The 144179-nt window shown below is 40.3% G+C and overlaps 1 protein-coding gene across 1 annotated transcript; it reads left to right on the forward strand.

Annotated features, from left to right (window-relative positions):
• Positions 1–14397: 14397 nt before the first annotated feature.
• Positions 14398–69414, forward strand: nab1 (NGFI-A binding protein 1). The gene is made up of 8 exons (XM_003217418.4): positions 14398–14631; positions 25469–26302; positions 40506–40639; positions 41232–41283; positions 53960–54076; positions 61620–61761; positions 62459–62608; positions 65070–69414. Exons 1-8 carry the CDS (start codon positions 14425–14427, stop codon positions 65159–65161), a joined length of 1728 nt encoding a protein of 575 aa, XP_003217466.2. The 5' UTR covers positions 14398–14424; the 3' UTR covers positions 65162–69414.
• The last annotated feature ends 74765 nt before the right edge of the window (positions 69415–144179 follow it).

A 144179-nucleotide genomic window follows, 5' to 3' on the forward strand; every position in this document is an offset into this window, starting at 1 on the left:
GAGGGGGGCTCGATTTGCCAGACCTTAAATTATATCATGAGGCCTGTGCTTTGGATTGGATTAGGGATTGGGCGAACCTAAAAAAAGTGAAAATTTTATCATTAGAAGGCTACAATTTAAGAAGGGGCTGGCATGGGTATTTATGGTATGGTAAACATAAAATTGAAAGGAATTTTGGTAATCATTTTGTTAGGTCGGCGCTACTAAAAACTTGGACTAAGTACAAAAGATTTTTTTATGAAAAGACACCGCTTTGGCTCTCGCCGTTAGAAGCGAACCAGAGACGAGAACTAGGATGGATTTCCTGGCCAACGTATAAGGAGGTGTTAAACTGGTCAAATATGAATGGACTACCAGAGATTAAGAAGTTAGAAGAAATTCAAATTAATTACAAGAATGTATCATGGCTACATTATTACCAGTTAAGAGAATGTTTTAGGGCTGATAAAAAACTGGGTTTTAGTCCAACTAATGAGTTTTGGGATATTATATTACATAGAGAGAAAAAGGTGATAACTATTTTATATAACAAATTAGTGGAGTGGGCCACGGAAAAGGAAGTAATAAAGGAACCAATGTTAAAATGGTCAAGAGACATAAACAGGCCAATTCTAATAAATGAATGGGAGGCGATATGGAATAAGAAAATTAAGTATTGCCGGGCCACTGACCTCAAGGAAAATTGGATTAAAACTATCCATAGGTGGTATCTGACGCCTTAAAAAATTGCCTTAATGTACAATAATATAGATAACAAATGTTGGAGATGTAGAGAGCAGGTTGGGTCATACATCCACATGTGGTGGAGCTGTAAAAAAGTTAAAAAGTTCTGGTCAATAATTAATTTGGAATGTAGGAAAATTCTGAAAATTAATTTGGAATATAAGCCTGACCACTACCTATTAGGGTTATATAATATCTTCGAAAACGAGAACAAAGTAGAAGCCAAAAATAAGGAGAATTTAGATAAAATCTACACTTACTTAATAACGGCAGCGAGATTGGTAATTGCCAAATACTGGAAGCACTCAGAAACCCCTACTAGAGAGATGTGGTTAGACAAAGTAATGGAAATCAAGAACATTGATAAGCTAACCTTTTTGATTAAAAAAAATACAGGAGGAATAATGAAAGAAACGGATTGGACACACTTTGAAGAATACGTAGAAGAAGAGCTAAGAAGATGAATCAAGCAGGACGACTAACAGAAGATAGTAGAGCGGAAGTCCACCCCACTCCCTTCCCCCACCCCAATTTAGGGCTCCTTACCTACCACTATCCCTATCCCCTCCCAAGGACTGGTTTCCCCTCTCACCACCCACCCCTTTCCCCTTTCCCAATTCCCTGTCCTACAACTCATCTTCCCCTCCACCTTTCCCCTTAGGAGACAAGTGTTAAATGTAAATTCTATAATAAAAATTATTACAAAAAAAATAAAAAATTTAGGAGTCAATGTTTTTGTAGTCAGTGTTTTCAATACATTGCAATGTTTTGGTGCTAAATTCATAAATACAGTAATTATTACATAACTTACCATGTATTGAACTATGCATTAAACTGCTTTTTCCTGTCGATTTGTTGTAAAACATGTTTTGGTGCTTAATTTGTAAAATCATAACATAATTTGCTGTATTAAACATCAAGGTTTTTCCTTAATCCCTCCTTATTATCCAACAATAGACATATAGACATAGGGATGAAATTTGCACTTGGGAACATTGTTATAGAGCAGGCGTAGGCAAACTTCGGCCCTCTAGGTGGTTTGGACTTCAACTTCCACAACACTTAACAGACGGTATTGTGTGAGTTGACTTGATAGCACTCATTTGTTTACATTTGGGTTGAAGTGAGTTGAAGTCCAAAATATCTGGAGAGCTGAAGTTTGCCCATGCCTATTATATAGAGTGCCACACAGTCCTAAATGTGAAGGGATCACATCTGATCCTGGGATCTTCCACATTACATAATTATACAAGTTCCATAATGTTCACTATGGGAGATCATGTAGCAATTCTAAGCAAGCCCATAAAAGTTAGTTGTTTGCCCTCTCTCTCGGCATTAGAAAACTAGTAAATACACAGGTAAAAATGAAACAGAAGTTTCAACTAATGTTGTGTGCCTTCAAATCATGACTGATTTTTATGGGAACCTATCACAGAGTTTTCTAAGCAGAACTTGTTCAGAACTATGAGGTTGAGAGACTGTAACTTGCCCAACAAAGGCATACTTTGTTATTTCAAATCAAGATAAACGACATTCTTTTGAGGAGGGGGAAGAATAGTGATTATCTTTATCTATTATGTTCTCTTACTGTTATATAAAGCTTAGGCTTAATCATCATTGCTATATTTTTTATTCTCTAAAGCCAAGCAGGGAGGGGTTGGTGAGTACATTACCTTTCTAGCATAGAAAGACCTATTTTTACAGAAGAAGAATGACCATCTCTCTATTGTTCCTTGTTCAAACACCCTTTGAAGTGTTTCATTAAAACTCTTGAAAGGATCTCTAGGAAGCTTTTATACCTTATAATTTGTTCAAGATTTAATAGTAGAAGACACAAAAATCTTTTGATTTTCTCACATTTCTAAACTACATGAGAAGTATGCAGTTGGCCACGACTCCAACAATAGTCATGACACAAATGAAAAGTCAGCTTTCACAATGTTCAAAGGGAGTTAGGTACTATTAAAATACTTTAAATGAAATGTTCACTTTTTTAATGTTTTACAATCTGTTCTCCTACATACCTCCCAACACCATTTGCCAAATGTTTAGGAGCATTCTTTTGGGGGGTAAAAACCTTGAAAAGCCATTAGATTTGACATTTTAGGCTATTTTGTTTATATTGGATTGGGAATCTTCTGCAGTACAATTTCAAAATTTTACAATACTTTTTGGATAAAATTATTTGAAATGCTCTGATTATAGCTAATGCATGTCTATATTTCTATAATATTTATAGATTTCTATTTATTCACATATGAAGCACCTGGTGGTGCAGGTGGTTAAACCTCTGAGCTGCTGAACTTATCCTGGAAATAAGTTAATAATGAGTTACCATAAAGTTCTGTCCCGGAAATGGTATTATTGAAACTATTTGTATGATGGCTTTTTATTCATGTCAGGAGTAACTTTAGAAACTGCAAATCGCTTCCGGTGTCTGTCAACTCTGGCATCTGTCAGCTCTAGCTTCCCATGCGGGGACGTGAGAGAAGCCTCCCACAGGATGGGAAAATATCCAGGCCTCCCCTGTGCAACGTTGTTTTACCCAGATGTTTTACCATCCTGTGGGAGGCTTCTCTCACGTCCCCGCATGGAAAGCTAGAGCTGACAGACGGGAGCTCACTCCATCCCCCGAATTTAAACTGCTAACATTTCAGTCTGCAGCCCTGCTGGCACAATGGTTTAACCCATTGCGCTACCGTAGGCTTCGAAGAGGGCATGCTTGCTTGCCCAATGTGTAAGACACAAAATTGTGGTGGGCAGCCAGCAAATACCCCAGAGGACAGGTTCAGAATTCAACATGACCTTAACAAATTAGAAAGCAAGCTAAAATTAGGAAAAGAAATTTCAATAGCGATAAAGTTAAGGCAGAAAAAATAAAATGCACAAGAGGAATGACACCTGGCTTGGCAATAGTACTGTACTTGTGAAAAGGATCTAGAGATTTTAGTAGATCACAAGCTACTCTCACAATGGCCTATGATTCTATGATGCAGCAGCCAAAAAGGCCAATTTAATTCTAGGTTGCATCAATAGCATCAATGTGCCCACGTTGAAGAGGTTTGTATCACTGTTCTGCTTTGGTCAGTCCTCACCTGGAATATTATGCCCAGTTTTAGGCTTTACAGTTCAGGAAGGTATAGACAAACTGGAATATGTTCAGAGGAAGGCAACCAAAATGGTCAAAGGATTGGATATCAAGCCCTGTGAGCAATTGTCATTTTGAGGATGGAGCAAATTTGTTTTCTGTTGCTTTGGGAACATGACTTACGTGTTCAAATTAAGGAAAGAAATTCTGCTAAACATAGATTGCTTTGAAGGATTGTGGAAACCCCTTCTTTGGGGTACATTAAAGTTTCTGAGGAATGGCTTAGCTATGTATTCTTGCATGGCAGGAAATTGGACTAAATGGCCCTTGCTGTCCCTTCCAACTCTATGATTCCGATCTTGTTTTTATTTCTTCATTGCCTGGGAGAAAGATAAGCTGAAAATATTCTAAATAAATCATACTAAATTCTTCTTTTCCCACAATGACATACAACCTAAAATACCTTAATTACTGGGTTGTTCATTGTATTAAAATGAATAAGAAGATATTCTTGAACCTAATTTGAATTTCTATTTAGCCCACATGATGCAAATTACCTGACAATGTTTCATACTTAGAGTAGCTCAATTGAACTCAATGGATGACATCAGCGACATTTTGAACAGTTTCTATCTTTTTCAATAGAAACATTTCTTAAACATTTTTCTGTCACATGTGGGAATCTGCACTTGGGATTGTTGTACTCGCTAATATGGTATTATACATGGCCCTCTGTATCCATAGATTCTGCATCCACAGATTTGGAATCTAACCAGAGGTATTGTCACAATTGCTCCCTTTTAAAATCATTTTTTATTTTATCAAAATTCAATACGTTTGTTATGCATCATTTGTTTAACAGCAGACATATAATATTCAATACAATCTACCATTCATTAACTTTTGGCATCTACTGTTATTTTTATGCTTATACATATTTTCTATCCCTCTCTGCTGTGTTCCCCTCCACCCGAGCCACTACTTTTATATATCATCTGTCCAAAATTTCATTTCCTCTTGTGGAGGTAACTTTCCATCTTTTAAAAAAATCCTTTTTCAATAAATTATCTCCATACATCATCAAAACCACTTTGTTTCCATATCCCTCTTTTAACCTTAAATTTACATGTCAGCTTATCATTTATTGCCAATTTCCATACTTCCTTATACCACTCCTCTATTTGTATATCTATTTTTCTTTTCCAATTCCTTAAGATAAACAGTCTTGCTATTGTTAATAAGTTTGTTATTGCATCTTTATCCTCTCTTTTCAGTTGTTTATCATTATTATATAATGATAATAAAGCTATACTAGGACTTCTTTCTATTGTAATATTCATTATCTCCTCTATTTCTCTAAAAACTTCCCCCATAAACTACTTATAGATTTACATTGCCACCACACATGTATATATGTTCCCAATTCTTGGCATCCTCTCCAGCCATTTTTTGAATAATTTGTATTTATATTTGCTATTCTTATTGGTGTTAGATACCATTTCTATATTTACTTATAGTAATTTTCTTTAACCCGTATTGATACATTTTTCAAATGCCTTTGTTTACATAATTGTAACCACTCCGTTTCATTTATTTCCATTCCTAAATCTTCTTCCCAGATCTCCTTGAGGATGTTACTTCATCATGCGTCGTCTTCATCATGGAAAGAAGTGACAAGTGGAGTGCCGCAGGGCTCCGTCCTGGGCCCGGTTCTGTTCAACATCTTTATTAACGACTTAGACGAAGGGTTAGAAGGCACGATCATCAAGTTTGCAGACGACACAAAACTGGGAGGGATAGCTAACACTCCAGAAGACAGGAGCAGAATTCAAAACGATCTTGACAGACTAGAGAGATGGGCCAAAACTAACAAAATGAAGTTCAACAGGGACAAATGCAAGATACTTCACTTCGGCAGAAAAAATGGAAATCAAAGATACAGAATGGGGGACGCCTGGCTTGACAGCAGTGTGTGCGAAAAAGACCTTGGAGTCCTCGTGGACAACAAGTTAGACATGAGCCAACAATGTGATGCGGCTGCTAAAAAAGCCAATGGGATTCTGGCCTGCATCAATAGGGGAATAGCGTCTAGATCCAGGGAAGTTATGCTCCCCCTCTATTCTGCCTTGGTCAGACCACACCTGGAATACTGTGTCCAATTTTGGGCACCACAGTTGAAGGGAGATGTTGACAAGCTGGAAAGTGTCCAGAGGAGGGCGACTAAAATGATTAAGGGTCTGGAGAACAAGCCCTATGAGGAGCGGCTTAAAGAGCTGGGCATGTTTAGCCTACAGAAGAGAAGGCTGAGAGGAGACATGATAGCCATGTACAAATATGTGAAGGGAAGTCATAGGGAAGAGGGAGCAAGCTTGTTTTCTGCTGCCCTGCAGACTAGGACACGGAACAATGGCTTCAAACTACAGGAAAGGAGATTCCACCTGAACATCAGGAAGAACTTCCTCACTGTGAGAGCTGTTCGACAGTGGAACTCTCTCCCCGGGGCCGTGGTAGAGGCTCCTTCCTTGGAGGCTTTTAAGCAGAGGCTGGATGGCCATCTGTCGGGGGTGCTTTGAATGCGATTTCCTGCTTCTTAGCAGGGGGTTGGACTAGATGGCCCATGTGGTCTCTTCCAACTCTACTATTCTATGATTCTATGATTCTATACTCTTTATTTTTCGTTTGTTTATTTCAAGTATTATCTTATATACTTTACTAGTTATTCCTTTCAAATTTTATGTTCCTCTATATCTCTTTCATTTTGTATTATTTCTTCGAATTGATTAGGCTTACTTCTATTTTTGTTTCCCCCCAATTTTTGAACCATTGTTCTAATTGTAAGCAATGAAACCATGTCATTTTTTTATTTCTCTGAATGCTTCCATAATCATTTCCTTCTTCATTCAAACCTTTATCCAATCCCCTATTTTGTCTAAACTTTTCCCTTAACCTTTTATCCATTATATTTTTAATTTTTTGGGGGAAATGTCTTTTCCATGATAATTGGGGTTATTGTTAAGCCATCTGATATTAACTTTCTCCTGTAATTCTTCCATATTTTTAATACATTTCCCAACATTGGGTTAGTAATTTTCCTAATTTCTTTTCTCGTGAACTCTTTAAAAAAGATATTTCAAATTTCCTCCTCCTCTTTTTCCAAGACTATTTTAGCCATTCTACACCCTCCTTTTTATCATCCCTTCTATAACCAATCTCAGTATGTTTGCTTCATAATAGTAATAATAATAATAATAATAATAATAATAATAATAATAATAATAATAATAATTTATTTGTTTGACCAGTCATATGACCATTTCAAAGTGCAACATAAATAAAAACAAGGCAAAAAGGATGGGAGGACAGGCAGCTGACCATCTGTTTGCTGACAAAATCTTATTTTCCTGATTCTTCTTCTTTAGGAAATGTGCTCTTTTCTTGATAGCTTTCAGGGTAAAGAGGCTGACTCTAATTATGGTGGATCTTTCTTGTCCTTGCAAGAGGACTGTCAGAAGATCATTTCTGTTGGGAGACCTAAAATTAGATAGTAACGGATGTAAATATCTGTGTCGAAGATCGGCATAAGCTGGGCACTCAATCAAAAAATGTTCGATGTCTTCCACTTTTTGATCTCCCCAGACACAGAATCTCTCATTTCTTGGGATGTTACAGTAGCGACCAGTTTGCATCATAATACCGAGTTGTTCAAACCTGGCCCTGGTGTATATTCTTCTTAAGGGCAACGGAACTGGAATAGTCAGATAGTGTTCTAAATGAGTATTCATTTTGTGGGAGGCTAAAAACTTTGTGATGTTTGCTTCATAATATTTTTTAATATTAGGAAGTGCTAGTCCTCCTTCTTTTTGTGATCTGCACCATAACTGTTTGTTTAATCTATTTCTTTTACTACCATTATAGCATTTATCATTTGTTGCCATTTATTTAGCTCTTCTGTAATCCGAAGTGGCAGCATTTTAAATACGAAATTTACCCTCGGAAATAGTTTTATTTTTACTAATGCTATCTTTCCAAACCAAGATAAATGTAAATTTTCATACTCTCTTAAGTTTTTTTGAACTACTTTCCTTAATGCCTCTTCCATTTTAAATCCTTTGTTATAATTACTCCCAGGTATTTTACTTTATTCTTAGTAAAAGGTAAAGGTTTCCCCTGACGTTAAGTCCAGTCATGTCTGACTCTGGGGGTTAGTGCTCATCTCCATTTCTAAGCCAAAGAGCCAAAGTTGTCCGTATACACCTCCAAGGTTATGTGGCCGGCATGACTGCATGGAGCACCATTACCTTCCCGCCGGAGCAGTACCTATTGATCTACTCACATTGGCATGTTTTCGAACTGCTAGGTTGGCAGAAGCTGGAGCAACAGCGGGCGCTCACTCCGCTCCTGGGATTTGAATCTGGGACCTTTCCGTCTGCAAGTTCAGCAGCTCAGTGCTTTAACACACTTCACCACCAGGGCTCTTAATTCTATCTAATTCCCATATTACTCTGTTCTATAAAATCTTTTTCTTCTTCCTTTGTTTAATTAAATAGCATCAATTCTGATTTATTCCAGTTTACTTGTAAACCTGTTATTATCTCAAGCATCTCTAAATGATCCTTTATCCTATCAATTTTACCTAACACGTTTTCAATAAATAACAATTGCTCCCAAATATCTTCTCCAAATCGTTACAAATCAGGCTCCGTGGTATACAGGGACCCTCAGGAAAATGAAATGGGAAGGATGACGACTAGAGTGCAAATGACGGAAACCCCAAATTTTACGTGACAAGACATGGTATAGAGGTCACCTCTGCTCCTATAAGGTGGCAATACGCACAGCAAAGAAAGCAAAACTTGATTTTTTTTTCATTTTATATGAAGGAAGGACTTGGTTCTGTTATGCCAGTGTATATAGTGGGACTACAGCATTCATAGGTTTTGGTATCCACAGTGGGTTCTGGAATCAAACCCTAGAGGATGCCAAATGACCACAGCATTTTTCTTCTTGTGTGAATGTGCGAGTTTAAATTTGACTTCCAAGGGAACCAGAGAATAACTTTATTGTCTGCATCCTAGCAATCCCCATCCAGATACCACAAATTTGGGTGCTTCTTTGTGCAGAGAAAGACTATCCACACACTTTCCTGCAGTATTAGGTATCAAAGGCAGAGAACTTCTAACACGCGAGAACAATAAAATATAGTCTGCCTTCCACATTTCTGGATTTAACTAGTATGGACTTGATTATCTGTGGAATCGATTCACATGAATTGAATCTCTAGATCCTCCAGTAGAGGTTGACCATAGAGTTGTACTGCAGAGCATCTTGGATTAAAAAAATGTTTTCCATTCATGGCTTTTCCACATTTGTAGGGGTCCTGCACCCTTAACCCCAGCAAATATGGATGGCTGATTATATACATTTTCACATCTGACATTGCACAGCGCTCAAGCAGTACTACACTATGCTACTTCTGGATGTATAGTCTGTTGTCTTCTTTGTCTTTATGAGAGCTTTAGCTTTGTTAGGGTTATATTCATAGCGAGTCATACTTAAATCCAAACCTATTGACATCTGTGGGCACTCAGGTTCCTTCTACACTGCCATATAATTCCAGAATATGAAGGCAGGCAATCCATATTTTCTGCTTCGAATGGGATTATTTAAATCTACATTGTCATGTAATCCACTTCAAAGCACATAATCTGGATTTTATCAGCTGTGTAGAAGGGGCCTCACTCAGTTCCTATGCCTTTCAATTGTGTTAGTTATACTGTATGGCTCACCTTTGATGGGGATGGAAACTGTGCAACCCTCCAGATGTTGTTGGAACATCCTTGCCAGCATGGACATTGGTAAGCAATGCTAGGAGTTGCAGTTCAACATTATATGGAGATCCATATAATTTCTGCTTCCATTGTACATCAGAGCCAGAGGCTGTGATGGGAAATGTGTGGCCTTCCAAACGTTACTGATCTGAACCTCTTATTAGTCCTAAACATTAGCTAAACTGGCTGTGACTTCTGGGAACTGCCCTGCATCAACCTCTGGAGGGCTGCATCCTTCCCACCGACTTCGAGAAATGGCTAATTATTGGTAGTTACCAAGTTGTTCTGGGAAGCATAATCTTTTGGAAAAGTGATTTCTCTGATACATTGCATCTCTCTTTCCCCAGCCTGAGTTTTAACTGGGGGATGATGAATTTTGAAAGGGAGCCAAAGGAAGAGAGAGTGATGCTGAAAGAAGGAAGATAAGGAAGAAGCAGCAGCAGGGAACTTCAGAGGAGGCACTGGAACAGGGAAAACTGTGAGTGGAAACCTATGAATCAGACAGGAAATAAGCACTAACTCTGGAACTAAGCAGAAACATGATGAAGAATAGTTCTCTGCTTTTCTCTCCCTGGGTTTTTGGACAGTAAAGCTACAGTTGCAACCTCACATGCACTTACCTGGAAGGAAGCTTCACACAATGAGGAATGCCTTCATAAAAGCAGATTATGGCTGGCAAGGCCCTCCTCCTGGTGGGGAATAAGTCACGTAATTGCTTTCTACCACGTGTTTACAAACGTCCTGGAAAGCAAGACTAATTGAGACCAATGTATTCCACTTTGAAATAGGCACACAAGGGGATTGATCTTGCAGAAAAAGAATTTGCAGGATGGATAATCTAGTCTTTTGCTGCAAAGAAAAAAAGAGACGTCTTGGAAGAGTAAGGGTGCCTTTACACTGCAGAATGAATGCAGTTTGACACCACTTTAACTGCCATGGCTCAAGACTAAGGGCTGGTTATATTTGTTGTTGAACACAGCACTTCCACCCCTCAAAAATTATAGTTTTCAAAGGACATTAAGCCAGAATACAATAAAGCAGCATCCTTCCCTTGTATATGTAGTCTTTTCCACCCCGCAACAGACCACCAGCAATTAAACCCTTCCAAAGACAATTTTCCTATTTTATATTTTTAAATCAAAGGTTCCTTAATATGTACTGACTCGTACCAATGCATATCTAAGTGTGCCAAACCTAATACTCAAGGGCCTCCCGCAAGGGCCCCTTCCACACAGAAGTATAAAATCCACATTGAACTGGATTATATGGCAGTGATCACCCTGGCATCCCTATAGACATCTTGGGATCTTTTTTATTTGTCCTGCCTGAAAAAGGCTTGGGAGATCATCATCCATTGTCCCTGGCATCCTGGACTCCATATTTACACAATCCTGTCATCTCCATGTCCAGACATCCATTGTCTTTGAAAGGACAGCCTCTCCAAATATGGGCATCGTTTCCTGAGGACTTCCCTCCACCCAAGGGAGACACCCCAGCCAGCTGATTGGTCACCTCAGGGTTCCCCGTTCAGCAAGGAAGGGATCCCCAGCTGCATCATCAGGATTTGCACCAATCCAAAGGTGAGCCAGCTCAGTCCTGCCTCCTGACCAATCAGGAGTGAGGGGGCCGGTCAGGCTGCCTCATTGCTCAGCCAATCATAAGCAAGGAAGGGAAAATTCAAACAGAGGCAATGTTAATGCATGGACTTTTACTGTATAAAAATGGTTGAAAGATTCAATATCATTATGCTTGTACATTTCAGCATTCTCTGCTGTGCATTGCTTCCCTTCTGCAGATTGTAATTAAAGCCTCTGTCCTTGTCTTCACCCTCATGGATATTTGAAAAACATTGACTGTTTGCGTAGCTCATCAGACAGGACCGTTCCTGAGGTCCATAGCTTTTAAATTTTGACTTCAGTTTGGTGAAACACCAGCACTCTTTGGTGGAGCAGGCTGAAGACCTTGTAAAACTACAACTTCCACAATTCAACAGCATTGAAACATGGTAGTTAAAGTGCATCCATTCTGAAACTTAGATGCACTCTTAAAAGACTGCCTTGTTTGATTTAAAGCACGTTTTACTAGACAGAAGCTCAGTTTCATAGGACAACGGAGAAGTAGGAAATGACCAAAACAATCCAGGCTAATTAAAAAATAACCAAATTTCAGAAATATTTATGGATAACGAGACAGTAAATACGTATATATGTGAACACTAGCAGAAATTATAAACTGGATTGAAGCACTGAGGGAAGAATGGTATGGGAAGGTTGAAGAGTTAGCCCCAATGGTTAAGTTAACATAGCTTTTAAAGGATAAGCCAAATGAAGATTTAAAAAAGATTTGAAAACCTGATGGATTTTTTGAGCAATAAATCTTAGCGATGCAATAATCTGGGTTGAGGTTGCTAGCAATTCTAGTAGGATTATTTAGTTGGATCTATAATGTTGAACTTATTCTTCATACCCTGTTTCCCCTAAAATAAGACATCCCCAGAAAATATGACCTAGTAGAGGTTTTACTGAATTGCTAAATATAAGGCCTCCTCCAAAAGTAAGACCTAACAAAGTTTTTGTTTGGAAGCATGCCCGCCAAACAGAACACCAGAGCATGTAAGATTGGTAAATGTACGTACCATAGAGTGTTGTACATGGAAATAATGGTAGTAACAAGAAATTCTTGATAGGATTCACAGTTCATCTGGTTATGTTGCTTTGTGATGACAACTACTGTACATTATATAATAAATGTTCGTTTTTTGTTCAACAATAAATGTGAATTCTTCATGGAAAAATAAGACATCCCCTGAAAATAAGACCTAGAGCATCTTTGGGAGCTAAAATTAATATAAGACACTGTCTTATTTTCGGGGAAACACGGTATAATAATAACTCTTAATAAAATGTGTTGTCGAAGGCGTTCGTGGCTGTAGTCATTGGGTTTCTATGAGTTTTTCAGGCTATATAGCCATGTTCCAGTAGCATTTTCTCATGATGTTTTGCCTGCCTTTATGGCAGACATCCTCAGAGGTTTGTTCAGAGGTCTGTTGGAAATGAGGTAAGTGGAGTGTGTATATATATCTGTGAAATGCCCAGGGTGGGAGAAGGAACCCTTGTCCGTTTGAAGCAAGTGTGAATGTTGCAATTAGCAACCTTTATTAGCATTGAGTAGCCTCACAGTTGCAAAGTCAATCAGTGAGGGCATTTGTTGCCTGTTGGCATCCTTTGTTTGGGAGGTATTAACTGGCACTTAATTGTTTGCTGTCTGGAATTCCCGTTTTCAAGTGGTGTTCTTTATTTACTGTCTTGATTCTGGTGTGTTTTAATACAGGTAACCAGATTTTGTTCATTTTTATGGTTTCCTCCTTTCTGCTGAAATTGTCCACATGCTTGTGAATTTCAATGGCTTTTATGTATAGTCTGAGATGATGGTGTCAGAGTGGTCCAGCATTTCTGCGTTCTCAAATAATATCCTGTGTCCAGGTTGTTTCATCAAGTGTTCTGCTATTGCTGACTTCTTTGGTTGAATTAGTCTGCAGTGCCTTTCATGCTCTTTGATTCGTGTCTGATATGCAGATGATACCATTTTGATGGCTGAAAGTGAGGAGGAGCTGAGGAGCATTATAACCAAGGTGAAAGAAGAAAGTGCAAAAGCTGGGTTGCAGCTGAACATCAAGAAAACCAAGATAACTGGCAAATCGAGGGAGAAAATGTGGAAGCAGTGACAGACTTTGTACTTCTAGGTGTGAAGATTACTGCAGACAGACTGCAGCCACGAAATCAGAAGACTTTACTTCTTGGGAGGAGAGCAATGACCGACCTCAATAAAATAGTGAAGAGTAGAGACATCACGTTGGCAACGAAGGTCCACATAGTTAAAGCAATGGTATTCCCCGTAGTAACCCATGGATGTGAGAGCTGGACCATAAGGAAGGCTGAGCAAAGGAAGATAGACGCTTTTGAACTGTGATGTTGGAGGAAAATCCAGAGAGTGCCTTGGAGCGCAAGAAGATCCAACCAGTCCATATTACAGGAAATAATGCTCCGCTGCTCACTGGAGGGAAGGATATTGGAGGCAAAGATGAAGTACTTTGGCCACATAATGATAAGACAGGAAAGCTTGGAAAAGATCATGATGCTGGGGAAAAAGGAAGGAAAAAGGAAGAGGGGCCAACCAAGGGCAAGATGGATGGATGGTATCCTTGAAGTGACTGGCTTGATCTTGAAGAAGCTGGAAGTGGCCACGGCCGACAGGGAGCTCTGGCGTGGGCTGGTCCATGAAGTCACGAAGAGTCGGAAGCGAGTGAACGAATAAACAACAACAAGAATGACGCACTCCCGCAAGTTTCCTTAAAGAAATAAACCCCACCTTTAAAAAATCCTTCTCCATCCAGTACTTTGCCTGCCTTTCCTTTTTCCTCCCTATTGATTGCCACTTTCTTTTAGTTTGTTTGTCTGTTTCTGGTCGCCCACCCGACTGCCTTTCCCTCCCTTTTTCCTTCAGGCTGGGCTTCGGTTGGGGACACACCCCCTACTTCGATCCCGCCCCTCTTGCTTGCGCGCGCTCATGCTCGCGCGCTCTCTCTCTCTTTCTCTCTCTCTCAGGCGCCGGAGCCGAACCCAACCACCGCCCTCAAGACTGCCTACGCAAAAGGATTGCGTCACGCGGCTGCGAGGGAGGGAGTGAGGGACGAGGCGCGCGCGCTTGAGCGAGCCCAGGCGCGAGAGCGGCGTCATGTGACTGTGCAGGAGGGGAGAGGAGGGGGGGGGGAAGAGGGAGGCGTGGATGTGCGGGCTGAGGGGAAGGCAAAGAGGCGGTGGCGGAGGAGGAGGAGGCGGTGGCTGTTCCCGCCGCCACCGCCGTCATTCTCTTCCTGCAGCCCTGCAGCAGCGCCCGCCAGCCCGAGCTCTGGGGGTTAGTGGGACCCCAGAGAATAGAGGAAAGCTGCCGGCCCCGACGGCCAGGGGAAAACGACCAGCCCCAACCCTGCAAGTAAGTGTCGGGACCTCGCGCACGCGCACTCGTTTTCTCGCCTGGGGCGCGAGGCGATGTAAAGAAGAAGCAAAAGAAGGGTCGCGTGCGGTGGCGTTTGAAGAGGAAGGGAGGGGGCGGGGTCAAGCGCGCGGGCCCCTCGGAGTTGGTGGCTCTGATTGGCCCTTCTTGCCCTTCTAAAAAGTGGACACTGAACAGCAGTGTCACAAGGATGGTCTCCTTAACAGGGGTCTTGAGTGGAAGTGTTTCTTCAGAGTGCATCATTTTCAATGCAGTGTAGAACGAGCCCAGTTTGACACCACTTTAAAAGTTCCCTGCTTCAGTGCTAGTATCTAGCATCCTTGGGGTTGCAGTTTTATAATGCATGCCTTAATTATTGTATCGTTTTAGATTGATTAATGATGTCTCTCTATATGTAATGATTTGTCCTTTTGATTGGAGGTTTTGGTCTAACTGTTTGATCTGGTCGTGTGTTCATGTATTCATTATTATTTATACTGTATCTTCTTTATTGTAAGCCACCCGGAGTCCCCCTGGAGAGAGGGGGCAGGATATAAACAAAGCTGTATTATTATTTTTATAGGAGCCCCTGGTGGTGCAATGGGTTAAACCCATGTGCTGGCAGGACTACTTACCGAAAGGTCGGCGGTTCGAATCTGGGGAGCGGGGAAAGCTCCTATCTGTCAGCTCCAGCTTCCCATGCAGAGACATGAGAGAAGCCTCCCACAGAATGGTAAAACATCCAGGCATCCCGGGGCAACGTCCTTGCAGATGGCCAATTCTCTCACACCAGAAGCAACTTGCAGTTTCTCAAGTTGCTCCTGACACAAAAAAAAATTATTATAAGACCTTTTAGCTTTCTTTCTCCCAAAAAGCACAGGCATCAACTTCTCTGATTCCCTGGCATTAAGCCATGTGGTGTCAAACGACATTCATTCTACAGTGTAGATCAAACATGGGCAAACTTTGACCCTCCAGATGTTTTGGACTTTAACTCCCACAATTCCTAACAACTGGTAGCCTGGTATAGATGCACCCTCAATTTCCTTCAAGAAAGAAGCCCCATAAACCCATCAAAAGAAGAGGTCGTGCCCTTTGACTTCAGCTCTGGATTGAAGATTGCATGGAGTTGAAATGGAAGATTAAACGCACGTGCAGTACTCCATATGTATGTTTACAATATATTTAGACAGCCACATTGCAGACCTATGTATGTACTTGTTTGTATATTATATATTAACAGATACTTAAAACAGAATAAGCTTTCCCTTTGTGATTGGATACAAGCATACCTACATAAGCATACATTTGCATGCTTATACTATATTGTATAGCTTTACAGCCACAGATATTGTTGAACGGGATAAGCCGACTTTTTCTTTCTCTCTGTGCACATATTCACGTCTGTGCATACTTGTAGTGTGTATTCTATATTTTCTGCCACAGATATTTTACATAGAATATATATTTATGTATTTGATTTGAATCTATTTTTACCCTGTTTTTCTCCCACACCAAGGTGAGATCTAAAGCGACTAACAATGCAGGTTTTTTTTGTGTCAGGAGCAACTTGAGAAACTGCAAGTTGCTTCTGGTGTGAGAGAATTGGCCATCTGCAAGGATGTTGCCCAGGGGACCCCCAGGATAGTTTACCACCTTGTGGGAGGCTTCTCTAATGTCAATGCATGGGAAGCTGGAGCTGACAGATGGAAGCTTACCTCGCTCCTCGGATTCGAACTGCCAACCTTTCGGTCAGCAATCCTGTCGGCACAAGGGTTTAACCCATTGTGTCATTGGGGACTCCAACAATACAATAAGAACATACAAAATAAAAATTAAAACAGATTAAAACCCGATAAATTCCTTATAGCAACCTGATTATCTAAAACTGTCAGTGGTAAAACCCTATTTACAAATATAACATGCATATTTAAAACACTAATTAACTAATTATAGTTCTCTTGTCTTTCTGTGTGTATGCACTCACACATGTGCATATGTAGTTACATATTACATGTTCACAGCCACATATATTTTAAATAGAACAAGCCACCTCTTTCATTCTTCATATAGACACAGATACGTATACATCTAAATGTGTCTGCTTATACTCTGTATTATATATTTACAATCACAGATATTTTAAATAGAACAAGCCATCTCTTTCATTCTTCATATAGACACAGATACCTGTACATCTAAATGTGTCTGCTTATACTCTGTATTATATATTTACAATCACAAATATTTTAAATGGAATAAGCTTTCTAGGTATTCATGCCTGCATATATGTATGCTTATATATTATTTATTTATAGCCACAGATTCACTCCTACAGTGTCATCTCCCTTAACCTATACATTAGTTCTTTGAACTGGCCATTCAAAGCTGATGAGGAATCTCCTTGTGTTTTAAAACTGTATGTGTGAACAGATATAGTGGGTTATTTTAGCTGTGGAGAAAGTATTCGTTCAGGTTCAGATGTACACTCTGGTGGAAGTTTCCCTCAGTCACCTTAGTAGCGTTCAATCATTGTGAAACTGATGATTTTGGGGGCTTTAAAGAAACAGACCTGCCTGAGGCTACAGTGCATGTTTTTCTTCAAGTTCATGAAACTTTTTTTTTTACATTTCCAAGGTTTGAGAGGGAGGAAGTAGTGCCCCTTCCTTGCCCCCATAGGGTGTTTTCATAGCTGCTGCTGCTGCTGTGCAATTCGTTCCTGCGTTTGCAGATTGCCGGAAGGCGAGGGAGGATTCATGTGCGTGGGTGGATTGTGTGGGGATGATTCCCAGAGAAATCCAATGTGAAAAAAGAAGAAGAAGGCGAGGCTGTAGGAGGAAAGTATTGAAACATCTTTGTATTTTCTTCACTAAAAAGTTTTTTTTCTTTGTGGGACAATGGAACATTATCCAAATATTACGTACTGGATATTTTCTCCTACTGTTGTTTACCATCTGGCTTTATAGCTTAATGGTGTATTAAGAATTTTGAAGCATATAACTGTTGCGGAGTTTCTTTTGCCTTTTCATTGAATTTTTAGCTTTTTGCTGCTCTCAAATACCTTTGTATTCATCTCCCCTTTTGGAAACATGATTTTAGCTTTTTTGTGTGTGAAAGAGCTTGTGTTCAGTTGGCTCTCTGTAGGTTAGACCTGCGTGCATGTGTTCCCATCTATGTGGCAACACACCATGCGTTCTTGCACAGACACACCCTGCAGTTGAAAACCAAAGCCAACTTCATATTTTTGAATGAAAGTTTTATTTCTGATCCCCTCCCTATGAGATGAACTCACAGTCATATAAAGTAGATGCACACTCTCTCTCTAAAGAACAAAAGTGGGATGCAGAAAGTGTAGGCAGTCTGGTTTCTTTTCCTGTTACCATTAAAAGCCAAAACGATAAAAAAATACCACATTAATTTGAGGCTTCCATTTTTTCACAACTTAAAGCTGCAGATTTCATGCTTGCAGACATCGATGAGAGGCTAATTTTTTTGATAATTTAACTGCCCTCAAAGATATTGAGAAAGATTAGGAGGACACATATTCTGTGATGGAAATGGAATACTATATTAAAAAGTTGGTGGATTGTAATAACAGAATATGGTAAATGAAAATATGGAATGTCTTTTATAAACCATCAGTAGATTTTAAATTTAGTTTCCATCTCTTCCCATTTATCTCTCCTATAGTTTGATAATACCTTACATCCTTTTGCTGTATTGCTTGCTCAGTTTAGAAAAAAATGGCACCTGCCTGAATAGATGGCTATTTGGAGAGCAAATTGAATGATGATTTTTAAAGTAAAGGATGAGATAAATGTTGAGTATCATAGCCCTACATCTTCATATGTCCCCTTGATTTTGATGTTTCTAGAGAATATAAATCTGCCATTTGTCTAGACTTGATTTCTATTGAAGTAGTTTAAGAGTGATCATTCTGCAAATAATCACCACGAGGTTGTCCGACTCATTTCTTTAAGCTGAGATCAAATATAGCACTTAGAAAGATGTGAACTAAACAAATAGCCATTTAATTATAATTTTCTGTATTGCAATGCTAGGTTGCAGGAAGATGCAAAGATTTTCAAAAGATGCAGTTAAATGTTGAGAAAAAAATATATAAGACATATTAGCTGTCTCAATATTTGGCAATGCTAAAATACTTAAGTGATGGTTTTGGCAGAGTTATTAAAAGGATTTTTTTACTACAACTCCCCAAAACCCCTTTCTCCCCTGCCATCATGACTGCTGATCATACGTGGGTGCAGGATTCTAGAAGCTGTTGTCCAGAAAGTAACTTTTCTGAGCTCTATTTGGGGATCTTTTTAATTTTCTAGATCTACGGTTTATTTTAATTGAAGCAAGAAGTTCAAATTTGTGCCGGGGGATAATATTTGATGTTAGGTGTTTTATAGACTCATATATCATGTTTTTATAGACCTTTATCTGTATATATAAAATCTCACAGTTACTGGATTGTGAGGATCTCCATTGAATCTTTCTAGATTTAAGCTTTAGATTTGTTGTTTTATCTTTTGTGGTGGATTGGAAAGCAATTAAGGAGAGCTGAAACATCAGATGCTTGCTCCTGATATCTTCTCATATGGACTCTAAATGAAACTTTTGTTACAGACATCCACTTAATTTATTTGTGGATTTCCACCAATTTGAACCCCTGCTACTGGATTGCGTTTGTTTGCTTTCATTCCACCAGTAATACAACTTTCACCTAGTTTGTGTTCTGAGTGCTTAGCTGTATGGAGGGGGGGGGATGCAAAGCTAATCAAATGCAACGGGAGAAATAGTAAGTCAGGGACTCCTTCCTTTCTGCTCTCCTCTTTTCTTGATAGTCATTTTAAAGTATCCTGTGAGCAAGCCCTCCAAAGATAAGAGAGGTTTTGCAGTGACAGTACTATAAGGACTGGCTTTTCATTTCAGCTAAGGATGGGGGATTGGGGCACAATGAGTGTATCTCTAAAAGTAACCCCTTTGGTTTTTGGAGATTTTCTTTCTCCCAGCATGCCTATACATTGATTGCAAAATCTTGATTGCTCAGAATTTATACAGCACCCCTTTAGGCAAACAGATTTGATCATAGTTGCGTTTGCCACCATGGCAGCCTTGGGAATAACTGATTAATGCGTATTCATCCACCATTGCAGCCCACGCCAAGAGTTCTCCTTCTCTATGCTGTTTCGCCCACACGAAAAAAAAAACCCAGAACAGAAACACCTCCACCCTGTAACCTTCACACAAAACCCACAGAAGCCTTCGATTCCTTACAACAGGACAGAAATAGATGCCTTTAGAATTATTCATTTGAAATGGTTGATTTGGAGAAGGAGGTTTGGAAAATATGTAACATGCCTTTCATTTGATTGTTTAGCCACATTATATATTAGACTCCCTTGGACGGCAATCCTGTGTCCATTTACCTGGGAGGAATCCAGCAAGTACTTCTGAGTAGCTCCTTGTAAGGTTGCATTTATTATTAAGAGTGTTACTGAAGCGTGTCATGCATAGGATCTTGTAGCCATTGCAAGAACCTGGAAAGGTAGGTAAGAACAAGCTGCTTTATTATTACCTGACTAATTCTGTGCAATTTCTGTTATGCACACAAGCTCAATTGGTACTGTGGATTTTGTTTTAACATGATCTCTGCATTTCTTTTGGAAAAATAAATTTTATCAATGAGCCTCATTTGTAGTTTATTTGGGAGATTTGTCTCTTTTCAGATGTTGGGGATGACGTGATACATCTCAACAACCAACATACCTCACTCAGCCTTCTGCTTCCCAGAGCAGTTGATATAAAACTAAGTAAAAACACAATAGATATAGTCATCCGATATATAACGATAGCATAAAACAAGCTGTGAAAGGAAAACATATCATCAGGAAAAGAGATTTTAACTCTAGAAAAAAACCTTAGAGTTAAAAAGATGTCTGGTATGATCAAAGAAGGGCATGTGGTTTGATTTTGCTGTCAGTACTTCTAAAGATTTTTTAAATAACTTGTTGTGGAGTTATAAAATTGTGTGTGTGTGTGTGTCGCAGTTAAAATGGGATATCTGTTGTGTTTTACTTGAATGAAGTGGCAAAATGTGTTTAAGAGAGCAGTGTGAATGTGTGGTAGCACAGATCTAATACTGTATTGCGTTGTTCTCTGGGTCCTCCTCCATCTTTCATCTCCATGATCCCAACCATGTGCCGGGTGGGGAAGCTTTCACTTATAGACCTCTGCACATGGAGACCTTCTTAGATTCTGGAAATATATGTGAATGTGTACCCAGAATCCAGAAAACCTTTACACTTGGTGATCTTAAACCTGTGGATTTCCCACCTGATAGGAAGCTGATAGGAAGCCTTGTTAGGGCAAGGCTGAAAATACAGTCTTCATACTCTTTCTAACATTATTCGTTCCTTCATGCAAACCAAGCTTGAAGAGGAGCTCTTTGACACATGCACATTTGCAACTTTGTTTATTCAGTACTGGATAATTGTCAGTTAAATAGGCTAGTAGTTCCAGTTGACAGGCATTACATTTTGTTGGTGTTGTGTCTCTTCAAGACATTTCTGACTTATGGTAACCCCAAGGTGAACCTGTCACATGGTTTTCTTGGCATTATTTATTCAGAAGTGGATTTGTTTTTCCCTAGAGAGGATAATAAAAATTCGGTCATTAGTATCTGACTTGTGATTTTACAAGTATTAATTGGAGAAACATCCCTTATAATAGCAATGAGCAATCTTTGGACCTCTGTATTTTGATGAACTATTCCTTCCAGTGTGCTTCACCAGGCCAATGAGGGCTAGGATTGTTAGGCATTGTAGGCCAAAGCACCTGGAGACTCACAGGTTGAGAACCAGTGCCTTAGGACAATCTTGTTTCACACAGCCTTGTTGTTGTGCTAGGTATACAGGAAGATGTTTGCTTGTATTCTCACACAAGGTTCCATTCATTCCTGCAAGTATTTGGTGGTATGTTTAAAATCTGATGTTTCACCTAGTGAGTTGCATGAGTGGCAATCATGGGATTTAGAGCAATCAGCACAGTACATCGTCAGGTGAATTCAGCCTAATCTGCTGATGTAGGTGATGTGTAGAATGAGGTAGGGCAAAATAAAAGAGCATTATGAACCCTGTTGGAGCAGAGTAAAGGCATATATAGTCCATCACTCTGTTCTTGCAGTGCTCACCTATTATTTTGAAAGTCATGGGTAGATGCATTTAAGCAACCATAACAGTAATACAGTATATACAGATTTCTTGGTTAAAATGAGGAGAAAGAAGCCACTGTAAACATTGTATACTGCTTCAGTTGGACAAAATTACTGTCATTTGGGCTTTTCTTTGGACTTTCTATGCTGTGGTTCCCTCCCTGTCCATCTTTTGTAGGCAGCCCTGTTGTGTGTCTGTGGTGCTCCATAGCATGACCTGGTTGCCAGACACTTTTCTTGCTCGTCCTCTCTTTGAATGGTCATTCGCTGCTTCTCCATCTTTAACACTGGCCTTTCTCTATCTTTCATGAGTGAAGGGCCAGTGATGCAGTGGTAATTGTGGTATGAAATAAAAGTCACTTTGATTTAGGTCATGCCAGTATTTTAATATCTTGCAGAAAGAACTCTTCTTAATTGTAGTCAGAGTGGCTTCTACATAAGTAATTCAAAATTACAGATTTACAGTGCAGCTGAATATGTACTTACTGAATATGTAAGTCCCACTGAGTTCATTGAGACTCCAAAATCATTGTGCATAGAATTTGCAATTTTAAGATGAAAACTGGAGTAGGAAGGGGACGACTTCCTTGCGGTATTCGGTACAAAGTCCACAGCCATATGTAGTACTGTACATTGAGTGGAGAGAGAGCTCTCCATTTTTGTCGCAAATTGTAACTCCAGCTTGCTGTTAGTATGGTGAAGGAAGCTGCTGTATATCTTCAAGACAATTCTGATTTGTGGCAACCCTATGGTGCCCCTATAATAGGGTTTTCTGTGAATGAGAGTATGTAACTCACTTAAGGGGGGTTTTCATGACTGAGAGGGAAAGTATTCCAAAGCTCAAATCACTACTCCATGGTAGTTCGCCTTCTTTTAAGTACCCAGGCTATAATGCCTGGTAAGAAGAAGATGGTTTGTATTCAGGGCAGGAAATGAGGACATTCACTTCCCTTTAGTTTGACTCTTTTTATGACAAATGTAAAGCTGATAGTTATCAGTAAGATCAATCTAGTATAGATATCATAATGGTGAAAGGAGTCTTGGTTAGAAGTGAAAGTGGAAGAACAATCAGAAGCTTTTGGAAAAATTGAAGTGATCTGATATTCTCTCTAAGAATCCTTTAGCCAATTTATCATTGATCCACTCCTTTGCGTTTCACAAAAACCTACCATTTGTCAAAATATATGATCCAATGCTATTCTTTTCCATTTCTGGCCGAATAGCTTAAATTTGGATAATATTTTGAATTATTTCTAAGAATAGTATGTTCTTAATTTAAACTTGTTGTATTGCCATAACAATATAAAATGCATAATTTGTGTCATAACTTAGGGCATAAAATTGTACTATTTTACGATAGATATGAAATTTTCAGGAAAGGATTATTTTATTCAAGTGTATTTAGGCCACCTTTAAGAAGGATGTGTCTTTCCCCAGAACGTATATAGAAGTTGTACATATTTATTCAGAAGAAAGAACCATTCTATTCAATTTAGGCCACTCATGAGATAAACACATGGATTGCAATTTCTGTGGTGAACTGTGTGTGATCAAGAATCATAGGTTTGAACTTGTTTTGAAGAAGAGGCAGGGGCAGGCTACTAGAAATCTTCAGATACAAAGCATTTCTGATTTGAGCTTTTTTAAAGCACTGAAGTGGAGCAACTCCTTATGTGTTGAAGAAGGTTTGAATCCTAAAGGAACAAGTTTGAGAGGCTCTTTTTTTTTTTTTTTTTTTACCAAAAATAGCAATTATCAGGGTTAAAAGATGCATTTTTAAGACCACAGCTCTTGAAACCCCATGCAAGGGCTGTGAATTGCAGTTCTAAAAGTAACTTCATATGGGAGAGATAGATATTCCATGAATTAAACAGGATATAAAGGCCCTTCAGTTTTGCTGGATTATGTCCTTCTGCCTTGATTCTTATTTAAGAGAAACCCCATCACAGGGAATTGTAATTTCACAGTCCAGTGTTATTTTCTCAGGAGGGGTTCCCATGAAATCAAACAAGTATGATCATTCTTTCAAGTTGTTTGAATGTCTCTGCATTGCAACACTTGCACTTACTAGAGAGTGTTCCATGGTGTCACTTAATACGATGCAATATTGTTTGTTGGCGGCTTTCCTACCATGGAGGCAGTGATGGGATTGCACAAACAATGCAATATTTTTTGCTGTGTGTAATTCGGCTGTCTTTTACTTTCTTTCTATATAAAAATCGTTGTACACCTTAAGTCACTGCATGTGGGATACCTCAATAAGAGGTCATAAAATTTTTTATGAAATGCACATCCAGATAAGGGTAGATCAGATTGCAGCCCTGTTCAAATTCTTGAACAGCTAAATACCTAGTTTCAATGTTCTTCTGCAAAGTTGGGTCTTGTAAGAGGTTTTGTCTTTGTTACATAATTAATTTTATTGACTTTTAAAATTGGAAATAAGACACATTCCATAGCATTTAGGCTTTGAACTAAATAGCTACAGCAGTGTAGCTTTTTCATCTGTGCAGTGAATGCATTAACTGTGAGCTGAAAATAAACTTATTTTAACTTGTTCTTTTTAATTTAAGTTATTCATTTTATTAGCTTTAATAAATGTGTGGGTTTTGAAGCCTTTATTAAAGTTTCAGTCTTCCTTCCTCACTACTCCGTATATATTTAGCTAAAACACATTTAAGTGGCTTACCAATACATCCTTGATTTTTTAAAAATGTATAAAATTTAACTTATGTAGTATGCTGTGGAATATCTACCTTGGGAAATGTTACACGCTGTCCCTCTTGCATTTCCATAGAATTCTAGAATCCTATTGCTGGAAGGGACTGTAAAGGCCAGCTGATTCAAACCCCTGCAATACAAGAATGCAAAGCTAAAGTACCCCTGAAAGATGCCTCTCTAATTTATGTTTTAAAATCTCCAGAGCTGCTCAGGGGTTCTCGTGGACTGAAAGGTGGGAAATGAATAACCTAAACACTGTATTTCATTGCATAATAGTCACACTTTTTCCCCTTCGAAAAAGGGGAGTGCAACTATTATGTGATGAAAAATTGGAGGCCTCCCTCTGCCTTCTGGGGTGAACTGGGAGGCTTCTCGACTTCCCTCGTTGTCCCTATCTGATTCTGATTATCTGTAGACAGCATTTATTTCCCTTATTGATGTGGAAATGGGGTGTTGGCAAGTTGTTCACATCAGGAAAACTTTCTTATGAGTAGTCAATGGCTGTTATAAGTGGGAAAACACCTTTTGATCTCAGCCCAAGTGAGATCAATTTTCCTGGAAGTAGTAACATCCCTTTTCTTTGAAAAATACTGCGGTGCAATAACATTGAGTACCATCCTTCCCCAACATTTATCATTTCTAGAATCATATCATCCAGCTTTTTAATATCTGTTCTTCATGTAGTTTCTCTATGACATAAGGTTATTATATATTTTATTTCAGAGATGGGGAATTGTGATAGTGACTTTGGCTGATGCCAGCAAGTAAGTTGATAGTTCCAGCTAGTTTCTAGCTGAAGACTCTAGTTATACCAATGAGATCAAAACTAGAAATTGTTCATAAAGAGCAGTGTGTATTAGAAAACATTATTTCATTGCTCATCTGCTTTATTTTTTGCAGGCTTCTCCATCCACAATGGCAACAGCACTACCCAGAACCCTTGGAGAGTTGCAGCTTTATCGAATACTACAGAAAGCCAATCTCTTATTCTATTTTGATGCCTTCATTCAGCAGGGAGGAGATGATGTCCAGCAATTATGTGAGGCAGGTGAAGAGGAGTTTCTTGAGATCATGGCCCTTGTTGGCATGGCCAGCAAACCACTTCATGTCCGAAGACTGCAGAAGGCCTTGAGAGACTGGGTCACGAATCCCAGCCTTTTTAACCAGCCCCTGACTTCCTTACCGGTCAGTAGCATTCCAATATACAAGTTACCTGAAGGATCTCCAACTTGGCTGGGAATATCATGCAATAGTTATGACAGGAACAGTAGCACACGGGAGCCTCATTTGAAGATTCCAAAATGTGCTGCCACAACATGTGTCCAGAGTGTGGGGGCAGGCAAGTCTGATGGGATAGGACACTTGCCCCTGCAGAGCAGCAGTGACCAGAGACTATGGCAAGGGCACCACACTACAGAGAGCGAGCACAGTCTTTCGCCAGCAGATGTTGGTTCTCCTGCCTCCCCAAAGGAGAACTCAGAAACTTTGGATGCAGCAGCCGCTTTATCAGTGACTGAGTGCGTTGAGCGTATGGTTCCCACCCTCCCCAAAAGTGACTTGAATGAAGTGAAAGAACTCCTGAAAATCAATAAAAAACTGGCCAAGATGGTTGGTCATATCTTTGAGATGAGTGATGAGGACCCTCACAAAGAGGAGGAAATTAGGAAGTACAGCGCAATATATGGCAGATTTGACTCCAAAAGAAAAGATGGTAAACATCTCACTCTCCATGAGGTAAAATGATATGAGCACAAATCACTTTTCTCTGTTCATTTTCCAATCTCCTACTCAGTGCTTTCCCCTCAGAAATCATACATATTGGGGGGAAGATTGGTACAGTAGAGTCTCACTTATCCAACGTTCTGGATTATCCAACGCATTTTTGTAGTCAATGTTTTCAATACATCGTGATATTTTGGTGCTAAATTCGTAAATACAGTAATTACTACATAGCATTATTGTGTATTGAACTACTTTTTCTGTCAAATTTGTTGTATAACATGATGTTTTGGTGCTTAATTTGTAAAATCATAACCTAATTTGATGTTTAATAGGCTTTTCTTGAATCCCTCCTTATTATCTAACATATTCGCTTATCCAACATTCTGCCGGCCTGTTTATGTTGGATAATTGAGACTCTATTGTATTTCCATTATTATACCAGGACAGTATGAATTCTTGAATCAGGTAGGGCTTTTAACATATTATCTGTACATGTGCATTTTGAAATAACACATGTAGCATAGCAGTCAGATGTCTTTTTGAGAACATCTTCCCCCTAAACGGCAATGATCTGGTGTCCACAACTCGGAATGCAAATAATTTCTTCTGTAGACTGAATTTTTTTGCACTCTTTTCCTTTTCCATATCTTTTATGATACACAAATATCTTATTTATGCCACTGCTACTGAACTTTGCTTTTTTTCTTAGCAAAGCATTAGTAATATGTTAAAGACAGACTGTTTCATCCTTGCTCAGCATATGACAACCCTAAGGTGAACGTATCACAGCGTTTTCTGGGTTGAAAGTGTGTGGCTCACCCAGGGTCATCCATAGTTGAGTAGGGAATCAAATCCTGGTCTCCAGAGACATAATTCAGCACTTAAACAACTACACTGGCTCTTACTATAGGGCATGCTGCTTGGGAATGATGAGAGTTGTGGTCTACTATACCTGGGGAGCATCAGTTTGGGGAACACGTATAAATAAAGACTTACAAGTGTCTTAAAATTATTCTTGATTTTCAGTCTTTCTTCCTGTGGATTATTGCATTCCCAGATTAGAAATCAACTATTCAGGGATTCTGGGTTGAACATTCAGCCTGTCAGTTAAATCAGTTACATATAATATTCCTTATTCTTTAAAGCAGCTGTTCATTTAAGCATCATCTCTCTTTCTGTTTTGCATGGCAGTGTTTAGATGCTGTCTGTTAGATGGCTATTTTATGTCCTTTCACAGCATAATGCTTCAGCATAAAAGATGTAAAAGGTTGTACAAGCAAATGTTGTACAAATGTATAAACAACTGAAATCTTATTTCAATTGTTTGGAATTTTTTATTTTCCTTTGCAAGTTTTATAATACCATCTGGAAAATGCAACAAGAAAAAAGAGGATACATTTAAAAAGTGATTGCATCCAGCAGAGTTAAGTATGTTTAACCTTGTAGATATCCAGTGGACCTGAGTTTGTTTAGGTCTGTGTTGGATTGTGGTCTAGACTAACAGTTTTAATGGAATATAAATGCTCCAAACTCCAGATGATACTCTTCCTGGGGAGCAACTTTTCAGACTGTTTAAAAACTTTGCCTGAAAAATACATTTTATAGAATTCAGTAGCACATAAATGTTCTTGTATTATTTATTTTCTAAGTCATTAAATGATATGGGTTCTTTGATGTCTACTATTCTATTTACCTTAAAATTGCTTCCTGTATGTATGACTTACACCATTTAGGTTCAGAACAATGTTTTCTTGAGAATGTTTGATTAAGAAAAATCTTGTTTTTGTAGCATCTTTTAAGATTTACCTTGTGTAAGAAGATGAGTTTTCACATATTATGGTTTACATTGTTGAAATTGAAAAAAAAAGCAGTTACATTTTTTGTCTTGGAAAAATCATCATTTGATGATGCATCTTTACATAAAGAGAGTGGAGTCTACTGCATCTATTACAATCATAGTTCACAGTGTTAGATTTTTGCATTTCCATTTTTCTACCTACATACATCAACACACTTTGATTTTGAGGTCATTGGTGAAATGGCCAGGAAGGTTACAGTGTTATTCCACGTCTCTTTCTTATCCTCTTTGCAGCAGTGGCAAGTGAAGGAATCTTTATAGAGTTGAATAGGAAAATTTTTCCTGTTTTCAATAAAGGACATAAAACAATCTTTTTGTTTATCTTAAGGTCTTTGTGCCTCTAGATGTCCCTCAGTGATTTGATTACTAGTGAGCAGTTCTCTCAAGGTGGTTGGCTGTCTAAAGGCCATAGTGGTTTCCACCCACACTTTCTTTCAGGAGAACATCATCATTTAATGATGGGTTATAGGCCAATTATGGCTTGCTGCAGTCGAAGGACAATTTAGTACCAACAACATATTCCTGCATTCTGTACTATTTTAGGAGACTGTAAGGGTTGATTTAGTTTCACTTGTTAGATGTATTGGGTTTTCACAGTCCAGAAAGAAAATCTAGCTTTTCTTCCCAATTTTGTCTTATTTATGTAAAATGGCTTATAGTTGTCCATTTACACCTAAGTACTTAGCATTTCCCTTAATTACTGTATATACTAGAGTATAATCCGATCTGAATATAAACCAAGGCACCTAATTTTACCACAAAAACTGGGATAACTTATTGACTTGAGTATAAGCCTAGGGTGGGAAATGCAGCAGCTACTGGTAAATTTCAAAATAAAAATAGATACCAATAAAAATTGCATTAATTGAGGCATTCAGCTTCTCCCCTCTCGGCACAGCAACCCAGCTGGCCAGGCCTGGCCCAGCGAGAAGGTTTGTGGCTGATGAGCCACGCACCTTCCTCTCCTCCCCTCTCAGCACAGCAACCCTTCCTTTCCTCCTCTCTTGGCGCAGAGACCCAGCTGGGTTGCTGTGCCAAAAGGGGAGGAGGTGCGCAGTTGGTAGAAGCCATGCAAAGGACTTCTTTCATCCACACACCTTCCCACCAAGACCCTCGCTCAAGTAAAAGCCGAGGGGGCCTTTTTCAGCATAAAAATGTGCTGAAAAACTCGACTTATACTCGAGTATATACGGTACTTTAACATTTCTCAAACACATGGTTTTAGATCTGGTTTTCATAGATAAAATGCATAGAACTCCCTCTCTCCAACTATTTAAAAACCTGTGACTAATAGCCTCCCCTTTTGTGTGTGTGGTAGTAACATAAATCTTAACCAGGAGCACCTAAAGGTGCAGTGCTGAGAAAGATATCCTGAAAAAGAAATCCTGACTAACTCCAGAGAAGCCCCCGTAGGGCTAGACCAGAACCTTGTGAATCAATTGTGAATATTTTAAGATTGAAAAGAGCAAGGACCCCTCCCCTCCAAAGTAATCAATACAGATTCCAGAATTAATGTGGGGAGGGGGGCTTTAACTAGCACAGGGAAAGGTTTACACTCCTGTGGTGTTTGTTTTGCGGTCTGTGCTCCTGTCCAGAAGATTTCTCCTCCCTTTTTGTCCCTGTGATCATTGGATTTTTGAAAAACATGGCTATTATGGAAACAAGGATTAGTGGCCAAGCTTCAGTGGGGACACCTTTTCCCCATGATAACTTTCAGGATTAAATATCCCTTAGTGGATAATTTCTCTCACTTTCTGTTGTCTCACCCCTGTTCTTAACTATGGGTCATTTGTAAGTGGGAAATTTGTAACTTGGGGACTGCCTGTATATCCTAGAAATAGCAGTCTTAAATCCAGTAATGTGTTGCTCTTTTTGGACTGGCTCAGTTCATTTTTTCCCATAACAATTCCTCATGCATTTATGGAATCAATGCAAAACAGATGAAGTATCTTCATCTCGAGCAGTGGTTCTCAACCTGTGGGTCCCCAGATGTTTAGCCTTCAACTCCCAGAAATCCTACCAGCTGGTAAACTGATCTAGAACCACTGATCTAGAAATTCCCGCTACTGTTCTACATACAATTTCACTTATGTCAAAAAAAAGTATACATTCCATTATTCCCCACCTCTGCCTATTGCAGTTTAGTAGAATGTCACATAGCACTAGATAAAATTAGCGGTAAGATGTGGCTTGTAATTTTCTAGACCTAAGATTTGTTCTGTAAACCGGTTTATAGAACATGTCTACATGATCACAAGGCATGAATACAGTTTCCAGTCTTCCTGTATTTCTCCATCCCTAACATCTTTCTTGTATACACATATGGTTATCTTACATTGTGGCAACTACCAAATGTTCAAAACTGTAAATGTGGTTTGTTGGATAGCATTTGGTAAACATCTATTGTTGAGTTGGTAGCCTAAACGTCGGCCCATTTAACTGCTTAGGAAAATCTGTCTCGTTCTAAAAGTAGTTACGTGGGGGGATTATGGAGTGGTTTTGAAAGAGTTGGCAGCCATGGGCCCTGTCAGTTATTATAAAAATATATTCAGAAAAGGATGTGACACATACATATACACAAAACTTTCTGTATTTTAAATTAATAAGCCATTCAGTCTTTAGTTGCAGAAATATGATAATCTTGAAAGAGAGAAAATGAGGTGGGTGCACTGCCTTCATGAACTGGTGCTGTATGAGATGCCTTACTACTTCACTCCCTAATGGCAAACATCATATGAAAATAAGTAAATGGAAATGATCACACTTCTCTCATGGAGCTGGTGCTTTGAAAAACTGTTTTGTCATTTATGGTAGCACTTAATGAGTAAAATATATTACACTTCTGTTTTTCATTTTGCTGACAACCACAACATCCATTTCAATATACTAGAGCTGGGGTCCTCAAACATTTTTAAGCCGAGGGCTGGTTCACAGTTCCTCAAACTGTTGTGGGGGCGGACTATAGTTTGAAAAAAACATGAATGAATTCCTATGCACACTGTACCTATCTTATTTGTAGTGGGGGGGAAACCCATGAAAGAACCATATTTAAAATGAAGAACAGTTTTAATCAACAAAAACTTCCCAGTATTTCAATGGGAAGCGTGAGCCTACTTTTGGCTGATGAGATCATCAGGTTAGGATTGTTGTTCTTGTGTGCCTTCAAGTCTTTTCAGACTTAGGGCAACCCTAAGTCTAAAGTTTAGGGCAGCAATTTGGTAAGTGATCTTGGAGGGCCACATCCAGCCAAGCGAGACTTAGTTTGGGAACCCCTGAACTAGAGCATGGAATGGCATTTTTTTTTTCCTTTTTAAATTTTTTATTTGATACATCCCAACAATTTATAATTTTTGCTATACATGACTTATTTCAGTATACATTATTCCAAAAGTAACTATTCCTTAAATGACAATTTAAACGATCCATATAAATGTATCCTCCACCATCCCCACCCTCTCCCCATTCCCCCCACTTCCCAGGAACAGCAATTCAAAATATTGTCATTGCATTTAGTTTAACCGTGTGGAATGCCTAGTTCAAGGTTCTATATCTTTCATCTCTGTCTATTTTGTCTATTAGCACTGACTATTTCCTGAACCAGTCTTGTTCTTTTGGACTGTTCGTATATTTTTTTCCTTTGATTGATGAAGTCATTAATTATATATTCTGATATGTAAGCTCACCAAGTTTCTACATCTCATTTTGTATCATCCCTCCATCCTCGGGCTATCGTGGCTTGTACTGCGGCTGTCATATATTTTAGTATCTCTGTTCATTTATTGTTACCTTCCTTTACCTCTATTGTAAGAGACATGTATCTGGCTTTGTCCCATATTAATTCTTTCCCTATTATTTCTTCCATTTTTTTAAATTTTACTATAAAAGTTCTGAATTTTTCTACAGTCCCACCACATGTGGGAGGATGAACCTATTCCCCCACAGTTGTGCCAACACTTGTTTGAAGTATTGCCCGTTATATGTGCCAACTGGAGGGGGGTTCTGTACCATTTAGAAATTATTTTCCTTTGGGTTTCTTTAATCCTTATATTTTTAATTTTGTGAATACTGTCAACCCAAGACCCGATTGCTTTCTCAGTAAAGTTTTTTCCCCTGTTTCCAGTTCTCTATAAGAGTTGTTTTTGTGTTATAAGTTAAGGTGGTTAGTTCATCATACAATAACACAGTCATTCCTTTATCTATTTCTATTTTCCTTTTAATTATTCTATGCAGTGGGGTTTCAGCTACTTCTCTTCTTTTTGTGGGCTGAGTTTTACTGGACAGACCTATCCATTTCTCTTGACCACATTTGCTTTTATTTTATCCCACTTTAATATTTCTCCATTGGGATCCATGATGTCTCCAATTCTTTTGATACCATTTTCCTTCAGTGCCCTCATTAGATTCGTGAATGTCTTATCCTTATTTTCCATTATTTCTAATGGGAGAGGGTCAATTTTATTTATTTTGTCATTTTTTTTCCAGATTAGCAACATTGATAAACAGGGGCCTGCTTTTAAATTCTTTAAGTCTTTTCTATCTATTCTCTCTCCCAATTATGTTTCCCTTTGCCATCTATTTGCTTCCTTTTCTATTTGCACCCATTTTTTTACCCTTCCAATTCAAATTCTAATAACCTCGCTAACTGGCTTGCCTCATAGTATATTCCCAAAGAGGGAGCTCCCCAACCACCTATTTTTTGTTTACTATAATATAGAAAGTTGGCAATTCTGTTTTTGTTTTTCCCCACTATCCATTGTTTGATAGAATTACCCACTTCTTCAACAAATTGGTAAGAATATTCACCAGGAGTGTTTGGAACAAGAATAAAAATTTGGGCAAGATCTTCATCTTACAGATTTTTAGCCTTGTAGATGTATCTCAAAATTTCTTTCCCCATGTGATAATTTGTCTGCTTATATTTTTCCATAGGTGATTATAGTTCATTAGTATGATATTGTTGATGGTTTTTGGTATATCCACTCCCAGGTATTTCATCTTCTTTTCCCCCAATTTTACTTCCATAATGTTTTGAACCTTCTTGAATTCTTCCCATGTTAGATTTTTATGTAATATCTCTGATTTTTCTAAATTGATTGTGAGACCCGAAGTTTTTCCCAAGTCTTTGACTGTTTTGACTAATGATTGTAGTGATTCTTCCACCTCCCCTAAAATTATCATAACATCATCAGCATATAAATTAATCTTAATGTCTTCCTTGCCCACCTTATAACCTTTAATGACTGAGTAGTTCCTTACTAAGTTTGCTAAGGGTTCAATGGCCAGTGAAAATAGGGCTGGGGAAAGGGGGCATCGCTGTTTAGTTCCCCTTTTAATATTTGTCTAGTTTGTGCCCCATTTCCTGAGATAGTTGCTTTGTTTTCACTATATAATTCTTTTATTACTTTACACGCTTCCCCCCCTCCCCCCATATTACATTCCTCGCAGGGTCTGTTCAAATATTTGTGATCTATTGAGTCAAATACTTTGCAAAAGTCCAATTGTAATGTGAGTACTTTAGATTTATTTCTCTGTGGCATGGTTCAAAATGTTCAAAATATTCCTTATAGGGTCCGCTAATTTCCTGTATTTGTCTTCGTGAATTATATCTGGTATATCCTTCAGTCTGTTTGCTAATATTTTAGTGAATATTTTGTAGTCCACATTGCTTAGGGATATTGGTCTATAAGAGTTAGGATCCGTTTCATCATTATTGGGTTTTAGGATTGTGAGAATTTCAGAGAATTTCCAGGAATTTGGTACTTTTTGTTTCTCCACTATTTTATTAAACAGTGTAACAAGGTTGGGAGTAATTTTGTCTTTAAATATTTTATAAAATTTTGTTGTAAAGCCATCTGGCCCAGGTGATGAATTTATTTTTAGGCTTTCTATTGTTTGTTCAATTTCTGTTTAAGTTATTGTACTATTTAGATTAGAATTTGACTGTGAATTTTCGACTGTGAATTTATGATTTTTTCTAAGAGCCCAACTTGTTTGATTAAGTCTTTACCTTCGTAAAGTTTTTCATAGTAACTAGCCATAATCTTCCTGATTTCCTGGCAATTGGGTGAGAATTTGGTCAGTTGATTGTTGCAACAGGTTGAAGGGAATAGTTGCTTAATTGCTTGGGCGGGGGGGGGGGGGGGAGAGATACAAGTTTACAAGTTCATCTCAAGTTTCATAATTTCCTCTAAATTTGATTTCATTTTATCTTCTTTTAGTTAGGAGTGCTATTCTATATGGTTTAGTCAGTGGAACATTTGACTCGGAGTTTGGAAAAGCAACTCAAACCCCCTGAATCCTCGCCAGTGGCTATGCTAATGGCAGGATACTCAGAGCTGGACAGTAGTTTTAAAAAAAATTCCAAGCTCAGAATCTGATTCAGTACTGTCACTTACCCCCATATCCACGTTACTGCTTTGTCATTTCATTTACCTACATCTGACAAAATGGACGTCCTCTAGGAGTTTCCCAAGTTCTACAGCATGACTATGATATGCTTCCACCGGATGTCATTCATTCAATAGGATTCCATATCTCACCGCCCACGTGCCAGTCTATGACTAGGGGCTTCCAGATTTCATAGACCTGCCTCCGTCGCCACTTGCTGATTGCCATGGGACTTTTTGGTTTGATTTAATTTTTTCTTGGAAGACGCCTGTGTGTGAGCTATTTTTAATGTGTGGGGGTTGGTGCACAGCCTACCAACACAGTTTTACACAGTGGGGGTCCCAACCAGTAGTGTGGTTAACACAATGACAGTGGCTTCTCAATTTGTTGCAGCCTTCTTTCACCTTCACAGCTGTTGTAATATGTGCCATGTTATCATCCGCCTGCTCCGTCATTGAGATCTTTGGGTCTTCAGATTGTTGTTTGTTGAGAACCTCCAAAACGACCCCTCCTGGGAATACATGACTCCAGTGGTTTCACCCACAGGTTCATTGGAACATGCAAGCCCCCTCACCATGACAAAATGACAATCTGTCGAAGGGGATTGTGAATTGTGAATCCAATAGGATTCACAATTATCTACAGATTTGGGAGTTGTACTGTATATGGTTATTTCTCCAGGTTGGGTATATCTTTCATAATGCTTTGTCATTTCGAAGGTGATTTTCTTCATTTTTCCCAAGAATTAAGTTAGAGAGATGAAACTGGTACTGAAAATCTATTCCATCTTTAAATAATATCTTAATTATTATGGTACTCATTTGTGAAATGCAGTGTGTTTGCAATGAGCATCCTGTGAGAATGTCCTAAATACCACACTTACAAGAGGTGTATACTCTCTCATTCTGCATACATTTTTCAAATTTTCAAAGCTCCCTTTAGAATAACTGATGTTATTTGAGCATTCCTGTAGCTATTTAAGTGTATGAAAAATCCAGGAAGAGTTACCATTTTTTCTCCTTGTATGGGAGTATGTATAGAATAAATCTGACCATCAGTAACTCACAAATGTATTCCTTATCCCTGCTTATCTGAAAATCCTTGTCGAGGCAAGGGATCTAATCCCTTGCTTCATAGAGGTTTATGTGGAATTGAGCTGCAGATAGCAACTTCTTATTGCCTGATAAAAAGAGATTCTCTGTTTTCCTAAGGAGGAAATAATTTTCCCTTTGATCCACATTTTTTAAACTATCACAGCATTTTGTTTTGTTAAAAAATACTTCTTCACAAGCCTAGTTGTGAGGTGCAGATTTTCATTGCTGAAATAAGACAAATATATTTAGTTAGTTGAAGTTTTATTGATAGAACCGCCCTCCCTGCCCTGTGGTTTATGGTGTCTTTCTGTGACAGATAATTTGATTTGTTTATTACATGATTAAATTATTCATGCTCTTGTGGCATTGTATGTCAGTATACTGGGAGCCGTCTGATTTCCTAGATTAGAGGGTAAAGTTAACCAAGAGTACTTGTGCATTTAAAAGAAAAATCAGACAGTGGCTCTCCTTTGAATGAACAGGATAGTTAGCAACATACATTTATCTGGTCTTAAAATCTAAGGTAAGTTAGGGTTATTATATTTTGAATAGAATATATAGTCTAAATGAATTTTAATTTTATTATAATATTGATTTTGTTCATATTCCATGTGTAAGATATGTGTAGACCTCTGAGATAAAAAGCTCAACAAATGGAATGATCGAGGTCTACCTGATATGTTGTTGTTGTTATTTTGGCTTTTGACTTTTTTTGTATAGTTTGCTATTCTGTTAAGAGAAGGTATCTGAAAATGAAATGGATACCTGAGTATGCCAATTAAAATAATTTAAAACCAACTGTACATATGTTTGAATTTTTTACAAACATTGTGTAGATATTATTAATTTTCAAGAGTATGAGTACCCAGACGTAAAGGAGATGTGTGATTGTCTCAAGCAAGGACAAAAATAGACTCTGAAAGCATTTAGAGACTATTCTACTTATTTTATTACAAGCTAACTTTGACAGCTCATTATGGTGAGGGCAATGTATTCTTTGTGCTTAAAAACAAATCAACCTTATACCAAGTACACCTGAATTCTATGAGGTGCCTAAATTATACATCTTAAAAAGATGGATGCATTGTTTTTATAATTCTGTACTGCTAACTATGGAGGAGCAGCAGGAAAGTGGATTGTACTTAATTTAGTTTCCTACCTCATTTCTAAGTATTTCTCAGGTACTATTTAGCTTGCTGTCAAACTTTAGTATAAGGACTAGAAATTTGGTTCATTTTAATGAAGGTGATGGTTGTCAGGGTGCTTCTAATGTGGAAGCCAACATGATTCAGTAGATAAAGTGTGATATGGCCAAGGAGCATAATGAATGATATATACTTGTATATAAGTCTGTCTTGTGTATTAGTCGAGAACGGGTTTTGGGGCCCAAATTAGGGATTTTGATGTGACCCATGTGTATGTTGAGGGTCATTCTGTGGAGAGGAGAAAGGGCCAGTTTTGCCTCTGGCCACTGCTGCTACTTTCCTTCCCAGGCATTCAAAAACACCAGAAGCAGCATTGTGGTGGAGAAAGTAGACGGCAGAGTAGGGCCCAGTATTTGTTTCATATGTCTCATTTGTGCTTTTGTACCATACTGTTCATTCGTATTGCACATGGGTGAAGCAGTGAAACAAAAATGAAAGCAGCACAAAAAACGTTTGCTTTGCTGCTGTTCATTCCTCTGTCTGCTGCACTTGTTGCCTCTTGCCTGCCTCAGTGACTGCTTTGCAGCCTGTTTATTCTTTAACATCAGGTCTCCTCTGCAGATCAAGAGGGAGACATCTCAGAATAAGTGGTGCCTTAAGCCCCTGGCTTTAAGCTCAGTTTTCCTTCACAGATTGGGAGGGCGACCTCTCTGAATCAGTGGTGCCTTAAGCCCCTGCTTTTAAATTCAGTTCTCCTCCACAGATCGAGAGGGAGACCTCTCTGAATCAGTGGTGCCTTAAGCCCTTGCCTTTAAGCTCAGGTCTGCTCTGCAGATCGAGAGTAAAACGTCTCAGAATCATTGGTATCTTAAGCCCTTGGGTTAGAAGGCGAGATCAGCAGGGAAAGAGGGAATTTTTTACAGGAGATTTTATTTATAGAAAGAAAAAATCCCTGAAATTCGGGGATGACCCAAACCTTGTAAGAGTGAGAGGGCTAAAACTGGTAGATATGTGTGGTGATTTTCACCCCTCTAACCCTAAAACTGAGCAGAAGGGGAGCCTGGGCAGTCTGCCCATTGCTGCCAATAGGACAAATGCATGTGTATATTCCGATGATGAAACAAAAGAGCTCTTTCGGATGGGTGCCAGTTTTGGAAGTGGTGGATGGACATGGAAATGGGGCCATATGAATGGAACAAACAGAAATTGGTAGCGATTTTATACAAATGCACAAGACTAGTAGATGGTGCTAGTCCTTTTTGGGGAGGGGGAAGATTCTCCCAGGAATGTTTAGGCGCTTGGCTTTTACTACTCTAAGAGATAGGAATGGTTCCTTTGTTCATAAAGTACTTTGTTGATTTGTCAACCTGTCAGTATTTTGACTAACACTTCTAGACTTATACATGAGTATATACAGTAACTCTCAATCTAAATTCCACAGTATACGTTCAAGCATAAAATAGGATGGCTTATTTATGCTCTCCTGAGCTCCTTAGAGGGAGAGCAAATATGACCGCACCCTTCTGTACTTGTGCAATGCTGCGCCATGGAACATTTCAATCCTTAGATATAAATAATTGCTGACCATTTGATGTAACTTAAAGCATGTTCCTTTGGAATTAAAGCCTATTCAGCAAAATATTGAGTAAGTCTGCTTAGGATTACAAGCAATGATATATTTGCTAAAATGAAATCGAGTTAGATAGACATATTTCACTGTCTTATTTTTATATGGAATCAATTCATTTTGAAGATCTTGGCCTTAAATCAATTTAAAGGGGTATCTGAACTTCCCAGCTCTTTTAATACTTACTCAATTCCCCCAGATCCATCTGTCCCATTGTATAATGGCTGACTGTTATAAAGTGCATGTGAACATATTCCAGCACAAACCAATACAACTCCCTTCATTAGCGTTCGTTTTTTGAAATGAAGATTCATTCTGATTAGGGCTCATTAGCTGAGATCTTTGTAGTTATTGAGATCAGTTCAAAGCTATTAGTCCCAAATTCCCTGGTGCAGCCTGTAAGTAAGGAAAATAATATTGAGTTCAGTGTTATGCAGTGTTATTTTATTCCCCTGTCTTTGTTCTAAATTGTGCAAAGATGAGGTCTGTGGTGCTGCTGGGCCCTCAGGCTCCATAATGCCAAAGGCCGCGAAGTGTAAAGTGGAGTGAATATATTTGTTGGTCTGCACTCAAATAAATACAGACTATGGTTATGTACAGTTCCCTTTCACGTTAGCCAGGATGTCAGTACTTCAATCCAAAAGTATAAAGTGGAAGTTGGTTTAACACTTTGGTTGCTGTTTTTAGTTTTGTTCTCCCTCCCCAAAAAGTCATTTTAGGTTGTTTAAAGGAATGGCAGCTTGTGGCTTCCATGTCACTGGAACAGTGGATCACAGAAGTCTTGGTTTATGTTGCTGTAGACCAGTGGTTCTCAACCAGTGGGTCCCCAGGTGTTTTCGCCCACAACTCCCAGAAATCCCAGCCAGTTTACCAGCTGTTAGGATATCTGGGAGTTGAATATGCGAAATGATTATATCAAGCTCTGAGACACTGGCACATCTCAGTGGATGATGTAATTGCTTCATGCCTGGCTATGTGAACTTATCCAGATATTTCAGTGAACCTTACCTCTTCTGGGCACTAGTTTCCATGGGGAGGGGCTTCAGTGGCATTATTGTAGGCCCAGGGAATGGTGAATCATTCCACGTATTGTCGCTCTGTTTGCAGAATTGTTGTGATTTGCTGAGTCATGCAGGGTTGTGGACATTGTATTCCCAAACTGACCATAAAAGTGTTGCAGTGCAGGAGATGCAATATGGAACTGGATGTTGTTTATTAACAGTTCTAATGTGCAATTTTAGCCCAGATTCACAGGTATTCTCCCATCATTGAGAAGGTTGATTATGGAGAATATTGTATGTCATATAAATTCTATAGTCAACTTCCTGCATCTCTTCATTCATTCATCTATAATAATATAATGATAATACTTTATTTTTCTATCCCGCCTCCATCTCCCCGAAGGGACTCGGTGCGGCTAACATGGGGCCAAGCCCAAAAAAACAAAACATGAACAAAATTAAAAGTACATATAATCAACATCAACAAACAATTAAAATAAGAACAGATTAATAACACAATAATACAGTATAACACACTAATAGTAAAATAGAATGGTAAAATAATATGAGGCAAACACCACCACTAATGGATAAAATGGGGGAGCTATTATAAATAGGTATCTAAAAGAGCTATAATATAAGTGTTTGGGTCATGGTTGATTCTCATCTGATCTTAGTTTCTGGAGAATTGTCTTTAACATATTCTTTTATTCTCTGCAGATGTTGAACTGTAGCTCTCAGTGTGTCTCACTATTAGCTATTCTGAAGGGAGTTGTAGCCCAGCAACTTCAAGAGGGCTCCATATTGCTCCGGTCTATATTAGAGGGACAATATAATGGCAATCTAATGACATTTCTCCAAAAAGAGATGAGGAAATATGGGGCACTCCAGATGTTTGGGGGGGGCCACTCCTGTTAGCAATTACTGTTGTCCATACTGACTGTGGCTGGTGGGAGCTGTCATTCAACATCCAGAGGGCCATATGTTCCCACTCTTGCAGTATGCATTTGATGTTGTTATATTCTTACTGCTGATGTACTCTCCCACTTCTCTGGGACTGACATTGCCAAGGCACTGAACTTTCCTTGTGTTCTGTTCTTTAGCTCACAGTTAATGAAGCAGCTGCTCAGCTGTGTGTAAAGGATAATGCATTGTTGACCCGGAGGGATGAGCTCTTTGCACTGGCACGGCAAATCTCTCGAGAAGTTACGTACAAGTACACTTACCGGACCACCAAGTAAGCTGTATACTTACTTATTTTTTAAGTGACCCAATGTGTTTTAATTGGGGTTATTGTTAATTGTTCAAAGTCTGTTCTTTGCAAAGGGGACCTGATTCATGCACATGACTAAATGTAAATGTGGTGGAGAAACGTGAAAGTTCACGCTTTTCCCATGACACCTCTGATGTTACATCTATGACACCGTCATGCGTAGGCATGTGACACACAACCCTTTGTGAAGGGAAAAGGCTGTGTGATTTATCTCCACATATGCTTTTACATTATATGTTATGTGAAAATGTTGTAGAAAAGTATACTTTTATATATTTAACTTCACCTCAAAAGATCAGCTCAAAGAGAAATTTAAAATCTCTTCCCTGTCTGCCATACTCTCTGGTGGAACAGCCAAACATGCAAAGCCCTTTCAAGCAACTCCAGTCTTAAGATGATGAAATTGAACTCCATGCATCTACTGATAATGTAATTCAAGTTTAAGACAATTCTTTGGGAAATTATCCTAAAATTCGATTTTATGTTTTTCACAAGAAATGCCTTTTCTGAAGGTAGTGTATACTATCTAGTGTAAAAATATGTTTTCATTTCTTAGGTCGAAATGTGGAGAAAGAGATGAGCTGTCACCAAAGAGAATTAAGATAGAGGTACTGTACTTTAACTTGCTCTGTGTGGTTATCATTGCTAAAATTGACTTGCGTACACAGAAGAAAATTGTTAAGGTGTCATTTAGAGGATGGATATAAATTGCCCTGTTCCCTAACTTAAATCCATTAAAATGGCATGTATTTTGAATTAAAGTTGATAAAGCTTAACTAAGGCCCTACAGAACCAGTTAGATGTGAATCTTGAAATAAGAAAAATAAGTGAGCAATGCTGGATATTAGAGGAAACCCAGTCCCATAAACTGGATAAAATTCGTACGTTTACAGAATGTGCATGAACACATATGCACACAAACATATACACACATATCACAGAGGATATAGTAATTCCTAATTTGTTTTATAAATTACTGGTGTTCATGTTCTGGAATGCGGGCCTTCTGTTTTCATTTAGCAACAATAACAGTTCCATTGGGAGCGCCCCCCCCCCTCCGGTGGCTCAGTGGCTTAAACCACTGAGCTGTTGAACTTGCTGACTGAAAAGTCAGCAGTTCAAATCCAGGGAGCGGGGTGAGCTCCTACTGTTAGCCCCAGCTTCTGCCAACCTAGCAGTTCGAAAACATGCAAATGTGAGTAGATCAATAGGTATCTCTTCGGCAGGAAGGTAACAGCGCTTCATGCAATCATGCCAGTCACATGACCTTGGAGGTGTCTACAGACAATGCCGACTCTTCGGCTTAGAAATGGAGATGAGCACCAACCCCCAGAGTTGAACATGACTCGACTTAATGTCGGGGGGAAACCTTTACCTTTAACATCTTTATTTTAATGAAAGAAAGAAAAAGAGGAGATTGTGAGTAACTGCAATTACCATCAACAAAAAGGAAGGACTTCCTAGCTGTGTTTGACTGCTAGTATCACATCCAAAAAATATTATAACATGAGACTTGGAAACAAAATAGGCATTTCAATATAAATATTTCAAAGGTTGTGTTCATTTTGTTGTATACCTTTTGGAATATACTGTGGAAAAAATTGGTTACAAACTAACTAAATGAAAAGATTTTATTTGTAATGGTCTTGACTTACTAGGCGCTACATCTGATATCCTATGCAGCTTCTGTTTTGGTATTGGAAATTAGTGTCTTGTTGCACAAGTCCCATTCAAACATAGTTTACCATTCAGTTGTTGTGTATTATTGTCTTGGTAGGTTTATCGGTGGATTTGTACTCAGCAATGATGTTGCCCTTGTCATCATTGGCTGTATTTACACTAACCCAATTATGATGAACTGAACCCATTTCTCATACATTGCTCATTCTTTTGTGCCAGCAGAAACTCTAACAAGGAAGCAACAATAATCCATAGCTTTCTGTTATATGCATATTGGGGATTATGCTAATTTTTTCACATCAAGCCCAGAACTCTAAGCCAATTTTAATGCATAGTTCCTTTAGCCAGAAGTGTTTGGCTTAGTATTATTTGTAAGCACAACAATTAAACTAATAAAATTAATTAAACGGTGGTTTGATCATGTGACCAAAACATATGTGATTTGGTTTGGTTTATGCAAATGAAACAGCTTTGTTTTGTTTTGTTTCCCAAATCACTCAGTGAATTCTATTTTGTTTTCCAGATCTTTCTAACTGTGGCAAACAACTCACAGAAAATCTGTTATCTGCTTTGGGGTGGGAAATACATACCTGTGAACTTGGTTGCCAATAATTTCCTGATTCTAAGAACAAGTTCCTCACTGACTAAGAAATTATAAACTCATTGAGATTTCTTCAATATTTTTCCCTATGGAGATTTATCCAAGTAGAAGTTTTTCATTAAGAATCTTCATTTAGAATTTAGGAGCAGCACTTATTTTAGTGGGACAATAGTAACAGACTTCACAAAATGTGACATAGATTTCTTCTCATTTCAAAATATCACAACTGCAGCCTTATAAGTGACGCCTACCCTGTCTAGCCTATGACAAAGCAGGTGTCACATTGGCTGAATCTGATTTTTCTCTCTCTCGAAGGTTGAGTTCTGTCAACCAGAGTCTGGTACAAAATTGTGGTAGTAGCCAGGCCTCTGTTATTTACTTCAAACTGTGAGCCATACACTGAGAGAAGTTTGCATGTTAATTTCCATAGACTTCTCATTCTCTACATTTTTCCAAAGCCTAAATTAGATGAAAGCTCTATTTTGTATGAAGATTTAAAGTATCTCTGCCAAATGTATTAGATTTACAGTGGATACGCCATATTTGCAGGGGTTCAGTTCAAAGACCCTACATGGAAACCAAAAAAACAAAAAAAACAGTGATGATCACACCCCATGTTATTAAATGGCAATGACTGAATATGCTCTCTGCAGTGTATCCACATTTATTTTGCCACCATTTAATAAAATGGGATGTGATGATCCATAGAAATCACAAATCTAGAGAGTTCACTATACTTGATTTTTTTTGAAGGAAAGAAAGACCACAGCTTTTCTGAACAATTAATTATATTACTGAGATGATTTTATAAGCTAGGGCTCATATGAGCACAGCCAATCGTTTATCCAGATGAAGTGAGATTTCTCAGCTCTCCCAGTTGTTTGAATACCAGAGCTCATAGAGTATCATAAAGTGCCTTCAAATCTTTCAGAAAGTGATCATCACGTGATTGAAGTAGCTCTTCTCTGAAACTACACATCAAAGGTTCTCCTTGGGCTTATAGAACGCATTGCAAATGGTTTTGCATGCTGCCTGTAATTAGGAAGGGCTTCCTAATATTTAACCCACATCTGTATCCCTAGAGTTTTCAAATCCTTCCCTTTTGATCCTTTCCTCAGCATACAGGAAAAAATGACTCATGAGCCTAAGGGGAAATTTTCACCAGTCCATTGTAGGCATCAAGCAACAATCCTCAAGTTGGAGTGTAGTTGAGGGGCTTCAGTGTATATTGGCTCAGCTAGGATGGGGACTTCTTTTCATCCTCTTTCCTCAGTGTCACAGAGATGAACCAATTGTATTGTATACCAGTTACCCTTGAAGGGGGGGGAGGGGCAGTAGGAGTAAGGGGAGGATGGAGTCAGTGACATGTAATAAACTCAAAATGAAACCAGATTCTTTTTGTAATGGGACATTCAGAAATTTCAAATACAGTTGTGTGGAATGGCTTTCTAGTAAAATAGTATACAGTGGTACCTCAGTTAGAAATGCCTCTGACAGTGAAGCTTCTTTTCACATTGACTTTTAAGCATCCTCTGTTTTTTCAGTTGTTTTTTTTTTTTTAGCATCATTGGCATTGGGAGGATGGCAAAGAAGAGCTGAATAAACATATAGCCTTGATGTCAGATTGTAGAAGCATGTTTGCAGGAAATGTGTAAAAAGGAGGAAAAATGGGGAGGGAGAAAAAAAGAAATGTGGTAATTATTTTAGCATGAGTTTTTGTTGATATAAAACCACTTCCTCAAGTGCAGTATTAAGTGGTATTAAGGCCTTAGGCATAAAGCATCTGTAGGTGTGGAATAGAATGTACATGTTGAATATCACTTTTCCAAAATATTTGCAACCAGAAGTGTTTTGGATTTTGGGGGGAAAAGGATTTTGGAATACCTGTATTTGCATTTACATACTTCAAGAGATATCTTGGAGAAGGGATCCAAGTCTAAATATAAAATTAATGTTTCATATACACCTTATACTTATTGCCTGAAGGTAATTTTGTATAATACATTAAATCATTTTGTGCATGAAAAACACTTTGTGTACATTCAGCAGAAAGCAATGGTGACATTATCTCAGCGACTCAATGTGGATAATCTGTGGTTGTTTGGCATCATCATCATTACCGACTCCAAATTTATTTGCTACTAATAAGCAATAATTTTCTTATACTTATTTACATACAAGTACTTAACAGTAAAAATACCATTAATACAGTGGAAAAATAATGTGTTCAGTATAAGTAAGCAGCCTAGTAGCATCACCAGAATACCTGTATGTCCTGTTTTGTCTTTTAAGAACAGCCTTAAAACACTCTGGTAAGTAAATGAAAGCTGCTTTACTTCAGCAAAACATAAAGTACAGCACACTCAGTGGAATAATGCAAAAGGAAGCAAGGAAGTCTTAGGGTAAACACAGTTCTTAGTCTCTGTTAAATTCCCAAATCAAATAGCAGTCTTATTTCAGACAAAGAAACAGCAATCAATCCTTAGGAGCAGTTTCCCAGATGAAGACTTGGAGCAGGCACAAGGGGAGCGATGAGTCAGATTTTTACCAGCAAGAGCTGGTTGCACCTTCTTCTGCTTTATAGCCCTGAGTCCCCTCACAGCTGCTAGGGCAGTTCCTAATTATTCAGCTGCATTTCTGGCAGCTATTCTCTGCTCTGTTTCCTTTCACCTCTCCTGAAATGTGGGTACTTGCAAAATCTCCTCCTCAGATTACAACTCACCCTCAGATTCAAGAACACTTTCCTGCTCCCCTTCCTCTTCTGAAGAAGAGGAATCCCTAACACTGTATCACCTGTTAAGCAACAGTAACAAGAAATAATGACAGGTTTTTAGTCTGTATCTATGACTGTGTTTCGATTATTTTATTGATTAGGTGAAAAAAATATCAGAAAAGGTTCAGGAACCAGAAAGTGGGTATTTGAGGGACAAGGAGGCATTCTGCTGAATGGATATTAAAATATTTCCTCCAGGGTCATATAACCCATTATCAGTGGGTTTTGTCTTAGAGGTCTCTCTTTGATTTTATAGCATACTGTAATTTCTTGTTCTGATATGGATGCTTGCTGTTCAAGTTGTCAATACGTCCATCACAGGTTTTCACCATGTCATATATGACCACTTTTAATGCAGTGTCAGCAATGTCATCTTTATAGTCACTATCACGATCACTTTGATTCAGAACCATTTTGGCTATTTCACCGTTGGTCAATGAGTGACCAACTGGAGCCTCATCATTGTTGAAAACTTCTTTGATATATAGGTCTTCCAGTTTGTTGTCAAAAATGGAAGATATATTATTTTGAATATGCAAGGTCAAACATTTTTTTCACTTGACACTTTAAAATCATCATCATCACTATCATAGAATATAATTGCAGGCAGAGGCTGTGCCAGGCGTGCAAAATTGTGTCTTTCGTCACTGTGTTCCCTGAGTTGGCAACAGCATGTACAGCATCCTTCATGCTAAACTGCTATTGAAAACCTTGCACACCCACGCCTCTGTTTCTGCTGCTAGCATGCTGCTTAAGAAAGTCTTTTTATATTTACTCTTCATTGATCTAAGGATACCCTGGTCACATGGATGAATTAATGAAGTCACATTTGGAGGAAAGTACATGGCATAAACATTTATTTTTATGAGAATTTCAGTGGAGGATGAATAGAACAGTTATCAAGGAATAACAAAATCTTGCAGTTGTTATCCAGTCCAGCTTCCCTGCATGAGCATGACCTACTGGTACAAAACACTTGTGAACCAATCAGAAAAAAATGTCCTTAGTGATCCATACCTTTTGTTATCATAACAACCGATTGGTAAGAAATCAGTTACTTTAAACAGTGGTTCTCAACCTGTGGGTCCCCAGATATTTTGGCCTTCAATTCCCAGAAATCGTAACAGCTGGTAAACTAGCTGGGGTTTCTGGGAGGTTCAGGTCAAAACACCTGGGGGGCCCACAGGTTGAGAACCACTGCTTTAAAAAAAAAAGGACTTAAGCTTTTCCCTGTCACAACAACTTTATACTAATTTGTGCCTGCTGCATTCTTACATACTAGCAAAATTATTCTATCCTTGGCATTAATTTCTGTAGGAGCTCTCGTCAGCTATAGTTAGTGTCTTTTTGGAACAATACCAAAACAATAATTTTTCATTAGCATTTCTTCTGCTCTGACGTCAGGTCTTCATCAGCGATGACCTTAAAAACTCATCAGTTTTTCCACTGTTTCATGATCAGCAGATGCTTTATCACCAGAAATCTTAAAAAAATGCATGTAACCAGCTATTTGAATACTCACAGTTCCCTTCGATTTTCAGTTGTGACAGACCTTTACCTGTTTCATGATCAACATGCCAGTAAGTGGCATATATCCACTATGATGGATCTATTCTCTTGATAGAATGAGATCTTCATTTGTAGCTTTATGCAGTAAATCCAAGAGTTTTTAATCTCTATCTTGTGTCCTACCTACAACAGGTGAGTAAACAGTGGCTGCATCTAGAATATCTTACGAGAGAGAGGGGGGGGGGGGACCATGCACACATCTCAGCTTGTCGCAGCTGTCTAAATAAGACATAAAACTTATGGACTCTTGGAAAGCTTTGGAGCTATCATTTGGCAACCAAAGAGAAAAGGATACATTTAGTCCATAGTTCTGTTTCTTCCCTTGTACAATATCTTTGTGTAGCGAATGAAAAAGTGAGAGATAATATGAATGAGTGAATGAATTCATGAATGAATGAATATGCAGGGTTGTTTTATATGCAGGAAAGGGTTTGGAAGAAAAAGCCAATTGTTTTTTTTTTTAAGATGAAGGACTTGTATAGTTAGCCTATATAACATTTGAGTATTTCAAGGTAGGAGTATAATTTTAATCTAAACTTACTTGATATTTAGAAATCTCACCTCTGCCCTGGATAAATAGGGAGAGAGAAAGGGTAAGATATCTACAAAACTCACTGCCACCAATACTGCCATAGCTGCTTTTTCCTGTTCTACCATGTCACAACTACTGTTGTGATTTTTTGATACCTCAAATGCCATTTTTTCCACAAGGGGAATAATCTTTAATATACTAACAACCTAGAGGTGTTCTGTCTCCCGTGCCCTCTCCTCTCCCCCCTTCTCTCTCCTGTGTCAAGACTGAGGTGCCTCTGCAAAAGCTGTGTGGGCTAACCTACAAGGCTGCCTTTTCCCAGCTAGCTAAGATTGTAAATCTTGAGACTGCAGGAGCCATGGGTCCTGCATAAGAAATACAAAGAGAGGGGTGGAAGAATCACAAATTACATCCAATTACCTTTGAAAGTATTTTGTTTCCCTTATACAGCCTCCTCTTTTGTTGATGGAGTGGGTGGGCAAACCGTGGGAGGATTTCGTAGAGGGAGATGGGGATGTGGAAATCCAGTAAAATGACAAGCTTTTGGGAGTAGAGTGAGTGGGAGAAGGAATGCAGTGAACTCTCCTTAGACTTGGATTTGGGTGTAATTATTAATGAGCTAAACCGCAAGGACCTGAAATGCATTCTAATGTGTTTTATAAAAAGAGCAATACTATAGACAGGAGTTGTCACTCTTTTACACTGCTGCCCTGTTAGTGGGATGAGATTAACTGTGGACTCCATATGGGGTTTTATCTCCCTTTTTGTTACCTCTCAGTCAGTAGCAACAAAAGACCACCTAAAACTATGAGCCAAGCAAGGCACTAGCGGTTTCCTTGAGGGGTTTGCTCATCTTAGCAGTATTAGATTGCATATCAGTGGTGTATAAAAAGGTTTCTTTTTCAAATGCAATTCTGATGGCCAAGAGAAGCAATAAAAGTGTGTGTGTGTGTGTGTGTGTGTTGAGGGTGGGGAATTTTGCAGCCTTGCCCTCCTATGGACTAGCAGCACAAAACTATCTTGAAAATTGCAGAGGTGGAAGGAAAACTGATGCACAGTGCCAAGCTTAAAAGGCTCAGTGGGTGTATTGAGACCTACAGGGAAATTGAAGGGGTGGTTGCGGGGAAAGAGGCTTAGAGTTAACGTCAGGACTGGGTAGGGTGGGAGAAATGGAAAGTGAGGGTGTATGCCGCCCACGCTGCTTCTAACCAAACAAGGTTGAGAAGAAAGAGTATGAGATTTCTTTCTCTCCCTGAAGATCAAAAGAACAGAAGCATTGCAATCTGGCATTCGCGTAGGAGCAGTGTTGGTGGAGGGGAAGAAAGTGCCTGTGGGACTGGGAACATCTGCTCTGAGAAATCGCTTTAAGACTGGCCAAGTTGCAAGGAAGCTGTGTGAGTGCTTGTTTTCATAGAGCAGACCACAACCAGTAATGGGGCGGAAGGAATGTTTGACTGGAGGAAGCTCTGTATCCCCTGCTTACCCTTTTCTGAAATATTTCATGTATTTTATACTGCTTACCATTATAGGGCGGGTGGTGGTGGTTTTGTACTCTCTTTTTTGGATAAGGTTATTGTTATCATTTATTTATGTGGCATTATCAATGTGCATGGTGCTTTACAGTAAAACAACCAAAATCAAATTTAAACCAAAATTTAGGTCTTACCAAAGGCCTAAAATCTAATATATATGTATATTTTCGATGAAATCATGTTCATTGTTACTCATAGTTATGTATATATGGAGGGAGCTAAAACCAAGTCACTCTTATGGGAACCCCTCTGCCCCTGACTCTCCCAGTTTTGTTAGACACCCCACCATCTTACAAATGTTCAGAGGAATATGTATGTTTTTATTTAAAAACATGGACCTCTTCCCCATGCCAAAGGAGCAAAATATAGCCCCACAAAACTGCCCAGGAATGACTTTTAGATCTCATAAAATCTCTTTCGGGTCAATAAACATTTTGGTAGCAAGGACCCAGAATTGAACCTCTAATGCACTTTTGATTGAGGTGATAGGGATATGTAGATAGTTTTAAGGCTGTGGAGAATCTCACTTTACATTTTCTTTCTAAAGCATCATCCTACATCTTGATTTTTTTTGTGGTTGAAAGACCTGATTTTAAAAAAATCCAAATATAAGATAATTCAATAAAATGAGAAGCTAGCAGCTGGAGAATTTACTAATTTTTTCATATCAGTTCCTGGCCCTTGCTCCCTTGTATTTCTAGACCTTAGTACTAGGCATGGGCAAATTAATAGGAATCGTTAATCGTGTATCTATTTTGGGTTCTGAACAGGGTTCCGAGGTGGTTTGGTGCTTCGAATTTAACCTTCCAATTTGAAGTGTTGGCGCTCATGCATCGGAATACCTTTGGATAACCTTCGGATATATGAGAAAGTCTATTAATTCAACCAATCTCCTGGCTAGCATTAGGGTTTAAGGGCCCCATAGAAACTAAACCTGGAACGTTTTCTCTCCTGGCTATTCAGGAGAGAAATCCCCCTTCCCTTCCTGGTTGGTATCTATCGGGCTCTTAAGCCCGCTGCTGTCCAAGAGAGAAATCCCCCTTCCCTTCCTGGTTGGTTTCTGTGAGGCTCTTAAACCTGTTGCTATGCAGGAGAGAAATCCCCTTTCCTTTCCTGGTTGGTTTCTATGTATGGTGTATGTATGCATGGTGTAGTGTAGTGGTTTGAGAGTTGGACTACGATTGTGGCTTGATTCCCCACTCAGCCATGGAAACCCACTGGGTGATCTTGGCCAAGTCACACACTCTCAGCCCCAGAAAACCCAATGAAATAGGAAATAACACTTTCAAACCAGGAACAGATTTCCTTATTCAGAGGCTGATGGCCATCTGTCAGGAGTGATTTAATGGTGTGCTATGATTTCTGTTCCTTGTTGATAAATGTCATTTCCTAATTGGTTCTGTCATAAAACATGGCAAAACTTTATTACACTGCCAAAACTTTGTCTTTGCGCAAGGGACATAATCCTATAAAAATAGCACATTATGGTTTGTTAAGGCTCTGTCCACCAATTTAACAAAGTTTCAGCCACAAAAACAGAATTTCTGAAGTAGAACAACAACTTTCAAAGTAAAGCCAACCCAATGAAACCGGAAATAACACTTCCAAACCAGGAACAGATTTTTGTTATTATTAAAAAAATTTTTTTACAAATCTTTGAAAATTTGCTGAAAATCTGAGGATAAGTCAAACATTCTTAGATTTGGTGAGCTAACAGTGGTAAATATGTTCCACCACTGTAGCAAATTTCATTAGGATAGCTCAAAAAATGAGGGAGAAAGAAGCACCTCAAGTTTCCCCATTGACAATAATGTTTTCCTTCATGTGCATGCGCATCCGCCATTAATGAGGTACATACGAAGATTATGAATTTTCAGAAAGTTTCAAATTTTTTGCTTCAAAATTTGGAAATGACTTTAGAAATGAAGCGCCAGCACCCCCTACTTTCCAAGCGATTTTTGAACCATTTTTTTTCATGAAGCACACATGCCTACTTAGTACTGTAGCTAGCTACAGGACAAAATTGTAGAGAATGTAGAACTCCACGGAATTGTATTGTGTTCCAGTCTTAAAGTTCCAGAAGCCTTTGGGGTTGAGTGACTCTCTTCTTACTCCTTCATGGTGTCTGATGAAATAAGCACATATGGTAGTTGATGCACCTGTGCAGGAACTATCATATGTGCTCATTTCACAGATCACCACTCCAAGAAAATGGTTACAGGTAAGTAACCATCATTCCCCCCCAATCTGCTGAATATCCTCTCCCTGCACCAGTCGTTTATTACTTGCTAATGATAAACAGCCTCTCCTGTATCTAAGATCAGGTATAACATGTTTGCTTCTGGGTTGCTGTGAGTCTTTCGGGCTGTATGGCCATGTTCCATACATAGCCATAAAGCCTGAAAGACCAACAGCAACCCAGTGATTCCAGCCATGAAAGCCTTCGACAATACATGTTTGCTTCTGCTTGCTTTATCCATTGCTCCTCCTTTCTTTAACTTCTACACTGCCATATAATCCAGAATCTCAAGACAGACAATCCACATTATCTGTTTTGAACTGGATTATCTGAGTCTACACTGCCGTATAATCCAGTTCAAAACAGATAATCTGGATTTTATACAGCTGTATAGAAGGGGCCTCCATCTCAGCCACCATTGTATCTACAGGCCCCTTCCCATTATGGAGAGCACTCCTGTAAAGTACTTTTAATAGTAGTACAGAAAAGGGGGTTTCAACAAGTGTTGTTTACTGCATGACAGGCAACACCTGTGGAAATCCTTTTTTCTACACAGTCATTAAAGGTGCAGGAGCCATCATCAGGTTTCAGTCTGATAACCCTATCCACCATTCTTAGATCCACCACCTTTTTATAGCATTTCTCTCTCTGTCTCCTCTCTTCCCTCATTTCTGCACTGTAATACTTCTTCAGTTATACTTGTGAGCATTCTTCTGTCCTTTTTTTCATTAGCCCACAAGACTTTCCCTTTCTGCCACATCTTTCATTTCTCATTCTGCTCCTTCACTTACGTTCCCCTCAGGTTCTGGTTTCTCTCCAACATTGCTTTGCCTGTTCTTCTCCCTTCCATGATGCTACATTTATCTCTTGTGATCTCTTCTCAAACTCCAGTCTGCTGCTGTTTTCCCAAGCAGTTTTAATCCTATCTAAATGGATTTCTTTCCCTTCTTTTCCAAAAGATATAACTCCACACTGCCTGATAGCTTTGTTCTCATTTGGGAACATTTTGTACCTTAATACCAGCTGATGTCAGAGGCTTTCTGTAGACTCAGTACTGAATAAATAGCCTGGTTAATGCAATTGGTGTAGATGCACTCGAGACATAAGATTTTAATTAGAAGAGGATAGGGCTAAGACAGTGGATGTTTTCAGTTCTTGTACTTTGATAATATAGAGGTGGGATAATCTAGTCATCTTCACAGTTGAACATCATTCGCACTATTACTATATCATATTGGCTCGCTTCAGTTACCAGTAGTTCGTATTTCGTGGAACTATTATTTGTAGGCTCATTGACATTTGACTGTTTAAATCTAGGCTTCCTAAATTTGAAATTATTGTAACTGAGATTTTTTTCCATAAAGTTTCTTGCAAAATATGGACACTGTACAGAGGGGGAGACCTAGAGCAATTAACAATGGTTTCTATTCAGGTTTGTTTCTGTGACAATTTTAAGCAACCATTCTCAAAACCTGACTTTTGGTGTCAGTTTGTCATTTAAAGAACATCATAGCGATCTGTGGGCTTCATGGTGTTATGCATTTTGTTGTATATTTTAATATCTGCTTGAGGAAAATTATTCGTTCATGTGGAAACATAGTTTTCATCTTATTTTCAGTCCTCATGTATTAGCTTATTGAAGACAACCTTTATAAATATGCAAATTTGAAATTAATTTTCTTTTTAAACGATTTCTCTAGAACAGCTTGTATTTCCAAATATTTTAGTCTTTCTTAATCTTTCTTTTGTTCTACAGCTTGTTTAATTTTAGGTCTCCTATATTGAAAACCTATTTTTCTAGCTACTATTCCCTGAGAATTGTGTTTGTGGCACCCAGGGCCTTGGAGACCAAAAAATGAGATAAAAACTAGCTCCAGCTGCCATCAAGGCTTATGTGGGGCATACTTTGTCCCACCATGGCTATGTTGGGTTCAAGATCATTTACTGTTGTTAAAAATACCCTGTCTTGGCACAGGGAGATTTAAAAACATGAGGGGAATTCCCCACACCCTCTAGAACAGTGGTTCTCAATCTTTGGGTCTCCAGATGTTTTGCCTTCAACTCCCGGAAATCCTAACAGCTGGTAAACTGACTGGCATTTCTGGGAGTTGTAGGCCAAATCATCTGGGGACCCACAGGCTGAGAACCACTGCTCTAGAAGGAGTTTAATGGCCGTTTTTTTAGTGGAATATGATAGAAGTGCAGCCTTCCAAGTACTCCAGGAGGAAAGGATTTGGCTCCCCTAGCCTGCTCACCCTTGCTCTACCACCATAAGTTGCGACAGTGATGATTTGAGTTGTTTTTTTAAAAACTGATATAGTAACAGTCCATTTTCTCCTCCTTGGATTTATTTCACAGGATGGCTTTCCTGATTTTCAGGATGCAGTCCAGAGTTTCTATCATCAGGATTCAGTCAAAATTCAGCAGGCGTTGTCCAGAGGGAAGTGTGAAGACCTGACTGCACTTGGTTCACAGGTAAATGAACTCTATGTTGCAACAAAAGACTCCTTTTTCCCTTTTGTGTTTTTTCAGGACCACTAAATCTTTCTCTCTCCTTATGGTATTTTCTGTCTTGATCCTGTAATCTGGCTGTGATAGTATTACTTTAAATGTAAACATCTGACTTACCGGGCTGGTTACTGTTATTTTAAAAATACAGCATTCTTTCATTTAGGGTAGGCAAAAGGAGGCTTTAACTGTGGGAAAATAGTGTCCAGTCTGACGCAAGGAAAATGTGTCAGCGACAGCTGCCTCTTGTTGCATTACATTTGGTAGAGGTAAAAAAGGAAATAAAAATGACTTTGGAGATGCTCATTTTAATTTTTAAAAACCCGAATCAATGTGTTCTTTTGAATTCAGTATTCCAATACAAACACCTTCTTGATATTGAGTAAATGAGAAATTTTACAACTTTTGATAAAGCCCATGTGGGCAAATAAATGATGCTGAATATCATGTTTGAATATCATTTTAATTAAAATGGAAAGTGAAAAAACACTTGAAATGTGGGCTGACAGATTTCTTCTAAATATACTTTAAAAAGCCTTCACGATCCACCAGACTGATCTCTTGCCCCACACTTACTCTGCCTTTATTGGATATCACCAAATGAACAGCAGTTCAGAAATCCACCCACCATACTTACCATCAGCAAATATTCTGTCCATTAAAATGGCAAGATGAGCCGCATTTTTCCAGCCAAGCGATAGTAAATAATTACCTATTCTGAGCTTGGGATTGACTTTAGGTAAATCAGCAAATATCCTTTTACAAGTGCCAGTTATATGAAGATTGTGATTTCTCAATACAGTATGTGCTGTATTGAGCAACAGTTCATGTAGTTTAGTATTGTCTGTGTGTACTGGTTACACATATTCAAAGTCTCAGGTGGAAATCTTGCTTAAACTTTCTACTTCTGATCTTTTTTAACCTAAAGGTGAGAAAAGTATGGTTTGTGTATCACATAAATCTCCCAGTCTGCTTTTTTGAACTCAGCTGCTAAAATTTCATGTAAAATTGCCATTCCAGATTTCAGCAATTACTAGGGTATATTCCATTTTAAACACATGCTTTATATCAGGAGTTCTCAAACTTTTTCGGCTGTGGAGCCTTTTTTGAAGCAAAAGTTTCTCGTAGAACCTTGATAAATGTTTATGTTTATACTATATTATAGAAAGATAGATCAGGCATGGACAAACTTCTTGACACATTGTATTTTTGATGCTAATAGCAGATGGATAGAAAGTGTTTGTGTGAACTAACTGAAAAACATGAACAAATTCCTATGCATACTGCACATATCTCATTCGTAGTGCAAAAAAAGGAAAAAAAGATAAAACAACACAATATTTAAAATGAAGAACAGTTTTAACCAACATAAACTTAACAGTATTTCAGTGGAAGACCTCAGGGGCTATTCAGTCCAACCCCCTGCCATGGAGAAAAAGCACAATCAAAGCACCCCAAACAGATGACCACCCAGCCTTTGTAACAACAATAATAATAGCAGAAACCCCAGGGGGCATCCCGTTCAAATCCCTTCTACCATGAGGAAAAGCACAATCAAGGCACCACCTGCGCGGTGGGAGGGAAATAGGGTTTTGAAAGCAAGGAAGGTGAGAGGAAAAAGGTCTTTTGGGGGTGAGGGAGGCAGGGGAAGGAAGAGGAACAGAAGAGAGGAAGGTAAGCTTGGAAAAGGGAGAAGGAGGGAACCGCTGAGCCCTTCGGTATGCTTTGCGGAGCCCCAAGGGCTCCACGGAGCACACTTTGAGAACCATGCTTTATATGAAAAGGGCAGGGTAAACTTCCCCAAGATCCTAGGGAGGGTGAAATTGGTGCTCAGATCTACTAAAGTTGCCCAGCCTTGTTTTCACTGTTTCGGATATTGTGATCTGAGTCTAGGTATGGTTTTTGTCGACCATGAAAGAGTGCCTCTCCTTTTCTCTTCCCAAGGTTATAGACTTGGGTATTTTTAAACCTTCGTTTTTGGTTATGCACAACCAAGAAACTGTAGTGTTAGATTGGGAAACAGGAAGTCTCTATGTCTGGCAGAAGAGTTAGAGGAATAGGGAGTGCATAGGAACAGCACAAGTTGTCAAGCTCATAAGCAATGTGAAGTAGACCTTCAACGCTGATAATGAGCATACATATTATTTATTTACTTACAACATTTATATCCTGCTCTATCTCATCCTGAAGGGGTCTCAGAGCAGCTTACAAATTGGCAACAATTAAATGTTGTCCAAACAAACATACAAATACAATAACACATACCTTGCAATCCTTGAAATTTAAATTAAAAATCAAAAGCAATCCATTAAAAGTAAGTATTAAAAACAAGTATTAATATTTAGAGAATATTCCCCAACTGCCATTTATGTCACCAGCCCAATTACTTGTGATCTGTGGTTTTAAATAGTTTGAATAAAATGGGTTGTTACAAGTTAACCCTTGCGGTAGTTTACCCTTGCCTCCAACTCTTAGGTAGGAAGAGAATATTTCAACCCTGAAGATATTGACTGTGTCTCTATCACCACCACCATTCTCCCATCTCTCTTTGTCATGGGGCATCTTTTATAGAAAGAGGTGGCTTTTGGGGTTTGCTCACACCGCTTCCTTCCCTTTTTCTCAGATGAAATGGAATAAAGAGTGTTAAAGTGGTGCGTTAATTGCTAAGCATTTCCTTCCATCTTCTTGGGGAAGTGCACCCTGTTCAAATGATCAAGCACCATTGAGAATTAACCGACAGGCACAGAATAGGCAATGCTTTGTTCTAAACCAAAATACAGTAGAGTCTCACTTATCCAAGCCTCGCTTATCCAAGTTTCTGGATTATCCAAGCAATTTTTGTAGTCAATGTTTTCATTGTGATATTTTGGTGCTAAATTCATAAATACAGTAATTACAACATAACATTACTGCGTATTGAACTGCTTTTTCTGTCAAATTTGTTGTAAAACATGATGTTTTGGCGCTTTATTTGTAAAATCATAACCTAATTTGATGTTTAATAGGCTTTTCCTTAATCCCTCCTTATTATCCAAGATATTAGCTTATCCAAGCTTCTGCTGGCTCGTTTAGCTTGGATAAGTGAGACTCTACTGTACTACCCTCAGGCTAATAATAAGGATGCATAGAGCTTGGAGAATCTCTCAAAGTTCAGTGTATAGATTATTAAGCAAGCTGATTATTCGTACATTCAGAACCAATAACCAGTCAGGGAAAGGAACACACAAATCCCTAATTTTCCTAGTCCTCCCTCTCTGTTAACAAAAAGATGCACCTTGAGTCCTGGTTAGTCTGGCCATCTTAGGACAAATCAAGGACAGGGATAAGTGTCTCAGGAGCAAGTGAGCTTCATCATCCCTAAGACACAAAACAGCTCCCTCTGCCAGCTTGTATGTATATGCATTCATAGAGGGCTGGGTTTTTTTTTTAACTTTTGAAAGGTTTGAGACTGAGCATACTGTCCCTCACAACTTATGCAGCGAAACCCCTCTGGTAACCCAGTCCATACTGCCCTCGAACTCTGCATTAACTTGGCGCTCAGTCACTTGCCCAGAATTGCTGCACATCTTAGAAAACAGCCTAAGGTTAAGGACAAAGGCAAGGGTGCCACTATCACAGGGCTGTACTTTGTATCTTGGTACAAATGTCTCATTTTTGTCCTCACCCCAGTATGTGTGCATGTGTGTGTTATTTATTGTAGTTCACAGCTAAATACATTTAGTTTATTTGCTGCTCTTGGAGCCTTTTTGGTGTTAGCATGGAATGGAAACACAAAATGAATAAAACTAAACTGTCTTCCGTAAAGTTGCAGTTGAAAGACATATTTTGCACATGCACAGAAATTCCCATGACAAGTGTTTCTTACTGCCTGCAGTAGGAGAGGTCGTGTTGACCTAATGTGGGTGTTCTCTCTCAGGCAATGTTGTTGCAGCTTTACCTTCGTGCTGCGTAGGCGAGTGAGGATTTTCATTTTGTGAGGAAGGGGGGGTGGGTATTCATCCAGCAGAACAAATAAGGTCTGTGGATGTTTTCTTTACAGCGCATGTGTACAACTCCTCAGCTGGTGCCCTTTACTTGTCCCCTTTTCTACCCTTTGTCTCAATACTGTGTTAAATAGGGACAAAATCTTAAGAGGTATGAAAATGAATGCACAAGCTGACAGAGTAAGAGTTCTATAACATTTTAGATGCTCAAACACTTCAGGCAACTAATGTTTGTCACTGATGTAATAATAGGGTTATTTTGCATAATACAAAGGTAAGTAGATCCACTGTTTCTGGTTCCTGCCAAGTACGTCTCAGTGATGTACAAATGTCCAAGAATGCCATTCATGCCACATTCATGCTTGAAATGCTTTGGTACAGGTGCCATCTGAATACGTCCACATTCAATTTTGTACATAGGGCTGAGCAGCAAAAACAAACAATACACAAAAACTATGCTTGTTCACAGATATTGGAAACCAGAAGTACCCTTTTTATTCCCCAGCAGTATACAGGCAGTCCTTAAGTTCTGAACAAGATAGGTTCTGTAGGTTTGTTCATAAGTTGAATTTATTTGTAAGTTAGAACAGGTATATTTTAAGTGTAACTCCAGCCAAAAATAAATATTAGCTTTGGATAGCACACTGAAGGGTTATCACCCCTGTGGTGTTTGTTTTGCTGTCTGTGCAAAACAAAAGATTTCACCTCACTTTCTGTCCTGGTGATAATTGAGTTTTGAAAAAATAGGCTTGTTGGGAAACAAGGACTGGTGATTGAGTTTCAATTTAGATAACTTTTCCCCATGATAACTCTTCCAGGAGGGAATTTCCCTTTTGAGGGTTAGATTTCTCTCATTTCCTGTTGTCTCACCCCTGTTCTTAACTAAGTCGGATGTTTGTAATCCGGAGACTGCCTGTATTTCCTTTTTACTATATGCTTCATTTAAGTGAACAGAAAATATGTCATTTTCGCCCTTTTGCAAATGCTGATCTGTTACAGACACAAAGATACCATATTTGGAGTTCAGAATTCTCTTGATAATTTATAATGTCCTCTAGCAAGTTGCCATGCCTTTCTAATTATCTTTCTTTTGTAGTGTAGAAGTGTGGCTCTTTTCCTATACAAATTCTGTACACTGTTATTTTCTCCATGTATACTGTCATCCTACACGTTTCAGAATGGCAGATTGTTATGATTTTTTTTTTAAAAAAATGATGGATAGTGCTTTTCCAAAAATAAAACTTGAGTGAAACCTTGTCATAATGTTTCTGTTGTTTCAAGGGAAAAGCAGATGTTCTTGTTGCTCTTGAAATATTTGTGTTGTATATACAAATATTTCAACAGGACTAAAGGAGTTTAAGAATTTAGAGGGGGGAGTTGTGTGTGGCCTTGGAGTTTCAATTCCAGTTAAGGAATGATTTCAGGTAGTTACCAAAACCAAACAGGCAGTATTAGTTATTCTTATGAGGATATTTTGTATACCATCAGGCATATTTCCTGTCCAGGCCCCTTTTTGTCATGTGAGGTTTACTGCACCACACACACTTCACTTGTTAGCTTTCTCACAAACAGGTGGTAGAAGCCAAATTGGCAATATCTTCCAAGTGACAACAGTCCTCTCTTTTGCCTTGGCAGTTTCTCACACTGATGAAGGGCCCTGGCCTCCTTCTTGAGGACTGCTACTTCAAAGTGGTCTTGCCTTGTCCACTAAAAAAGCTCTCTCCAGTTCCTATATCACAGCTGCTAATTCTTGATAGGTGCATACAGAGATGAAGCGGAGTAGGTGTGTCATTTTTTGAGTGAACGTTGCTCCCCACCATTATTTTCACTTCTACAACGATATATGACCTCTTCCTATTTGCTGCTCGCATCCATCTGTTTGATGACACCTGTCCATATTGCTGTTGTTTTTTTTCAGATCCCTAGCATGTTAATCTGGTGGTTTAGATTGGATGTATCTTTTGTTTGTGTTATGATAATATGTGAATTGATATTTATATAACTAGTATATTATATATTTATGCATATTGACTGTAGCAAGTAAAAAAGCTTCAACTGTGATATTTACATATTTAATTCCCTTAAATCAATTTATTCCCCATCTCAGTCTAGATAGATTCAATATTCCCCCTATATCTGTTTCAGCACTAACAGGATTTACTCCCATTCTTCCTCTGTTTCAAACAGCAACAATAATATAAGAACTTTTTCAGGGTGGAAAGAGTGATAGCTTTGTAAGTGACACAAAGGCTGGCCAGCCAGTGCTGTAAATAGATGTGCTCTTAAAAAAGTGGAAAGGTAGTCTCATAACTGACAGACAAATCACTGATTAACATTGTGAGGCTGACATGCCTGCCCAAACCCAAAAGAATAATTACTTTCTGAACTTAATTTGAGCAAAGCAGCAGTACAGTACAACCCCATATCCACATGAGATGCATTCCAGAACTTCATGTGGATACACAAAACCACTAATAATAGCCTGCCCTATTGAACTAAAGACCTCTGGCATAAGCATATCAAAAAGCTGCATTAGAGGACCTAGGAAGTGCATCAAGAGGAAATACTCTCTAAGTATTGCTACATCAGGAAAGATGGGAAATGTTTGGATCTCAAAAGGGTTGGCCTTAGTCAGGATAAGATGTTGGATGGGAGAGAAGAAGTGTATCCATTAGACCCTGGAGGGAGGGAGGGAGGGAGGGAGGGAGGAAAGAGACAAGGAAGGAAAGACAAAAAGGAAGGAAGGATGAAAGGGTGGAAGGGAATGGAGGGAGGAAAGGAAGGAGAAAGAGGGAGAGGGAAGGAAGGATGAAATTTATTTATTTATCCCACCTCTCTCTACCCCTGAAGGGGACTCAAACGATAGAAGGGAAGGAGGGAAGGAGGGAGGAAAGGATAGGATAGTGACAGAGAGGCGGGCCTGATAAAAGAAGCTAAGGGGCCGCATCTGCGCCCCCCCCCCCCCCCCCCCGGCCTGAGTTTGCCCATATCTGGCTTAGAGGCTCTCTGCAAGAGTTTTGTATGTCTATGTATAATCTTTGTTCATCTGGAATGAGACTGAATAGTGCAGGATGGCAGTGTTTCAGCTTCATAGCTAGAATGATGATCCCAGATTTTTGTCACCTTTATTGTTTTTTGAGAGGAGGTAACCACAACTGCATCTTACTAAATTTGCATGCAGATGTGTATAACAGAAACATCTACAAACATCAAAAATCAAGCATCCTATCTTTTAAAATCACACATATTTGTTAAGAGAAACAGAGGTTGTCCATACTTGATTATTCTGACTCTGATTTCCTCCCTGCTTTTGGAGATTTTCAGTATAGTTGTGAGTCTTCCCCTTCTTTGAGTTGTCCTTACCCAGGTTGCAAGGTGACTGGCAGGGAAATCAGACTTTTCTGTGTTCTTAGCATTTAAAGCAGGCATGGGCAAACTTTGGCCCTCCATGTGTTTTGGAGCCTCTGGTTGGGGCAGAATAGCTGCACTTAGCAGTAATTATAACTGTGTCACATGCTTAATTTCAGCCTGAGAAGATGATGGCCAAACAGATGGAGTTCCTTTGTACCCAAGCTGGCTTGGAGAGGCGGCTTTCCACAGGTCTTTACAGGCAAAACTCAGAGGAACACAGTCCCAATGGCTTGGCTTTGGATCACGTGGATGGGCAAGGTGCAGTAGTTTCCATTTATGATGCTGATCCAGTAGTGCTACTTGCTAAATCATACAAGGCCTGAAATTTGCTGTGGGGAAAGGAGAGTCTCATTGGGGAGAAATAAGAGATGGCTGGCCAGTGTTCAAACTGTGTAGCTCTTCTGTGAGAAGAAAGGGGTTCTCTAAAACCTGTGCTGTGATCTGTTTTGAAATATAATTTAGTGCTGTGGTAAATTTGTCTTCTCTCATTTTTGCCACTTTGGGGAGGTGTGCATGCTCCCACGTTCCCATGTGATTTTGATATTTTAGTAATACAGTGCCAGGCCTTTTGGGTCCAGTGGCCTGGGATTAATTAAGCCATGCGTGTAGGGTGCCTCATGTATCTCAGGAATGTGAGAGCATAGAAAGAGGAGAGGTGGCTCAAGTACCAGTAAGGTAGTAGTTCTCAACCTGTGGGTCCCCAAGTGTTTTGGCCTACAACTCCCAGAAATCCCAGCCAGTTTACCAGCTGTTAGGATTTCTGGGAGTTGAAGTCCAAAACAGCTGGAGACCCACAGGTTGAGAACCACTGCATTAAGATGTTGTGGAGAGCATATCAGCGTGTGTGTGAGAGAGAAATGTGTATGTGTGAGAGAAAGAGAGATAATGTTGTGTTTTCACATGAATGCAGGTGGTAGCTCTGAATTAATAGAATATCTGTTCTAATTTCTTTTAGGTGAAAGGCCTTTGAATCTCCGTATGTCAGGTCTACCAAATAGACATCTGCCACATATTTCGTTAGATGGAGAGCCTCACGTAGTGAAGCCACTGTGCAGCGAATTGAGTCGACTGTATGCCAGTGGTGAGGCAAAGTCACAATCTTCAGGTAAGGATTTATTTATTTCTTCATATACTGTATTTCAATTCTAAGGTGCACTTTATTTCCCATATAAATATCTTTAGAAATGGGGTGTGTCTTAGAATCGCAAGATATCTATCTATCTCCTTTTTTCTGTTGGTGGTACTGAAATTAGTGTGCATCTTGCAATTGATGGCACCTTAGAATCGATGAAATACCGGTAGTAAACATGAACTGGACCAAGGAATTGGGGGAGAAACCTCTAAAAGGAAGCCATTTGTTAGTGTCAAAGAAAATGGAAAAGGAAATCTCTTCCTATCATCGTGTGTGGCATTTCTGCACTTAATGAAATTTCAGACTTGCTTCATATATTAATTAGGAGATGAATTTGTACACACTGAAATCACTTCAGCATGATCAGTTCTCATGTCACAACAGAAATATATGCAGGCACCAATCAGATAAGGCAACTGGATGGTGAGACTGGTCCTACACTGGTATCAGTGGCCTGAATCCTAGTCAAAGAGAGAGGCAATATATAGGTAAATTCCATTGACTCAGTGGGTCTCCTATGGTGCCTTGCAGGGAGACTGCAGGTTAAAAACTGACAAGTTTTAAGTCCCATAGTTTTCCTGCCAGAATGCTCAAGCGTGGCTGATGGGGATGAAAGAAGGGGGCCTTCTCTATGATCGCTCCTCACCTCTGGAACATCTTCCCTAAAGAAACAGAATGGCCCCTTCCCTCCTCTCCTTTAAAAAGCTTAAAAAACCCATCTATGTACATTAGGTTACGCAGAGGAGGAAGACTTAATGCATCTTTATATATACTCTCACCTAGAGATTGGATACCCACCTCAGCTTGTTGGAAGTTGTAAATTACCTTTTGCATATGTTTTTAATGCCTCTTAGTTTACTTTGTAACCTGTGGGATTGTATCATGGTAAATGTGTGCGATGTGATAGATTTGTTTATTTAAAGTTTAATTTTGGTTTAGTTTATAGGTTTATATTGAGATTGTTTGTTTATTGTTTTGATTTGATTCATTGTTTGTTTGTTTGGCATTGAATGTTTGCCATTTTGGTAATTGTTGGAAACACCCTGAGTCCCCTCGAGGAGATAGCGCGGGTTATAAATGAAGTATTATTATTATTATTATTATTATTATTATTATTATTATTATTATTATTATTATTAGGCTTGATAGCTTTGAATGTAATTGAGAGTTCTAGTATAACCAATAAGGATGCATTCCCCTATCCATTTCCTACCATCATCTACTAAGGTGACCCAAACTGTCTCCATTATAACTTTTCCAAGCTTTGAGAAGTATCCACATCCTTCAGCCTGTTAAAGTGTGGCCCTGATTACAGAGAAGCATTTCAGTCTCTTCCATCTAAGTGTGTGATCAAGTCCAGGCATATATTCCATTGTTATTTAGTCATACATGTGTCTTGAGTGCCTGACAAGTCACTGAAAATCCCACATCTCAAGTAGCCTTTTTTCAGTAGCTCAGTACAGGTTGTCCCCAAATTACAAACAAGATAGGTTCTGTAAGTGTGTTCTTAAGCTGAATTTTTATGTAAGTCGGAACAGGTACATTTTTAAAGTATAACTCTAGCCAAAAAAAGCTTTGGCTAGCACAGGGAAAGGTTAACACCCCTGTGGTGTTGGTTTTGTTGTCTGTACCCCTGTTCAGAAGATTTCACTTCATTTTCTGTCCTGGTGATAATTGGATTGGAAATATTTGGCTTGTTGTGGAAACAGGGATTAGTGGTCAAGCTTCAGTTGAGACACTTTTTCCCTTCCTAGATGTAGATTTCCCTAACTTCCTGTTGTCTCACCCTCGTTCTTAACTAGGAGTTGTATGTGAATCAGATGTTTGTAATTTGGGGACTGCCTATACGTGTTTTTAAATGTATGCGTGCATATGCTGATGGATTCTTATGCATGCCCAGAATTATTATTATTATTATTTAAAATCAAGCCTACGTCCACTGAGTTCAAAGGTGGGCAACTGCATGGGGGCCAATGGCCAATTTCACTCCTGGCCCAGACCTCACTGTAGACTGTAAACACACAAACATACAGCATACTTTAATTTTCTTTACGGAGCTTCTCAAAATAGCAATAGCAAATGAAGGTGTGTCTCTACTGCCATTTTTAGAGAGACTGCATAAAAATTGAGATATTTTCTCTGAAGCCTATCTCAGAAAAGCCACAGAAAGTGCATGTGCCTGCTGCCATTTAAAAGTGACTGTAGAAAAAAAATGAATGTATTTGGGGGCAGTCTGGAGGTTGTGGGGTAGGGTGACGGTACATTGCACTTTTTCATGCATTAGTGTGATTTTGGGACACTAATTGTTCCAAATTCATACTAGTTTTTTCAAAGGGGACCAAAATGGATTGGGGAATGAAACTATTAAGATTAGTCTCAATTTGGTTTAGCACATTTATTTAAAAGATAATTCTTGTTTTTGCTGTTGTTACAGAAGGCCTGGGCATCATGAAAGATTTTCCTCACTCAGCTTTCAGCAACCTCGAAAGAAAGGTCATAAAGACAGAGCCAGAAGACACAAGATAGCCATGTTTTTTTTTAAAAAGAAATTATTTCAGCTTCAAACAAGAAACAAAACTAGCCTTAATAACCAGTGTTGCCTCATTGAAATAAGTGATTTCATAGCCAAAGCCTAAGATCCAGGACAGTTATATTGAGGAACTGACATTAAAAAAAACCCCCAACCTCTTGGACATTGAAACTGTGGTGCAATGTGGGTACAAACTCTATGAAGAAAGTGGCTTCATAATATGAGAAAGGTTCACAAACTAATATTGTGAGCCCTTGTTATTTAAGAATGTATTGTGTATTTGTATAACTTAAAAGTAAAAATCTAGGTGTTAGAATGTGTATTAAGTCTAGTAGATGTGGCTGCCATTAATTTTACTTGAAAATTTAATGTCTACTTTAAATGTAGATACAGTAGATATGTTTGTGGGTTTGGGTTTTTTAAACCCTTTGTATGGGGCAAGGGGGGCAGAATGTGGGGATGGGAGGAGCCTGGTATAACATTACTTTAACAACGGGTTTGCAATGTTTCTTTTTTTAAAAAGCAGAAAATAAGCAATTCCATAAATGTTATAGAGATATAGCATTTGAAAGAGCTGACTGTATTATAACAGGCATTTTAGTACTTCTTGATGTTATGTCAGTCTCAGAGACTTCATGAACATACATTTGCAATGTATTTATTTACACTGTATTTTTGTCCACTGTTTAAAGACTTGAGGGGGAAGAAAAAGAAACACACAATTGGTTCATACTCTGTGCTCTGCTCCCATCGTAAAGGATTTCTGATTAATGCTTCCAGAGGAACTGCCAAAATGATGGCAAAGTTTTTGGAACGTTGCTTAGTATTTTTTTTCCAGTTGGAATGCTTCAGATAACAGAAGAGGTGGAAAAGCAATGCAAGAAATGTAGACACTCTGAAATAACCAGCGAATTCATATTAAAAAAAAGGAATGGGAGATGAATATTCTACTGGTACATGAATAGGTAAACAGCTGCTTTAGCAGCCTGCTGGACTATTTGTATACCATACGCTGCCTATACTGTAGACTGATAACGTTTTCTTTCGATCTGCTGTAACCACATCTTATTCTATGGAGAATTTCTTTTGTGTGGGTGGTTTGTTTCTCAAAAGTGCCACACTTTGTGTATAATGTAATGGTTGACTTATAAGAGTCATCTTAATTATTCACCTTTGGGGTATTTTGGTGTTGTGTCCATTGTGCATAATACCATTGTGACTTGTCACCTTAAGTAGCAGCTCTTTCTTCTCAGCAGTACTTAAGATTGTGTGGCAATTAATTGAAGTTTCAGCACCTTAGTCTCTAGATATGTTTAGCTACAATTGCCATTATTTTAAATTGAGGGTGGTAGGAGCTGCAATCCAATTCAACGGGGATGCCAAACTGTGGAGAGCTATTCAGTTTATAAAACTGCAGACTTTGCTGAAGAACAGTGTTTTTCAAGGTACTTGATGAGGTGGAACATCCATTTTTCTGCAGTGTGCAACTGACTGGTACAATTTTGTGGCATGTTTTTATCGTATTCTTGTAGTTTCCTGGAACCATAGTCAGTGACTCATAGGCTGCCACTGGTCTACAGATGGCTACTTTAAGCCTTAGAGTCCTTCCAGATGGTAGTGGATGGGTAATGAAACTGCTACCAAATTTTACTGGCCTCCTACTATATCAGGCATGGGCAAACTTGGGCCCTCCAGGTGTTTTGGACCAGCTGTTAGGAATTGTGGGAATTGAAGTCCAAAACACTTGGAGGGTCCAAGTTTGCCCTAGCCTATGCTATGTGGTCATGCTCTTTACATCTGCAAATGTGAGCTGTGTGTGAATCATTTTGCACCCCCTGAAATTGTCCAGATAATGTGTGATGCCATGTACATACATGAGTCTCAGTTCATTATAATACGTGTTTAATAACTGTATTACTTGATTTGTGGAGTCGCACTGACTACTAGAATCACCAGTGCACACATTTTTAAAATCATGAAAGGAAAAATGTTTTTTGTTAAAGAAAGTCTAACTGCTTTGCAGCCAAATATGTTCAGATGAATTCTGCAACTTAGTGGATCGGAAGAAGAAGAAAAGAAGTTCAGTTTAAAGTAACTCATTTTATTTCTTTGTGACCTTGCCACCCAAGCGTGTGTCCTTGTTCCCAAACGTTACAAGTAGTACTGCCTCAAATCTGAGCAGTTTCACAAGACAAGACAGCTATTACAGGCAAAGAACGCACACGTTGCTATCCGTAGCACAGAGCATCTTGGTCTAATAAAGTCCAGTGTAATGTAGTGTACATTTAAATCAGTAGTACAGACCTATTTTTTATATTTTCACTTTTAAATGACCTGACTCAGCTGTGTTGTAAGTAGATTTTCAAAGTGTTGTTTGTTTGTTTTAACAGTCCAGCAGACCATTTCAGGGCCAATAAATAGGCTTTTCGTTTTATTCTTAATTTTTTTAAAAAAAACATTTGCAGGATGTCTTACATGACTTTTAAACTTTTATCAAAGTAAGCTCAAGCAGCTAATGAATACTCTATAAGTCTTTCCTAAGAATCTTACCCTTCTAACCTTCTACTCTGTTCTTATATCCCAGGATCTGATCCCAGATTATCTGGCAGTTGAGACTCATATAATCCAGTACAAATCAAATAACCTGGGATCAGATCCTGGGATACAAGTACAATGTAGAAGGGGGCCTTACTAGATGTATCTTATTGTCAACACTCCAGCTGGCACAAATGTGCAAACGGCAGTGAAATAAAGAGTCCTTCACCCAAGTAAGTCACTTCAGAAAACAGTGAAAACACATTTTCTTCTGGAAGACGTCACTTCCAGTCTTGTAATTTAGACTTATCCCCGGTTTATTTGTCTTCACCAATACAGGGAGAGTTTGATGTGGGGCTATCTATGTAACCCTCACTGCTCTTTTCCCCTTCTGCAGAGGGCAACTGTGTTGAATGATATCACACACGCTGTTGAATAGACTCCAAAACCATGACTTTTTAAATCCACAAATCCTGCATACCTTTCAGTTTTAAAAGATAGGCTTCTTTTTAATGCTAATCATTGAAATGTTATGGTTACAGTCAGTGCTGTGCTGAAAATTCATTCCATGTTTTTGATAGGGAAGAATTTTCTTTGGGGGAAAATGTGCAGAGGAAAGGGAAAAGAAATGTCATTTGGAGAAAATCTCATGGGTAGCCTTCAGGATATCATACCTGGGGGAGGGGGGCAGGGAATGTGTGAATGTCCTATTTTTTATTGTACTGTCATCTTTCTGGCAGCATCCCACACTCCATATAAAGCCCAGGGGAAGATCTCATCCTTCAGAAAGTCCCATGGGCAGCCAGGGAAACAGCAGAGTGCAAAAGAAATATGCCAGAGAAAGAAAAGAGCACACAGGGCACCACCATTAACGACACCATAGAAATAGACAAACACTGTACAGGATCTTTGCTGCCATATATAGGGCAGAGATGGACAACTGCAGAGGTGAGGGACCATATTTTTCTCCCCAGAACCGTCCCTGCAGGCCACAACCCCCCATGCCAAAGGGCTTCAGTTTTTCTTGATACTTCCTGTAACTTTTGGGAAACACTACAATGAAATCAGGTATTTGGGATGGGGTCATTTTAAGTATTTGTGGATGTTTACAGCTCTCTAGTATGGGCTTGAGGTGAAAATTGCACTTAAAAAATCAGGGTGGAGGGGGTTATGGAGATTGGTTGATGTCTTCAGGAACCAAACGTGGCTTGCAGGCAGTACTTTCGCCATACCTGATTGAAGGACTCCCATTGCCATCATCCACATAAATCTCTAGAGCAATACTATATGTGGGGCACTGTGAAGGGTACAAAGTAGTGGCAGCACCCCAGGTAAATGCTTTCTGAACAAGAAAAGGGAGGCTCCGCTATAGCTGCTGCTAATAGTGAATGTCACCTATGAGGCCTTGTTGGAAGATTTCTACTCTTTCACCTGTCTGCTCCACAGAAATTAGTGAAACGATCTTCACCCCTTCCACCCAATTATCTTCCCACAAAGAGAGCGATTGTTTATGCACGGCTGTGTTGTCAATAAAACAAAATGTCTGGTCAATGGCCTTTTATTTCTGGAGGAGGAGGTAATAATCAGGCTAAATGTTATCTGCAACAGGGTTATTTTGACCAAAGTGTGAGCCTCATCTGTCTCTGTATTTGTATTGTCTGTCTGCATTTGTGTGCCTTGATGGTTACAAAATAAAAGTCATCTTTGGCAAAGATTTTTCCACACCATGCTTTCTTTTAAAGTAAATAAAAAAACAGGAACAAGAGAAGCCTATCCCGTCATAGAAATAGCCACATTTGTTTAATCCCATTTTGCATACCTCTTCGTGGAGACTGCTAAATTCTGGGACTTTTAGGATTGCTAAAAATGACACATTTGGCAGTCATGGGTTCCCATGCCAGTTTGACATGTCTCTCAATGTTATCTGCTGTTTTAGATATAATGAATTAGTGCCATAAAGATTCTGCATTGAATCTGAAGATTGTAAAAGTAAAGTCTTCTGTAGAAACATGGTTTGCTTGTTTTGAATGTGTGTCTATCAAGAAAGGAGCTACAGATAGAGCATCCTTTATCCAGAATTCCAAAATATTCCAAAACCTGAGATTGTCCACATAGGTGTCTGGGACAGTTCCCACTGGCTGCTAATCTTTTGCAGGCAGATTTTTAATTTATGGATATACTAATTTGAGGAATAATAGGGTGTAGTATTCAGTTTGTATTTGTGCTGGGAGCCTCTTTCCCAAACAGTTTTCTGCATAATGAGCATAGTCCCAATGAAAATGATTTTTAAATCCAAGGAAACAAAAGTACATTCTAGCACAGGGCAGTAACCCGTATTCATTCCTCTTCAGTGAATACATATTGCATTGCTGTAAATTGCCATTCAGTTTTATTTACATACAACAGCAATTCCATAATTGAGATTCCCTTAAATCAGATTCATAGGAATTTATCACACAAACTCACATTCCACTTTCCTTGCACTGTCATTGACAATAGAGTACCTTTGATAGCATACCTCTTTAGTTGTGCAATTGCATCAGTTTGTCCATTCATGTTTCCTTAATTTTTTAAAGAATGATTTTATAATCCCAGCTTTGAAAAAAAGGCAAATTTAAGTATAAAGGAGCTTGTATGGCCTAAATATCTGGGCTGCAACTCATATAGAAGGATTGATACTTGGATACAGATGCCCAAGTACTTAAATAAAATGCATAGATATCCCAACAACTACAAAATGTTCACAGAGGGAATTTATTTGCCTTTAGTTTTTAAAAGCCATGGCAATGGGAGATGGCACAATCTTCTGTCATCCCATATATAAATCTAGGACAGGGAAGCAGTATTGTATGTGCCCATCTTATGGAGGGTCAAGCCTACCATTAGGCAGAGTGAGCTGTTGCCTCAAGCTGCAGATACAATTAAATGCCAGCAAAGTGTGGTTTAAGCTGTGTGCCAGACATCTTGCAGTTTACTCCCTAGGCTAGCTAACCTGCGCTTTCAGATACAAGGTAAACTTGGTCCCACTTGCTATTGCTGAGAAAGATTCAGCAGACAGTCCAAATTCCTTGAAAAGGGCGCAACTTAGGTTTTCATCTCAGGCAACTTTTGGAATTATTTGATACAGTACAAGTATGTAGAGTAGTAGCAGCCATTAACAAAAAAGTTGTTCCTGAGTGCATTCATATTTGTGTTTTCAAAGTAAATTGAAAATGCCATTGGCTGTCCAAACCTTTTTGTTTTGATGTTGCACTGAAGAAGACACTGAAGTCGTCAGACTCACATGCCAGGCTGTGGAAAGGGGTGAATGAGAGTCATTTTGTATTAGCTCTGAAATGTTTATGAAACGACAAGGGACACTCATAACTAATAGAGGAGAAAGTGTTTTAGAGCATAGTAACAATTCACTTTTTTATATTTACACTGGTTGAAATCCTCTTGGGTATTGGTGTATGTGTAAACAGCATAGTTATGGCTCTTTGCAGTGATTCCAACCCCAAGACCGTAACATTGCCACTTACTGTAAAAACACTTTATTTATAACAATAGCTGCAGCAGTTAATGGAGATCTGTTCCCTTGTTGCTCGGAAAGCTACTGGTGGATGTTCCTATCTTCTCCCATGAGTGATATCTGGTGTAACATTCAGAAGCCAGACCCCTGTGACATTTCCCTTTTGCCCCGGAGATAATTTCTGAAAAAGGTGGGTAAACTATCAGTTAACTGTGCTACCTGATTAATGGGAACAGAGCCTTGACGCTTGCTGTGGCTGCTTTGCAGTAAACGGAGATTGGGGGACTTTCATGATTCCTAGTTAGCTCATAAACCAGGAGTTATGTAGGGATTGTGAATATGAAACAATCACAACTGCATAACTCTAGGAGCACATCCACACCTTAGAATTAATACAGTTTGATGCCACTTTAATTGTCAAGGTTCTTTGCTATGGAATCCTGGGATTTATAGCTTGGTGAGCACTAGCACTTTGGTGGAGAAGGTTATAGTGTTGCTATCGATGTTCCTGTTACTCTAGTAGAGAAGGCTAAAAAAACCTTACAATTGAAAAACTTACAACTGAAATTACAATTCCTGTGATTCCATAGCACTGAGCCATAACAGTTAAAGTGGTCGCAAACTGCATTAATTCCACTGTGTAGATGTGTTTGTAACGGCCCAACAGGATTCTGGCCAGTGTTACTGATCTTTTTAAAAAGGAAACGGCCAGATCCCAAACAGAACAATCTCATCTAATTTCCAGGACAGACAGGTTATCCAGCAGAACACTGAGCAGAGATTACATGTGCTTCGTCTAGATATGGATTCCCCATTGATCACTAAATGTGTTCCTTTCTTTTTCTCTATGCAAACCCAGATGCTCTTCTCCATCTATCTTCTGTGGCAGGATTTACTCAACCATTCAATAACGCAAGGAGGAAACTTCCTTCTCCCAGCACCCATTGACTATCACAGGAACTACCACCACCAACAATTTTTCAACAAAAGAAATGGCTGCAGTGAAGTGAAGTCAGCCATTTCCAATAGTTTTCATTTCATCATAGGATTGCAGTGGGATTTAAGTACAGAGGTTTCCATCTTTTTATCTCCCCATGGGGAGATGAGGCGGGATATAAATAAAGTTTTGTTGTTTGTTGTTGTTGTAGATTGCCTTGAACAAGTCACACTCTGACTCCTAACAAACAAATATTGCAAAGAGAATCCCATGATAGATTTGTTATAGGGTTTCCAAATGTTGGAACTGATTCGAAGACACACAGCAACAAGGAAGTAGGGATTATGTTAATACAATATCCAGTTCTTCCTGTACTTCGCAATTAAGTCAAAGGGCTAGATTTCTTTCTTTCTTTTTTTAAAAACCATACATTCTACCCCCTTCCTCTTATTTTTTTGATGTTTCCAACATCCAGTCCACAACAATAGATCCAAATGCTAGCCAGAGTTAATAAAAACTGTAATCAAACACTTGATTGGTATAATTGAAGTTGTTGACCCTCTGGCACAGATATGATTACATTTTAATCATAATTGCTTGGTTTATATCATGCTCTTGGCTAGCATTATGTTTATAATCTACTGATAAAGGGTTGATCAAAAACTAGAAAGACAAACCTTTGAACATAGCAGCATCCCTTCAGAACCAAACATATAATGCATACATATCTACCACAACATGTTTTTTCCCCCCATTCTGCAATGGTGTTAGAAAATACCACCTTTACTGAGTCAGGGAATATTCATATTGTAGAATTAATGCAGTTTGAGACCACTTTAATTGCCACTCACTGCTATGGGATCATATGGGTTGCAGTTTTTTTTCTTTTTTTATAAATCATTTTTATTAAAGAATATTTTAAAAAAGATTTAGATCTTCTAGATTTGCTAAGGGAAGGTATGGGGAGGGAGGGGTTTAGGTTAATCGGGGAGGGTTAGGGTTGCAGTTTTACAAGGTCTTTGATCTTCTCTGCCAAAGATTCCTGGTGCCTCACCAACTGTGAATCCCAAGATTTCGTCGCATGAGCAATTGAAATGGTGCCAAACTACATTAACTCTGCAGTGTAGAGACATCTTGTATTGGCGTCTCATGGATAGGATCACTGACAAATTATAATTGGGAGAGGGAGGCACAGCCTAAAACCATACAAGGGCAGTGTCCCAACTCCAGTGCACAGGATCCTGCTCTGGTTTGGCCCTGTTAACACCCCCTTATCTGTTCAATCCAAGCTCAAATTGGCCTTGAAAACCACACATTTCCCACATCCTGAAGTCACCTCAGTACACGGTCATTGCTACCATGGTTGCTTGTTCATTGTGCTATTATTTTAGGTTATTTTAGGTTTTTTCTTCCCGGCATGTATATAGTTATACATAAATATTCATATCTATACAAACCAATAATCTTTCTTATTTTCTTGTCATTGGCGCCATCTACACTGACCATATAAAGTCAGCTTCAAACTGTGGCAGCCAGAAAACAAAATCCCACAAAAACATACAAAGGAAAGCTCTTAATGTGCATCAGTGCTCTGTGGTTTGTATAACAACCATCCAGGCCTCAAAGTTGTTCCAGTATTTCTTATGTAATCATCTGCACAGCAGAACCAGTCTTCAATACTGGTTTGAAACTGACTTAAATGGTTAGTGTAGATGCCACTGAATGGCATGTACAGGATTCCCTCATCCAGTTATCCCCATGACCTCTCAATCCCATGTCGGTATATATGTACCCTGTTTCCCCGAAAATAAGACATCCCCGAAAAATAGGACCTAGTAGATTTTTGCTGAATTGCTAAATATAAGGCCTCCCCCGAAAGTAAGACCTAGCAAAGTTTTTATTTGGAAGCATGCCTGACACCTGCCAAACAGAACACCAGAGCATGCAGGATTGGTAGATGTACATACCAGCTGTACATGGAAATAATGGTAGTAACAAGAAATTCTTGATAGGATTCAGTTTATCTGGTTATGTTGATTTGTGATGACAACTACTGTACATTCTTCTTCATGGAAAAATAAGACATCCCCTGAAAATAAGACCTAGCACATCTTTGGGAGCAAGAATTAATATAAGACACTGTCTTATTTTCGGGGAAACACAGTATGTATAAGTGTGTGTGTCTTTCTGTCAGAAGAATTAAATACCTTTTATTGACACCCCCCCTCCAACTTCTGACAGTTTATTTGTAGCTTCTTATACTGCTATGTAACACGATTCTTGCTCCCAGGTTATAAATGTCCTTTCCTAATTGATTCTATCATAAAAAGATAAAAATAAAAAGAACTTAATTGGTTCTATCATATTACGGAAAAGTTTATTAAACTGAAAAAAAATTGTTTTTGCAGGACATCTTGCAACATATTTTGTTATGGTTTTTCAATTACTATCTCATAGAGTCTCAATCAATGCAACATAGTTTCTGGAATATAACAACTACTTTCAAAATAAGTACTGCACAATTAAACAAGAAATAATACTTTCAAAACAGGATCAGAAAATTTTTCAAATGTTGTTACATAGTGTAATTAACTTCTGCTTGATTCTTATGTGGCTCCTACTTCACACAGATATATATGATAGATAGATAGATAGATAGATAGATAGATAGATAGATAGATAGATAGATAGATAGATAGTAGAGTCTCACTTATCCAACATAAACGGGCCGGCAGAACGTTGAATAAGTAAATATGTTGGATAATAAGGAGGGATTAAGGAAAAGCCTATTAAACATCAAATTAGGTTATGATTTTACAAATGAAGCACCAAAACATCATGTTATACAACAAATTTGCCAGAAAAAGAAGTTCAATACGCAGTAATGCTATGTAGTAATTACTGTATTTACGAATTTAGCACCAAAATATCACGATGTATTGAAAACATTGACTACAAAAATGCATTGGATAATCCAGAACTTTGGATAAGTGAGTGTTGGATAAGTAAGACTCTACTGTATATATGATTTTGTTGGACCAGTGTAAAAAATGTCCACCAATCTGTGAGGAAAGTTTTATTGAACACACAGACACACACGTATGTGTGTTTTCGATAAAACTTTCCTCAAAGATTGGTGGATATCTTTTATACTGGTCCAACAAACTCATTTTGGAAGAACTTCCAAGTGGTTTCTGAAAGATTCAAAATATGCTTGTTTACTTCTGCAAGTCTAACCAGATCTGCTTGTTTAATTTTACATGTGAATAATCCCTGCTTTAAATAAAAAGTTGGCTGAAAAAACGACAGAAACAACACAAAATTCTACCTCTGGTACCAAAGATTCGGTTAAAAAATAGTGCCCAGGAACACATCTCCTTCCTACTCTGAGGGCCCTTCCACACAGCTGAATAAAAACCCACATTATCTGCTTTGAACTGGAATATATGGCAGTGTGGACTCAGATAACCCATTCAAAGCAGATATTGTGGGATTTTCTGCCTTGACATTCTGCGTTATATGGCTGTGTGGAAGGACCCTGAGATATACCGGTACTTGCATTGTGAAAACTGGCCTTTTGTTGCCTTGAGAACTTGGGTCTCCTGTTTCGAAAAAGGACAGCACTCTTGTATGTACTTTTTATGGTTTTGCAACACATGACCATTTCAGAAGCTGCTGCTTATCACACACGCACCACCTGCCGAAATTCCCTCTGTTACATAACCAGGAAAGGTTCAGAGGCCCTGTTTTGTTTTTCATCTGGCAACCCTATTTCTGAACCCATCAACACTTTGAAAATCAGTACATGAAGGTGAGATGTGGGGAGATAAGCTCCTTTAAATGTATTGCTCTTATTCATCAAGCCTACCCAAATGCCCTGTGCATTTTGGGATGAATTAACGAGGCATGCCTTGTCTCCCATTTCAAATTAAGCACAACTGCCACAATATGTTCTATTTTGTCAGCTAGATGATGCCTGAAGAGCAGGAGGAGAGACAGAAGAGCAGGGAATGATAAAATCATTTTGTTCTTTGTGAAAAAGTTCCAAAACTGCAGTGAATTAATAGGGAAAACAGAAATCCAGAGACACCTACTCAAGTGTGCCCAGAGTATGGAAAGCATATTCCTACCGACAAATTGTTTAAATCTTTAATTTAAAAAGACAACATTGGTTCCTCTGAAACCACAAGATAGATCTACCCATCAAACCGTTTGATAATCTCAGGGATAACATATTTCTGTACTGCAATGTTTTTCTAGGAACTGGAGTGCAGGGAGCTGCCTAATACTGAACTAGACCTTTAGGTAAAGGTAAAGGTTTTCCCCTGGCATTAAGTCTAGTCATGTCTGACTCTGCGGGATGGTGCTCATTTTTAAGCTATAGAGCCGGCAATGTCCGTAGACACCTCCAAGGTCATGTGGCCAGCATGACTGCATGGAATGCCGTTACCTTCCTGCTGGAGCGGTATCTATTGATCTACTCACATTTGCATGATTTTGAACTGCTAGGTTGGCAGAAGCTGGGGCTAACATCAGGAGCTCACACTGATCTGTGCATTCGAACCGCTTACCTTCTGGTCAGCAAGTTCTGCAGCTTAGTGGTTCAACCCACTGCACCACTGCAGCCCCTTGTCTCAGAATCGACTAGACTTAATGTCAAGGGGAAACCTTTACCTTTACTATAGTGACATAAAGGTAAAGGTAAAGGTTTCCCCTGATGTTAAGTCCAGTCGTGTCCAACTCTGGGGGTTGATGTTCATCTCCATTTCTAAGCCAAAGAGCCGGCGTTGTCCGTAGACACCTCCAAGGTCATGTGGCTGGCATGACTGCATGGAGCGCCGTTACCTTCCCGCTGGAGCAGTACCTATTGATCTACTCACATTTGCATGTTTTTGAACTGCTAGGTTGGCAGAAGCTGGGGCTAACAGTGGGCACTCATTCCGCTGCCTGGATTTGAACCTGCAACCTTTTGGCATGTCTTAAATTGTTGCTGTTCCTTCCTCTAATTTCCAGGTTTCCTTCCCCTGAGTATAATCCTGGTTTATGATGTGTTCAGTATACAAGTCAAACATATAACCTCGTCTGATCCCTTTGACAATTGGAAATTGTTCTGTTTCTCCATATTCTGTCCGAATAACGACCTCTTATCCTTAGTGCAAGTTACATTTCAGGACAATCAAATATTGTAGCATGCCCATTTCTTTCAGAGCAATCCATAATTTTTACTTCTCTTCCACAACTTAATCAGCACACTTGAGTTTGCTTTCTGAAAAAGCCTCTTTGATCACATGGTCAAATCAAATACATTAATTTCCATTATTGACAAGTTTCCTCAAGGGCATAGAGGAACACTGTTTAGAATATTAAATGCGACCACGTCCACTGAAGCAAAGGGATCCCACACAACATACCGCAGGACATCATGTAGTTAGCAATCACGCCATCTAATGCACTGTAGCAGAATGATTAGCATAAACATTGACACACAGCACTATTACATCTTTCATTAAGATAAGCATTTCAGCATAGCAAACATAGCATGCAAGGTCACTCCTTGGTATTATTCTGTCTGATGCTCCAAGGTACAACTACTGTATTAAACATTGTTGGGAGGGGGAGGTAGAAGAACTCAAAACAATGTGTTGTCGAAGGCTTTCATGGCCAGAATCACTGGGTTGCTGTGAGTTTTCCGGGCTGTATGGCCATATTCCAGAAGTATTTCTCCTGATGTTTCACCCACATCTATGGCAAGTGTTCTCAGAGGTTGTGAGGTCTGTTGGAAATTAGGCAAGCGTGTATGTATCTGTGGAAGGTCCAGGGTGGGAGAAAGAACTCTTGTCTGTTGGAGGCAGGTGTGGATGTTGCAATTGGCCACCTTGATTAGCATTGAATAGCCTTTCAGCTATGGCCTGGCTGCTTCCTGCCTGGGAGAATCCTATATATATATATATATTTAAAAAAAAAAAAAGAGTGATGCATCAGGGCAGCAACAAAACTACAGGCCCCCCAACCTCAAAATTTGACAACACAACCCATCATTCACGGCTCAAGGTTGATACAACAAAAAGAAAAGAAAAATAAAGTCCTAATTACAGGGAGAGGAATAATAGTTTTTATCCAATTGCTGCCAGTTTGATGGATAAGCTCCGCCCACTTGGTCTCCTAGCAACCTACTCAGTCCAGGGGACAGGCACAGTTAGGCCTCACTTAGGCCTCTTCCACAGATTATCAGATTTTAACTGGATTATATGACAGTGTAGACTCAAGGCCCTTCCACACAGCTATATAACCCATTTAGAATCTTATATTATCTGCTTTGAACTGGATTATTTTGACTCCACACTGCCATATAATCCACTTCAGTGTGCATACTAAATGTAAAGACAACCATACAACAGACATTCAATAACACCACTACCTCAACAATTTCTCACCAACACCACCAGGCAACACCACAGCAACGCGTGCCCGGGCACAGCTAGTATATATATATAGAGAGAGAGTTTTTATTGAATTAAATTTTTTTCATTCAATGATTACTTTTATCACATAGCAGATATTTAATGTATCATACAATACTTGCATCGTTCTTTTATATATATATAGTTTTTATTGAATTTAATTTTTTTCATTCAATAATTACTTTTATCACATAGCAGATATTTAATGTATTATACAATACTTGCATCATTCTTTTATATCTACTGATGATTTATATCTACTACATCGTTAACATTTGTCCATCTATATTTCTTCACCACAGAATTGCAAATCAGAATTGTTTCTATTAAGGACCTGATTCTTAAAGGTATTGAGTATCTTTAACTCAATGAAGCCAAACACTTGAAAGCACTTGACATCTTTGAGCACTGGGACCTCATCTGAGTTGATGGATGTTTCGCCTTTTTGATATAGAATCAGGTGTCTGCATTCAATCACTTCAGAGTAATTATTATAGTCCATATTCCAAGTGTTCAGTCTTTTGGATATTTCCTCATACTTGAAGAACTAAGAGAGAACAATCATTGAGCAGAACAAAATATATGCCTCTAGAATAATGAGTACACTGTGTTATTTCAATAAATATAGATCTGAAGCAGAACAATATGTTTCAGAAGGCTTTGAATCAGAGACAGGATTTTTTCATGCAATCCTTTCTTAGGAGGTGTTAGCTGGCCCTGATGCTAATCAAGGTCGCCAATTGCAACAAGAGTTCTTTCTCTCACCCTGGATCTTCCACAGATAAATAAACCCCAGTTGCCTAGTTTCTAACAGACCTCACAATCTCTGAGGATGCCTGCCATAGATGTGGGTGAAACGTCAGGAGAGAATGCTTCCAGAACACAGCCATACAGCCCGGAAAACTCACAACAACCCAACTCAAACAATTCTTCACACCCTAATTTCCAGTTTTTTATATTTAAAAAAATCCTGTAGCTTTGGAAGCTTTGGTTAAAGTTTCTACACTCTATGTTGGCCTCATCCTGAGCAAAACTGCTTTCCCATCCCATCTTCATAAAAGATCTTGCTCCTGCTTTGTTGAACTCATTGCTCTAAGGCAGGGGTCCTCAAACTTTTGAAGCAGAGGGCCGGTCCACAATCCTTCAGACTGTTATGGGGCCAAATTATCATTTGAAAAAAAAATTACAAATTCCTATGCATACTGCACGTGTCTTATTTGTAGTGAAACAACAACAACGAAAGAACAATACAATATTTAAAAATGAAAACAATTTTAACCAACATAAACCTATCAGGATTTCAATGGAAAGTGTGGGCCTGCTACTGGCCAATGAAATAGTCAAGTTAATTAGGATTGTTGTTGTTGTGTGACTTCAAGTCATTTCAGACTTTGGCCGAGCCTATGTCTAAAATTAATTATTTATTTACTGCATTAATTTACTACATTTATATCCCACCCTTCTCACCCTGAAGGGGACTCAGAGCAGCTATATGTACATACAATATATTATATTATTAGCATAGCGCAATACTAGCATTATATAATTCTATATTGAACTATACCACTATACTATTATATGTTATGTAATATATAACATATAATTAATATTATTATATGGTATTATTAGTAGTATTATATTGTATAACATAATATTATTATCAATATTATATGTATATACAATATATTATATTATAAAACTGAGGGCGGGGGCCAGGTAAATGACCTTGGAGGGCCACATCCGGCCCCCGGGCCTTAGTTTGGGGACCCCTGCTCTAAGGTTTAGTACCCACTTGGCTTATCTTGATTTGAAATCACTCTCTTTAATAAGGTTGCCAGATCTCATGGCATTGCCCAGAGTCCCCACCTTTCTGTGTGACATGTCCAAGTGACGTGGGCGCTCAAATCCTCCAGATTGCATGAGGTCAGTTTGAAGAGAGAGACAGGTCTGCACGCAAACTTCTGTTCAGTCAGAGAGCCTTCTAAGCAGCTGTGCAGCTTGCTGCACTTTGCAAAGGTTAATTAAATCAGGTGTTGCAATTTGCAAATACACTTCATTTCCAACCAGGAAAATATGTTCTGTCTCTCTGTGTGTGTTTGAATGGCAAGCCGTGAGCAACTCTGGCTGCTGAGTATTGAATAATGCTTGATGGCATCATCCGGCCCAGCTTCAAGACATCTCTAACAACCATCAGGTTTCATCCAGGAAATCTCAGCGCCTTGGAAGATTCTGATCTGGAAATCCTATAAATCCTTAAGCACAGAACCCCAGAAAATGACTAGAGAATTTTCCAAGCTGTTCTTCTTTCCCAAATCCCATGTCTGGCTCTGAGGGTTGTCTTTCTGAACAGGGTTTGCAAAAGATTCTTCTTAATGCTGCTGTTTTCCTCTTATGCTAATTGTGTTTTATACAGATTGTTTAATTTTACAATATACAGTAGAGTCTCACTTATCCAACATAAACGGGCCAGCAGAACATTGGATAAGTGAATATGTTGGATAATAAGGAGAGATTAAGGAAAAGCCTACTAAACATCAAATTAGGTTATGATTTTACAAATTAAGCACCAAAACATCATGTTATACAAAAAATTTGACAGAAAAAGTAGTTCAATATGCAGTAATACTATGTAGTAATTACTGTATTTACAAATTTAGCACCAAAATATCATGATGTTTTGAAAACATTGACTACAAAAATGCATTGGATAATCCAGAACGTTGGATAAGTGAGACTCTACTGTACTTCTTTTATTTTACCGGTGGTTTTGTTTTAATGAGAAGCCTCTGGTGGCACAGTGTGTTAAAGCGCTGAGCTACTAAACTTGCGGACCAAATTCAGGGAGCGGAATGAGAGCCAGCTGTTAGCCCCAGCTTCTGCCAACCTAGAAGTTCGAAAACAAGCAAATGTGAGTAGATCAATAGGTATTGCTCCAGCGGGAAGGTAACGGCGCTCCATGCAGTCATGCCGACCACATGATCTTGAAGGTGTCTATGGACAACGCCGGCTCTTCGGCTTAGAAATGGAGATGAGCACCAACCCCCAGAGTCGGAGACGACTGGACTTAACGTCAGGGGAAACCTTTACCTTTACTTTACCTTTGTTTTAATGCAGTGCTTCTCAACCTATGGGTCCCCAGATGTTTTGGTCTTCAACTCCCAGAAATCCTAAGAGCTGGTAACCTGGCAGGGATTTCTGGGAGTTGTAGACCAAAACACCTGGGGACCCACAGGTTGAGAACTATTGTTTTATTGGATTGTTGCTTCTACTGGTATGTATGTTGGACTCTATGTCCCCTATGTAAGCCGCCTCGAGTCCCTTTGGAGAGATGGTGGCAGGGAATAAAAATAAAAATTTTTATTATCATTATAATTATTATTATTGACACAAAGAGAAAGTATGACACAGCAAATGAGATATATATGCTGGATTTCGTATCACAAAATCACAAGCTGAACACTTCCCAAGCATTTAGGACTGTGTGATATTTTTGGATGAGGCACGTAGATCCCAGTAAGGTGGCCTTTTGCAGTTGACAGATCATAATTTTGTCAATGTTTATTGTTTTCAAATGTCGGTTGAGATTTTTTGGCACGGCACTCAGTGCACCAATTACCACTGGGACCACCTGTACTGCCAGAGCCTTTGAAGTTCGATTTGATGTCCTGATAACGGTTTAATTTTTCTTGTTGTTTTTGTCTATTATTATTATTATTATTATTATTATTATTATTATTATTATTATTATTATTATTATTTTGCTGCTCTTCGAGTTGCGATGCTCCTTTCCTTTTCTGCAACAGGATGGTGTGGATAGGATGAGTAGATGGTTACATTTCCAACTCTGATCTGTCTTTTGGGGCTCCTTCCCTCCATAAAGCAGCTTCTCAATGTTACATTCTGTTTTCTTTTGCCTAGGGAGAGATTAGCACTGCACCACAACAATCAGATGATTATTTCCCTTCCGCTTCCTGGCTCTTCACATTCCTCCTTCAAATCCATTGAAGCCTCCCTTTTTATCTTAATACCCTTTGAACTACAATTTTGCCGACGAACAATCCCTGCCACTCTGTGGGTCCAATCCAGCTTACTACATAGCATATCTTGTGAATCCAACCTATTTGGAGAACTGGAGGTTATGGAGCATCTGAACTTGCTGACTGAAAGGTCGGCGGTTCGAATCCCGCTGTTAGCCCCAGCTTCTGCCAACCTAGCAGTTCGAAAACATGCAAATGTGAGTAAATCAATAGGTACCGCTCCGGTGGGAAAGTAACATCGCTCCATGCAGTCATGCCACGTGACCTTGGAGGTCTAACCTTTGCGGCATAAAATGTGTGTTGTTCAGTGTAATAAACCCAGTCATTCATGTCTCCATTGCCATACTCTTTCTCAGCAGAAATTAAAGATTTGAGAAGTGAATGGAGAAATCTTTACTACTCACATTCCAAATCTCTCTTTCAGAAAATTATTGTTTCACAGTCTTGTTTGGAACATAGCATGCATATACAACCTGTTTCCCAAGAAATTTGTTTTAAGCACTTTGAGAATTAGGAAGTGTGCACCATATTTGCACATTTGGAAACCCTGCTGTGACTCATGAATGTGCCATTAAAAGTTTACACTTCGTACAGTTTGAGTTTAGCTGCTTGAAAAGTGCTGTGCTACACACCCACGGGATCCTGGGAAGGCGGACCTGTTCCTGTGTTACTTTTTGTGTTCAGTGACGGACAGGGTCACTCAGGATCAAGTGCGTGGGACAGGGCTGAGCGGTGCAGGCGTAGGTGGAATTTCATTGCTCTCCGCCATCATCTGGGACGGACATTTGCAAGGCACACAAATGACTGCTCAAGAGCATAGAGCTCTGTGAAACCAATTGTCACTTTTCTTTTCTTTTCCTCTTTTGAAGAAGGGATGAGGCATGAAAATGACGTGATACATCTTGCCCTTTTATCTGTTCAGTATAAAGATTAAAAACAAATACTAAAATGAACAAAATCTGGCTACCAGTATTTTTTTAAAAAAAATCTAAAATCAGGACAGTAAATAAAGAACAACAATTAAAAACAGGGGAATTGCAAACAAGAAACAATGAGGGCCAGCTAATCACCTCCCATCAAAGGATTCCCCCAGGCAGGAAGAAGCCAAGCTTTGAAGATGCAAGGCTATTCAATGCTAATCAAGGTGATCAATTGCAATATTCACACTTGCCTCTAACAGACACACTGGACATCATTCCACAGATATATAAACCTCCCTTGCTTAATTTCTAACAGACCTCACAACCTCTGAGGATGCCTACCATAAATGTGGGTGAAACATCAGGAGAGAATGCTTCTGGAATATGGCCATACAGCCCGGAAAACTCACAGCAACCCAGTGATTCCAGCCATGACAGTCTTTGACAACATAAATACTAAAATCCTCCCCCCCCCTTGAAATACTGACACAATGTTTTTCTGTGGAATGTTCTTACAACGAAGTAGTTCTCAGTCCTGAAAATGCATGGCATGTCCACAACATGGTGAAGGAAAACCCGTCAGATTCGTCATACATACTGTATGTTGTCAGTCTTGTGGATGATGCAAATGTGATAGTGACTCTTTCCTTTGGCTCAAACTGGGCCTCTTAAACATCTTTTTTCCACCAAGTTTTCAACATAATTTAATATAGTTTTTCATTCGCAGTACAGCGATACCTTGAATTCCGTGACCAAACTGTTAACTCAAATTGCTTTTATCTCAAAGTGAATTTTCCCATTGAAATGCCATTAATCCATTACAGACCCCCAAACCCCACCCCAATTTTTAGTTAGTGTTTTTAAATAAGAAAATGAATGACAAATAATGTATAAAAATAATCACATAATAAATGAGAATGTAAACAAATAAACAGCAAGGCGCAACCTGCACATTCACATGGAACAATAAAAAAAGAAAGATCAACTTTCAACTGGTAAAAGCACAAAGTTGTGGCAAGGGACCACAAAGCACAAAGTGTTTGGCTTCTCTTATTTATTTATTTATTTATTTATTTGCAACATTTTTACCCCACCTTTTTCACCAGAGGGGACTCAAGACGGCTTACAACACCCGGCAAGATTCAATGCCAAACAAATCAGCAGTAATTAACAACACATTAAAAACCATTAACAATAATCAATAAGAATACATTATACAAGCATTAAAAACTTACAAATTACTTAATTCCATTATTTCAAGAACCTTGTACATAGAATCTTTTTCATGAAGCCAAACATATCAGGAATAAAAACCACACAAAATCAACTAACCCAAAGTTTCTCAAAGTGGACAGCAATCTCCAAAAGCAGACAAGAGCACAAGGCATGGAGGTGGCTCCCTTGAAGGCCTAAAGTCCTATACTCTGGCGCTATCACTCCCTCTAGCACTAGCTCTTAACTCAAAATGCTGATTTTATGTCAAAGCAAAACCCTGGCTGAGCAACATCTCGTAACTCAAAATATGTATACGTTGGGATGCTTGTAAGTCAAGGTTTCACTGTATTCCTCCCCTAATTTAACAAGATAAGCACTCTTTGGTGATTCCTCTTCTTGAGAAACATTTACTCGTACTTCCCATATTTTTGGAAGAGGGGTGGATTTATATTTATAAGTTCTAAACTTGCGCATAGATTTGCATGCATGTGCACGTGGGTATGTGCATTTAGTACTTGCAGTTGCAATATGTTTCATTTCATGTTAATTTCTTTAGCCCACAACAATCTACACACACATATTAAGACCATATCTTTCCCCTTCTGCTTGATTAGACAGTGACTATGAGCCACATAGGGCTACATGTTTTGACAGATCTTGACAGGACTCTGATGCTGTCAAGAATGTCTGAGAATCCAGAAATGTAGAAACCGTTTCACAGTGTTCTGGTAGGATCACAAAATAATTATAATTTTTTTAAGTCTCATTTTTCCTCTTCTGTTGGTGGAACAAGTCTTCTTCAATGTCTTGCTTGAATTATAAAGCAAACGAGAGAAAGGGAAACTTCTATTCTATGGACTCTCTTCTGTTTGAAAATTATATCCAAGACAACTAGAAGTTACAGAAAATTCTTAGAAAGGTGGTGCAGAGGGCTAGAGAAAATCTTTTGGTTTAGCTATAGATGCCGGGCTTTAGCACAGCAGGTTGACAGTTCGAAGCCCGGGTCAGCGTGAGTTCCTGGCCTTTAGCCTAGCTTCTGCCTACCTAGTAGTTCGAAAGCAAAACATGAGTAGATAAACAAGGTAAAGGTTTTCCCCTGATGTTAAGTCCAGTCATGTCTGACTCTGGGGGTTGGTGCTCATCTCCATTTCTAAGCCGAAGAGCCGGCATTGTCCCTAGATACCTCCAAGGTCATGTGGCCGGCATGACTGCATAGAGTGCCGTTACCTTCCTGCCGGAGGGGGTACCTATTTATCTACTCACATTGGATGTTTTCGAACTGCTAGGTTGGCAGGAGCTGGAGTTAACAGCGGCCGCTCCCACCGCTCCCGGGGTTTGAACCTGGGACCTTTTGGTCTGCAAGTTCAGCAGCTTGGTGCTTTAACACACTTCGCCATCGGGGCTCTTGAGTAGATAAATAGTTATAGCTTAAAAGTAGAAATGTATTTTAAGGCACCATAAGAAAAATATCGGCGATTTGATCAAAGGAGGAAGTTTATAAACAGGGAGCTGGAGCAACAGCACAAGCCTCCAAGATGCCGAAGATGGGAAAAACCTATATATACCTCTATTTATGTACAATTGGCTGTCTTGTCTCTGTATAAACAGCATTGAATGTTTGCCACATATGTATGTTCTGTGATCCGCAATGAGTCACCTTTGGGGTGAGAAGGGTGGAATATATATATATGTTAGGGTGCATTGTGAAAGATATAGGAGCCAAAGTCCTGGATAAAACCTTTACTCCAGCAAAAGCAGAGCTGCCCATGTTAGATTGTTGAATTTAAAAGAACAAAAAATGTAGGCAGAAGCCCAATTCTTCCTAAGCTAATCTAAAGAGAAAATGATGGTAGAAGACCTGTTGCAACATGTCCCCCCTCACCAAAAAGCAGATGGGAAGAGAAGGAAACACAAGGTTCATTCTGAGTTTGTTCCTTTACTTTGCAACAATTACCTAGGATGAATCTGGAACGAACACAGTTTGACACCACTTTAACTACCATAGGTCAATGCTATAGAACAATTGGGATTGCAGTTTGGTGAAGCACCAGCATTCTTTGGCAGTGAAAACTATAGCACTTGTAAACCTATAACACCCATCATTTCATAGCATTGAGTCGTGGTAATTAAAGTGGTTTCCAACTACATTAATTCTACAGTATAGATACACCCATAATTAACCGGACAATGATATCTGATCGTTATGGGCTCGGGCTGTGGCGCAGGCTGGAGAGCAGCTGCAATGAATCACTGCAATGAATCACTCTGACCAAGAGGTCATGAGTTCGAGGCCCTCTCGGAGCCTATGTTTGTCTTGTCTTTGTTCTATGTTAAAAGGCATTGAATGTTTGCCTATGTGTAATGTGATCCGCCCTGAGTCCCCTTCAGGTGAGAAGCGCGGAATATAAATGCTGTAAATAAATAAATAAATAAATTATGCTTTTGGAGTAGGTGGCAGACAGGAAGCAAAAAATCAAGCAGGAAGGGAAGATAAATATCTTAATCACTATCTGTCTGAGCTATTTTATCCCTTGACATTCTTCAGTAATCATTTTAAGTCTTTTGGTATTTTCTGCTCGGAGTATAGTGAGATAGGCATATATTAAATTATTGCTGTTCTTTCCATTAATTTATTGGAAGTATTGCCACTGGCAACATCGCTGGAAGAAGCCTTCTAAAAAATTAAAATTAAAATTAATATTTTTAATAAAATCATCCTTCATCAGGAAACAAGTTCCATTTAACATACTCTGTTTCCCAGAAAATAAGACATACCCGTAAAATGAGCTATAGCAGGATTTCTAAGCATTTGCACAATATAAGCCATACCCCGAAAATAAGACATAGTGATAGGCATGGCTATGCAGCGTACAAGGTTGGCTCTCCCTGTCAGGTTCCAGTGATTCTATGTGTGCTGCAAGCTGAGACATAGAGGAAGACATAGAAAGTGAAAGTAAAAGTCTCCTTAGTGAAATGAGGAGCAGGATGCTCTGCTCTAGGTATTGTGTGTCCTCAGGGGAAAGAAGTAAAGCTGTGGCTGCCATTTTACTCAGCACTGTGAGTCTCTCTCCTCCAGCACCAACCAGCAACAGTCTGTGGGTCTCTCTCGCCCCCACAAACACCAGTAGAGCTGCTGCTCCCCAGCTGTTCCACCCCAAGGCAGCACGAGCACTCGAAAACCAGACCAGAGCCAATATAACACACAAGCCGTTTATTGAAGCAGAATATATATATATCTATGTGCATTTAAGGTGGAATGTCATAGTAAGAAATAGTCCTTAATATATAGTCAATTGCAGCCCAGAAAGAGTTCAGCAATGTCCAAATTGTAATCCACAAGTGAAGCTCGATAGCTTCCTTTAAGAAATCAAAGTCTGTCCATGAAACAATAGCAGGAACAAATAGCGTAGTTGCAAATCCACTTGAAAAGTCCCGTAGCAGGATCAAGGAAGAAAGGTAAACAAAGCAGAGTCAAACCCGATTCAGGAACAAGGAAGATGTGGTAGCAAGGCAAGATCTACTTGGGAGTCATGGCTCGGTGCGGCTCGCCTGGAACTGGGAACTCGGCACGGATTCAGGAGGCAAGGCAAGGAGCTGGAAACTGGAACCTCTTCTGAGGAAAGGCAAAGTTGACACCGCAACAAGAATACAGTGAGGGGCACTTTTAAGAAATCCCAAGCCTGTGAAATTAAGGACTACAGGACCCACAAAATCATCCCATGGGAAAGTTAGCCATCCGACTTGTAAGCTAATCTTTGACTCCGTCTCACTCCTTCTTTCTTGCTTCTATCTCTGGTAACAAATTCCTTCCGATTAAAGGTCTCATCTTCACCCAGGTCAACACCATCTGGTGTGGGTAACGATGAAGAGACTTTGGAATGTTTGCCAATTAGTGGTTCTTCTGAAACCACCATATCAGGCAGCTGCAAGGCCCTGGGGCCTCGGCCTGGGGCAGAATTGTCTGCAAAACCCTCAGCTTCATCTGTTTCCAACTCCATCTCTTGATGGAATACAGGCCATGATGGCTGATCTACAACACCAACACTACCCAGCAACAGTCTGTGGGTCTCTCTCACCCCACACAAACACCAGCGGATAGGGGAAAGTTTCAGAAAGTAGTCTACTACTGAGCCTAGAAAGATCACCCCATAAATGCAGATTGTTGTACCAATTTTTAATAAACATAAGCCATCCCCTGAAAATAAACCATAATGTGTCTTCTTGAGAAAAAATAATTATAAGATAGTGTCTTATTTTCGGAAAAACTCAGTAGTTGTACTTCCTGTTGTTGTTAATTGTCCTCAAGTTGACTCTGATTTATGGTAATCCCATGAATGAGTGCCCTTGAAATCATCCTGTTATCAATAGATCTTCTCAGGTTTTGGAAATTTGAGACATCACTTCCTTGATTGAATCTGTCTAGCTGGAATCCAGTCTTTCTCTTTTCCTACTGCCTTTTTCTACCATCTTGAACATTATTGTCTTTTCTTGTACAGGGCATCTCCTTGTGATAACTCCAAAGTACAACAGTCTCAGTTTAGTCATCTTGGTTTCTAGGGAGAGCTCAGCCTCAATTTGCACTTAGGACCTCATCGCGTGATGGAAATTCAGCATCCTAGGACATTTCTGCCCCAATTGACTCATGGAGCCCCATACCACCCATCACATGATGTAGCCTCATTTCTGGTGAAGCTCTGTGGGTCAACTAAGTCAGAAGTGTTGTAGGACGCTGCACTGCCAACATGGGAGCCTCCCCGTGTTCCAGTTGGAACAACTTGGCTACCATGGGGGGGGGGGGGGGGGGAGAGAGAGAGCCGTGTGGCAATGCTTTCTACGAGTGATAGAGAAACATCAGCTGACATTGACATCTCCGATTTGCCACAGAGGCTGGCGAATTGAAACACTGGACCGCATCAATGTGATGAGGTCATAGGACCCACTGATTTTTCTTTCTAGCCATCCATATCTAAAATGAGTTGATTTTCTTCCTATTGGCTTCCATCACTACCCAGCTTTCACAACCACACACTGTAAAGTAAATTGAACTTACTGCTTAGTTAATATTAATAGGATTGCTTTTTAACCTTTCGGTGAGGGTTTGCCACATTGCAATCTTTTTAATCATTTAGCTTTTTCTTTCTGTCCTCTGTGGCACATTTGCACATTTTCTTCTATTCCCTGTCTATATTTTTTTAGCTCAGCTTTACTGGGGCTCATGGTATAATATATTCCTCCTCCACTTTTTAAAAGCTGATTCATAAATGCTGACATGTACAGCTCTTTGGGGCAGTTCTGAATAAGAATCCACTGAAATGAACTGTCAGGACGTAAGACTGTTGACTGACAAGAGTCAACAGAATAGTCTTCTTTCTGCTACAGCAGAAGATGGCTTGTCTGCACTTCTTTTCCAATGTTGCATCAACATCATTTAAGACATAGTTGATTCCAAGGAAGCATGTGCTAAAGCTTCTTTATTGTGTTTATTTCTACGTCATTAAATTTGGGTGGTAATGTTTTAACAGCGATAACCACTGTTATTTTATTTCCACACCACATACACACACAAACATGGATGCATATACAGCCAAAGAATTCCTTCATGAAAAAGGGTGTGGTGAAGGAAAAGAAGTGTAAACCAGGGACTAAATTGAGTCAGCCTGTGCCATCATGTTTTCCTTGGTGTTTCATCATATTTGCTTCTGCATAACCCCTGACTACAAGCCTGAACATATCAAGATGCTCAAAGTAGCAATAAACAAGTGTAAAAGTTCTGTCCGCCCTCTCCTTCCCATTATGACTATTGGACTGGAAATACAGTAGAGTCTCACTTATCCAACGTTCTGGATTATCCAACGCATTTTTGTAGTCAATGTATTCAATACATCGTGATATTTTGGTGCTAAATTCGTAAATACAGTAATAACTACATAGCATTAATGTGTAATGAACTACTTTTTCTGTCAAATTTGTTGTATAACATGATGTTTTGGTGCTTAATTTGTAAAATCATAACCTATTTTGATGTTTAATTTTTCTTAATCTCTCCTTATTATCCAACATATTCACTTATCCAACATTCTGCCGGCCCGTTTATGTTGGATAAGTGAGACTCTACTGTATGAAGATAAAGGTAGGAGCAAATGTTTGCTATAGCCAAATTTTATTAGCTTTCCAAGTTTGGACAATTCCATTTCCTCTGGTGACAATTCTACTTAGCACTCAACCAATCTCCATTTAACCAAGTGTAAGAAAACAAGAAGAAATGTTTGTATGACTTTCTTTAGAAGCACAGAAAGAAAGTTAGAAATCAATTTGCTAAAATTAATTACAATAAATTATTATTATTTTTAAAAAATAAACCAATTATAATCCCCCCTCTCTTGTGAAATGTAATGTAATTTTGAGAGAATTTGCTATGTTGTTCCTTAGCACTGTGCCATGTACTGTATTCCCTTCTGTCCTTGACACTTTTTTCATTACAGGCAAGAACTGTGATTTGCATTAAGTGTGTAAAAGAGAAACAGGAAAAAGAGTGAAGAGTAGGAAGAGGAAGCATCTGGAGCTTGTAGTTTAGAGAGACCCAGGACCTCTCTGACTAAGCATTTTAAGGCCCCTGCCTTAACTAAAAGCCCAGCATCTGCAGGAGTCAACCACAGGATTTCAGATGGAATGCATACTCTTCGCTGACTCTTTCAGCTCTAGTGTTATAAGGCATAGTGTTATTGAGCCACGGTAACTCCTCCCCCGGAGCCCCGGTGGCGAAGTGTGTTAAAACATTGAGCTGCTGAACTTGCAGACCGAAAGGTCCCAGGTTCAAATCCCAGGAGCGGAGTGAGCACCCGCTGTTGTTCCAACTTCTGCCAACCTAGCAGTTCGAAAACATGCAAATGTGAGTAGATCAATAGGTACCGCTCCGGCGGGAAGGTAACGGCGTTCCATGCAGTCATGCCGGCCACATGACCTTGGAGATGTCTACGGACAACGCCGGTTCTTCAGCTTAGAAATGGAGATGAGCACCAACCCCCAGAGTCAGACATGACTGGACTTAATGTCAGGGAAACCTTTACCTTTACCTTAACTCCTCCTCTGGAAGATTTACAGTTCATCAAGGTCTCAGAAATGAATATTTTCTTTCTTAAAAAAAAAAAAAACATTTTTCTGAACTTTTGCAAGTTTGAGGCACTGGGAGATCTGGAGCAGACCAGCAGCAGCTTCAACCCCCTAAAGATTCTATTGTATTTAACCCTTCAATAGATTATATCTATTTTGTGTAACTTGTGTAACTTGTATCCTTTGACTATAGACTGTGTGAGTGTGTGTATCTTTATAAAATGTATCAAAGATGTAGCCCAGCGACAGCCAACCTTCTGTCACCCTGCAGATATAATCCCTTGAGAACAGGAAGGCTGGAAAAACCCCTCTGGCCATTTCCCAAACCAGGTAATTATCGGGTCCACTGTATGTATGTGTGTGTATTTATATATAAGCACACACAAATATATACGCAAAGATAGCCGACTTTCAGTCCCAGCCAAGATAAGCCCAAGACCGTTTGTATAATTGTATGGTTCACCTGAGGCTGAGAGATTGCTGCCCGCGTAAACATACTTAAGAGCATTTGTTAACTCTTTTATTTAACAACTAAGTCCCTGATGGCCCAGGGTCATCACCTTTGTTCCAGGAATCTCGCACCTTTGTTTCTCGAAGCTCATATCTTTGTTCAACACAGAAATGGACAGTTGAGCTAATCAAAAGTTCATTAACATTTATTTGACATCATCTTTCCCGGATTACACCTCCTCTCAGGGAGGTGTCACACCGGCTGATTGGTCCCTCACCTGACCAATCATCAGTCGTCATTTCCCCTGCCAAGGAAATGCCGCTTGGAGGCAATGATGTCAGTGAAACTCCCAGCCAATCAGGGCATGGACCCTGACCAGCTTCTTTTTCAGCCAATCAGAAGAGAGAGTGAGAGGTTTGAATGACTGTCAAACTGTATAAGACATCTTGTTTTCCTTTGTATGTTTATGCTTGTACATTTTGAATCATATTGCTTGAATAGCATCCCTTTTGGCCGAATTGTATTAAACCTCTGTGGCTTTTTTTTCAACCTGGTGAGTTGTTTTTCTGTCCTGGCCCTTCTGGTTTGGCATACGCTTACCGGGCATGGATCCCATTATCCGAGGTCATAGCTAAATCACTAGAGTAGCACAAAGGTGCTTGAGGAAAAGCAAAGCTGGGAGAATCAGAAAGAGAAAGAAAGGAGTCAATGAGCAGGACAAAAAGCTAAATTAATTGAAAATTTTAATGGTCAGAATAGGTAGGGAAAATCAGTCCACCAGTGACAAATTGAGCTCCAGGATAACCTGAGACAATCAACCAGGAAGTCAATCACAATGAATGACACTTATTTCTGAAGAACATTCTAACACTGGATCACATGAAATGTAAACTGGTTGCTAGACATTCCGCCTAGCATAAAGGTATACAGGTTTAGTATCTCTTATCTGAAATGCTTCTGCCAGAAATATTTTGCATTATGGAATACTGTGCCTGTATTTGCACAGGCTAAATCCTGTTCCAAAAGATAGGACTCAAGTTTAAACATAAAAATCATTTATGTTTCACATACATGTTATATACATACCTCGACGGCTGTGCATGAGAAAATGTTTGTGGACTTTGAACCATTAGGCACTCATGTGTACAATTTTGGAGTATTTCAGATTCTGAAATTCCAGATAAGGGATATCCAGCCTGTATAGTAGAGTTAGGGGATCATTTATGTCTGTGATAACAATGCCACGCTCGTGAACACATAGTATTAATGGATATCGAGCAGTTACAGAACTGTAATTCTAGGTTATGAATCAGTAACAGCAACAGAAAATTTCAGCTATTATTTATTCATTTATATCCCACCGAAGCCCCTGATGGCACAGCAGGTTAAATCACTGAGCTGCTGAACTTGCGATTAGAATCTGGGGTGCGGGGTGAGCTCCCGCTGTTGGCCCCAGCTTCTGCCAACCTAGCAGTTTGAAAACATTCAAACGTGTATAGATCAATAGATATTGCTCTGGCATCACAGTTCATAGCCGAATCAGAATCCATCCGAACTGTAAACCCGTGTCTTTCCAAAAGCTGTTTTTCAAATGATTGGACGCACCCCTATCTTGTCCAGATTAAGCTTCAATTGTTCACCCTCATCCCATCTATTAATGGTGCCAGACACAGGTTGAAAATAAAAACAAATTCTTCAAATTTAAGTTGAAAACAGAAATAGGATTGGATGCCATTAGTATATCACTGGCACCGAACTCCAAATTATTAAATGACTTCTCCAAATATTCCATGTGATTGTTAAATAGTGTGGGATTCAAAACGTAATGCCAGGGGTCAAAAGTAAATATGTTGAAAGCACATCCTGAGCTCATCCCTCCTGGAAATAATAAATTCATTGTAAACTAAACAACACCTCTAAGTTCCAGTTCAGCAAGATACCATCACTGAAAACTCTAACAAAAGCCACAGGGAGACACTAACCCTATCTTCTTCCTAGCTAAGATTGTCTACCAAGTGACCTAAACTACAATAATAAAATCTGAAAGCAGACTGAAATGGATCAAGACACTCCATGCCTTCTAAGACTCCCTCAAGATGGAAGATCATCACATTTTCCACTGACTTCCCAAAAAAGGGAATATTCCAATGGGATAATAATTTTTGTAAGGTGGGATCAGAGAACATGAGGGATGGTGAAGGAAGATTATTACTGACAAATGATATGACAAATGAATATGACTAAACACTCAAGCGCCACACATTGAAGGCGACACCTCTTTTCGGCATTTCCTGTCTCCGTTCATAATGATCAAAGTCTTGTATTAAAAGATATTTTCAGCAATAGCTTGTACAGGCATATGTTCATATATGGTACATCAAGAGACAAAATGTAAGTCATGCTATCCATGATATTCATAAATGTATGAATTTTGGGTGATTGTCTTAGAAAGGCAGGACATATTTATAGCCTATTTTTTTTTAAAAAAACCAAATACTTACATATGTGTAATAATAATAATAATAATAAAACAATGTTGTTGATGATGAAATAATAATAATAATAATAATAATAATAATAGCAATGATTATTATGGTAATGATGCATATTTTACTTTTTTCCCACTGCTGGCACTCAGTGAGTAAGTTCTTTAAACCACTTTACACTTGAAAACATACAAATATCATCAGTAATTATGTGTATGTGTGTTCCTCTCTATGTGTATTGAAAGCCATCTGCAGAGTTAAAGTCCTTCAAAATGCATGAAAATACATTCTGTATATGTTTATAGAATAAGAGCACCTTGACTGGCTTATGCCAGAGTCTTTGCAATTCGATCTTTAAATCCTCATATTGTGTCAGCTTTTCCAGTTGTTTCTCCTCAATCCTGCTGTCACCTGGGGCTACATCAACAATTCATACTTTGTTTTTTAACACAATCGTGAGGTCAGGAGTATTGTGCTCCAAAACTCTGTCTGTCTGAATTCGGAAGTCAGAGTAGCTTGACAAGTTCATTCTCTGTAACCTTTTCAGACTTGTGATCCCACCAGTTCTTTGTCGCAGGCAGATGGTATTTGTGGCACAAGTTCCAATGAATCATCTAATTATTATTTTTATTGTTGTTGTTATTATTATTATCATTATTATGTTTATTTATACCCCACTTTTTTCTTCACAAGGAGACTCAAAGCAGCTTACATGAAAAGCATATCAATACAGTTTAAAATCTACAAATATACAAACATTAAAACAGAATTGAATATCATTAGTATTAAAAATTTAGTTAAAATTCATAAAAACATATTCAAAACTAAATACCACAGCACCCCTTGACTTGATCTTAAAAATCTTTTTCTTTAAAGGCTTGCCTGAATAAAAAGGTTTTAGCCTGCCATGGAAGGATAGCAAGGAGGGGGCCATTCTGGCTTTTCTGGGAAGAAGGGAGTTCCAGAGTTGAGGAGCAGCCACCAAGAAGGCCTATCCTCTCGTTCCCATGAACAGAGCTTGAGATGGAGGTGGGAAGGAGAGAAGGGTCTCTCCTGAAGATCTCAGGGCCTGGGCAGGTTCATACAAGGGGATGGCCAAATTTCCTGAACCTGAACCATCTAGACCAGGGGTCCCCAAACTAAGGCCCGGGGGCCGGATGCGGCCCTCCGAGGTCATTTACCAGGCCCCCGCCCTTAGTTTTATAATATAATATTTTTATAACATTTTAAATAATATAATATATTGTATATACATATAATATTGATAATAATATAATGTTATACAATATAATACTAATAATAATACCATATAATAATATTAATTATATATTACATATAATATTACAGTATAGTGGTATAGTTCAATAAAGTAATATATAATGTTAATATTCTACTATGCTAATAATATAATATATTGTATGTACTGCTGCTCTGAGTCCCCTTTGGGGTGAGAAGGGCGGGATATAAATGCAATAAATAAATGTAGTAAATGAATAAATAAATAATTTTAGACTTAGGCTCGCCCAAAGTCTGAAATGACTTGAAGGCACACAACAACAACAATCCTAATTAACTTGACTATCTCAATTGCCAGAAGTAGGCCCACATTTCCCATTGAAATCCTGATAGGTTTATGTTGATTAAAATTGTTTTCATTTTTAAATATTGTATTGTTCTTTCATTGTTGTTGTTGTTTTGCACTACAAATAAGACATGTGCAGTGTGCATAGGAATTTGTTCGGGTTTTTTTTTCAAATGATAATTTGGCCCCTTCCCAGTCTAAAGGATTGTGGACCGGCCCTCTGCTTTAAAAGTTTGAGGACCCCTGATCTAGACCTTTAAAGATCATAACCAGCACTTTGAATTGTGCCCGGAAACAGACTGGCAGCCAGTGGAGCTAATGTAACAGGGGGGTTGTCTGCTTCCTGTAGCCAGCCCCAGTTAGCAACCTGGCTGCTGCTCTTTGGACTAGCTGTAGTTTCTGAGCACTCTTCAGAGGCAACTCCACGTAGAATGTGTTACAGTAATCCAGACAGGATGTAACTAAGGCATGTACCACTGTGGCCAGATATGGCTTCTCAAGGAATGGGTGCAGTTGACGCACAAGTTTTATTTGTGCCAAGGCCCTCCCAGTTCAGCGGCGAGTACAGGAGGATTACCAAATGGCGGGCCTGTGTCTTCAGGGGGAATGTGTTCCCATCCAGCAGAGGTTGGATCCCTATTCCCTGGTCTGCTTTCCGACTAACCAAGAGTACCTCTGTCTAGTCTGAATTAAGTTCCAATTTGTTTGCCCTCGTCCAGTCCATTTCTGATGACAGACACTAGTTTTGGGCTGGAACAGCTTCCTTGGCTTTAAGTGGGAAGGAGTGATAGAGTTGGGTGTCACCTGCATATCATCATCATCATCATCATCACCTTTATTTATATCCCGCCACCGTCTCCCTGAAGGGACTCGGGGCAGTTTACAAATGCACTCCAGGGTGCAGCATATAATATAAAATGGTACATGAGTATAAAACGATATCATAAAATTACAACAACCATTATCAACACATATAATAGAAAATCAAAACAGCACAATTTCAAAATTACAGAACATCTATAGATAAATCTAGCTGCCACCATGCATAACTAAAGTGCCAAAGTGTCAACCTCATATGGATCCATTTCAGCTTACTCAAGGTCAAAAGACAGTTTTAAAATCCATGTTTTAAAGCTGGCACTGTATATAGGTGGCACCGTACTCCAGAACTCTACCTAGATGACGCCCGGCGGTTTCATGTACAGTAGAGTCTCACTTATCCAAGCCTCGCTTATCCAAGTTTCTGGATTATCCAAGCCATTTTTGCAGTCAATGTTTTCAATATATCATGATATTTTGGTTCTAAATTCGTAAATACAGTAATTACAACATAACATCACTGCATATTGAATTACTTTTTCTGTCAATTTTGTTGTATAACATGATGTTTTGGTGCTTAGTTTGTAAAACCATAACCTAATTTGATGTTTAATAGGCTTTTCCTTAATCTCTCCTTATTATCCAAGATATTTGCTTATCCAAGGTTCTGCCGGCCCGTTTAGCTTGCATAAGTGAGACTCTACTGTATATGTTAAACAGCATGGGGAACAAAACAGAACCCCGAGGAACCCCACAGGTCAATGGCCAGGGGTTCGAACAGGACTCCCCCAGCACGGCCCTCCAAGAAAGATTGGAGCCACTGTAAGACAGTGCCTCTCAGTCCCATCTCAGCGAAATGGCCCAGAAAGATACTGCAGTGAATCCTACCTGTTAGGCCGGAAAGGGAGCCTGGATAACAGTAGGGCAGGCCTCCATTTTGGGAGAGAATGCCAGGGAGACCGCCATCTTAAGTGAGGCTGGTTGAAAAGGGGAGGAGTTTTGGAGACCCCTAGGATTGGCCAGAGGAAGGTGGGAGGAGCCAAGTCTTAGAAAGGAGGGAAGAGAAGGAAGAGGGCTTCAGTCAGTCAGAGTTGAGCTCCGGTCGGAGTTGGAGAATTGTTGGGAGAGACAGGAAGTTTGGAAGTGTAGGTTAGAGAGTTGCTTGATGTGAGCTGACAGGAAAAAGGTCAGACAGCAGTTTGATTTCTTGTGGGAATTGGCACAAGGGATTGACTCTCTAAGCTAGGCTAGTTAACAGGAAGAACTCTAGGATAGAGTTAGTTAATAACCCAGGGGACTACCTAGTTAAGTTAGTCAAACTCATTACTGTTCTCAGAGATAGAGCGAGGGTTCTCCGGTGGCCTAGGGGATAAAAGCCTTGTGACTTGAAGGTTGGGTTGCTGACCTGAAGGCTGCCAGGTTCGAATCGCGGGAAGAGCGCAGATGAGCTCCCTCTATCAGCTCCAGCTCCATGCAGGGACATGGGAGAAGCCTCCCACAAGGATGGTAAAACATCAAAACATCCGGGCGTCCCCTGGACAATGTCCTTGCAGACGGCCAATTCTCTCACTCCAGAAGAAACTCTGGTTGCTCCTAACACGAAAAAAAAAACAATAGTTAGATTGGTCTGGTTAAATCTGTCTGTAACTAAGTGAAGTGAACTGAACAAACAACCAAGTTAAGCTGAAGAACTTTTGTAACAAGTCATTCTTTTTGTACCTCTCAGAAGTAGTTAGTTGTCTGTTTTAAAGAAAATAAATCTTGTTCTATTTAACTTTCAAAACGTCTCTACAGTGCCTCATTCCATCATCAAGCCTGTGTGATAGTTCCAACCTTTTAACATCCTGGTACTACAGAAAAGCCTCTTAATCAACAGTTGTTTGGGAGCCAGGGGTAACAGCAGTGTTGGCAGAAGTGGGAGTAGTTTACCTCAAATAATTTTAAAACAAAAATCCTAAACATCTTAGGTTGGTGGCAGCTTTAATTTAAGAGAAAGTTTAAAAACCAGCAGGATCACATCTCTCTAACACATACCCCTCTCCTGTGCCTCCGTGTCCGTGTGTCCTGTATGGCACGTTGTATTATAGATACCATGGTCAATTGTATCGGAAGCCACGGAGAGATCCAGGAGAACCAACAGGGACACACTCCCCCTGTCTAGCTCTCTGGCGGAGGTCATCCACCATAGCAACCAAACCTGTATCTGTTCCATAGCTGGGCCTGAAACCAGACTGAAATGGATCTAGATAATCTGTATCATCCAGAAATCCCTGGAGTTGGGAGGCCACCACATGCTCCAATATCTTACTCAGAAAGGGGAGGTTGGACACTGGTTGATAATTATTCATTATAGAGGGGTCCATGGATGGCTTTTTAAATATATGTCTCAAAACTGCCTCCTTTAGGCAACTTTGCTTTGTTCCAAGGAGGCATTGACCACCACCTTCACCAGCAATGCCAGTCCTCCTCTGGTCTGTTTGATCAGCAAGGAAAGGCAAGGATCTAGAATATATGTGGTAGCTCTCACCTCTCCGAGGATCCTGTCCTCAGGCTGTACAAATATATCAAAAATGAATATGTTCCAAACAAAAGGACATAGAAATATGCAGTAATTTTTATGCTGGAAAAAGCACTTTTGAAACTGGGATAGAATGGGAATGTAACAGAAATGTAACAAGAACAAGACTGACAGATTTTCCTATCCTTACTGCTGTTGCCTTAATAATACTGGATGCTGTCTACACCAGGGGTCCCCAAACTAAGGCCCGGGGGCCGGATGCGGCCCTCCAAGGTCATTGACCTGGCCCCCGCCCTCAGTTTTAGACTTCGGCTTGCCCAAAGTCTGAAATGACTTGAAGGCACTCAACAACAACAACAATCCTACTTAACTTGACTATCTCATTGGGCAGAAGCAGGCCCACACTTCCCATTGAAATCCTGATAGGTATATGTTGGTTAAAATTATTTTTATTTTTAAATATTGTATTGTTCATTCATTTACTAATATTGTGCTATGGTAATAATATAATATATTGTGTATACATATAATATTGATAATAATAATATAATATAATATAGTACAGTAGAGTCTCACTTATCCAACATAAACGGGCTGGCAGAATGTTGGATAAGCAAATATGTTGGATAATAAGGAGGCATTAAGGAAAAGCCTATTAAACATCAAATTTGGTTATGATTTTACAAATTAAGCACCAAGACATCATGTTATACAACAAATTTGACAGAAAAAGTAGTTCAATACACAGTTATGCTATGTCGTAATTACTGTATTTACGAATTTAGCACCAAAATATCATGATGTATTGAAAACATTGACTACAAAAATGCGTTGGATAATCCAGAACGTTGGATAAGCGAGTGTTGGATAAGTGAGACTCTACTGTACTTATTTATTTATTTATTAAAGTATTTCTTCCCCGCCCTTCTCACCCAGTAGGGGACTCAGGGCGGCTAATAATAATAATACAATGTAATAATATTGTATAATACAATAATATTAATTATATTATATATTAAATGTAATATTACTAATAATAATATGGTATAGTGGTATAGTACAATATAGTAATATACAATGCTAATATTGTGCTATGCTAATAATATAATATATTGTATGTACATCCAACTTGTAAGCCGCTCTGAGTCCCCTTCGGGGTGAGAGAGGGTGGGGTATAAATGTAGTAAATAAATAAATAAATAAATTGTTGTTGTTGGGGGTTTTTTTGCACTACAAATAAGACATGTGCAGTATGCATAGGAATTTGTTCGTTTTTTCCCCCAAATGATAATTCAGCCCCTCAATAATCTGAGGGACCATGAACCGGACCTCCACTTTAAAAGTTTGAAGACCCTTGGTCTACACATTGCCCTGTGAATGGCAGAATCCACACACTCTTTGCATGTAGATCAACTTCATAGTCAAATACAAATGGGGTATGTGCAGGCATTTGTATTTACGTTTAGCTCAGATACTATGAAAATAATGAAGTAGACAAATCACAAGTGGCACTTTTCTGCCCTTTCCTGCCCTACTAATAGAAACAGTGATTGCAGTGATCTCCAGTTAAACATTTATGGCTTAGAGCTATCCAAAGGTCCTTTCACACTGCACAGTTATAGCATTTTGATTCAACTTGAACCTCCATGGATCCTGTGGAATACAGGGTTTGGTAATTTCATGAGATATTTATAGTTCTGACTAGCATAATACCCCATATGCTCTCACATCTGCAAGCATTTCACAGATGAAAAGCCAAGCTCCTTCTACACTGCCATATACTATGCGTTGAACTGGATTATATGGCGGCGTAGACTCATACTTACTTTAATTACTTAGGCGATCCCTCATAGCTCGAGGATGATGGTCCTCCAAGTGTAGTGTCTTGCATGAAAAACACAGTCAAAACCTAAACTTTCAATGTTATCTATCTGTAAAAAAAAGATGGTCTTCTTTATAAATGGATGCTTAGTGGATGCATAAGTGGCTGTGGAGACCTATTCTTGACCCACATGTTCTTCTGCAGAGAAGACATTGGTTTCCAGACGGAAGGCGGTCCCAGTCAGGGTTGGCTTGACACGTCTTCCTCTTGGCACGTTTCTCTCTTAAGCCCTCCATTTGTACCTCTTCAAATTCTGCAGCATTGTTGGTAACAGCTGACCTTCAGTTACCAACAAGATCCAGGGCTTCCCAGTTCTCAGTGTCTATGCCACAGTTTTAAAGGTTGGCTTTGAGCCCATCTTTAAATCTCTTTTCCTGTCCACCAACATTATGCTTCCCATTCTTGAGTTGAGAGTATAGTAACTGTTTTGTGAGACGGTGATCAGGCATTTGGACAATGTGGCCAGTCCAGTGGAGTTGATGGTGTAGAAGCATTGCTTCAATGCTGGTGGTCTTTGCTTCTTCCACTATGCTGACATTTGTCCACCTGTCTTCCCAAGAAATTTGCAGGATTTTTCAAAGGCAAAGTTGATGGAATCATTCCAGGAGTTCAGTGTGACGTCTGTAGACAGTCCACGTTTCGCAGGCGTATAACAGGGTTGGGAGGACAATAGCTTTATAAACAAACACTTTGGTATTGCTACAAATGTCCCAATTCTCAAACACTCTTTGCTTCATTTGGAGAAATGCTGCACTCAAAGAGCTCAGGCGGTGTTTTGTTTCAGTGTCAATGTTGACTTTTGTGGAGAGGTGGCTCCCAAGGTAGCGGAAATGGTTCAACATTTTCTAATGTTACACCATTAAGCTGTATTCCTGGCATTGAAGAGGGATTGGCTGATGACTGTTGGAAGAACACTTTGGTTTTCTCCATATTCAATGAGAAGCTGAGCTTCTCGTATGCTTCTGCAAAGGTGTTTAGAGTGGCTTGTAGATCTTCTGAATGCACACAGACTACGTTATCATCAGCATATTGGAGTTCTATAACAGATGTTGTTGTGACCTTTGTTTTGGCTTTCAGTCTGCTGAGGTTAAATAGCTTGCCATCTGTCCAATAGATGATTTTCACTCCGGTGGGAAGCTTCCCATCAACAATATGAAGTATCATAGCAATGAAGATGGAGAGTAAAGTAGGGCAATAACACATCCCTGTTTGACACCTGATTCAACCTTAAATGGGTCACTTTGGGAGCCATTGCTGTCCAAGATTGTTGCCATTATTGTCATCATGGAGGAGCCGCAGAATGTTCACAAATTTGTCAGGGCACCCGATTTTTTGGAGAGCACTACAATTCACTGTGTCAAATGCCTTTGCAAGGTCAATGAATGCCATGTACAGAGGTTGATTTTGTTCCCTGCATTTTTCTTGGAGTTGTCGTGGAGTGAAGATCATGTCCACTGTTCCTCTGGAGGGGCGGAAGCCGTTCTGGGAGGAAGTCTTTTGAGATAGGTAGAAAGCGGTTTGCAAAGATTCTTGCAAGGATTTTCCCAGTGGAGGTTAGAAGAGCGATACCTCGATAGACTCATATAATCCAGTTCAAAACAGATAATGTGGGTTATCTTCTTTGACAATCTCAATTATATGGCTCCAGATGAGTAAGCAACATTAGAGGGTGATTCAACTCAGTTTATCCTGCATTAAGAACCAGAAGTCAATGTCATGAAGATGGTGAGGAGTGACCTCTGGAGCACTTTGGGTTTTGTGGTCAGAACAGACAAGCAGTACTTAGCAACAGTAAGCCAGCCAGCTGTATTTGAGTTGTAGGTTGAGTTAAAGCAGTGGTGGGCAGTTACGTAGCTCTGCAAATGTCAGACTGTAACTGCCTCTGTCCTTTCCCATTGGCTATGTTGACTCAGTCTACTGGGAATTGTAGTTCAACGTGACCAGAATGGCCACCAGATCATAAACTCCGAAGTAGAATGCATGTAAAACATACCAGTTCAGTTTCAAGAATCTTCATTTCACAGAATCATAGAATCACAGAGTTGGAAGAGACTCCCAAAGCCAGCCACTCCGATACCCAGCGATGCAGGAATAGAATCAAAGCATTCTTAACAGATGGCCATCCAGCCTTAGTTTAAAAGCTTCCAAAGAGAGAGATTCCTCCATACGCCCATGTAGTATTTTTCACTGTCGAACCATCAGGAAGTTCTACCTAATATTAAGGTAGAATCTTTTCTCCTGCAGTTTGAATCCATTGTTCTGTGACCTAGTCTTGATAGCAGCAGAAAACAAACTTGCTCCATCTTCAATATGACATCCTTTCAAATATTTAAACATGACTATTGTGTCCCCGCTCAACCATTTCTTCTCCAAGCTGAACATACCCGGCTCCTCATGGAGCATGGTTTCCAGAGCTTTTATCATTTTGGTCAGGTTTCAGCTTGTCAATCCTCCTGTGGTGCCTAGAGCTGGACACAGTATTCCAAGAAAGCTCCAACTGAAGCAAGATTGACCTATATACTATGCTCCCCCTTTTTTGGGGGGGGGGGTAAACAGTTTATTATAGTTATGATACATAACAGAACAACAAATCATAGCAGATATAATCAGGTAACAATAATTTTGAAGTATACATGCATATCTACATTAGTCAATCAATCAGTTAATTCTGACATTGAGTGCATATTATTATCAGTAACTTAACTTTAAACATATAGTCTTTGTGCTGTCACACCGAGGCATCCTTTGGTTGAAATTAAGATGTGCTCCTTTCTTTGCCGGGTGCACTGTGGGGGCCTTACCTTGAAGCTCAAGAGTCCCAGCAACTAAGGCCACTCCAGATTGAACATCAAACAAGATTTTTATTTTCTCAAAGTTCTTGACAGGCTTGGCACAATTTGTTGAGGTTACAAATACAAACAGTCAACTTATAAAATCATGCAGCTGTTTCTTTTTACCTTTCCCATTGGCTGCTGGGTTATCCTCTTCCTAAGGTGGATAGATCCTGGGATGCTCTTTACTAGGCTTGATCGATCCACGAAAAATTTGATTCTAAACTCGTTTCAAAACTAGAGGGGGGCAGCTTTTCGTTTCTGATGGTATTTCCGAATTTGGCCCCCCAAAAAATTCGAAATTAACGAAAATTCGTTATTTTCTAAATTAATTCGTTAATGGCGGACGCGCATGCGCAATTCCCAAAAACAGCACAGAGGGAGAGGACTTTACAGGACTCTCCCACCCTCATTTTTTGAGTGATCTTCTTCCAACTTGGTACAGTGGTAGAACACATTTAACACTGATAGCTCACCAAAATTTGGAACGTTTCCCTTATCCTCTGATTTTTGGCGAATTTTCATAGCTTTTATAATAAACAATTTTTTAATAATTGCAGAAATCTGTTCCTGGTTTGAAAGTCTTATTTCCTGTTAAATTGGGTTGTCTTTACTGTGAAAGTCATTGTTCTACTTCAGAAACTTTGTTTTTGTGGCTGAAACTTTGTTAAATTGGTGTGTGTGTGATATATACTGTGTATATATAATATATATATAGTCCCTGCATAATGTGTGTGTGTGTGTGTGTGTGTGTGTGTGTGTGTATAGGTAAAGGTAAAGGTATCCCTTGACGTTAAGTTCAGTCATGTCTGACTCTGGGGGTTGGTGCTCATCTCCATTTCTAAGCCCAAGAGCCAGTGTTGTCCATAGACACCTCCAAGGTCATGTGGCCGGCATGACTACATGGAGTGCCATTACCTTCCCGCCACAGCGGTACCTATTGATCTACTCACATTGGCATGTTTTCAAGCTGCTAGGTTGGCAGAAGCTGGAGCTAACAGCGGGCACTCACTCTGCTCCCGGGATTTGAACCTGGGACCTTTCGGTCTGCAAGTTCAGCAGCTCAGTGCTTTAACACACTTAGCCACCGGGGCTCATGTATATATAATATACATACACATACACACAATGTGGAGAATATGTGGAAAGGTAGATAGATAAGTTGGGAGCCACAGCGAAGGCACCTTCCTGGGAGAAAGGTCTAATAATAATAATAATAATAATAATAATAATAATAATAATAATAATAATAATAATAATCCCTTACAATATCCAAGATGGCTCACTGCTACAGAATCTTGGGAGGTTTAGTTTGATATGGTACCATTATTGGCAGAGAAAGCTAAGCTGTAGGAGTTGAAATCCAATCATTTATCCTCCCTATAGAATCAATTTTATATGCATTTTTAGCTACAGAAAAGCTAAAATCAGGACAGTAAAAGAATAACACCCAGAAAATGGGAATTCCAGACAGGAAACAATCAGGGCCAGCTAATACCTCCCAACAAAGGATTCCCCCAGGTAGGAAGCAGCCAGGCTTTGAAGCTGCAAGGCTATTCAATGCTAATCAAGGTGACCAATTGCAACATTCACACTTGCCTCCCACAGACAAGAGTTCTTTCTCCCACCCTGGACCTTCCACAGATATATAAACCCCACTTGCCTAGCTTCGCACAGACGTCAAAACCTCACCGCCGGGCCCCTCTCTGTCTCTCTCGGTCTCTCCATTCCCGGCTCCATCCGCCGCCTTCCCGCCTCACAGAGAGACACCAGGCCTGAGCTGAGGCGAGGCGGCGGCGGCGGCGGCCATTTCCCCCTCCGTCTTCCTCCTCCTCCTCGGCCTCCTTCCCCCTCGCCCCCTCCCATTGGCTGAGCCCGTGACGCCCCTTTTGCTGAGGGGCAAAAGGAAAGGGCCTGAATGGTGGGAGTTTGGGTGATTTGCAAAAGCTTTTTTTCCTAACGAAAAAAACGACGACATAACGAAAAACGGCCTCTCGTGATTCGAAACCGCGATATCCAGACGTGTGGACAACCAATGCTTCAAAATTGCTTCAAAACAAACGAAAATAACGAATTAATAACGGTTAACGGGGAAAACGAATTATTTGAGCAAGCCTACTCTTTACCCTAACCCTGAGTTGCTCTATCAGAAAGAGCAGGTCTTTCCCTGTCTAAACTCAAAGCTAGCTTGTAGACGAAGTAGTTAGAGCTTCTTCCAATGGCCGAGAAATCCTGGGATATTCTCTGCCCTAGTGCTGAGTTGCTATTTTAGAAAGAGCAGCTCTTCCTCTATCTAAACTCAGAACTAGTTTTAAAGGCAAGAGGTTAGTACTTATGATGGCTTGTCTGAGCTGGCCTGGCTTGACCACACAAGCACATCTGAGTTCTTTTCTCTATTTTGTAGAAGGCAAAAAGGCTTTTCAAAATGGAGATTTTATCCCCAGGAAAAAGGGGCGGCCCTCAAGAACAAAAATATACTCTTGCAAGTAAAGGCTTTGCAGGCTGGCTACAAACCTCTGTTGATGGTAAACTATCAGGGTGTTGCTGAGTCTGTAGCAACCCTGGAAGAAATGCAAAAAGGGTGCTATTTCCTACAACTATGGAACAATGCAAGTCAAACTCCTGGGAGATGGAACAGTCTTGCTATTTCTACATGTTATCCACTATTTTCAATCTAAGCTTTCTACTCATTAAATCTTTTAAATATAAGAGTTCACCATAACATTCAAACAACAACACATGACGTATTATACACGACAAACCATACATGCACCCCAAACCCCTACCCCATACAAAATAAAACCTCTTCCCCACACCCATGCACCCTTCACCATGACTTCTGACACTGAAGCATTATGAAGCCTTTAAGCTAATATATCTATCCTTGTTCACAATAATCCTAAATTCCCAATGGAGCTCCTCTATTACTGACTCTCTATTCAGATATGCCATGGCCAACTTCCATTTTTCTAAAAAGTCCTCATTACTTTTGTTCCTCCTATTATTGGTTAGTTTAGCCATTAGCATATATTCCCGCATTCTTTCCATTACTATGCTCCCTTGATCTAGATATTATGTTGCTATTGATGGCCTGGACCAAAACCAATTTTCTAGCCTTTTGGGCAAGGAGAGAAATCCTGCAGAACCACTGTCTGTGCATTTGGATTCAAGGAAGATGGGTGGGGGACCTTCCAGAAGCCACACCCTGTGTGAGAGTAGTGATCTGAAACATCATAGAGCCAAATATTCTTCACTCCTGGTACAGACAATATCAGCCTTTCTAGTCAGCTCATGGTTTGAACTGGGGGAACACAGATACATCACTCTGAAATATTGGCTTGAGACCCCTTGCTGAAACCATGAGCTGAATGGAGCGACAGACGGACTTAATACAAGGCATATTTTCAGAGAAATAATAATAATAATAATAATAATAATAATAATAATAATAATAATAGACAGAAGGCCTGATCCTTGCAGCCCAAGAGCAAGCCATTAGAACAAATGCAATTAAGGCCAAGATCGATGACCCAAAATGCAGACTGTGCAAGGAAGCTGACGAAATCATAGATCATATCCTCAGCTGCTGTAAGAAAATCGCACAGATGGACTACAAACAGAGGCACAACTATGAGGGCCAAATGATTCATTGGCACTTATGCTTCAAGTACCACCTGCCAGCAGTAAAGAACTGGTGGGATCACAAACCTGCAAAGGTAATGGAAAATGAACACGCAAAGATTCTGTGGGACGTTCAAATCCAGACTGACAAAGTTCTGGAACACAACACACCAGACATCACAGTTGTGGAAAAGAAAAAGGTTTGGATCATTGATGTCACCATACCAGGTGACAGTCGGATTGATGAAAAACAAGAGGAAAAACTCAGCCGCTATCAGGACCTCAAGATCGAACTGCAAAGACTCTGGCAGAAACCAGTACAGGTGGTCCCGGTGGTGATCGGCATATTGGGTGCTGTGCCAAAAGATCTCAGCCGGCATTTGGAAACAATTGACATTGACAAAATTACGATCTGCCAACTGCAAAAGGCCACCTTACTGAGATCTGCGCGCATCATCCAAAAATACATCACACAGTCCTAAACGCTTGGGAAGTGTTCGACTTGTGATTTTGTGATACGAAATACAGCATATATATCCCGTTTGCTGTGTCATACTATGTCGTTGTGTCAATAATAATAATAGCTTTACTTATATCCCACCACCATATCCCAAAAGGAGATGGCTTACAAAAATATACAATACAATAAAAAACACCATAAAACACATAATAACAAAATGCAGTAAAACACATAACACATAACCACCACCTACCTGCTCGCCTTGTCACTGCTGGGCTTGGAGCTGCTCCTTTGCCATCTACCCTAAGTTGTAAGCAGGGACTGAAGCCCCAGAGTGGTGTAGACCACCTGGGGAGGGGTTCTTGCACTACTGGAAGGGCAAAAGTGAAGAACTATCGGGAGTCCGGTTTATGAAAGAGGAAGGCTCCGTGCACCATTCCCCGTGGTCTTCAGGTGGCCTCCGTTTGGCCTTCCTGGCCAGAGGACATTAGGCACTAGGCCCAGGACTATCATCGCACTGCGCCGGTGGGTGGGCAACAGCCACCATTTCCCCTTTTCATTTCCGCGACTGATATTGCTCCTTCCTGCCGTAACTGGAGATCTGTGGGTGCAGCTCTCGGTTGTCTGGGGAAAGATACTACTACTCCATGGATCAGAAGGTAACCAGGCAGTAATTCTGGGTTTCCCTCATGTACCATCGCCTTAAGACCTAATCTAGAGGGGCCCAGAGCGATAGTCCCAGTCGGCTCTCGCGTTGTAGGCCCAAGCCACCTCCCGCCAGAACAGGCTGTGTTCACCGTCATCCCACTGGACCCGGGGACGGCGTGCTTGAGCCCCAGGTCACCAGTTTTTACTGTCGCTCCCTTGGGTGCTGAAGAACTCTCGGAGGCGAACAGCGAGGAGGCCGCCTCTACCATCTTTGCCACCTTTACCACATCTGGTCCGCCGGAGGGCCCTAACCGTGCTCGGAGAGAGGAGGCGAGTAGCGACTGGCCATCGGGCTGTTCCATCTGTGTCCCTTGCCACCGGGGCCCACCATCATCACTACCAGCACTGCTCCCTTTGAAGGTGGCCGAGCCAGTCCTGACGGTGACCCTTACTGTGCTATAACATCAGCATCGCTGCTTCTGAGGGGCCGTCCCACTTTGCCAGACTGGGAGGCGACCTCCTCCGGGATTTGCAGCTGTTGTGCCTCTGGGGACAGTTTATGGTTGATTGTGTACCCTGGCTGTGCTGCTGACTGTGGCCCTCTGCTGGCTCCTCTCTCTCTCTCTCTCTCTTTTTTTCTTTTTTCTTTTTTTTTCTTTCCCCCTTTTATGTTCCTTCCTCCCCCGTTAAGTGTTGTTTTTAGACATGTGATCACCTGTATGTACCACCAAGTATTGATTTGTTTTTTATGAGGGTTGGTGTGGGCGACATTGGTATTGGCCTATATTAGGGTCAGAGGGCAGACAATTTCTAGCCATCTCCAGGGCAAAATGACATCCAACTGTGTATTGGTGGAGAAGGCCAGGTTTTCCTCTCTTTTGTTTCTGGTTAAAGATTGAATAATTTGGTTTTAGTAAGTGCAGCTGCTATAGTTTCACGCGGATTGCCTATATGATCTAAAGAATATTAATCTCTATAGTAAAGATTGTACTGAGGCTGTAAAATTGAGAGATATTGATACAGTCTGGGCCTGTAGGGTTGCAGAAGGATCAGTGTGGTACAAATAAATAGATTCTTATAGGCCGGACAATGAGGGGTTTGATGGACACCCACGGGAAAAATGAAAATGTAAATGACCTCCTACAGCTGTGCAAATTATTGGAGAAATCTTTCAATCTGGTGCTATCACAATTGAAAACACTCAATGAGAAGATGGACCTTGTTTTTAAAGGAATATCTCTTAGTCTGAAACATCCAACACATTATGCACCCCTTGAGAAAGAATCCACTGGGTCTTCTAACCACACTGCGGAGGCGTGCGCATTAGATATAGATGGCGAGGAAGAGGAGAAACTAAAGTTACTCCCTATAGTGACCCCATTAGAAATTAGGGAGAACAATAGAGAAGAAGAGTTGTCTAGAGAAGTACAAGGACTAGTGAAGCCTGGGCATGAAAATAAGGTTCTAGGTCAATCAAAGGTCCATCCATTGATACCATCCGAGTCTGCACCATCTTTACCACCTACCACCACACACCGCCTGTTATCTCCAAACCAACTGGCGTTTGAAGTAGCAGACTCGATGCAGAATAGGGGTAAATGGGGATCAAGGATAGCGGTTTTAAGGTCTCTTGCCCAAATCCTATTTATGAACCCTGTAGATATTAACATTCAATCTCTCAATTGGCTGCATAGAGACTTTCAATCTCTCAACCGCTCTACGCATCTTTTAATTACACTTAAAGACATGTCCATCATTAAGGAGTTACTAAACTCTAGAGATCGTCATGAAGCATGGGGCATCCGCATTAGGAGGGTCTTCTTCGACCCCTGGATTCGCCCCCTGATCCCTGACCTACAATCACATCCCCTAGAGCTAACATCTATTAGTAACCATACTCTCCCAAATCCTTTATACTGGACCCCCCCTATCTCAGCCATGTGTCCACGGACCCCCCTAGTTCCCCATCTCTCTGCCCATTCATGTTCTCAACTCCCCCTACAAACGCTTCCTTGTTATAGTCCATCTATTAGTCCACCTAACACCCTAGAGGACTCTCTTCTACTGTTCTCACAAGATACATCTCTAGCCACTACGCACGATAGGTCCCAACACGGCTCTCCTGCTCTAGAGAGCTGACTAGGCCCGTTAAAAGGCAGTTTCATCTTGCCTAACCCTACTGAGGGGGCGGGTGGTCCCCAGGGGGGAAAGATTGAGGTCATGTGGGGGAGGAGGAGAAGCGGTCACCAAAATCCCAGGGAGAAGCGCAATAGAACACTTGCGACCCTGGAGAAGGAAAGGCGTGGTAGTCCTCATGACAGTCCCTTCGGGCTTAAGGTCCTGCTGTTGAATGCCAGGTCTGTTAATGGTAAGACCTCCGTCATCCAGGATTTACTCCTGGATGAGAGGGCAGACCTGGCCTGCATCACCGAGACCTGGTTGGATGAGCTGGGTGGGGTTAACCTCACTCAGCTGTGTCCTCCTGGTTTCGGGGTGCATCAGCAGGCCAGGCTCGGGGGGCGGGGAGGAGGGGTTGCGGTGGTCTTTCGGCAATCCATCGCCGTGGCCAGGTGCGCTGTTCCGCAAGCCTCAGGTTTTGAGTGTGTCCACCTGAGGGTAGGTGTCCGGGACAGTTTGGGGATTCTGCTGGTGTACCGTCCACCCCGCGACACAGCAGTCTCCCTCCCTGAGCTTGCAGAAGTGGTCTCTGGCGTGGTGCTGGCCTCCCAGCGCCTGGTGGTGCTGGGGGACTTCAACATTCACGCGGAGGCACCTTTAACTGGTGCAGCTCAGGACTTCATGGCTGCCATGACAACCATGGGACTGTCCCAGGTCATCTCTGGACCCACCCATCAGGCAGGACACACCCTTGACCTAGTATTTATTGCTGACAGTGGATTGGTTGGAGTGGAAGAGCAAACTATTCTTCCATTGTCATGGTCCGACCATCACCTGGTCACTTTAAGACTTACCATGACCACTAACCTCTGCAGGGGTGGTGGACCCATTAAGATGGTCCGCCCCAGGAGACTAATGGATCCAGACGGCTTCTTGAGGTCTCTTGGGGATCTTCCTGTCATTGAGGCTGACGATCCTGTTGATGTCTTGGTCGATCGCTACAACAACGAGATGGCCAGAGCGATAGACACGATCGCCCCTGAACGTCCCCTCTCAACCCGCCGACACAAGGGAGCTGGCCGTGATGAAGCGGTCAAGAAGGGGTCTAGAGTGCTCCTGGCGGAGAACTCGTAGGGTATCCGACCGAACACGGGCTAGAGCCGCTATTAGGGCCTATTCTGCGGCCTTGCGGGCAGCCAGAAAGGCTTTCTCGGCTGCCCGCATAGCATCTGCAATCAATAGACCAACGGAGTTGTTTCGGGTTGTTGGGGAGCTCCTCCATCCTCTCCAGGGGGAGGAGACCCCTGACAACCCAGCAACCCAGTGCAGCGATTTCGCGCACTTTTTTGCAGATAAAGTCGCTCGGATACGCTCTGAGTTAGACACTGGGGTTAGTGCAATGCCAGGTGAGGTGCCTGAGGCATCTGTCTGTCCGATCTTGATGGATTCGTTTCGGCTTGTTCGCCCTGATGACATGGACAAGTTCCTTGGAGCTACGAGAGCGACCACTTGTTCCCTAGATCCTTGCCCCTCCTGGTTAATCAAACTGACCAGGGGAGATTTGTTAATTTGGCTTGAGAAAATTATCAACTCATCTCTGGAACAAGGGATTTTTCCATCTAGCCTAAAACAGGCAGTAATTAGGTCTTTTCTAAAAAAGGCATCCCTGGATCCGTCTACTCTTAACAACTATAGACCAATTTCCAATCTCCCTTTCTTGGGCAAGGTACTGGAGAGGGTGGTTGCTTCTCAGCTCCAGGGATTCTTAGACGACACTGATTTTCTGGACCATTCACAGTCCGGCTTCAGGCCTGGTCACAGTACTGAGACGGCTTTGGTCGCCTTGGTGGATGACCTCTGCAGAGAGCTAGACAGGGGGAGTGTGTCCCTTCTGGTTCTCCTGGACATCTCAGCGGCTTTCGATACCATCGACCATGGTATCCTTCTGGGACGGCTCTCTGGGATGGGCCTTGGGGGTACTGCACTCCAGTGGCTCCAGTCCTTCCTGGAGGGCTGTTCCCAGTTGGTGAAGCTGGGTGATACCTGCTCGGACCCCTGGCCTTTGACCTGTGGGGTCCCGCAAGGTTCCATTTTATCCCCCATGCTCTTTAACATCTACATGAAACCGCTGGGCGAGGTCATCCGGAGTTTTGGAGTTGGGTGCCATCTCTACGCAGATGACACTCAACTCTACTACTCATTTCCACCTAATTCCAAGGAAGCTCCTCAGATACTGAACCAGTGCCTGGTCGCTGTAATGGCCTTGATGAGGGCGAACAAGCTGAAGCTCAATCCTGACAAGACAGAGGTCCTCGAGGTCAGTCGCAAGTCTGATCGGGGTATTGGGTGGCAACCTGTGCTCGATGGGGTCGCACTCCCCCTGAAGGCGCAGGTCCGCAGCTTGGGGGTCCTCCTGGACTCATCACTGACACTTGAGGCTCAGGTGTCGGCGGTGGCTGGGAGGGCCTTTGCACAATTAAAGCTTGTGCGCCAGCTGCGACCATACCTCGTGAAGTCTGACTTGGCCACGGTGGTCCACGCCTTAGTCACCTCTAGACTGGATTATTGCAATGCACTCTACATGGGGTTGCCCCTGAAGACGGCCCAGAAACTTCAGTTAGTCCAACGTGCGGCTGCCAGGTTGTTAACTGGAGCAAACTACAGGGAGAGATCTACTCCCCTGTTCAAGGAGCTCCACTGGCTACCGATTATTTTCCGGTCCCAATTTAAGGTGCAGGTTCTTACCTATAAAACCCTAAACGGTTTGGGACCCGCCTACCTTTGTGACCGCATCTCCCGCTATGAACCCACTCGTCCTCTTCGTTCATCCGGTAGGGCACTTCTTTCGCTCCCGCCACCATCCCAGGCTTGGTTGGCGGGGACGAGGGAGCAGGCCTTTTCTATTGTTGCTCCCCGGATCTGGAATTCCCTTCCGGAGGAGATCCGGCAAGCACCCACCCTGGCTTCCTTCAAAAAGCTGTTTAAAACCTGGCTCTTCCGCTGCGCCTTTGGATAACCGAGCCCATAGCTATAGTAGTTGCACAGGCCACCTCTTTGACTTGAAACACTGCACTTTATTCCTCTGCCCCAAAGCATCTTAGAATATCACATTGCATTTTAGTTCTAGTGGTCCCTCCAGGCCATCCTCTCCTCCATCCCAGTGGTCTTTTTTCCCCCCTCTTTCTTTGCAGATTCATGTTATTTGAGTGATTATATTCCTTCTGCTTATGTGATTGTTTTAGTCAATTGTTATGTTTTGTTTTTGTTTCTAATTCTTATAGCGTTTTATAGTGTTTTCAGTGTTTTATTGTACAATGTTTTATGCTGATTTTATATTGGAAACTGCCCTGAGTCCCTTTTGGGAGAGAGGGCGGTATACAAATAAACTTTTACTTACTTACTTACTTACTAAACAATAACAATGGAAATGGTATGGAAAGGTCCACCCGATTAAGCCGTTCAGAGAATTGATTTCTTGGACACTGAGTGTACATCCACACTGTAGAATTAATGCAGGTTAACTTCCACAGGTCAATGCTATGGGAGTTAAAATTTGGTGCAGCACCAGGACTCTTTGGTAGTGTGAAAGCTAAAACCTTGTAAACTTCCAACTCCCATGATTCCATGGCATTGAGCCATGTCAGTTAAAGTGTTGTCAGACTGCATTCATTCTAGTATGAAGGGCCTTGGTGAGGGAGTGTTAGTGGGGCTGAACACCATACTTACCAATCTCATTGCCAGTTTTGCAGCTGCCATATAGATATATATATTCCTTCTTATCCCTGGTTTCCGTTCTTGGCTGGGAAGCAAGGACAGCAGAGCAAGCAAACAAGCTGTTTTGTGCAAGGCCTTGGAGCAGGCGCTGGATTTCCAAGGCGCATTTCTCAGCTGTGCTGGCTGCCTGTAAACCGGTGCTCCCACAACATGCCTCTTGGCACGCTTGCAATCCCGCCCACGTGCCCACCCACCCCATGCTCAGAGCCATACGGCCACCCACACACATATGCCATGCTCACTCCATCTCACGGGGAAAGCAGAGCTGGCTGGCTGTGGGAAAACGGGTAATCTTAAGTACACACAGACCTATAGTATGATGCAATCCCTATCTACAATTCTAAAGGCCAACCTTTATGGATCTCACTATTGTTTTTAATAGATACTAGCTTTGCCCTGCCACGTGTTGCTGTGGCTTATGGGAATCATTTGTTGGCCAGGTGGAATAGCAGTTAATAGCCTTGCAGCCTCAAAGCCTGGCCGTTTTCTGGAGTAGCTGGAGTAGCACTCTCAATCAAAGAGCTGCTTTGAAGCCTGGCTACTTCCTTTGTAGGGGAATCCTTGTTTGGCCAGATAGCATTGCACTGAATAGTCTTGCAGCTTCAAAGCCTGGCTGCTTTCTATATAGGGCATCCTTGCTAAGGCCAGGTTGAATGGGGTGGAGTAGCCTCATGGCTTCAAAACCTGAGGGTTTTCTACCGAGGGGAAATCTTGGTTGGCCAGGTTGAAGAGCACTGAATAGCCCTGCTGCTTGAAAGCCTGGCCGCTTTCTACCTTGCGGAATCCTTGGTTGGCCAGGTTGAATAGCAATTAATAGTCTCAGTGCAGCAAGTATGAATGTTGCAATTAGGCACTTTGATTAGCATTTAATGGCCTTGCAGCTTCAAAGCCTGGCTGCTTCCTGCCTGGGGAAATCCTTTGTTGGGAAGTGTTAGCTGGCCCTGGTTGTTTCCTTTCTTGAATTCCCAATTTCCCTGCTTTCAGAGTGTTGCTCTTTATTTACTGTCCTGGTTTTAGCGATTATATTGTTCTGTATTATTATACCACAGTAATGATTTCATATTATATTTATAATCTTATATTATCTGCTTAGAAGTGGATTATATGAGGCCCCTTCTACACAGCTGTATAAAATCCACACTGAACTGGATTATATAGCAGTGTAGACTCAAGGCCCTGCCACACAGCTATATTAGTATTATACAGCAGATAGTCCAGTTCAAAGTAGATACTGTGGATTATCTGCCTTGGCATTCTGGGTAATATTGCTGTGTGACAGGGCCTTGAGTCTGCACTGCCATATAATCCAGTTCAAATCAGATAATCTGTATTTTATAGGCAGTGTGGATCAGGCCTAAGTACCTGTCCTCTGGGCGCCATTTTGGCTGAGGGAGTTGCTAGGACATAAAGGGGTGGGCCTAAAGGGGCGGGACCTAAAGGCAGCAGGGCATACCTTTCTGACTAGCAGTTAAGGGGAGAAAGGCTCTTCCTCATCCTCTGTAATTTGGACTATTTTTCTAGGGTTTTTTTTTATTGAAATACATATTTTGGATGACTATGTCTTTTGTGGCCAAATTTGGTGTGATTGGGTTCAGTGGTTTTGTTGTTTACTCCACAGTAAAATGAACATTACATTGAAGGAGCACAAGTTCAGTTGTTTCTGTGAGTCAGGACTCACATGGACAAAATTTCTCCTTGAAGAGGGACTTCTGATACCTCTCCTCCAATACAGCGAATGGGAGGGCATGGCATCTTGTCAGGGTAAAACCCCTTCAGTGTTTGGGCACTTCCAGGTTGGTTCGGTATGCCATTGGGACAGTGAGGTATCTATTAGCTTCACTAACAAAAAAGGCTGAGGCGCAGGCTAAGTCCGATTGGTGCTCTATGTCCAGGATCTGTTGCTTAATAAGATCCTTGGATTGGACCCATCCTATGCTTTCCAATTGTCTTTGGGAGCAACCTAGTGTTGTGATCTTTACTGCCACTGTTTTAGTCCATGTGGACTGGAAGTCGTCCCTCATGGTTAGGACAGGGTCATCTTGGTCAGGGAGCCCCTGGTAGCACAGTGGGTTAAACCGCTGAGCTGCTCAACTTGTTGACCGAGTTCAGATCTGGGGAACGGAGTGAACTCCCGCTGTCAGCTCCAGCTTCTGCCAACCTAGCAGTTCAGAAACATGTAAATATGAGTAGATCTATAGGTACCACTCCAGTGGGAAGGTAACGGCACTCCATGCAGTCATGCCGGCCAAATGGACTTGGAGGTGTCTACGGACAACACTGTCTCTTCGGCTTAGAAATGGAGATGAGCACCAACCCCCAGAGTCAGACACGACTAGACTTAATGTCAGGGGAAAACCTTTCCCTTTACATCTGGGTCAGAGGTGGATTGAAGGCAAATAGCAACAAATTAAAAGGCATGACTCTGCCATTATCTAGAGGAGGGCCATGCCTCTTTTGCACCCATGGGAGTCCAGCACAGTAGCAACAACATGTTAAAACAAATTCCTTAAAAACGAAAAAAAAATGTCCAGTGATGCCTCATAGTTTCCTCCTCCGTATCTAAATGGATTCATGGAATATGGGGGCTTGCTTCTTCGCTTTCCTTCTGCGAGAACTCATCATTTTCATCATCAGCCGTTGCCTGGCTAATTATACCGTGCCCAATTTATGTACATGATAGAAATTCAAGCCTCATTGACTACAGTGAGGTTTTAAAATAATAACCGTCCCACTCCACCCCGACAGGATCTTTCCTGTGACGCATCAGGCGATATCCTGCCAAAGCTGAAGCAGCTTGTGTTTTTATTGGCAAGCACGTCTGCAACAATGCGTCTTCCCTTTCTTTCTTTGAGAATCCGTTTCAGACAATTTAAATCTGAAAAGATGGAACACATAAGCAGGGCACAAAGGTTTTGCACTGCTGCAGAGCGGACAGCTCCCAAATTCTCAGACCTACATCTGTGAACATATCTTTCCTTTGGGGATGTTTTCACACGGATGCACACACAAGATTGCTTCTATCACATTCCTAAACTTCTCCGTAACTGGAGGGATTTTTTCCCCAGAAACGTTCCACTCTGCACGTTTGCCGAACCAATCCTATTTCCAAGCCTTTTCAGTTGTGGAAGACTTTTTCTCCGATGGAAGCCTAACTCTTTCCCTGATTTCACCGCAGAAGTCTAACTCTGTTCCTAAGTGTTGTGAACCCACAACATTCTCCCTCCTTTCATCTACTCCTTTTGCCTAAGTGCTTTGTATAATATCGTAAGTTCAGAGATAGAGAAAACACTTTATATACAAATTACACTTCTTGATAAAAGAAAATATTGGATATAATGACAAACATTTATTTTGGAAACATACCTAAAATTCTGAATGAAATTGTTTTGTTTTTTTATACTTGAAATAGCTTTGAAACTGGGCTTTACAATGTATCTGACAGCTGAATACATAAATATGGAATAGCATCAACTTACTCCTGGAGCTGCGGTGGCACAATGGGTTAAATCTTTGTGCCGGTTGGGTTGCTGATCTGAAGGTTGTCGGTTTGGATCCACAAGAAGGGCTGAGTTCCCGTATGTCACCTCTAGCTTGCAGGGACTTGAGAGAAGCCTTGCAGTAGGATGGTAGCACATCCGGATGTCCCCTGGGCAACGTCTCTGTAGACAGCCAATTCTCTCACACCAGAAGCGAATTGCAGTATGTTCTCAAGTTGCTTCTGGCATGATAAAAAAACTTACTCCTAAATTTGTTTTTTGGTAAGGCATAAGCTGAAAAGCCTGAATCGCATTGCTAGGTGGACTTGAAGGAAAATATTATTTGGATAGCCTTTCCAGCTACTGATGACTATATACCTATCAGTCCTAACCAAAAGACCTTCAGTGACACAGATTTAAATTTGGTTTTTAAGGTAGAGCTATATTGAATTGACATAACATTTCCATATTGTGGCAAAGACTTTGAAAAAGATTTTTAAAATATTTTTTGCAGAACCCCTCTGGTGCTTTTGTGGAACCGTTGGGTTCTGTAGAACACAGTTTGGGAACCGCTGTACTAGATTATCATTATTGTGGCTATGCCTGCTTCCTTTGCCATTCTTTCTCTTCAAAGAGAGATCCAGGTTAGTTCATTTCAATATAAAAAGAAGGAAGAAGAGAATAGATGAGAAGAGAAAGGGGAGTCTTGTGGCATTTATTCTTTATCTATGTCAGGAGTACAAGTCCTATGAGGAGCAGCTTAAGGAGCTGGGCATGTTTAGCCTGCAGAAGAGAAGGCTGAGAGGAGACATGATGAGGGCCATGTATAAATATGTGAGGGGAAGTCATAGGGAGGAGGAAGCAAGCTTGTTTTCTGCTGCCCTAGAGATTAGGACGTGGAACAATGGCTTCAAAACTACAGGAAAGGAGATTCCACCTGAACATTAGGAAGAACTTCCTCACTGTGAGAACTGTTCAGCACTGGAACTCTCTGCCGCAGAGTGTGGTGGAGGCTCCTTCTTTGGAGGCTTTTAAGCAGAGGCTGGATGGCCATCTATCGGGGGTGCTTTGAATGTGATTTTCCTGCAGGAGGTTGGACTGGATGGCCCATGAGGTCTCTTCCAACTCTACTATTCTATGATTCTATAAGTCTAGTTCTTTTGCATTTTGACATAACTACATGTCACAGGGTCACAAGTAATAAGTGCAATTTGGAAGGGAGCAGCCATTTCCATCTCATGTGTTTGACACTAGATTCCACTGACTAGAGCTTCCTTATCTGCCTAGCAAACTTAGGGGCATATCGCACATGGCAGGTAAAACAGAATTGCATCAGGGTAATACTATCTTCAGAGGTGGTTTCCCACATGATGGACTTATGAGCAATTTAAATAGCACCCCAGTCCATATTGTCAGCTATGACAGCTGCTTTAAATCATTTCATTTCACGCAAACAACTGTCACATCTTTACTCAGATGTGGTTTCTGGTGGGAGGGCAGCGCACAACACTGATGAATGACCATAATGAGTCGTGCCTTAGTCACATAACACATTCTGTGTGGGGTTGCCTCAAAAAAGGGTCCAGAAATTCGAGCTTGTTCAAAACAAGGTTGCAATTCAGTTTGCTAATAAAGGGTGGATGGAGTATATAACAGGAATTTTGAAAGTGTTGGTTTTGGTCTTTAAAACCCAAACAAAATTTAACCAAAATAATACATGGGGCCTCCGATAGTGCAGTGTGTTAAAGCGCTGAGCTGCTGCGCTTGCGGACCAAAAGGTCGCAGGTTTGAATCCGGGGAGCGGAATAAGCGCCCGCTGTTAGCCCCAGCTTCTGCCAACCTAGCAGTTCGAAAACATGCAAATGTGAGTAGATCAATAGGTACCGTTCTGACGGGAAGGTAATGGTGCTCCATGAAGTCATGCCAGCCACATGACCTTAAAGGTGTTTACGGACAACGCCGGCTCTTCAACTTAGAAATGGAGATGAGCACCAACTCCCAGAGTTGGACATGTTTGGACTTAACCTCAGGGGAAACCTTTACCTTTTTAATATATGGGGATCAAGTAGGCTTCCTCCCAGGTAGACATCTGAGTTAAAATGTGGGAATAGTGATAGATATAATAGAGTACGCTGAACAAGACCCAAGCAGAGAGATCACGTTGTTGTTCCTAGATGCAGAGAAAACGTTTGATAATGTGCGGTGGGACTATATGATTTTAAGTACTGGATCATTTTGGAGTGGGTCAACACTATAGAAAAGCCATCAGTGCTATCTATTCATGACAAAGGACCAAATTAAATAAATGACCAAATGTCAAATTTTATAGAAATTCAAAACGGAACAAGACAAGGCTGTCCCCTGTCCCCTCTACTGTTTATTTGGGTTTTAGAAATTTTGAACAGCAGAATTAGAGAAGCTAGCGAAATTAAAGGAAATTAAATTAGTACTGTCCCTGCCAAATCAAGACAGTTGGAGCATATCCCATCGTAATTTTGTCCATAGTTTCTGTAACCTTAGCATCTCTCAAGTCTCTCTTCTGAAAGAGGTTTGGAGGCTTGGAGAGTGTTGACAATGAAAAAGGCATATTTGGCTGTAAGGTAGAGGTAAATGCTTTCCCCTGACATTAAGTCTAGTCGTGTCCGACTCATTTCCATTTTTAAGGCATCCTCTGTAGACACCTCCAAGGTCATATGGTCAGCATGACTACATGGAGCACAGTTACCTTCCCGCCAGAGCAGTATCTATTGATCTACTCACATTTGCATGTTTTTGAACTGCTAGGTTAGCAGAAGCTGGGGCTAACAGTGGGAGCTCACCCGCTCCCTGGATTCGAACTACCAACCTTTCAGTCAGCAAGTTCAACAGCTCAGCCATTTAACCCACTGCGCCACTGGGGGCTCCATTGTCTTTGGCTGTAACCAATTATAAATCATTTTGATGGCAGGCTAATTTTTTCTTCTAAAAGGTAAAAGTTTCCCCTGACGTTAAGTCCAGTCATGTCTGACTCTGGGGGTTGGTGCTCATCTCCATTTCTAAGCCGAAGAGCCGGCGTTGTCCGTAGACACCTCTAAGGTCATGTGGCCGGCATGACTGCATGGAGCGCCGTTACCTTCCCGCCGGAGCGGTACCTATTGATCTACTCACATTGGCATGTTTTCGAACTGCTAGATTGAGAGGAGCTGGAGCTAACAGCGGGCGCTCAAGCCACTCCCGGGATTTGAACCTGGGACCTTTCAGTCTGCAAGTTCAGCAGCTCAGCGTTTTAATGCACTTCGCCACCGGGGCTCTTTTTCCTCTACTTCCAGACAATTAATGGATGGGATTTGCTGAAAGCTGCAAATAACCTTATAATAGGCATAAAACTGAATTTTCCTATAATTTATTCGGCAACAAAAGAAGTGTGATTTTATATTAGTCTATATGACAAACTCCACCAAGAAAACCCTGCAACAAGTTCACTTTAGGGTTGCCAGAGATTAAAAATGACTTGAAGGCACACACAGCAACAACAAATATTGCATAGTTCTTTTATTGGTTTTGTTTTGTTTTTTGGCTTTTATGTAATTCAGTTACTATGAGAGACAGAGTTTTTCTTTGAAAGAGAAAAACAAGGAATTTAATAACAACAGACATTTTGAGGCTTTTGATGATTTTATTAGGACAACAGCAAGGAATATGGGACTTTCCAAATGTTATTGGACTTCAGTTCTCATCATTTCTAGTCAGCAAGGCCTATGGTAGAGAAGGAACTCAAGGAAGAGAAAGAGCACTATGTCCATTGCTGCATGGCAGTGGCTACGAGGTCTAAGCCACAACGGGATTCAGTCAAGGATTATGAGAGTTACAGTCCCACAACATCTCGTGAGCCGTACATTTTGCATTCATGCTCTACATAGGTCCACATACCGCCCCTCGATCATCTGCCGTGCGAAATTGAAAATAGAGAGTGTGAGCTTGCAGTGACGCCATTCGTACCTTGTTACTCAATGCATCCCTGCTTAGCTTCTTCTGCCATGAATGGAACCTCCAGCAAGAGCTGCCAAACCTATTTACAGATCAGTGGGAGACATGCCATCTCTTTCTGACAGAGTAAAAGGAGGCTCTACCCTCCCAATGTCTATTTTGGGTTGTTTTTATTGATTTCCCTACTAACACTTATTATTTGGGATATGATTCAGTTTCAGCGTGGATCACTCCAGCTGGTACCTCTTATTTTTAATTCATAAATGATGTCATAAGATGTGTTTATGTTGTGTAATGTGAAGAAAGGACTTAGTATACTTAGTCGAAGCTGGGGAGAATAATTTGTGGGAGGTGTATGATCAACCTAGTTACAAAAGGAAGCAGAACGAACATTTGGACACATGGGAATGATCTCGTTGCTCAGGGCTGGCTTGGCCATTAGTCAGACTTGTCTTAGGGGCAGCAGTGTTGGCTTCAAGGTTGTTCCTCACAAACTCTTGAGGAATAAAAATGTATAATAAGCCAATCCTACTTCCCACTCTTTGCTGATTCAAGTGCTGTGAAGGATGCCATCACAAGTCCAGTATTGGATTGGAATTCAGCTAACCACCCAGTTGGCTTCTATACATAGTAGGGCAAAAAGCACCAGCTTAACCTTTGACACAGGCAACCAAATACCTTAAATCACCTTTGTCTAAGTTTTTTTTAGCCATTATGCCCTTTTAGGCCTTTATCATATTGCCCTTTTGTCTCAGGATGGATCTAGGACCTCATCACATGGGGGAAAATCTCCATCCTACCTACTACATTTGGCCAATGCAGCCAACACAGAGCCTGACACATCTCATCACATGATGCACATCTACTTCCGGTGGGGCTCCATCAGCAAAGTGTGGTAAGTGGGGGAAATCTGAACACGGGAGACTGCCCATGTTCAGATAGGCAATTATGGGGTCAGCGCGGTCCACCGACACATATCGGAAAGATACACATTCCCATGTGTGATGCCAGCGGTTGATGTGAGTGACGAAGGGTGCTGGGTGACAGATTCACCCCGCTGCCCCACTATTTGCTCCGCTGTCCCCTGCAGCAAGAACCTCAATGTGATGAGGTCCTTACCTGCCATGTAATCCAGTTTCTAGATTATCTACTGGATTATATAGCAGTGTGGATTCGTATAATCCAGTTCAATGCAGATGAATTATACTGGATTATATGGCAGTAGCACATAAGCACTTCTGTGCTGAAGCAAATGGAAACTTGCCAGCATGGAAACAATCACTATCACACTCCTTTGCAATCATGCTATGATGGTGCTTTGACAAGGCATATCCCCATAATCATTCTTCCACATTGCCTTGCTAACCTACCATTACTAACCTACCGTGTTTCCCCGAAAATAAGACACTCATATATTTATTTTTCCTCAAGAAGACACATTATGGCTTATTTTCAGGGGATGTCTTACTTTTATTAAGTATGGTACAACAATCTGCATTCATGGGATGATCTCTCTGGGCTCAGTAGCAGACTGCTTACTGAAGTGTTTCCCCTATCCCCTGGTGTTTGTGTGGGGTGAGAGAGACCCACAGACTGTTGCTGGTCAGTGCTGGAGAGCAGCAGCTTTACTGGTGTTTATGTGGGCTGAGAGACATCCACTGACTGTTGCTGGTTGTTGCTCGGGGAGAGAGACCCACAGTTCTGAGTTAAACAGCAGCCACAGCTTTACTCTTTTCCCCTGAGGACACACAATATCTAATCAGAGCACCCTGCTCCTCACCGCTGAGGAGACTTAGCGACTGGGACCTGACGGGGAGCCGACTTTGTAGGCTGCATAGCCATGCCTATCACTATGTCTTATTTCTGGAGTATGGCTTATGTTGCGCAAATGCTTAGAAATCCTGCTATGGCTTATTTTATGGGTATGTCTTATTTTCAGGGAAACTGGGTATCTATGCCCTACCCAGTATGTGTGTGCACCTTTCAATCTTTTTAATTTATTTTTGTGGCAATTGCACAATTACAAAAGACCGATAAAAGAAAAGAAATATAAAAGAAAAGAAAAATGGAGTAAAAGTAACCTCACCGTGCTTGGAAACAGTGAGAGGGAGAGGAGGAGAATGATGCTATGTAGCTGCTGGAATATTAAAATTGCAGCAGAAGGGACCAAATGCACCAGAGGCAGCAGTTTTGGAACAGCAGCAGTTTTGGGAGTCATTGGTGAGTTTTTGCCATCAGTGAACAGAGGGACTCTACTACTGACTGAAATGCAAAGCAGCAAAAGGAGAGACATGCCTCACGTAAAAAGTACCAACCAAAGATGACAGGCTGTGGCTCAGGCTGGTGAGCAGCCTGCTGCAATAAATCACTCTGACCATGAGGTCATGAGTTTGAGGCCAGCTCGTGGCGGGGTGAGCACCCATCAATTAAAAAATAAAAAATAGCCCCTGCTCGTTGCTGACCTAGCAATCCGAAAGATAGTTGCATCTATCAAGTAGGAAATAAGGTACCACTTATAAAGTGGGGAGGCAAATTTAACTAATTTACGACGTTGGAATGAGGAAGTGCCGTCACAGTGGATAATGAAGCAGATGCTCCCCCTGTGGCCAGAATCGAACATCCCCTCAGGAGAAGGTTAAATTGCCTCTGTGTCTGTCTCTGTCTCGGTTCTATGTGTATATGGGCATTGAATGTTTGCCCTATATGTATATAATGTGATCCGCCCTGAGTCCCCTTTGGGGTGAGAAGGGTGGAATATAAATACTGTAAATAAATAAATAAATATCCTTCTGTAATTGTAATTTTCCAACTTTATTGGCAAGTGCTCAACAGACCTTTCATAGCAGTACACTGAAAGGCCCAAGGAAGAGAAGCATATGAAGCATCTCCTCAGCACAATAAAGGATAATGAAACCAGTACCGTGAACTATTGGAGAAGATCCAGTTTAGGGGAAATCAGACTAGAAGGGAAGGATTAAGCCACCTCCTGCTTGGACATGATCTACAATACATCACCTCCATGTGAATTTAAAAGATAGTAGCCTGTGCTGGCTAAGGGATTCTGAGAGTTGTAGTCCAAAGAAGTAACTTTTCCACCCTAGGCTGGGCTGGCCTGGCACATTTCTGTGGTTTTCACTAAAGCATGCTGTCATAAAAATGCAGGCCAAAAATGCTTTCCATGAAAATCTGTTAGGTTTGGGATGTAAGCCACCACACATTTGAGGCGGGGGGGGGGGGGGGGGGGGAATAGGCTTTTCTAGCTGCAAAAACACAAGAAATGATTTGGGTCCGTGTGTATGTGTGTTCACACATGTCCCTGTGAATACACACAAATTTCTTATTCCCAATACGAGGTGTTCTCAAACCTTTTAAGCCAAGAGCCAGTCCCCCAGACTATTGTTTGAAAAAATATAAACAAATTTCTATGTGCAATACACATATCTTATTTGTAGTGGGGAAAAAATAACCATGAAAGAACAATATAATATTTACAATGAAAAACAATTTTAACCAAAATAACTTACCAGTATTTCAATGGGAAGTGTGGGCCTGCTTTTGGCTGATGAGATAGTCAAGTTAATCAGGATTGTCGCTGTTGTGTGCCTTCAAGTCATTTCAGTTTGAGCGACCCTAATGAAATGCACAGATACAGAATGGGGGATGCCTGGCTTGATAGAAGTAGGTGTGAAAAAGATCTTGGAGTCCTCATGGACAACAAGTTAAACATGAGCCAACAATGCCATGCGGCAGCTGAAAAACCCAATGAGATTTTGGCATGCATAAATGTCTAGTGTCTAGATCCAGGGAAGTCATGCTCCCCCTCTATTCTGCCTTGGTCAGGCCACACCTGGAATCACACTGTGTCCAAATCTGGGCACTGCAATTAAAGGGAGACGTTGACAAGCTGGAAAGTGTCCAGAGGAGGGCAACTAAAATGACCAAGGGTCTGGAGAATAAGTCCTATGAGGAGCGGCTTAAAGAACTAGGCATGTTTAGCCTGCAAAAGAGAAGGCTGAGAGGAGACATGATAGCCATGTACAAATATGTGAGGGGAAGTCATCGGGAGGACGGAGAAAGCTTGTGTTCTGCTGCCCTGGAGACTAGGATGCAGAACAATTGCTTCAAACTACAGGAAAAGAGATTCCACCTGAACATGAGTAAGAACTTTCTCACTGTGAGAGCTGTTCAGAAGTGGAACTCTCTGCCCCAGAGTGTGGTGGAGGCTCCTTCTTTGGAGGCTTTTAAGCAGAGACTGGATGGCCATAAGTTGGGGGTGCTTTGAATACGATTTTCCTGCTTCTTGGCAGGGGTTGGACTGGATGGCCCACATCTTCTAACTCTGTGATATATGATTTTATGATTCAAGTCAGAAGTTTAGGGCAGGGACCAGATAAATGACCTTGGAGGGCTGTATCCGACCCACAGAACTGAGTTGGGGACCCCTGCTCTATATCAGTTCTCTACCTGATACCCATCCCTTTTTCCAATACTTTCTTTATAAGGTCTAGATTGAACACAAATACTATCTCAAGGACTAGCAAGCTTTATTGGGCATAGACTGTAGAGAGCTGCAGTGGATTGCACCAGAAGAACCTCAGAGAATAAGTACTTCAACTGAATAAAACTTCATCAAGAGGTCAGTTTCTTTTATTTATAGAAGCCAGGGTAATCTAGATTCACCCAGTTCTCATGTCAGTCTTTGGAAGGATATCTTAACTTGAAGGCTAGAAAAGCATCTACCTAAACATCCAATTCACCATGGAAAAAGAAAAGAAAGAAAAACTGCAATTTCTTGATGTCACAATGTCAACAATTGGGCCACACAGTTTACAGAAAACCTACATACGTGGATAGAACCCTATATATATATTCCAACCATCACCCAAGTAAAAAAGAAGCACAATTAAAGCCATGGCAGACCATGCAAAAAGGATCCTCCAAGGTGAACTGAACCACCTAAACTGAGCTCTACAGGCCAATGGATCACCACAGACATCAGAAGAGCTGTAAGGTCTAGAATAAGCCATGAGAGTAAAGACACAGATCCACCCAGAGGAAAAGTGTTCTTACCATACATCAAGGGAACCACTAACTGCATAGGCAAGCTGATGAAGAAACACAACCTACAAACTATCTACAGACTAGCTAAGAAAATCCAACAAATGCTATGTTCAGCAAAGGACAAGAGGGATCCTCTCACCTCTGCAGGAGTCTACCATATACCAAGCAGCTGTGGACAAGTCTACATAGGGACCACCAACGAAATGCAGCATTGCCCAAACACAAATCAAGGAACATGAAAGGCACTGCTGACTAACTCAACCAGAGAAGTCAGCCATAGCAGAGCACTGGATGAACTAACCTGGACACAGCATGTTATCTGAGAACACAGAAATGCTGGACCACTCTAACAACCACCATGTCAGACTACAGAGAAGCCATTGAAATCCACAAGCATGAGAACAATTTCAACAGAAAGGAGGAAACCATGAAAATAAACAAAATCTGGCTACCAGTATTTTAAAACTCTAAAATCAGGACAGTAAATAGAGAACAACACTCAGAAAACGGGAATTCCCGACAAGAAACAATCAGGACCAGCTAATCACCTCCCAACAAAGGAGGCAGGAAGCAGCTATGCTTTGAACCTGCAAGGCCATTCAATGCAAATCAAGGTGATCAATTGCAATATTCACACTTGCCTCCAACAGAGAAGAGTTCTTTCTCCCTCCCTGGACATTCCACAGATATATAAACTCCACTTTCCTAGTTTCCAACAAACCTCACAACCTCTGAGGATGTGAGCAAAATGTCAGGAGAGTATGATTTTGCAACATGGTCATACAGCCCGGAAAACTCACAGTAACGCTCTGTGTGCATGTGCACGTGTGTATGTATATGTGTATATATATGCATTGTCTATATTCTTTGTTAAGGAATGCTGCAATTTTTTGTTATGTTGGCTTTTTTAAAAGGCATATTTCTTTTGCTGACCTAAATACCCTAAAGGCACCAGATCCTATATGTTCTTGGAAGCTAAGCAGGATCTGTACTTGAATAGGACACTGCCAATGAATCCCAGGTGCTGTAGGCTATATTTCAGAGGAAGGAACTGGGAAAATCACCTCTTGCGCATTTCTTGCATAAGAACACCCTTGGAAATTCATGGTGTTACTGTAAGAAGGCACAAACACATGCACATTTGTGAACTGAAGCCTATATACTGTATACTTCGGTGCCCAATCTCATTTGGTTGTGGGAGCTAAGCAGAGTCACCTTTGCTTGGTACTTTGATGGGAGATCATCAAAGAATACCAAGTGCTGTAGGATATATTTCAAAAGCAAAACCATCTCTAAGTATTCCTTGCCTAAGAAAACCTTATGAAATTCATGAGGGCATGATAAATCAACAGGCAACAACAAGGCACATACATTTTTTTCAAGGAACGAGTATAAACTAGAGAAAAGCTTGTTCTCCTCTTGTGACATGAACAGAGAAAAGGCTTTTATTGTGTTAATCAGCTCATCAAAGAGCATCCAAATAATGTTAATGGTCAAACAAGGTAATTGCTATTATTTGTATTAATATGAATGGTAAAAGAGCTGTCTAAGGTGCTGAATTGCAGGTGCTCAGCACCTTGGATACTTCCTTCAAAAAGGTAAAGGTTTCCCCTGACGTTAAGTCCAGTTGTGACTGACTCTGGGGGTTGGTGCTCATCTCAATTTCTAAGCCAAAGAGCCAGTGTTGTCCATAGACACCTCTAAGATCATGTGGCCGGCATGACTGCATAGAGCGCCGTTACCTTCCCGCCGGAGCGGTACCTATTGATCTACTCACATTGGCATGTTTTCGAACTGCTAGGTTGGCAGGAGCTGGGGCTAACAGCGGGCGCTCATTCCACTCCTGGGATTTGAACCTGGGACCTTTTGGTTTGCAAGTTCAGCAGCTCAGCGCTCATTCACTAAAACCCAGAGATGTAGGTTTTAGTCCAACATGGTCAAAAGCCATTATGTTGACAAAACTCTGTGCATTTATTTAAGTGAGTAATGATCTCTGAGAGCTTATGGCACATACAATTTGTGAGCTTTTATTGAGGCAACAGATTTCTTTCATTGTTGATTCCGATGCAAAATATTATTTCCCCAGTTTTTTGGCAGGGAAATGTTAGAATAAATACAAAGCTTGCCTTCAAAGGGGACGAATTCTTCTGATTCAGGTGTGGGATAGAGGAAGGGATTTTCTTTCTGGGCTGCTTCATGTTTCCTAAATGCAGTCACCCCCAGGTCATTGGTAACATAAACTAAAACCCATATGGCAAAATATCATACATGTTCATTCTAGCCTGTTGGGTTTAGATCTGAGACCCATCAGATGATTCACAGGAATACACAGAAAGAGATAAAAAGAAAACCACACAAATGGAGGCCGTGTTGCGTTAAGCAAAGAGTGGGGGGATTTTATTTTATTTTTTGACGAGGATTTGGCACATGAATCAGAGAGGAGGTTTGTGTGGGGGCGGACGGATGGGGGCGGATGCATCTGTGGGTGTCAAGAAGAATGAGACAGACAGAGATAGATGGCTGCACTTAAGTAGTTAGTGAAATGACTATAATAGTTGCGTGTAAAGACACCAGTTTCAAATGGAGCACTCCCCTTTAAAAAAAACCGCACACACACATAATCATCACACATTTTGAAAGAAATCGCCATGCATTTACTGGGAATACTCCTCCAAGCTGTCAAGAAGCAGCGATTCCATGCCCTCAAAAAACAAATCTGCTCAGTGCTCTTTTAATCTCATTTTTATTTTTTCCACAACATCAGAAGCACAAGGAGCACAAGACCCTTTGAAACTGAAAAAAAAAGGAATCAAAAACTGCTATTACACCAACTCCACTGGCTGCCAGTGAGCTACAGAGCACAATTCATAGTGCTGGCTTTAGCCTATAAAGCCCTATATTAGACTTGGGCAAACTTTGGCCCTCCAGGTGTTTTGGACTTCAGCTTCCACAATTCTTAACAGCGTACCCACTGTGTGATTTTAATTGATGTTTTAATCATTCAAGTTTTAATTATTGGTTTTAATTGTAATTGTTTATTTGATATACAGTAGAGCAGGGGTCCTCAAACTTTTAAAGCAGAGGGCCAGTCCACAATCCTTCAGACTGTGGAGGGGCTGAATTATCATTTGAAGGAAAAAAAAATGAACAAATTCCTATGCACACTGCACACGTCTTATTTGTACAGCAAAACAGCAAAAACAATGAAATAACAATATAATATTTAAAAATGAAAACAATTGTAACCAACATTAACCTATCAGGATTTCAATGGGAAGTGTGGGCCTGTTTCCGGCCAATGAGATAGTCAAGTTAATTAGGTTTGTTGTTGTTGTGTGCCTTCAAGTCATTTCAGACTTTGGGTGAGCCTAAGTCTAAAATTATTTATTTATTCATTTACTACATTTATTTACTACATTTATATCCTGCCCTTCGCACCCCGAAGGGGACTCAGAGCAGCTGTATGCACATACAATATATTGTATTATTAGCATAGCACAATATTAGCATTATATGTTACTATATTGAACTATACCACTATACTGTAATATTATATGTAATATATAACATGTAATTAATATTATTATATGGTATTATTACAGTAGAGTCTCACTTATCCAAGCCTCGCTTATCCAAGCCTCTGGATAATCCAAGCCATTTTTGTAATCAATGTTTTCAATATATCGTGATATTTTGGTGCTAAATTTGTAAATACAGTAATTACAACATAACATTACTGTGTATTGAACTACTTTTTCTGTCAAATTTGTTGTATAACATGAAGTTTTGGTGCTTAATTTGTAAAATCATAACCTAATTTGATGTTTAATAGGCTTTTCCTTATTTCTTCCTTATTATCCAAGATATTCGCTTATCCAAGCTTCTGCCGGCCCGTTTAGCTTGGATAAGTGAGACTGTGCTGTATTAGTATTATATTGTATAACATTATAATATTATTATAAATATTATATGTAAATACAATATATTATATTATTTAAAATGATATAAAAATATTATATTATAAAACTGAGGGAGGGGGACAGGTAAATGACCTTGGAGGGCCGCATACGGCCCCCGGGCCTTAGTTTGGGGACCCCTGCAGTAGAGTCTCACTTATCCAACATTCGCTTATCCAACGTTCTGGATTATCCAACACATTTTTGTAGTCTATGCATTCAATACATCGTGATATTTTGATGCTAAATTTGTGAATACAGTAATTACTACGTAGCATTACTGCAGATTGAACTACTTTTTCTGTCAAATTTGTTGTAAAACATGATGTTTTGGTGCTTAATTTGTAAAATCATAACTTAATTTGGTGTTTAATAGGCTTCTCCTTAATCTCTCCTTATTATCTAACATATTTGCTTATCCAACGTTCTGCCTGCCCGTTTATATTGGATAAGTGAAACTCTACTGTATGTGCATATGGCATCAAATTGCCGCCTGTTGTAAGGCCGCCTTGAGTCCCTTTTGGGGTTGAGAAAGGTGGGTAGATATATAAATAAATTTATTTACCTGAGAGAACATATCTCTAGGAATTTCTAAGTCCTCAAGCACGACTTTCTGGTCACCTTCTATTAGAAGCTGTCCATAGAATTGCACCGGAGGACCTAGAGGTTAATAGGGAGAACATTTTAATCAAATCCACGAATAACCACATTCTCAAATATTAAACCCACCAATGTATATTTTTGACTGTACATGTATTCCATTTGAACCACATAAATACATTAGATGTCGGGAAAAATACTTTTTCTTTTTAAGGAGATGGTATCAATTTGATGCACTGATCTTCTTTAAAAGGCCTTTTGTTTGCCGCACAATTACATTAAAGTTTCAAAGCTTCAAGAGAATTAAACAACCTCTCCCCCCAGAAAAGTGTGGGGCTTGAAAGTGTTCTAACTGGATCACGTATTTATTCATTCCATTGTATCTTCTCTCCAAGGGGAACCATCAAAATAAAAGCTAGAGGAGGTTTTTTTTAAAAAAAATAAAGAAAGAAAACATGCAAGAAAAAAATCAACAATGTCAAACCAAACGGTAAAACCACCAGAAATTTGATGTTAAGTGCATAGTGCTCCTACAAATAAAATTGTTCTTGAAAGAGGGAGAGAAATGGCAGGCTCTTCAGAAGAGAGCTGCCAGGGAGTCAGTGCCTGGAGCAACCGTACCTCTCCGTTTATATAAATTGCTTTGTACATAAGGAAATGTCACTGCATTATTAATGACTCTCTATAGTGTGGAGGAAAGCAGGGGGAAACCACACATCATTAAAACCCGTGGCATGGGAAGCAATGTTAATTGATCTCTCGTAGTCGAATGATTTGCATGGCAGCATGCTCTCCAACCTTTCACAGATGAAAACTGAAATTGGGACAAATGTGGACAAGCAATATCAGAGTGTGATCCAGATAACAAATGCAATGGATGTAAAAAAAAAGAAGACCCAGAGAAGATAGGAAAGGCTGTAGCAGTTTGCTTTTGCCTGAGTCTTCTGGGAGAGGCAATATTGTGCCCTCTCTTTGTCCCTCCTGCCTTCTGAGTTAACTGACTGCAAACTACTTTTGCACATTGAACTCAGTTTGCAGTAACCAAAGACAAAATGGAAAATTGGGAGAAGGCAAAAGAAACAGGAATATTATAAAAGCAGGGTTGTTGTGTATTTTTCAGGCTGTAAGGCCATGTTCCTCTGAGGATGCCTGCCATAGATGTGGGTGAAACATCAGGAGAGAATGCTTCTGGAACATGGGTATACAGCTTGGAAAATGCACAACAACCTAGTGATTCTGACCATTTTTTTTCATGTCAGTTGCTTCTGGAGTGAGAGAATTGGCTGTCTGCAAGGACATTGTTCAGGGGACGCCCGGATGTTTTGATGTTTTACCATCCTTATGGGAGGCTTCTCTCATGTCCCTGCATGGAGCTGGAGCTGATAGAGGGAGCTCACCCGCGTTCTCCTCGGGTGGGATTCGAACCTGGCAGCCTTCAGGTCAGCAACCCAACCTTCAAGTCAGAAGACTTTAACCCACTACTCCACCGGAGGGGATAAAATTCCAACCATGAAAGCCTTCAACAACGCATTATAAAAGCAACTGAAAAAGTGTGGTGACAGTGGAATAACCAGGATTATCCCTGGTGAATGAAAGGCTATGTGGCCTGAAGAGAGACAAAACTTCTGCGTATGATCATAACTTGAAAAATATGTTTGTGTACAGCTCCCAAAACCCATGGAGCTGAATAGGAGCCCTGCTCAGAGTTCTGTACAAGTTCACCCTCTGCATATTCAGTACTTTATGTCCAGGTTTTAATGTACAGTAGAGTCTCTCTTATCCAACATAAACGGGCCGGCAGAACGTTGGATAGGCGAAAATGTTGGATAATGACGAAATAAGGAAAAGCCTATTAAACATCAAATTCTGTTATGATTTTACAAATTAAAGCATCAAAACATCATGTTTTACAACAAATTGACAAAAAAGGCAGTTCAGTACACAGTAACGGTTTTTTTTCTCTCTCCCTTCTGGTTATTGTTTTTGTTATTGGTTTTGTTATAAAGCCGCCATGAGTCCCCTCAGGTGAGAAGGGCGGGGTATAAATGTTGTAAATAAATAAATTATTGTTCTTTGATGTTTCATATGTTATCATTGCTTTGTATTTGATTTTGCTGTAAGTCACCTCGAGTCCCCTTCGGGGGAGATGGAGGTGGGATATAAATAAACTTCTTCTTCTTCTTCTTCTTCTTCTTATTATTATTATTATTATTATTATTATTATTATTATTATTAACGTATGTAGTAATTACTGTATTTACGAATTTAGCACTAAAACATCACAATGTATTGAAAACATTGACTACAAAAACACTGACTACTAATGGGCAGACTGTGATGGATAATACAGAACGTTGGATACGCGAAGGTCGGATAAGTGATACTCTACTGTATTTGATGTGTTTTCTGTCATTTTATACTTATACTGTTATATTGTTTTAATTTATGGATTGTGTTTTTACCTATGTTGTTGCTGGGTTTGTCCCCATGTGAGCCATCCTGAGTTCCTTCGGGGAAATGGAGGCAGGATATAAAAATAGTTATTTTATTATGTCACAGCAAGCAAGATAGATATGCTGGATTTCGTATCACAAAATCACAAGTCAAACACATCCCAAGTTTCTAGGACTGTGATGTATTTTCGGATGATGCGCGCAGATCCCAGTAGGGTGGCCTTTTGCAGTTGACAGATCGTAATTTTGTCAATGTCTATTGTTTTCAAATGCCGGCTGAGATCTTTTGGCATGGCACCCAGTGTTCCCATCACCACTGGGACCACCTGCACTGGTTTCTGCCAGAGTCTTTGAAGTTCAATCTTGAGGTCCTGATAGCGGCTGAGTTTTTCCTGTTGTTTTTCATCAATGTGACTGTCACCTGGGATGGCGACATCAATGATCCAAACCTTTTTCTTTTCCACAACTGTGATGTCTGGTGTGTTGTGTTCCAGAACTTTGTCAGTCTGGATTCGGAAGTCCCACAGTATCTTTGCGTGCTCATTTTCCAATACTTTTGCAGGTTTGTGATCCCACCAGTTCTTTACTGCTGGGAGGTGGTACTTGAGGCATAAGTTCCAATGAATCATTTGGGCCACATAGTTGTGCCTCTGTTTGTAGTCTGTCTGTGCGATTTTCTTACAGCAGCTGAGGATATGATCAATGGTTTTGTCGGTTTCCTTGCAGAGTCTGCATTTTGGGTCATCAGCTGATTTTTCGACCTTGGCCTTGATTGCATTTGTTCTGATGGCTTGCTCCTGGGCTGCAAGGATTATTATTATTATTATTATTATTATTATTATTATTATTATTATTATTGACACAACGACGTTGTATGACACAGCAAACAAGATAGATATGCTGGGTTTCGTTTCACAAAATCACAAGTCGAACACTTCCCAAGTGTCTAGGACTGTGTGATGTATTTTCGGATGATGCGTGCAGATCCCAGCAGGGTGGCTTTTTGCAGTTGGCAGATCGTAATTTTGTCAATGTCTATTGTTTCCAAATGCCGGCTGAGATCTTTTGGCACGGCACCCAGTGTGCCCATCACCACCGGGACCACCTGCACTGGTTTCTGCCAGAGTCTTTGAAGTTCAATCTTGAGGTCCTGATAGCGGCTGAGTTTTTCCTGTTGTTTTTCGTCAATGCGACTGTCACCTGGGATGGCAACATCAATGATCCAAACCTTGTTCTTTTCCACAACTGTGATGTCTGGTGTGTTGTGTTCCAGAACTTTGTCAGTCTGGATTCGGAAGTCCCACAGTATCTTTGCGTGCTCATTTTCCAATACTTTTGCAGGTTTGTGATCCCACCAGTTCTTTGCTGCTGGCAGGTGGTACTTGAGGCATAAGTTCCAATGAATCATTTGGGCCACATAGTTGTGCCTCTGTTTGTAGTCTGTCTGTGCAATTTTTTTACAGCAGCTGAGGATATGATCAATGGTTTCATCTGTTTCCTTGCACAGTCTGCATTTTGGGTCATCAGCTGATTTTTCGATCTTGGCCTTAATTGCATTTGTCCTGATGGCTTGCTCCTGGGCTGCAAGGATCAGGCCTTCTGTCTCCTTCTTCAGGGTCCCATTTGTGAGCCAGAGCCAGGTCTTCTCCTTATCAGCTTTTCCTTCAATTTTGTCAAGGAACTTTCCATGCAATGTTTTGTTGTGCCAGTTGTCAGCTCTAGTTTGTAGTGTGGTTTTCTTGTACTGGTTTTTTGTCTGCTGTGCTTTGAGGAGTTTCTGATTTTTGACTTCAATCAAAGCAGGTTCTTCACTTTGCTTTACATATTCTGCCAGGGCATGTTCTTCTTCTTTGACTGCTTGTTTTACTTGTAGGAGTCCAAGTATTATTATTATTATTATTATTATTATTATTATTATTATTATTATTATTATTCCTGGGCAAGTCTGGGAGTTGTACTTAAAAAAAATAAAGGTAAACTTAAAGGTCCTGTGCATAATGTACAATTTACACCAATATTTCCCTATCATTCCTAATTAATGAATAGTGCTTCCTTCTCTGTGTAAGTCCATAAAGCAGTGGCTAGGATGGGAACAGCCTTCCCAAATTCCTTGTTTGAACAGACTTGTCTCACTCAAAGAACACCTGAAATTACTCACTGCAAAAGGATGTGGTCCCTTTGCCAGCTTTCCCCGCCCTGCCCTAGTTCTTCTCATTGCGTGCTTTTGATTTGTATGGATCACTGGTAAAGTTGTAAGAACTATGAAAATGTTGAAAGCTTTTTATTTTCTAGCTTGCTTCGGATGTATGAGCTAAATAGATCTGAATCAATTGCAACAGAGCTATGAAATGTTTGATCATCATTGCTACCCTGTTTCCCCTAAAATAAGACATCCCCAGAAAATAAGACCTAGTAGAGGTTTTGCTGAATTGCTAAATATAAGGCCTCCCCTGAAAGTAAGACCTAGCAAAGTTTTTGTTTGGAAGCATGCCCGCCGAACAGAACACCAGAGCATGCAGGATCGGTAAATGTACATACCATAAAGTGTTGTACATGGAAATATTGGTAGTAACAAGAAATTCTTGATAGGATTCACAGTTCGTCTGGTTATGCTGGTTTGTGATGACAACTACTGTACAGCATATAATAAATGTTCAATTTTTTGTTCAATAATAAATGTGAATTCTTCTTCATGGAAAAATAAGACATCCCCTGAAAATAAGACCTAGAGCATCTTTGGGAGCAAAAATTAATATAAGACACTGTCTTATTTTCGGGGAAACACGGTATGTATGACTATGTACATTGAATTTACCTGCTTTGCACATAAGTTAGGGATGTTTAATTTTTTCCTGCCACAGCTTTCTTGCTCTGTTCCAGTTTTGAATTGAGTTACAAGTCTCCTTTTTCTTATGTGATGAGGTTGCAGGAATCTCTAGATCCTCTAGTGTGACTCTATGGGCAATTTGGCCTTCATCTTTTTATTCATTTCAAATATTTCTGATAGATGTAAATAAGTATACAATTGAATACAGTTTGCAAATAATGTACATTTTTTGCTGAGTTGAGCTCCTTTTCATCAGGCAAAGACCCAGTGGGAAATAATTAACTTGCACTCAGAAACAGGTTTTGTCAAATTATCGTTTATCTAAGGATCTAATTATCTAAAGATCAACGATAATTTGGCAAACCCTGTTTCTGGATGCTTGCTAAAGGACTGCACCTGGAAATGCTCCAAGGTCTCTGGTATGGTTCAGACACCTTGATAACACGGAGCCCCCGATGGTGTAGTGGGTTAAAGCCTTGTGACTTGAAGGTTGGGTTGCTGACCTGAAGGCTGCCAGGTTTGAATCCAACCCGGGGAGAGCACAAATGAGCTCCCTCTGTCAGCTCCAGTTACATGTGGGGACATGAGAGAAGCCTCCCACAAGGATGGTAAAAACATCAAAAACATCAAAAACATCCGGGCATCCCCTGGGCAACGTCCTTGCAGATGGCCAATTCTTTCACACCAGAAGTGATGTGCACTTTCTCAAAGTCGCTCCTGACACGAAAAATACCTTGATAACAATCGGCAAACTAGCTCCCTCCTGAAAGCAGCAGCACCCCATTACTGTATTTACAGAGATTTTCAATGCCCAAACCAGTAAGGTGTGGAATAAACAAATGCACTTTGTTCCTCTTCAAACAAGAAAACTTATATGACTTGCTAGGCCCTGCATAGGGTGATAGATTATAGTGCATAGCATACCTTCCTTGACTGAAGCAAACATCATCTTGTTTACTTCATAGTCAGACAATTCCACATGACTTCAGCAAGGTTTCGATTTTACATTACTGAAAACAGGAGCAACTTCTATTACCCTTGGAGAAGAATAAGAGATTTGTGTTGCTCAACTCTGTGTCTATATATGTGTCGATGTGTTCTAAAGCTCTATCTGGATGTCTTTTTTTTTGGCTAAATGTGTGTGGCTACAATGGTCACTAGGAAAATATTTTTATCATCAGTTCCTATTTAAAATGGGAATTGGTGCAGAGTAATAGTACCATAGGAGCCCCGGTGGCGAAGTGTGTTAAAGCGCTGAGTTGCTGAACTTGCAGGTCGAAAGGTCCCAGGTTCAAATCCCAGGAGCGGCTTGAGCACCCGCTGTTGCTCCAGCTCCTGCCAACCTAGCAGTTCCAAAACATGCCAATGTGAGTAGATCAATAGGTACCGCTCCGGCGGGAAGGTAACGGTGCTCCATGCAGTCATACCGGCCACATGACCTTGGAGGTGTCTACGGACAACGCCGGCTCTTCGGCTTAGAAATGGAGATGAGCACCAACCCCCAGTCAGACATGGCTGGACTTAACGTCAGGGGAAACCTTTATCTTTACCTAATAGTATCATTCCTATCACGTTTGCTTTGTAATTTCTCTCCTACTTCTTATTGTTGTTGTGGATTTGTCTCCTGTTGCATTTATTAAGTAAAAACACAGAGATGAAGATGTGGATTGAGAATTGTAAGGTTGTTCCAGTCTGTGGTCCATAAACTTCCATTTTTGGTCAGGATGCAACACTGAATGAACGGAGAATATGTTTGAAGGACTATTCTGTGGCAATAACAATAATTAAAAAGCATCATTTTCCCACTCCTATTATATCTGCAACTAAGGGCTCTTTCACACAGCCATATAACCCAGAATATTAAGGCAGATAATACACAATATCTGCTTTGAACTGGATTATCGGAGTCGACACTGCCATATAACCCAGCTCAAAGCAGATAATGTGGGACTTGACCAGTAAGTGCTAAGCAGGGATTTGAATCCTATTCTCCAGAGTCATAATCCAACAGCCATAATAGGTTCAGCTTAGAGTCGCCATGAATTGGAGATGACTTGAAGGCACACAACAACAACAAATTGCTTCTGCACAGTGCCACCCTGTGGAACATTTCCTGATTGCCTTGTGGGTTGTTTTAGAAGTTAAAAGGGGTGCAATTTGCAAAGCACTTTGATGACAAAATCAACTCCCGTGACCTCCAACTGGTTTCCGCTGGTTCGCAGTTCTGACGGCATCCAGAGCCATGTCTAATCCTCTAATGCTCAATTATAGCAACTGGAGATGTGGAATGCACACATCAGTTTGCTTAGCATTTTCTCCAGCTAGATAGATGGAAATGATCAAACTGGCAAGCATCCAGAGAGGCAAGCTCAAGTGAAAAGGAATCAGCAAAGGTCAATCCCATTTCACTAAACATTTTAAGACATTTGAAAGCAGCTGTAAATATGTGGACAAGGGTGATCTGATAGACTTTGGACAAAATCTTATTTATAATGTCTCACCTCAAAGAAAACCAAGCAGTCATGGGATGAGAGTCGAAGTCCTTCAAAGGATCAAAATAGAAAGCAGAAAGCTGGAATAAATAGTCATCTCTCTACATAGAAAGGTGCGAGCTGGTGGGAGGAAGCTTGAGGATCTGTATTGGGATGAGAGCCTTTTACTTTGTAAACAATCTGGATTTAGAAGCAAGTAGTGAGGTGGCCTTGTTTGCTTATGACACCTATTTAGGGTGGAGAGAACAAAAAAAGATACTAAAGATTTTTAAAGCATCTAAACTGGGAAACCGAGATGTCAAATGGGAAATGAAATTCAGTGTAAACACGGGAAATGTCATATATTATGGCAAAAAAATTCCATCTTCACCTATGCATTTGAGCTGCCAGCCACCCATCAAAAAAGGAAATCTGAGGTTGTGGTAAATAGTTCAATAAAAATATTGACCTAGCATGCAATTGTTGATATCTACTGGGGTTTGGTTGCAGGAGCCCTTCTGAATACCAAAATCCATGGTAAGTGCATTGCTTGTACTAGATCTTCCAGAATAAGTGGAGAAAGTTCACCATAGAATTACACTGGATCACCTTGAGGTCCCTAGTAAGAATATTTTAACCAAACCCGTGAGTAATCAAATCCACAAAAGTCAAAACCACAAAGGACTGTGTAAAGCCTGTATCATACAACTTGAAAATTTAACTTTGTATGTTCTGCTCATGGGATCAATTGAACATATGGAGGTCACAGTTTGTCTTGCTGATTCTTCCCTTTATGAAACTGCCTTTAAGGCCTCATCGACACTACTATATAAGATTCAGATTATCTGCTTTATATGGCAGCATAGATTCATATAATCCAGTTCAAAGCAGATCATGTGAATTATCTGCTTTGATAATCTGGATTATATGGCAGTTTAGATCCAGCCTAAATTGCTGCCCCAAGTTTGCCCTTCAGTTGTTCTCAACAACAGACTTACTTACTTACAACAGAATTATACTTGTATTAATCAACGATAGCATGTAGCATAGGCACCTAGGTATCATTTTGGACCAAAGAAAGATATGGAATGATATATGCCTTCATTTTTATCCTCCAGAAGCTCCAGAGTAAAGATAAAAATAGATCAACAGTAAAGAATGGTTGGAGCTATAATTCAAAACATATTGAAGGCCAAAGGTCCTCACCGTGATTTACATTTCAATACAGGATCATATGGAGCTTCCTGTGGCGCAGTGGGTTAAACCGCTGTGATGCTGAACTTTCTGACCAAAAGGTCGGAGGTTTAAATTCAGGGAGCAGGGTGAGCTCCCGCTGTTAGCCCCAGCTTCTGCCAACCTAGCAGTTTGAAAACATGCAAATGTGAGTAAATCAATAGGTACTGCTCCAGCGGGAAGGTGATGACACTCCATGCAATCATGCCGGCCACATGGCCTTGGAGGCATCCACGGACAACGCCACTCTTCAGCTTAGAAATGGAGATGAGCACCAACCCCCAGAGTCGGACACAACTTTACCTTTACCTTTACAGGATCACAACATCTAACACTTCCAATCTGGCAGTGACAATCCGTCTTTATTTCTCTGTCATCCTACTTTACAACTGCTTTTAAAACATTTCAGATTCTCTCTTTGCCTTCCACTTTTTCGCTTTGTCTTCATCTCACTTCAGTTCATATAAACAGATTTCAAAGTGCAAAAGCACTGGCAGTCCCCATTCAAGTCAGCAGAGGAGAGAGATGAGGGGACAAAATGATGCCCTTCCCAATAGGTTGTGCAAAAATCAAACCGTTGTAGTCTTCCCCAGCTTGCCTGTTCTTCCTAATTTATAACTCTCGATCAAATTCTGATGTTGCCTGGTCACATGTATCCCTGTTTTCATCTGTCTAATGTTGGAAAGCATGCAATATGGATAGTAAAGGTAAAGGTTTTCCCCTGATGTTAAGTCCAGTCGTGACCGACTCTGGGGGTTGGTGCTCATCTCCATTTCTAAGCCGAAGAACTGGAGTTGTCCATAGACACCTCCAAGGTCATATGGCCGGCATGATTGCATGGAGCACCGTTACCTTCCCGCCAGAGAGGTACCTATTGATCTACTCACATTTGCATGCTAGGTTGGCAGGAGCTGGGGCTAACAGCGGGCACTCATTCCGCTCCCGGGATTTGAACCTGGGACCTTTTGGTCCGCAAGTTCAGCAGCTCAGCGCTTTAACACACTGTGCCACCAGGGCCCAATATGGATATCAACATAGGATGACTCATTGGGTTTCTCTTGTTCAGTGCTAGTCTGCCTCCCTTTGCCTATAAATCATCATTCATATTGATCAGTGTGTACTGTTTCAGTACTATCTCTCCTGCTTCAAGCCCCACTTGAAACCAAGTATGAATCATAACAGAATTGGAAGAAACCCCAAGGAAGAGAACCAGTCCAGCCCCATTCTGTCATGCAGGAGTGCATAATCAAAGCCCTCCCGACTAATGCCCATCCAATTTCTGTTGAAATGCCGGAGAAAGAGACTGTATCACACTCTGAGGCAGTTTGTTCTACTTTCAAACAGCTCTTATTATAGCTTGATAAAGGAAAAAGGCTTTATTCTTTGCTTCCCCCTATTTAAAAAAGATACAATGGAATTCAGGTTTTTAAAATATTTTGCCCAGACATTTAGGTAAGATCGGAGGACAGGAGAGGAATGTTGGTGCTAGTACCCAATCAGCAGCATGTAAAGGTGGCTTGGGCTCTAAACTGGGGGCACCCTTTCTTCAAACTTGAAATTAATTATGTTTAACTACAATAGCATAGCTGTGCTTCTTGCACAGCACAATCACAGATATTTTTTTCAGGTCAAGTATTTGGATAAGACAAAGGAAATATAGGAAATATCCCCCTCTACTGGACAGGAGTAGACCTACTGAAGAATGCTGTACAGTGTTCCCTCAATACTTAGCAGTTCACTTTTTTGCGGATTCGCTGTTTCACGGTTTTTCAATAAAATTTAAAAGACTATTATAAATCATAAATAATTACAATTTACAGCCTAAGGAAGGGAGGAAGGAGAAGCTGAAGGGAGAGAAAAGGAGCCCAAGCGGCAACGGGAGGAAAAGGAAATGATTTATCAACACATGATCGGTTGATAAAGACTTAAAATAGTGTATAACTACTAAAATAATGTATAAATATTAAAATTAATATAGTGTCCCTACTTCGTGGATTTTCACATTGCGGGTGGTCCTGGAACCTAACTCCAGAAATAAGTGAGTGAGCACTGTACTATAGAGATTCATGCTTGTGATGGTTTGATATACCATATATGAGACCCAGTATGGTATAGCAGTTTGAGCACTGGACTATGACTCTGGAGACCAGTTTTCAATTCTCTGCATGGCCACAGAAACTAGGCTTGTGCAATTCAGCTCAACCTTGATCCAATTCCGGGAGACCAACGGATCCGTTTTCGTGCATCTTCCAAAAACGAGAGGGTTGCCGAATAGCTGTTTCCAGTCCGCAGACTAAAGATCAGGAAAGATCTGGCCCATTGGCGGGAATAGGGAACTTACAAGGCTTCCCTTTCCGTTCCTGGAATCCTTTCCTTTCTTCTTTTCAAGGGAGCCTGGGCTTGAAGAATGGGGTTAAGGAAGCATCCTTCCTGGGACTCTTTCTTTTCTTCCTTTTAAGGCAGCCTGGGTTTGAAGAACTGGGTTAAGGAAGCATTCTTCCTGGGACACTTTCCTTAGCTTGAGCTGAATAGGGGAGGAGGAGCAGTGATCGGTTGCCACGTGGTCCCATAACACACAAAAAACGTGATGACTGTGCCCTTACTGTTACAGCCATCTGCCCAAGCCGAACATTGGCCAAAGAGAACCGACCATTCCAAATCCATGCACAAGCCTAATAGAAACCCATTGGGTGAGCTTAGGAAAGTCACATAGTCTCTACCCCAAAACACCCTGTGATATGTTCACCTTAGGGCCACTGTAAGCTGGAAGTGATTTGAAGACACATAACATCAAATATGGGAGATGATTAACAAATATCAGGACACCTGTATTGCAGAAGAAGGAATTGGGAAAACCATCTTTGAGTATTCATAAGGTCACTGTGATTAGACAGGTGATTTGAAGGCACACGCTGACATGCACATAGGAAGGGCCTTTGTGATGGTTGCTCCCAGGTGGCAAAACTCTAGTCCAAAGAAGGTTATTGTGGATCCTGCACTGCCAACCTTTGTATTCTGCTTATCCTTGTTGGCTAATGAGAAGCATTGTATTTTC

Source organism: Anolis carolinensis, chromosome 1 (assembly GCF_035594765.1).
Source record: "Anolis carolinensis isolate JA03-04 chromosome 1, rAnoCar3.1.pri, whole genome shotgun sequence".
Lineage (NCBI taxonomy): Eukaryota > Metazoa > Chordata > Lepidosauria > Squamata > Dactyloidae > Anolis > Anolis carolinensis.

Bases quoted from the DNA above. Each gene is read 5' to 3' on its own strand.
- nab1 (XM_003217418.4), top strand. From the start codon at position 14,425: ATGTGCGGGCTGAGGGGAAGGCAAAGAGGCGGTGGCGGAGGAGGAGGA. The intron at 14,632-25,468 runs GTAAGTGTCGGG...TATTTTTTGCAG, and splicing joins GACCAGCCCCAACCCTGCAA to GCTTCTCCATCCACAATGGC. The intron at 54,077-61,619 runs GTAAATGAACTC...GCTTAATTTCAG, and splicing joins TGACTGCACTTGGTTCACAG to CCTGAGAAGATGATGGCCAA.